General features: G+C 36.7%; 6 protein-coding genes and 2 pseudogenes across 11 annotated transcripts; 7 read left to right on the top strand and 1 right to left on the bottom strand.

Moving 5' to 3' along the window:
• Window positions 1–205, bottom strand: part of LOC113056960 (DNA helicase B-like) — a 5,595-nt pseudogene extending 5,390 nt beyond the window's left edge.
• Window positions 206–574: 369 nt separating this feature from the next.
• LOC113064111 (inner nuclear membrane protein Man1-like) lies at window positions 575–5,138 on the top strand. Its single transcript, XM_026234682.1, has 12 exons — window positions 575–748; window positions 886–955; window positions 1,038–1,114; window positions 1,283–1,362; window positions 1,459–1,604; window positions 1,693–1,794; window positions 1,891–1,993; window positions 2,114–2,292; window positions 2,528–2,609; window positions 2,727–2,832; window positions 3,497–3,575; window positions 3,658–5,138. Exons 1-12 carry the CDS (start codon window positions 593–595, stop codon window positions 3,819–3,821), a joined length of 1,344 nt encoding a protein of 447 aa, XP_026090467.1. The 5' UTR covers window positions 575–592; the 3' UTR covers window positions 3,822–5,138.
• Window positions 5,139–5,922: 784 nt separating this feature from the next.
• On the top strand, window positions 5,923–18,417 carry LOC113064083 (methionine-R-sulfoxide reductase B3, mitochondrial-like). Of its 6 annotated transcripts, XM_026234633.1 has the most exons (8): window positions 5,944–6,067; window positions 8,185–8,319; window positions 8,422–8,540; window positions 12,296–12,404; window positions 13,225–13,302; window positions 13,427–13,455; window positions 16,878–16,975; window positions 17,209–18,417. In XM_026234633.1, exons 3-8 carry the CDS (start codon window positions 8,423–8,425, stop codon window positions 17,380–17,382), a joined length of 606 nt encoding a protein of 201 aa, XP_026090418.1. In that variant the 5' UTR covers window positions 5,944–6,067; window positions 8,185–8,319; window position 8,422; the 3' UTR covers window positions 17,383–18,417. The 6 variants fall into 6 exon arrangements, with proteins under 6 accessions (XP_026090436.1, XP_026090412.1, XP_026090444.1 ...); XM_026234627.1 differs by lacking the exon at window positions 8,185–8,319 and having other exon boundaries at window positions 5,930–6,067; window positions 8,373–8,540; XM_026234659.1 differs by lacking the exons at window positions 8,185–8,319; window positions 8,422–8,540 and adding an exon at window positions 9,723–9,876 and having other exon boundaries at window positions 5,940–6,067.
• Window positions 18,418–34,764: 16,347 nt separating this feature from the next.
• LOC113064073 (high mobility group protein HMGI-C-like) lies at window positions 34,765–64,418 on the top strand. The gene is made up of 5 exons (XM_026234616.1): window positions 34,765–35,364; window positions 37,750–37,836; window positions 42,036–42,086; window positions 57,790–57,822; window positions 60,864–64,418. The coding sequence occupies exons 1-5, from the start codon at window positions 35,242–35,244 to the stop codon at window positions 60,900–60,902; spliced, it is 333 nt and encodes a 110-aa protein (XP_026090401.1). The 5' UTR covers window positions 34,765–35,241; the 3' UTR covers window positions 60,903–64,418.
• An 8,775-nt stretch (window positions 64,419–73,193) lies between these two features.
• Window positions 73,194–74,218, top strand: LOC113064068 (beta-2-microglobulin). The gene is made up of 3 exons (XM_026234603.1): window positions 73,194–73,374; window positions 73,844–74,116; window positions 74,203–74,218. Exons 1-3 carry the CDS (start codon window positions 73,311–73,313, stop codon window positions 74,214–74,216), a joined length of 351 nt encoding a protein of 116 aa, XP_026090388.1. The 5' UTR covers window positions 73,194–73,310; the 3' UTR covers window positions 74,217–74,218.
• Window positions 74,219–76,433: 2,215 nt separating this feature from the next.
• On the top strand, window positions 76,434–83,004 carry LOC113064061 (interleukin-1 receptor-associated kinase 3-like). Its single transcript, XM_026234590.1, has 13 exons — window positions 76,434–76,763; window positions 77,112–77,294; window positions 78,292–78,335; window positions 78,538–78,604; window positions 78,788–78,939; window positions 79,401–79,465; window positions 79,565–79,676; window positions 79,764–79,882; window positions 79,970–80,168; window positions 80,360–80,422; window positions 81,470–81,637; window positions 81,713–82,166; window positions 82,285–83,004. Exons 1-13 carry the CDS (start codon window positions 76,649–76,651, stop codon window positions 82,410–82,412), a joined length of 1,869 nt encoding a protein of 622 aa, XP_026090375.1. The 5' UTR covers window positions 76,434–76,648; the 3' UTR covers window positions 82,413–83,004.
• A 27-nt stretch (window positions 83,005–83,031) lies between these two features.
• On the top strand, window positions 83,032–92,476 carry LOC113064054 (DNA helicase B-like). Its single transcript, XM_026234577.1, has 12 exons — window positions 83,032–83,247; window positions 84,249–84,620; window positions 85,369–85,589; window positions 85,841–86,497; window positions 86,575–86,752; window positions 86,835–86,976; window positions 87,303–87,433; window positions 90,329–90,413; window positions 90,701–90,760; window positions 90,846–91,062; window positions 91,243–91,398; window positions 91,507–92,476. Exons 1-12 carry the CDS (start codon window positions 83,061–83,063, stop codon window positions 91,774–91,776), a joined length of 2,676 nt encoding a protein of 891 aa, XP_026090362.1. The 5' UTR covers window positions 83,032–83,060; the 3' UTR covers window positions 91,777–92,476.
• A 419-nt stretch (window positions 92,477–92,895) lies between these two features.
• LOC113064045 (DNA helicase B-like) lies at window positions 92,896–100,684 on the top strand (annotated as a pseudogene).
• The last annotated feature ends 1,105 nt before the right edge of the window (window positions 100,685–101,789 follow it).

Below are 101,789 nucleotides of genomic sequence, written 5' to 3'. Positions count from 1 at the left end.
TTAGTTTGATTGGACGTAATACGGGATAGATTTAAAGTCTTTACAATAGTATGCTGTATAAATCTCACAATTGGCAAAACTGGTTTATGGAGTTTTCTTTACTAAAATGTTTTTCGTAAAAGGTGTTTTGTCAGCTGAACAATTATGTTAAACACCAGTATAGTCCATTGAACTCTACATCTATTTCTCCCAGCCTTGTTTTCATTCCTGTCAAAATGAAATGTGGCGCCACCCAGAATAATATCTGTAGGCCACTTTTGTCCATGTATTTTTGTGGTTTTACCAGGGTTAAGAAGATTTAAGCCACTTGCATCTATAGCACAACCCCAAAAACAGCTAAATTTGATCTTATCACCTGAAATCTAGGCCAGACTTGATCTTGAAAATTTTACGCAATTGTTTTTCCGGAGTATATGGCTTCCTCTCAGAGACTGATGGATTAAATGGCTTGCAACATCAGACGGCTCACGTCTGATAAGCCAGACCAATGCAGTCTGTGATTGAGACGCGCAGGGCAGTTGCTGTGCTAAATCTGGGCCCGGGCCAGAGTGAGGACAGAAGCACAATGTTCAGACAATGACTCAAGTGTGAGATGATGAGCAGCCCTCCTCCATGCCATAGTTGGGAAATACCATCCAGTCATATCATTATAAAATGTCTAGTGCTGAGTAATGCCTTTTGTCAACTTACTTTTCTTTCTTTTTCAGTCATACTTCACCCATTCGGACCAGAGTTTGATCTGCAATATGTAAGTGTCTGCTCACCTGTGTCCCATGTTTTACACTTTTAGTCAAGCAAATTCCCTTTTCCACCAAAAAGGAATATCTTTTTTTTTTGTCCTTTTAAATATGCACTTGCAACAATTACTTGTATTGATTTGAACAGGATGTTAAAGACCGAGACCTCATCCTTAACCTGCTCCTGTCTCTACATGAGCACCTGTCCAATGTCGCTGGTGAGCATTCAGATACAACTGAAATATATTTTGTTTTAATATATGCAGCATTAAATAGTGCAACCATTTGATTGCCTTTCAGGAGAACATGATTGTGGAGACTTTAAAAATCCTTTAAACAGAAGTGTCTCTTTTAGTGACGCCTCTACGTACCTCAAGGTTTGTTTTATTCAGTGAAGGGTTTGATCTCCATCTTCTGTTAGTCAAATTGCATTGTTTCTTTAATTGACAATGACATTTTGTCATATTTTAATTGTATAATTTGGAAAATTGTGTGTATACCAGTATGAAAATGCACAACATAATAAAGCATCTTTCTCTTTCAAGCTCCAAAATGAAGCCTATGAAAACTTGATTGAAACGTCTTTAGAGTGGGTCATGAAAACCAAAGATGTTGTTGGTATAAGGTAATTGATGTCCATCCAAAGTATCTATCTATCGATCGATCGCTCTGTGTGTGCCGTTTTCCAGTGTTCATTGGGGGTGTGTTGGCTTCTTGGCAGGTTGATTGGTGCTGACCCTTCTCAACCCATAGAGGAAGTATCGGAAATCTCACGACTGGAGTCCATCCACCCACGCATGTCCTTCTTCTGTCGTCTCAGACGCGCCTTCTTCACTGTGATCCACAGAGTTCTCTTCGTCCTTGCAGGTTGGCTTCTACATTCTGCAGAGGTTGGTGTTTTCTGCACGGGGAAGATCTAAGTCTTTTCACTAACCTTTCCTGTGTTTCTCTGTAGGCATTGGTGTAGTTTTGGGTTTGGTGTATTACATGAAATACAGATGGCGCAAAGAAGAGGAGGAAACTAGACAGATGTATGACATGGTGGAAAGGATCATCGGTAAGGCTGTCTCATCGTTAGGCTATATTTTTAGCACAGAAATTACACCGTGCAGGTGTAAAGCATCTTTATCACCTGTGCTTTGTATTTTCACAGATGTAATGAGAAGCCACAATGAAGCATTTCAGGAGAATAAGGGCTTGCAGCAGTATTTGCCCATCCCTCATGTCCGTGACTCTCTTGTCCAGCCTCAAGACAGGTATTGCGTCTTTGCAGTGCGAATTTGGTTTTAGCTCGTTTTGCATTTTCGGATGAAACGTCCTCTTTTCCTGGTCCAGTGCATTCTGAAGGGTATATGTGTATTGTGTCATTCTCTCAGAAAGAAGATGAAAAAGGTGTGGGACAGAGCCGTTGCTTTTCTCTCTGCTAATGAGTCCCGCATCCGGACAGAAACGCAGAGGATTGGAGGGGCAGACTTCATGGTGTGGCGGTGGCTTCAGCCCTCAGTGTCACCTGATAAGATGTCCAGCATGCCATCCAAAGTGTGGCAAGGCCAAGGTAAGGTTTTCTTTGTGTGGAGTCAACCATCTGCATTTTAAGGTCAAACTTGTTGTCTTTTAAATTTTTTGGATTAATAAATGTGGCTTCTGATTGACTTGTTTGGTTGTCTAACTTCCTGTTAATACAAATGTAACTGATACTAAACATTCAAAATGTTTTTGCATAGTGTCCACATTCTTTTGGGCATATAGACAATGTTCATGAACCTAAAGTTGCTTGTTTTGTTCTTCAGCTTTTCCGTTGGACCGAAGAAATTCACCACCAAACAGCTTAACGCCATGCTTGAAGATTCGCAACATGTTTGATCCTGTAATGTACGTTACTCAAGGACTTTTGCATGTGACCTCACACTGAATTGGTTGTTCAAGTAAAACGTATAGAGTGTTTTAGAGAAATGTAGTCTCACTGCTCTGTATTTCCCTCTTTAACAGGGAAGTAGGGGAAAACTGGCACCTCGCCATTCAAGAAGCCATTTTGGAGAAGTGCAGTGACAACGATGGAATTGTTCACATAGCTGTTGACAAAAACTCAAGAGAGGTGAGGATCCTGTGTGATTCATTACAAAATATACAGCTTGGGTTTATAGGTTCTTGTCCAAAAGCTAATGAGTCTCCTGCTGCCTTCAGAGGCTGCATCCCTGCCATCATGGACCCTCATAAGTGGCCAAACAAATTGACTTGACTCATAGTTTACTCCAATGGAGTCATATTGTAAGAAGCATAAAATGCATGGAACAGTTAATTTTTAATGTGTGGTGGTGTTGTTTGCAAAACTATTCTTTATGCCATCTTGAATTGTTTTGATTGTTTCATGTTAGCATGTTGCTAAGCTTACAGGTGCTACATATTGTCATACGCAAATATTAGGTAAAAAAAAGCTATCTTTAAGTACTCTGAAAATAGTTTTTCACCTTTTTGCACCATATTGGTTTGCTATCAAGCTGATCATATAAACTGACTTTACTCAATTGTTTTGAATGGCATTTGATGTTAGTATTTTGCTAAGCTAAAGGGTACTAGATAATAATAGCTAAATTAAATAAGATAAATAATAGGTAATATCTAAAAAAAAACTAAGATATTACACAGACCTGTATTTGTTTGTACATACTTCAAGCTTTTCTTTCTTTTGGAACCGAGTAATATTCCTAGAGGCATTTAATTAATGGGTTGATTTGCTGTATGATTTTGTTCTCATCTAGGGCTGCGTTTATGTGAAGTGCCTTTCAGCAGAGCATTCTGGGAAAGCCTTCAAAGCACTGCATGGCTCCTGGTTTGATGGTAAACAAACGTTGCATTTATTCTAGGTTTTCTCAGTCAATTTTCAGTCCGTTTTTAAACCTGTCCTGATTTTTTTTTCTAGGTAAGCTGGTGACGGTCAAGTATCTACGTCTGGATCGCTACCACCAGCGTTTCCCACAAGCCCTGGGCTGCAACTCGCCCCTCAAGCCCTCCAGCTCGAGCATGAACAGCATGTCTCGTCTGAACCAGCGATCCAGCACATCCAGCTCACTGGGTTTTTCTTGAGGAACATGCTAACGGCCACCACCATCCTCTCTACTCTCTCTTTCGCTATATACGAGGCTCCCTTCTCCTGCCTCCTCTTTACCAGAGAGAACTGCGTTCAGGAGCTTATAAAGTTGGGCGACCTGGGATGTCCAGTCAGTTTTGTCAGCCATATGCAAGCAATGGTGTTTGAACCTGTGAGCTGCTGTGTTTTTTTCTTTTTTCCTGTCATTCGGTATCAAGGAAAGCAAGGGAGATGCACACAGTAGCGTGAAAGCGGTGGAGAGAGAGTTGGTCGGTCCGACGAGAACTTTTAGGAGAGGATGCATGACGCAATCTTCTCATATCTGGTGCAAGTGGACACAAATTTCTGTTTCTTATGTATTTGCTTTGTTTTTGATAAACCGTCTTTATGGATTCAATGACAAAAATGGCTTCCAACTTCAAATCTCACAACACAGATGTGTTTTCCGGGCTCTGCTTATTTTTTACCTAACTAACTCCCCTCCTTAATTCCAAGGAGCTCTGTTGGGCTATACATAGCTGCATGTGCTGGTTAAAGTATGCATATATTTAAGCTTTGAATTGTATCATATATTGTGGATGTTTATTTCCCTGATGCTGTTTTAGCTGATGTATTCCCTTTATTATTTTTCTTTGCCTTTTTGTTTTGTAGTTTTTAGTCCAAGAACAGCATGCACACACTCTAGAAAGGGGTGCTGTAAATATCTTGTTGAATGGTGGTGGTTGAAATCATCTGTATGAAACTGAAATCGTCATAAGCTCTTGTTTGTTTCTTGCCAACAGAATAACTACACTGCAGCATTCAGAGATGTGTCATGTGGAAGGGCCTACATGGCTTTATGAGAGAAATGAACAGTTGTGTTCCCCTTCAATGCCATGTTTCTGAACACTAGTCTTAATGGTCACAGCCTGATTATATTCAAGTATATAATTATTTACTGTTGTTTTGTTTATATTTTAAAACGTATTATTTTCCCATTATAGTTGATGCAGATGGATGTTCTTTTTTCCTCCCCTTACTGCTCACTTGGCAGATTTGAAATGCCACCCTGTCACTGTTTTTAATCTGTCCCCGGCCCTTCTAAATTTCCAAAGGAGACATTTTTGATGGAAGTTGTTTTTTGACTTTCTTGTACACACTTGTTAGAGTCGCAGCCTGATATGGTGATCTGATTCTAATTTGTATCGGGACACATTCATAAACAGCATGTCCTGCTGCTGTCATGTCTATTTTGGATCACAGAAAGATTTATCAGCTTTTGTTTAGATGCAGTTCGGGTGGATATGAGGTAAATAAAATGTACTTGTTTATTACTCGTGTTCATCTCCTTCCTTGATGAGATTCATTACATAATCTACATGAGCACAATTTGACATTGGAAATTGCTTTTTAGATAAGGTTGATCTTTTAACAGTTGAAAACATTTCTAAGCATAGTTAACGGTGCACACTTCGGATGTCTAGGTGAACAAGATCGTAGTGCAACTGAAAACAATGGCGTTGTCTCGAGATATTTTTTAATCTGAAACTTGCATATTATTAAACAAATGGACAAGATTCATAAGTATTAAAATTTTCAGATGCAAAATTGTATTTCAGTCCTATGTTGCAACAACAATTATTTGTATTTACTTAGTAATCAGAGAAAATGTAGAAAGTATTGAAAATACACCCATTTTCTACTTTATATTCACTTTAAATAGTTATATAATTTAGCTTGTCTGCTTTATTCCCAGTTTCTAACCAATCTAAAAGGATCCTAATGTTAAAGTAAATAATAAGTAGCACCACTAAAATAATAGCCATAGCCTACTAATGTAGAGTTGGACATTTCAAGTTTTAATTAAATTATAATATAAATGTATTTCGAATCATTAATCGAAAGCATTTAATATAGAGAGTATGACCATGTTCAATTCATAAAAAAGAACATTAGGATGATTAATAAAGTTCCTATCCCTATTAATGTTTTAATCTTTTTAGTAGTGTAATTTAATTAGTATTATACAACAGCTTTGGGAGGGTTCTTGCTTCGAGCTGAATAACTATGCGCGCAAATTACGCATTGCTTATATATTTGGGGCTCGTCTGCCCAACGAGAGGAATTTCCCAGAATGCACTTGTCATTACCTAAGAAGTACACAGTCGTGTCGCTGTTTGACAAATGCTCTGCTCTAACAGCGGCCCCCCTTCATTTTCTATTCTGCTGGTCTACTCGGTTTTAACGCTATTTCTGCTTTCTGGTATGTCTAACTACTTATTATATGTTTATACTGTTTATTACGCACTTTTTAAGTAACTTTAACATGGGCAACAGTGTCTCTATAACTACGCGCTGAATGTAACACAACACCGTTATACTTTCCTGTCAGTTTAAAATTGACGCAGTTGAAATGTATGACATATGTACGCGTTTGTTTACGCGGTTTCATGCTTATATTTTAATATGAAAGAATATTACGTAAATAACCACAGCGAATTGTCCTAGTCTCCTATATGAAGTATATCAGCTACACTTTGTATACTATGTATATACTATGTATCCTCCCACACATGATATCATAGCGAGGTTTTACTACGTAACATTTTGTTTATGCAAACCACACCCTTACAAAAATGACTACTGTACAGTATTCTCATGAGACTCCATGGCTTCAAGTAGGCTACACCATGGTACTTTTTTTGTAAGTGCAGACCATTCAAAGACGTTAATATTTAATGTCATGTTTATTTAATTGCCCTGTAAAGTCCTGACACCTGTCTAATAAACATCTAAAAGCTGGATACTAAAATCAGGATAAATTTAGAATTAATGTTTGCGCTTGTGAGTCATGAAATTCTAGTGTACATGTCCTATTCTGTACCCTAAATATCCTTCCAGATCACTAAATCGTTGTTCCCGATTGCCCTGCAACCATCAAAACCATATAATCTACACAGATTGATCTGCTTTAAAACATTTTAGTTCTCATCTGTTGCTTTATGACCTTATATAGCTATGACTGTCACTGTACCTCAAGTATCAACCATGGTTTATTTATAAACTGCATTGATATTTAGAGCACTTGATATTTTTGGTGAGTAGAGGATTGAAATGAACTTAATTTGCCTGCTGTGGAGAGCTTTTTTATTTTTGTAGTTCAATCGAGAAGGCCAGTTTATTTATAGTGAGAAGAAGTAGTTGTCAAAATGACATTCGTTTAATGAGTCTCTCTCATCAAGTCCCAGTTTGGTTTTACTGAAATTAATTAAATGAAGATTTGGCTTTCCTTGCATGTGATTCGTCAGTGCAGCTAAACAGAGTTAAATACATTTATAAAATATAGTACACATGCAGTAACATTGGAGGAAACCGGATCAAGTGTTAAAATCATTTAAAGAGAACTTTCTGGAGTGCAAACGATGTAAACGTCAAGCTGTAGACAAACACAAACCTATGGTGTGATTCTGCAGAGCTGTAATTGAGCTCTATTTATAGTCTTCTCTGCAAGTGATTGCCTGGTATTTTTAAAATGTGGCCTTGCTTGTGTCTGTATCTGTTCATGTGTTAAAACCTCTCGTGCCTGACAGACCAGTTCTGGGTGAAGAGTTTCTCAAGTGCCAACAAGTGTCTGAATGCTGTTGCATTCATTTACTGTAACAATTCTGCATTTAGATACAAAGCAATAGTTGCCTTATTAATTTTGGTCAGTGGTGTAATTTTTACAAAATTGCTGCTTAATAATATTATATATCCTTATAAATGGAATATTGTTTTTTAATATAAAATATTTGTAATGTATCAGAATGGTTTCATATTTTCTAAGTTTTTAAAATGTTTTTCTAAATTAAATATTGTGATTTTATACATTTCTTTAGTTTATTTTATATATATGTATGTATGTATACATGTTACATTATATATATTTTTTATTTTTTTATATTATATATTTTTTTATATAATATATAGACAATTATGCCAACATGTCACACAAATGGTAAAAACATTTTTTTGTTGAATTACTGTATTGTTGATGATTAAGACAAAATGTATTTAGATAATTTCTGGTCAAAAGTGGATTACGGTCATAGTTAATGTGATGAACTACAGCTGTGGTTACTCCATGAATTTGATGAGAACTTCATACTTAAAAATTAGCTGATTTAAAGTTAAAAATAATAATAATAATAATTGGCTCAAAATAAGACATGAGAGCCAAGCAAGTTTGGCGGCAGATGCTACATTTAATGCATATATATCCAAATATTTTTTTTTATCTCCACACTAAGAATTAGTGCTAAATGGAAAGCTGTTCAAATCAAGCTCTTTCTGATGATAATTTTTCATTTGTACTCCTCTCCTGTATCCCTGTTGCACTAGATGAGAAGATCTTTCCCTTTTCCTCACACTCCTGCATGACCACTAGATGGACCTCGTGCCTTAGAAACCACAGCTTCACCCTCGCGCCCAGCAGCGCTCTCCAGCTTTGCCTGTTATTGATACCATAGTTCAGCTGTAATTTCCCACAATCTCTGGCCTCTAACAGTTGTAAAGCTTTATCTTTATAGTTTCAAGAAGGTTTGGAGAAGGTCTTAAAAACCTTCCTGCGTTCTTCAGGATGGCTGCCCATCTTCTCCGATCCATGGCCCCGCGCGCATCCATGGCCCTGCTCCAATGCATTCGTACCCATAAGTCCACAAGGCCACTTCTAGCACTGATTCCACCTGCTACGCTAGGTACTGAAGCCAATGAGAAGTTTAATTAAATGAGAAGCAAACTAGAATGTTGTGTTGTGCATTGGTTTGCACTTTGCAGGTGTTCTTTGTAGTACAGCTGGTATAAGCAAAGTTGCTAATGTAATGTGTATTAGTATAAATTGGATTATAAGGTTTAGTTTTTTTCTCGTTATGGCCCACAAACACACAACTGACGTGCTACAGCCATAGAAACCGCTGATAAGCTCGGTGTATGGCAGTTTTCTATGCAAAATGCTTCTGCACTTTTTCTGTGTCTTCTCAAGGCTCTGAATTCTAAAACAAATAACCCAGCTCATTAAACTTGACATAAAATATATGTTGGTTCCACTAATGAAGCTCTATAATCTTTTAATCACTTCTCAGAAATGTCAAATAATGCTCTCTGATCTTTTAATCACTTCTCAAAAATGTCAAATCATATTTTTTCCCCCGTTAATCTCTCTTCACTGTTTAAAATGTATTTATGGGAGAAATGGAAAATCAAAAAAGTAAATGCAACTTTTAATCTCACAATTTAGATTTTTTTCCCCACAATTCTAGTTTATATTTACAGTTCATGTTTTGTTTTTAATTTGTTTTTTTTTTCACACTTCCAAGGGAAACATTCAGAATTGTGAGATGAGATATAAACGGAAAATAGCATGATATTTTCTTAATCATGACCAATTAAAAAAAAAATTTCTCATGGCGAAAATGGACTTTCATATGTATTAGACTATCAGTAATCAGAAAAAAAATATAAAAATTGGCTGCTTTAAGGTTGTTGGCTAAATATTTTATTTTAAATATGAGCCCCTGTGAGATATAATATTAAAAAGCCTTTGTTAAAATTAAAACTCAATATTCCACTGTTTTTTTTATTTTTATATTATACCTTGTGATGTACATTTAACTGTCATTTACATAAGTAAACATGTCTTAAGGGTGTTAGGTCATTATTTGAATTCTAGGTAACATGTTTTTGCATATTTATCATTCCTGGTGATTTCTCTCTTTACACAGTGAGGTTAATCAGTCTTTCCCTGCATGAGAAGTGTCAGCCGTCCCGTGATAGGCTGCTCTTAGTGTCCATCTCTGTTACTGACATCTGTGTTGACCTATGTTGTGTTTTTTTCTCCTTCCTCTCCCTCCTCGCCTATGTTTGTCTTTATTATCTTTTAGCCTGAGTGGTAGGAGGGGGTTTTAGCAGGCAGCTGTCTCGCCGCTGTTTCTGTTCTCCCAGCAGCATCGGTCGCAGCCATGTCCGGGTTCAATCTACTGCATCTGGTCAGCCAAGGCCAACCTGTAAAACTCAAGGCCTGCGGGCTCCCCTCAGGTCACCTGGATGCTGTTTGTGTGTGTGCAGTGTGCTTTGCTTTCTCGAGGCTTCTATGTGTGCGCACACGCGTGTGTGAGCGTTGGGCAAGGGGTGTGTGTGTTCGGTTGATGATAAGGTCACTTGTGGAGGAACCAACTTCTGGATTTATCTAAAGGCAGTCTGACATTGAGATTTATTCTGTCTTCACATAAATGCATGGACCGCTAACTTAACAGGTGAATAGATTATATGTTTGGTAAGATTTTAGATCAATTTCTAAATAGTTGGCTGCCAGATATCAGGTTCCCCCTGATGCTTGAGTTGGTTTTTCTGCATTTGATGACCCCTTGCCCGGAAATGTCACCTTTTGCTTTGCTCTTTTTTCCCCCCTCTGTTTAGCTCTTCAGTTGCTCATGGAATAATGCCTAACTCACTGTTTTACCTTCTTTTAAGCCTGCATGATTAGTAAAGCTTTAATATGATCTACTAATGATTGCATTTGTGTTTTGCATTTTTCATTTTAGGAATTTAGATCACACTCACATTTGATACAGAGTGTGTTCTGAGGGAAATTCAATTGCATTTTTGTAAAGTATTCATCAGTGCATGTTAAAACCTTTCATAGGTTTATAAAGACACATCAGTAGATTTATATCAATAACTGAGTGTTTCTGTGTCAAAATAATAAAACCCAACAGGATTTGGATTTCTTCGAGGAAATGATGATGCTTGAAAAGTAAAAAAAAGACTAATGTTCACATTTTAGGCAAAGTGTGTGAATGAAATGCTGCTTTCACTGAATAATAATTTACATGGCTATATGACAGAATTGGCGTAAGAAAGAACAGTTGCAAGTTTGGTATACAAATATGATGATATTATGATGACGACATTAATGTCAAAAATCATTTTGTGTCAAAATATGCGTGTATATAATTGAAAGCGTTGAGTTGAGAATAGGTTAGAGAAGGGGGGAGGTGACGTGATATTTTTGGTGTGAAGCAAAAGGCCAATGCTAAAAACAAATCTTGCTTCCAATTAGGAAATAACTTTCACTTGCGGTTTTAGCGGAGGGATGTTGGAACAACGTGCTGATTTGTAGCGTGACCTCTCGGTGCACCAAAACTAAATCATTTGCAGGGGGTGACACAGACCGAATTCCTGAATTTCTTTAAATGCTTCCTTAGAGGCTTTTCTTGACAAACCAAGAAATAAAACACTTTTTTCCCCCTTCCATCTCTCTCACAGTATAAATAGTGTTCAGAGCCCTTCATACACAAAAAAAATAGGAATTCTCTTTCTGTCTCACTAATAGGATCCAGAAGACCCCTCTCACATAGTCGAAAGGAATACGGGAGAGTCCTGCAGGGAGCCGACCCCCTCCTCTTTGCGCTCTCCTCCCCTCTTCCCCATGTTTGTCAGAAGTAACTTTGTACTCGCTGGACAGAGCAGGGCCCATCAATGGAGCCCATTCACCAGAGGGACCTTTAAAGACCCCATTATTTCCTCCATTCACATGGTTTCAATCTTGTCGAGAGGAATTCTCCACATAGTCTAAGTGAAGGGAGACCCGCTCTCACCAAAATGCAAGCCGTAAAACTGGCCAAACAATACAGGAGCAGGATAGACCCCACAGGAACATGAGTGAAAAAATCGTTATTAGCAGGAGAAAAGGTGGAAAGGAGGGAGAAAGCACTCTGTAATGGGAAATTGCAGTAGAATTGTATGTAATTTAAAACTACTGCGTGTCCCGGTGACTAAATAGTATACAGATGGACATCTGGCCCCCTTTAAAAACATGGCTACATTGCTTGTCGTCTTCTGAGGACCTTACGGTTGCCAGAGTGGATATTTCAGGCTCATTTTCCATCCTTTTTTTTTTTTCTTCTTCTTCCCAGGCAGGTTTGTTATCAGTAGAAGTTGTGTCGCTATTTAATCAATTAGTTTGAAAGTCCTTCTGGTGACAATTACTCACTCCTCAGGTTGACCTCTAGAGGTCAGCATTGTTGTAAAGCTAGGGGCCAAGTGTAGCAGTCAATATCGCTGCCTTCTGTATAAACAGCCAACATGAGCGCTCATCTAGAATGTCATAACTCACTGCGTATGTTATGCAGAGAAAATCAAATTTGCCTCGGCGTAATCCTTTGGCTGTAGCACATCACTGACGGAGCGTTTGGATTCTGTGTGTGTGTCACTGACACTGTGATTTTTCCAGGCAAGAGTCGAGTCAGGAATTAAAGTAGACATCCTTTGTTATCGGCCAAACCAAATCATTTTCAACCAAAGTAACCAGACAAAAGTGCTGACTCCTGCTTGGAAGGAGTCGCATAGAAACCTAGATTAGAGTGACAGTTGTTTGTTCTTAATAATCCTGCACTACTTTACTTCGTGTTTACAAACACTTACATTTGCCTTTCCTTACTTGTCTCTGCTGTAGGAACGTGCCGAAGTAAGAAGACATGGCCCAAGACGTTCCCCGAGGAGGAGCTGAGGAAGCGACTGAGCCCCATGCAGTACCAGGTTACTCAGCAAAAGGGCACAGAGAGGTGGGTGACCCATCCTAAATAAAAGGCACTTTAAAATACACTTTCAGTCAAATGTTTGTATTGAACACTTGAATAAAAAAAAAAAAAACTATTTTCAAATTTGCAGATAAATATAAATTATTCAGATGTTTTTGAAAGGGCTCATTCATTTGTTCGGGATTGTGAAGCAAAAGCAGCCACAATGTTAAATGTTATATTCCAAATTATTCAAATATATCCCAATAACTTTCTATTCTAAAAGGTGAAATAACAAAAATTGGATTTAGTTTTTGTTTTGTTTCAAGCATCTTGTTTTAGTGTCTTGACTGAATATTCCCTGTACAGATTACTTTACGCTTGGCTGATAAAACAAATTCTCTCCTGAACGACCCAAGGCCATGAGATAGATGTTGAGTAGAAGGAGGATATAGCGTAGAAAGGAAAACACGGACACTTCCCCTCTTTCGCTCCGTTGCTCAGTGGTAAAACACACGTGGGGAAAGTATTTATCGGCCCATTGGCAGTAGGAATGTGAAAAATGCCCTTTAGCCTGCGAGAAAAGAGCAAAGAAACCTGAAAGGTGCATTCTGAGGCCTGTTACTCTGTTCACCCACAAATCCTCTTCAGCTTATGTAGACAAGAAATGCTTAAGCACTTGAGTTTTTTTTTTTTTAACATAAACACAAGAGCATGGGAAACTGAAATGCATTTTGAAATAAGCAGTAGTATGGATTAGCATTAACTGACAAACTTTTATTGACCTGACCATTATCATTTATCAAGCCAACAGTTGATCATTTAATGAATAAATTCTCAGTTTGTGTTGTTTTGTCATCCCTAGTGCTTTCACGGGAAAATACACCGATAACAAAGAGGAAGGGACCTACCACTGTGTCGTTTGCGGTGCCCCTCTTTTCACGTGAGTGTCCATCGTAATGACCCATCTTCAACATTCCCATTGTATTTAATCTTTGTTTTTGACTTAGAAATCATCTTCATTTGGCAGTCAATATTTTGTTAGTGATGACTTACTGTCCTTGCAGGTCTGATAAGAAGTTTGACTCTGGATCAGGTATGGTTCTGCACTCACGTATAACAATTGTTTGGCAAATGTGTACATAAGTGTACAAGACTAAGCCTAATTGTTTCTCAAAGAGAGTGAGAAAGGAAAAAATAGATAAGACTCTTGTCTGGCTCAGTATGGGAGAGTTTGGCCTTCTCAACCTCCTTTATGGTTGTTTGCAAGGACGTATGTGAATGCAGTCAGTTTGGGCCATGAAACCTCACATGCTCCTTTATATATGAGTTACAGCACCTACAGCGAACAACACCCTGACTTCAAGATCCTACAAAATATCTAAAATATTTTAATAAGCACTATCTGTTCTATTTGAGATTAATGATAAACATTCCGCCACAGTCATCCATAATCTTTTGGAATCCTCCAGTTCTTAATTTGTGCACATCAAACATTCTTCCTTCACAAATGGAGAACAAGTCTGTTGAATTATTATTATTATTATTATTATTATTATTTTTATTAATTTAGTTAATGGCTTACAAAATAATAATAATCCTTTAAAACGATATTAGAAATGTCAAATGAAGGGTATATTATAGTCACTTTGATTTTAATGTGAATATGCAAATAGGCATTAAATGCAGATCATATTTGTTATGAATTGGTAGTTTCCTGGAATCGCATCTTGTTTTTAACATGGCTTTTGTAGTTGCAATGGTATTTTTCCTGTTATGAATTTAAGATATGTATTAAATGTTTTCTGTTTTAAGCTTAAAAAGACTCCCATCAGCTCAGTCTAAGTGAATGTTGAGTTGATGCTGATTGTATACAATGTAATTGTAATATATTGCAGCAACCCTTACAGATCTGAGCTCCAAATCACATACTTCTGTAGCGTTACTCATGCTACTTTTATTCACTCTCCGAACAAAGTAAATCGTGTATGCAAGAATCCTCTACAGAAAACAGGACAAAATGAGAAACATCTGGGCCCCGTGATGAAAAATCTGATTTTCGCTCGAGCTGAATCTTTACTGTCTTCGACACAGAGAAGGGAGCCAAACAGGCTGCATTGCATACAGGCAACTCTGCAGCCTGGACTCATATAGACTCAATTTCCTGTTTTGTTAGAGTGATGCTACGCTGCTCCATTAACTGGGCCGCTCGCCCTGGCGATAAAGCCCCATTAGATCAGCTCTGCGACGATCCACCGGGATTCTCCCAGTCTGAGTCATAGGATTCCTATATTCCCCCTAGAGCTTCCTGTGTCTGAGTGGAATTTCAGGGCTTTGTAGTTGCAGCCAAGCATCTCCTCCCTAAGAGGGGAGGAGAGAGAGAGGTCAGTATAGATGGCGATTTAGGGGTGTTTGAGGGGATGAGGAGGGAAAGTATAGATTGAGTGGTGGATGACTGACTGACTGACTTCTGTTCCTCACCACACATAGTATCACAGCAGTGAACCGACTCTTGCTTCCTGATTATGAAATGTAAAATCAGATAGAATAACCAAGATATGCTTGCCAATAATTAGGGTTGAAATCAGAATAAAGGGCATGAAGTAACCTTGGTTGGCAAATCTCCCAGATGCACTGGCACAACTCTTTCTGTTAGTTCTCCATTAGAACAGAGTAATTGCAGGTACTTAGAAAACCTTGAATTAATCATTTGAAGGTCTTAAAAAGTTCTTCTTTGGCCAGAAAGTGAAATGGCATAGTTAGGTTTTTAATTATATTTTAAAGGTGACCTGTTATGCCCCTTCTTACAAGATGTAAAATAAGTCTCTGATGAGTGTGTATGTGAAGTTTAAGGTCAACATACCTTACAGATAATTTTTTATAGCTTATTAAAATTGCCACTTTTAGGGTATGAGCCAAAACCTGTACTTTTCATCTTTCCCTTTAAATGTAAATGAGCTGGTGCTCCGGGTAAGAGGGCGGAGCTTCAAGAGCTCAAGCTCCGGCAATACCATTGCTAGTCTTTGCAAATAAACCCTCTACTATTAATACAATCCATTAGTACACAGTCATCTGATTGTACTGTGCATAAAAAATGCACTTTATGAATTACACTGATGGGAGAATGACGCGATAAAAATAACTCATGGTGCCATACAAACTTTATAAGTCCCACTTGTGATTATGAGCTCGACTAATTCCAGCAGTCGACTTCACATTGCTTCCATATGCAATTTTAGCTATTATTTAACTACTATTTTTACAAAAACTGTTTCTACGGGGCCAAAATGTAACATAGAAGGTAATGGAGCCCTTTATACATTATCGTGTATCTTTAGAAATTAATAATGGACAAATGGAGTCTTTAAATGCCTCAGATGTAAAGTTATTCGCTTTCAAAGTGACGCCAAAATGAATGGGAGTCAATGGGATGCTAACGCAAGTGAAGTTCTGCTACAAGATGGTGGCACGCGGCCGACTTCAACTTCCGGTCGACTTCCTTCCCGCCTGGATATTACTGCGCCGAGGTCGAAGTGCTGCGAAGTGCTTTTCCACCATACATTATAGTCATCATTTTTATCCGCTTAGGAAATCGCCACTGTTTATTTTGTGTCACCATACTTACTTGTGTAACTACTCATGTAACAGTCTTGCAGTTCTGTTGTTGCAAAACTTCATCTGTAATGTTCTGAAAAATAATTGGATGCGGTGTACCCTGCAGTGCCAGTGGTCTTGTACTTCTCATTCATTTTGCTTTGCAGCATCTAATTTAATGTCTTTCCCTCTACCAGTAATCAGGAGGTAGTACTTTAAAATATGTAGGGGGTTTATGTCAAAAACCTAAACAAATATGCCAGCAGTCTGTGTAGTAGTACGCTCCCAAGGTTCCTCTCCTCCAGACGTTCCACCTACCCAGAGAGCCATGAGCAGGACCACCCATGAGCCAGAGCAGCCATTCTTTCCACTTGCACCCCTGTTACTGGGTAGAAATTTTCCAGATGAAAGAAAGGGGATTATGAGACAGCCCGTAACTCTGCCGATAACTCTGACCATTTTCAGTGAGGTTTGCTTCACTTTCTGATCTCATCTTCAGTGGGGTTCATCTGGTTTTGCCACAAACCAAACACTCGAGAATCATGGGGGTGAATTTTGCATATGTTTTGCAAATACTCTAGCCATTTAATGACAGTTTCTTTCCAAACCAAAGAACAAAGGTTTTCCTACATTCTCCGTTGTTCTTTTACAAATAATCCTCCTAATCCAATGTGCTTTGCATTCTAAGCTTATGCAATGTGTTGCATTAAGGTTACTGATTAGTTTGGAGCAAAAGAAGTGAAAGACAAGGATATAATGGCAAGAAAATGTGAGGATTCCCTCAGAATGAGCTTCAGCATCAGGACAGGCCAGAAAGAGGATGAAACCTTTAAACTTACACAGCACAAGATGGAATTGAAGGTTTATAGGCTTGTGGATCAAACAAAAATTCACTTAACCCTCAATGTCATAATGCTTTTACAGGATGGCCGTCCTTTTTTGATTTGATCAATAAGGATTCCGTAACACTAACTGATGACTTTTCATACGGGATGCACAGAGTGGAGGCAACATGCAGTCAGGTACAAAACCAGATTTTAAAAAAATGTATGCATAGCTATGAAAACAACTTCTTGAATATATATATATATATATATATATATATATATATATATATATATATATATATATATATATATATATATATATATATATATATATATATATATATATATATATATATATATATTTTTTTTATTTTTTATTTTATTTTTTAAAATATAATTTATTTTATATTCTCTTTTTCTCTTTGTAGTGTGGTGCTCACCTGGGCCACCTTTTTGATGATGGACCTCGACCAACAAAGAAACGCTACTGCATAAACTCCTCTTCTCTCAATTTCCAAGCGAAAAACAGTGTCTCTGAGGAGGTGGAAGCATCTGGAGGAGCTGGTCAATCACCACCTTCCAGTAAGAATGAAGAACTTTAAGAAACTTTTCCAAAGTCACTCCTGAACCATCAATTCCAAATCAAATGAGCCGTGCAATCAGACAACTATATACTTAGCAACATTCAAGACCACAATATGCAATATCAATATCCAGAAAACAGATTAGAATGGCCTTACGTTTGCTCCTCAACTTCTTTACTTGAATTTTGTTTTGTTTGAAGAGCTCACGTTGAAATTTGCTCCGCTAAAATGTTTTTAACACTTGTTGGAAATTTTCAATAAGGGCCAAAGGTCTGAGACTACATTGGAAATCTGCATTTTTTTCCCCCTTTAAATTCATATTTTTAAAGATTGAGTATTTTAAACAACTTTAAAACAAAAGATAGTGTGATGGGGAAAAAGAAAAACACTTTTCTACGTCACTAATCAAATAAATTTGTGTCATCAGACTTTGTATAAAGAATCAGGTATTCTGAATCACGAGATGATTTTTAAATCATACTCAAATCACGGTTGAGAACATGATCATCCTGTAGCTCGCAAAATTGCTGGTGGCATTAAAATGCACATTGTCTCATATTCTTCTTGATATTTTAAATTCAGATTTTATTTTAAAATGTTTTTTCTTATTATATCTGTAGTGGGGGGAAAAACATGCATTTTCACTAGTGGTCTCAGATTTTTTTTGGACCCCATTGTATATTGAAAGTTCAATGATTGGAAATGAATTATATATGTATACTTTCTCAGAGCGCTGTGTTGTTTTTGAAGTGACATGTGATACAGGGAGGTCAAGAAGTTTGAGGAAAATGCTATGCAAGTGCTCCTGTGAGCAGTAAAATAAGCACCGAGTGGAGAACAAAGCATTCTTTGAAATAAAATGGAACAGATGACAAATGTTTAGTCTGAACACAAATGTAGCCTGACTTTTGAGGGTGCTTTTTTGGTCCTCCTTACTTGCAGTGCCTATTTTTGTCTTGAGTTGTGAGGTTTTTTTTTTCCTGAGATATTGATTTATTTTGATTGATAGAATTTAATTAATATTGACTAGTGTGATTAAAGAGATATTAAGAATTATGTGTTGTTGTGAATTTTGTTCACATATTTAGGGGCCAAGCACTGAAGGTGTGATGGCACCTATTGTATCAGATGGCGTTCTTATTATTTACATCTATTATTGTTTTTCCACCCTTATGTGAATTTATCTTTTAGATATTTCTTTATTTTGATAGTCCACTTTAGGCATTGCTGATTATAAGTAACTTTGCAACTACATGTCAACTACCAGTCATTAAAGTATTAGTAGACTGTCTGCTTAATATATTAACACTTTATTTTGATAGTCCGCCAACACACATTTTAAAGTCTGATTATTCTACTAACCCTAACCTAACAGGTCACTTATACTCTAATGTGAGGGTAATGTAGTTGCAAAGTTACTTAAAGTTAGTAGAATGTCTGAAGTGGACTGTCGAAATAAAGTGTAACCTTTGATTTTATGAAAAAGAGCTGCTCGGACAATCAATGAAATCTCGACTTTTTCATTTAACGAAAGAAGTTACTTTGGGTTTGGAACAAAATGAAGGTGAGTAAATGTTTATATAAAATTAATAGTGGTTGATCAAATAAATGTTTACATTTGCATATCTAGAAAATGTACTCTCCAGTAAACTTTTTGCTAATTCTAACCCCATTTTTGTTGCAGCATATCACCGTAGGAGGAAATTCAGACTCCCTGTATGTCCTCTTTGTGTTAAGTGGGCGGAGGTACGCTTTGTGAGATGCTGAAAGTCCTTCAAGCCTGGAGAGGTTACGTCAGCCTCGCCATCCTCTATGGAGTGCTGATGTTTAGAGAACAGAGTGGTTGGCCTTATTCTGAGAGTGTGGGAAAAATCGTACAACTGGCCTGTCGCTGAGAGCGTTTATGTTACCAATGCAATAAAGAATATTTACAAGTCAGGTGTGTTTAGACTGAGGAATGCTGGCAGGGGGGCTTTTGGAGGAAGATGGAGGTTATGGGGGGGGACTGGCAGCTGGAGAGTCTCAAATCAGCTTTCAACCCCATATCATCTCCCACCCGGAAGTCAAACAATTTTGTCATTTATGGAGCAAAAATGAACATGCAGGGCACTCTCGGTAGATAGCGTGACTACTCAAACTGTTACAAGCCTTTCTTTTGTAGCCGGAATTCCGAAACATCCTGTTGAAATGAGTCACATCTTGACTCTGGCCCAGACATTAACGCTTTAATGCACAGTATGTAGGTAAAACTTGGCTGTTAATCTGTTTTTACGTTTCAGACTGTCCGCCTCACTTCCTGCCACTGAAGTGTCACTCCAAGCAAGTCATATCTTGTCCCAATGGCCCCATTAGTGTTCTCTATGAAAGCATTAAACCAAACAAAAGATCTCCTGGCACCAGCCATACAACCCAAACACACAATCCATGATCCACAAAGTCATCCAACACATAAACACCTCCCTCGAACCCTGGGACAAACACTGGACTTTCCATATAGACTGAACACACTCATTCACGGTTTCTTTGGGTATGCATGTTTGCAAGCCTCTTTCTTTCTTGCTTCATAACCTGCCATTAACTGTAGCTCTGTGCTGACTTTGAGGGATTACAGGGGCTTTGCACAGACCTGCCTCTGTGTTTACCCGAAAATGCTTGCTTGTTTAAGTTGGTGTTAGTTTTCTCCTTACTTCCTTCCTTCAATCTGTGGAGAACGTAAAAAATAATTTGATAATAAATCAGGCCCCTTTACTAATCATGCATTCAGTGTCTTTAACCCGCGTAGTGACTTTCATATTCAAAGATTGTGGAACGTTTGTGCAAACCAAACTGAAATTAGCTGCTTGGAAAGCAGTGGAAGTGGTTTCTGTTTAGCTTTCCAAGTGCCAGTGCAATCTCCACACAAATCACACATTGAAAACTTTCCCCCCATATATGTGGCTCTTTTCCATGCAATAATGGGAACTAACATTTTCACCTTTTCAAATGACCATAAAAGTACTTGAAAAGTCCATATTCCATGTCTACTTGCATCTTTTTGAACTTAGAAACCTTTCATTCCAGTTAACTGTTACTACGTGAAAAAGAGCAATCTCCTTTTGTGTTCCACAGAAGAAGGTCAAACGTGTTTGGAACAAATGAAGGGTGAGTAAATTACGGCAGAATTCTTTCTCTCGAAGTCTAGAATTATCTTTGTCTAGTATCAGTTGCAAGTGTGCACACCTTGAAATTAACCATTCCTTTACCACATTTGGACACACCTCAAGGACCAAGAGTGAATCAGGATATGCCTTTGGAGGCCCTTTCCAACTTATCGAATTCCTAATGGCACTTCCTTAATGTCCTGGAAGAATTGCTTCATCCTCTCACAGACCTTTCCCCTGGATTCTGAATGTTTTGGATGTCATAATCTGGTCAATTGAAGAAGAAAGGGAGGACAAAGCACTGAAGTGAGAGTGAAAAAAAGAGAACTTGTGGAATAGTGTAGCTCTGCCAGCTATATCAGACATTTGTTTGATGGATGTGTTGTGACTCCTTTCCTGAAGAAAAGTCAATGATCTCATTTCAGCTCTGTTAACTTCTGCCAAGTATTTACTTTTTTCAATGAGCAGTGTGGGGGCAGAGGGACAGAGGCTGCCTGTGGCCCCATTCCAAATGATGCAATTTGACAGAAACCACATGAAGGGCCAAGGGTATGCAGTATTGCCAGTACCAAGTGCGCCTGCTTGTACCAAGTGCGCCTTTAGTCTGATTGGTTCCAAATGCACTCAAGATATATTTTACCCAAGGTTTTACCAATCACATTGCAATCGTTTTGATACTAAACTAAATGGTTAAGTTGATTGGGAATATTGTGCAGGTTGTCTTTCCCTTTGCTGTTGTCTTGCAGTACTTTTGCAGAAGTGGAGTTTGCCATCTACAATTGAGACATCACAGCTTTGGAATGCCACCAGGTGATCACCACACCACCTCTCCAGCATGCTGAACATAAATAAACCCCAGGATCTAGCCGCCTTATTATTCCTAGCATTATTATCAGGAAGTGTCCGGCGGTGATCTGTGTTCTTCAAATAGTTCATTTGCAGCTTCGTTAAAACATTATTTTCCCAAGACGGAATTAAAAAGCAGCTCTGTGTTTGGAAGTTGGTCAAAAGGATGAGGCTCACCATGACCCCTGTGGTTGGTTTAGGAGTATGTGCTGTTATCAGGGACGTGTGTGTCTGTCTGCAGCTGGTGTATGGGAATGAAAAGTCTAAGTCCGGCAACTCTCGAGCCGGGAAAACATCATTTCTGTGCCTGTTTGTTTTGAATCTGCCAGGTTGTTTTGACTGCCTAAGTTTGCATCTCAAGAACACATCCTGATGAACCCAGTGAATGTGTCCTGTGCATGACCTCGCAGCTGTCCGAGGGGTTGAGCAGATGCTTCGGCGAAGCTTTAATAGGTCATGAATGCAGAAACATATGAACCAGTGGGATTGCTATTACAAAGTGAAAGCTTAAAGGGATAGTTCACCAAAAATGAAAATTGTCAATAATTACTCACCCTCATGTCGTTTCAAACCCGCAAGACCTTTGTTCATCTTCAGAACACAAATTAAGGTACTTTGATGAAATTCAAGAGCTTTCTGACCATGCATAGACAGCAACACAACTGACATGTTCAAGGCCCAGAAAGGTTGTAAGGACATTATTAAAATAGTCAATGTGACATCAGTGGTTAAACTGTAATTTTATGAATCTACGAGAATAATTTTTGGCATATTTGGGTGAACTATTCCTTTAAGCCTTGAAACAGCTCCAGTTGCGTAGTGTAATGAATCTGATGTCTCCGTTTTAGACATTTGAGATAATAACCAGTGGGTGCCTTTGTTTTGCAGTGGATGGAATGGTGCCATACCATATTGACACAGGGAAGTGTGGTTAAAGGTCATTTATTCTTTAAGTAGAGGATGTATGGAACATGTTAGCCGTGTGATTAATTAATAGGTAGAGGTGTGTGTTTGTGAGAAAGGAAGTTGAGAACGGCATCCGAAGGTTCTGGGATCAATTATGCAGAGAAGAAAGTGGAGTGAAATTGTGGCCACTGGGCCTCTTGTTTCTTTGCAGAGTTCTGTGGTTTATACCGTCAAGCAAAAATTAGCTTTTATAAGTGCGTATTCAAGAGCTGACACCATAAAACTGACAGAGGCCATTTATGCCTTTGTAGTCTCAGCTTGTGCAGGACTTGCGTCTGGAGGAAAAGACAAGATTAAATTCTTAGATGGCCCCCTCTCTCCCATAGCCCATGGGAGGAAAGGCAGTATCTCTGAGCCCAGAGTTAAATATAGAATGGTTACAAAGCACTCACGATTTGCATACCTGAGAATAAAATGGTTCTGTTCTGGAACAACTTAGTCAAACTGTGGAGGAAGCCATGGGAATTTCCCTCCGCTCTGCAGCCCAGAAATGTGGAAAATCTTCTGGAGAACTGAGCCGCTCAGAACAACTGCTCTTTGATTTAAACTCTGAATTGAAAATGTAAATCCATGCCTTCAACCAAGCAACTTCATTCACCATTTCCCATAGAAAGAATCAGACTAGTTTCTTAAGGTCTTTTTTGTTTAACGAGGAAAAACAGAAAGACGAGACGTATTGATTTCCGTGCAATATGATTAAATTCTTCTTGAGGTGCAAGGTGAAATGACCATGATGGGTTTCAAATTATATTCCAGTGTTTTGTGTCCATGAAATTGCAAACAAAACAGTTATTGTTAGCTTGGATACCTTGTCTTGTGCTAAGCCATATACTGTAACATGCAGTATGATATGGCTTGAGTGCAGGCTCTTGCATTTTCCAACTAAATTTGGATGGTTATTTGATTTAGTTCTTTCTACGTGTTAATGCATGTTTAACCAAATATTCATATATTTTTAAACATGCATAAACATTATATTAAAATGGACTAATATTAATGCATATAACATGACATAATATTATGTAAAGTTAAAGTGCATTGTTGTCCAAAGCCAAAACCTATGACTAAAACAGATAAACGTCAAATCAAACACCGACATGCATACAACATTCGGTTGCTAAGGAGCACCAAGAAAACACTTACCAGCTCACAAAAACATTTTTTCCCCTCATTCACGCTTTTTACTCTCTCTCTCTTTTTTTCTTCTTCTCCAAAGCAAGTAAACTTGCCTCTGGCTCCCTGGGCGGCGGGGAGCATTGAGCGAATGCCAAATCTTTAGGATGTCACCGCTGCTCAGTTGCTTCCACTTAGCCTTCCAGACTTTCCCCTGGCTTCTTTTCAAAACAAATCTTGGAGCGGGCCCACAGAAAGTGCATTCTTTTAGGGTCCCTGTGAGCAGTGCTCACGCGCTCCACCGCTGCCAGAGGTTGTCCAGACAGACACACTGAGACGGCATTTATTTACACAATACACATCAGGAAATATACATACTAGTTACATATTAGCACATTTTCATAACTAAATCTATTGCTTAAATGTAGTTTATGCACATTGTGGTTTGTGACATACATTAGTTGTCTTCTTCTGATCATAATGTCGCTATACTGACCAGCTGTATTTGTTAATTAATGCTAGTGTTTGTTCTTCTAGAGTAATGACATATTAGAAATGCAATTGCAAAAGACTAAACCCTAGTTTGACTTCGCAAACTTCGGTGTGTCACCCTCCGCCACTCAAGCGAATGAGTTAAACTAACTTTGCTTTAATCTGATGTTCTACTGTTGGCCTTGGCAGGTGTTTCATGGCGATCCGGTGTTGTTTTACTTACTCTGTTTGTTTAGGCTAATGGTGAATGGGCTTTTGGCAAATGCTTCAGGTTGCCTATTTGGGTAGTGAGATTAGGCAGCTGTTAGCATTTGGTCTAATCAACAATGCCCCCAAATTTTCTCTCTACAGGATCAATATGTAAACATAAACCAGAAGACTCCAAGTCTGGGTTAAAATTGTATGCCGTTCCAGATGCTTCTTTTTAGATAGTATTGGTTTGGAATCATTTTCTTCAAAGTCATGAGAGTGATGCTATTGATATTAATGTTCAAGTGAGACATGACTGAGAAGCGATGATGATTATTATTTCTCAAAGGTTGCTTTTGCTCAGGAGTCTTCCCAATTGTCCCTTCAAACTGTGGAAAGACGTCAATACACGTTTGATTGACAGGCGATCTGACCAATCATAATGCTGAATCAAACCAACCAGAATAGAGAGTAGAAAGTTGGTGGACTTGAAAAAATAGTGTGTATTGACGTCTTTCCATGGTTGAAACAAGATACCTTTTGAAGTTCATTCATGTTTTTTTCATGCTATAACTAGTAAAGAAAAAGAGATGATCGGTTCATGTGCTTGAACTGCAGGCTCTACAGCAATATGTCATGACACATAAAGTGCCTTGTATTCAAATTTTAATTCCTTAAAAATGAAACCTATTTAACATAGTAATTATCAGGGTTGCATGATTATGACCAAAATCATAATTGTCAGTTATTCCCTTGAAACTGTAATTGCGATTATTAATTATTATTATCACATTTTACATTGAATTATGTTTTGAATAGCTTTATACCAATGTTTGATGCAGCCGTGTGCCATAATATTATATGAAAATAAACAAGCTGAAGGCACCCTTCCTGAAAAAACTTTTATTGCTTTTAGCATTAAAGGGATAGTTCACACAGAACTGAAAATTATGTCATTAATGACTCACCCTCAAGTCGTTCTAAACCCGTAAGACTTCCGTTCATCTTCGGAACACAGTTTAAGATATTTTAGATTTAGTCCGAGAGCTCCCAGTCCCTCCATTGAAGCTGTGTGTACGGTCTACTGTCCATGTCCAGAAAGATAAGAAAAACATCATCAAAGTAGTCCATGTGACATCAGAGGGTCAGTTAAAAATTTTTGAAGCATCGAAAATACACTTTGGTCCAAAAATAGCAAACACTATGACTTTATTCAGCATTGTCTTCTCTTCCGGGTCTGTTGTGAGAAAGTTCACTGCCGTGTAGTGATATCCGGTTCGCGAACAAATCATTTGATTTAAAAATTCAACATTTTCTCTAATTTAATTCATATTTATTTCTAGGAGAACCATCTGAGATATTGAAAAATCTCATTTACGATTATTATATTCTTTATTACAGGTATTTGCAGATCGCTAATGTCTAAAAGTGTACTTATAAGTAATATGTTAATGTTATATTGGTTATATTTTAGGTAGTGTTGACATTTTGAGTACTTTTTACTTGTTTTTACTTTAATGTGTTCATTTTTTTAGCTTGCTTTTAAGCCTTTTTTCATCTTTTCATTTCATTTCTGCTAATGAGCAAAAATAGGGTTTTCACTGCAAAAGGACTTTAAAAAGAAGCTGCTGACTTTTGTGGATTTTGCAGGTAATGACAACATTGACCTTTAGTGTCTCATCCCTAACTTCTTTTATATCTTCTCACATTCCAAACATTCCGGATGCAACAGGTCTCACCCCCTTACCCAGCCCTAAAACTAAACAAAGGTCACAGGGACTGACCCTTTCTCCAGGCCTCCAACTAAACTACAGGTGACGGCAGAAAGCTTTCAGAAAGGTATGTAGCTTTTGCTGAAGTCTGTGTCCTTATCTCAAACATCTAAATACTGATTTACTGAAAAAGAAACGGATCAATAACTGAAGTCAATGAGCCATTAAACCCTTGTCTTCATTGAAATGTGAAAAGGGGAGTGTTTATCAGAAAACAGATGGGATATAGACACTTAGGTCTGAATGGATCAATGAAGATTTTCGGTTATAAGTCCCAAATGCATTACAGAATACGCATATTTTTGATCCAGCACAAATTTTTCTAGGTTTATGATCATTTCTAAAGGCTTATTTGTTTGTTTTGTTTGTATTTTATTAATTAAAAAGCAAAAATCTGGGTTATTCTGAAGCTCTTAGAATGGAAATGAAAGCAGTCCATAAATCTAAAAATAAGGAGTCTAGCCACATAAATTAGATGATTTAACTTTATAAATATATTTATAGTAATCAACATTTATGCCAGAAGTGCTATCATTTCATCTTAACTGGGATTGAATTGGAATATGAAACTGCTTGTATAATAATTATACAAAAGCTTGTTTATAATAGTTTTTTTGTGACCAGGCATGTCCTGCTCCATGTGATGGTAGCGAAGTTCACAGTGGCAGCTGCACTTGAGCTGTTTTTTGGGGAGATCAGGAATGTGCGCTCTCTTTTGAAGACTTCCTGTCTCGGAGGCCAGCTTTCCATAAATTTGTCAATGAAAACGAGTTAATTGAAGAACAGAGCTGAATTTATCAGGACTACACTGAGACTGTGTATGAATGTGTGTTGTGCGTGCATGTTTGTATTTGTACATAGATAGATGTGTGTGTGTGTGACAGGGACGTCGTTCTCCGAAAATATTTCCTCTGCTGGAAAAACGTTTGCCTTCGAGGACAAACTCACAAAGTTGCGGTTTACTGCACTCTGTTAGACTGCATTCAGCCAATAGAAGAACAGAGATTCTGTACTGACCAAAAGTTGGTCTATTCATAAAATGTACATGTGTCTCCACTTGGCAAAACCCCCTGTAGAACATAGTTGGGATTGCTGTTGCCATATGACGGAAGAGCGTGTGGAGAAAAAAGGAATTTATTTTACAACAACTGTGTGGAAGTAAAATAAACAGTTGAACACAGAAATGTACTCACTGATTTACAACCATCGATAACGGTTACTCTCAACTACATTACTTCCAGACTAACTCTGCGTAGTTTTTATATGTAAACGACTTGTATATAAAAAAATATATATATAAATAATAACTTTTATTATAGCGTATATGATCTGCATTAAAAGCATGTAAAAATACACAAATACATTGCAATATATTCAATACAATAAAGGTGTGTATGTGTCTGTGTGTGTGCTTGAAATATATTGTACTTATTATATATAGACATACTTTGTGTGTGTGTGTGTGTGTGTGTATATATATATATATATATATAAAATGTATGGAAATAATGTTTTTTTATATATGACCTGCACTAAAAATATATAAATACATGCACGTTTAAATTACAATATAGATAGAATAATTAATAATTAATTAATTAATAATAATTAATAGATAATTTTTTTGTATATATGTGACCCTGGACTACAAAATCAGTCTTAAGTGGCAATTCATCTGAAAGCTGAATAAATAAAGTTTCCATTGATGTATGGTTTGTTAGGATCAGACAATATTTGTATTTTTATTTTTTTGGAATATTTTTAAATACTGAGAAAATCGCCTTTGAAATTGTGTGAATGAATTCTTGGCAATGCATATTGCTAATAAAAAAAATTAAGTTTTGATATATTTCTCTTCATGAAACATGATCTTTACTTAATATCCTAATGATTTTTTGGCATAAAAGAAAAATCAATAATTTTTACCCATACAATGTTTTTTTTTTTTTTGCCAATGCTAAAAATATACCCCAGCGACTTAAGACTGATTTTGTGGTTCAGGGTCACATATATATCAATTATTTATATAAATGTATAAATACATAATTAAATTGGAAACATCATTTAAATGCTCCAGTCACTCTGAAGCCATACTGAAAATCTTGAACTAATAATTTAATTTGTAAAGGGGGGGATACATTAAACCAGTAAGTAGGCAAAACTGGTCTCAGACTTTTGAACCCCAAGGTCAAACATTCCCATTTTCTTGAGAAAAAAACCGTCTAGCTTTAATAAAGTGTGCTGTAAATCTGAACATGTCTCAGAGACAAAGCAGTGACTGCTGTATGTCTCTCTTGACAGTGAGGTGCACTGAGAGATAGATTTAGCAGAGCTGGGGGCGTTCAGTGGAATGTGCTCATTTGGTGTCCTCTGAACTTTAGTGAATGAGTGAATGGGGAGTGTTAGTTGTCAACTTCTCTCATCTGTGCCGGCAGATGGAGCCTTTGGCCTGCCAGCTGTCATCTGCAGCACACACATTTAGAGTGGCATTGAGGAGAAGAGACAGCTCAGGTGCTACTTTCAGATGGCAGCCAGCTCTATGATAACTGGAGAATGCTCAATGTAGCATTTCTATTGCTTAACTGGGGCAGGACCCCACCCTATCATCTTATTCCATGGCTAATGTGAAGTTTATGTTTTTGAGGGCTCTTAAAAGCATGAAATGCATCGTTGCCTATCTGCTGCTTTTGACTCATTGTAGTCTCTTGAGATTGTGTGCATTCTTTAACTAGTCAGATAATTAGTTAATCTAGTTGCAAGAGAGCAAGGATGGGGGAGAGAAAAAAAAACTGTGAGCAAAGTTTTCGCGCTTCAGCTCATCTTGGGAGGTACATCCTTTGTGTTGGTTACACTCTGACCTTAACAAAGTGTGGAGGTAAAAGTCTGGCCAGTATCACGGAGGTCAAAGGACAGCGGGTTTTTCTGCTCTTGGTTTCCTGAATGCCTCCATCACAGGAAGTTAACATGCTGAGATTTTCCGGCAGTGGAAGTTCTTAAACACAAAGAGCAAGTTTAGCATACACATACAAAAAAAGACATGGTCAGAGTACATTAAAAAATTATGATTTAGGTTAAAATATGCTTCATTATAAAGTAGTAATATTTAAGTAGTTAAATATTAATGGAGAGCAATGAAAATATAAAATTTTAAATCTAGTTTTTTTTTTTTTTTTATCTATTCATTCTCCACACTGGTTATTCTTTTATTTAATAGATAGTTTAAAAACCTCTTGAAATTACCTGAATTTCCTAAAACAGGTAGTTTAGACTGGCCATATATTAATAGCATATTATTATCTAAACCATGTTATTTATTTTAACTATCTGACATTAAAGAAGTCGTATTGTTCACTCATCATCACCCAAACCAGCTCAAGATGTTTATAGTAATATATCCCAACAGAAAGTCCTCAAAGACCCGCTCTTTTTGTCTTATCAACAAACCAGCATGACATGAACTTCCCTTATAGCTGCTTTACTGACAAATCGTCCCCTTGGAATTATAAGGTTCTATATGACATTTTTGTCAAAATTGAGTTATTCACATATTCTTAATCTGTGACAATTTATTTACATTGTGTGATGTTTTATTTTAAGTTGTGTACATTTTGGGATTTTTTATCGAAAAAACAAAAAAAAATACATGAATCTAAATATTTTTGTGAGTGAACAATCCCATTAAGGTGTTCAGGAGATCTGTACTAAGCCAGCATCTCAAGTGCTGCGTGTGAATCCCATTGTAAACAGTAAACTAACTGTAGTCTCTTGACACAGTGACACACAAGTGTTCTCCTGGATCAGCACCTTCTGTTGACCTGTGACGCCACATTGTACCTGCTTCCCAATCTGGAGCGCCAGTTCACAAAGGTCCATTTCCATACAGACAGGTCACCCTTTCCTTTTCCATCTGACTACATTAGGAATACGAGAGCCTGGAGACTATGAATAGACCAGCGGACCCTGCCGTTCACAGGGGACTCAGGTTCGGTGAGGTGGGAGTTTGTGTGAGCTTGCACACATTGCCTCCCCGTCTCTCCAAGGTGGCCTGGGAGCTGGCCAGACGTCTATGTCACTTCAGAAGGGAGGGGATGGGAGAGACAGCTCTGGCTGATAATTTGTCTTTATGGCCCCACGTCACCTTTAACCCCTCGACAGGGTGACTGACCCTAGATAGTCCATTTCTCAGTGACCAGTCAGACTGCCATGTTGGCTTTTATACTGTGTGTGTATCTACTTGTAAATGTCTAATATATTAAGAGAGAGAGAGAGAGAGAGAGAGAGAGAGAGAGAGATAATAATAATATTTTAATTATTATTATACGTTTCCTCCATCTCAAACACATTTTTTATTAAATATTTTGTCCAAATATATGTATAAAATTACATGTAAATGTGCGCACATTCACACACTCATATATGTATGTATGTACAATACACACAAATATTGTATTTTTATTTTTTATTGTTATATCTTATGCATATTCATATATTATCCTATCTATCTATCTATCTATCTATTATATGTTATAATAATAAATAATATCTAATTATATAATGTTGGTAATTTATGTAATTGTTTTCAATTTAATTTACAAAATTATATAATTTCACATATAATTAAAATAAATATATGAATATAAAATTATATATTTATTATTATATTATATTTATTATGATTATTATATTATGTGTGTGTACTCTGTAATACATAAATGATTCCTTCACAGTTCATACATTATAATAATAAATGAAAATGTATAATTTATTTATTATATTATTATAAATATTGCATTATTAATATATGCTTCCTCTCTCATGCACATTAAATAATATAGTAACATATCTCATGCACATTAAATATCAATAGTATATAATATTACTAAATATTATCAAATGCTATTTTGGCTAATTTCCTTTCAGCTGCTAAGACTGTATTTAATGCATTTTGTCATATTTAAATACATTTTCTTTTAAAATGAATACAGAAAATGTGATAAGCCATGTGAAATGTGAAGAAAGCATCTGAGATCCATTTGTAACAAACAGTAAAACTTGCTCATCTCATTGCCTGGGACTTCTTCACTAGATTTGATAAGCCCCCCACAGCCCCCCCCCCCCCCCCCATAAGCATTGAACATTTTCTGTGTCATTTTTTTCTCTTACCGCTAGATATGCAGCTTTGAGACTGAAGTGAAGAGGAAAATGCTTTAACAGTTTGTGTCTGATGTGTGGCTGTCGGCCCCTGGCAGCCGGCTTTCATAAATGTATCGCATATGTGTAGGCCGCTTTGAGGCCGTCTGGGGGTGAAATGGTTAAAATTGACATCGGGTGGCAAAGGGGCTGTGGTTGGTCTCAAATCTTTTTAGTGTGCCGCGGTGGACGAGCGCTCCCCTCCTCTGTCCGAGAGAGAGAAAAAAAGGAAATCTGTGTCCAACCCAAAGAATGTCTTTTGAAATGCACATGCTCCTGCTTTTTTTACACCCTGTGAGCGCTTTGTTTCCTTCACGTTTCTGCAGATTTGGCCTGCATTCTCGTGATTTACGTGATTATTATTTTAATGCTTTTTTTTACTTTTACTTTTTTTCAGGATTTATTTTTATTACTTTAGGAATTAATTATACAGTTTGTGTGTAATATATACATATATAAAATGTTTTTTTTTTTTTTTTTTATGAATGCTATGCAATAGAAAACTTTTCACCATTCTTGAATTTTGCAAAAGGAGAGACTGCAAGTGCATTTTGCACAATTTGTATACATTCAAGTCATATATCTCTGTGTTCTGACAAAAGTTTCAAGTTGGCCGTAATCGATCTTGGTAGTACTTTGGGCAGTAATTTGTGGCTGGGGCTATTGATCGTATTCGTTTCATTCGCTGGCGGTCCCGACGCCGCTCTGTCTGCGGGGGAGTGGTTTGAAATTCCTCTTCTCCACCTTCTTTGGGGGTCTGAGAGCTGTTTTTTATGAATGAACTGAATACCAACTACAAATTAACCAGTCTCTTTCACAAGCAAAACACTCCCTTCTGCAGCCAGTTCTACAAACTGCACGGTTTCCGAATAATGATGAAGAACATGCAGTGAGGAATAATAAAAATGCAGTAGTGTAAAAATAACCGCCCTGATGTTGACATATCACCAGATACAAAGAATCATGTCGCAAGTACTAGAAAATTTTTCAAATTCTCTAGAATCAGCAGCAATATTCAGTAACCATAACAAATCCATTAAAGTGCATTAAGTTATATTATACATGCACACATTAAGACGCTTATTGTATAAAGGTTAATGATGTCTGAGATGGCCTGTTTAAAAGATATTTGAAAAGTTGTTAAAATATGTTTACCTTCACATTTTTTATTTATTTACGGGGTTATGCATTTTGATAATTGAATTATATATTTTTAAATGACCTTGACACACTACAGGGGTCTGTAGTATCATTCTCTATTTTATTATTTTTCATTTGACAAAAAAAAAAAAAGAAAAAAAAGGTTGTGGTTACTTTGCTTTTTTCAAAATTTAATTAAGCATTTCAAGTTTTTAATTATTTTCTTGTGTGTATGTGTGTAGATTTACACCGCCTAATCTTAAAATACCAAAATAACTTTACTTGATGTTATGTTAAAAATATCATAAAGTAACCTTTATAGATCCAGACAAAAAATTGCATCATTCAGTGACCCATAAAACATGTATTTTATATCTTTGGCGATGCACTTTTTCATTTTCTTTCTGTCCTTCTTCCATCTTTGTTGTGCTTTGTGCAGCTCTTGGAGTTCAAGATCCTCCAGCTCTCGGTAATAAAGCCCATCTCTGACACAATTGTATTCATTTGGAGAGGGTTGGGAGGACTTTGCCATTCCTCCCCCGTTGGTCGAGCAGGCTTGGTCAGATCGTGGGAAAGGCCCTCCACGTAAAGCAGTTTATTCTCTGTCACTGTTGTTCTTGTGTAATTGATCTCACTCCACGTCGATGGGCGGAAGACTTCAAAGACACGCGGCTGTTGGAGGTCGATCTGCTTGTGCTCGCGGCCTTGAGGGACAAAAAACAACTGCTTCCCTTTCGCTTACACACTTTTGATTAGTGTGTAAAACTGCATAGCACGAGGCGTGACGTAAACTGTGTATATTGGTGGAAATTTCAAATTATTTATTTAATTTGGCGCTGTAATTAAATGAGCTATAATCAGATTCCTTAGTGGTAATATAGGATTTACATTACAAACAAACGTTTATTTGAATGTTTTCTTTTTATTACGTTCGGGGTCCTTTTTTTAAAACCGAAGTTAGGCTAAAGCATGAAACACACGTACATGACATTGAAGTAGTCCGAATCCTGAGCTAAGGACTCAAAGTAGTTATTTTTTGTGTGTGAATCAAAATCATACAGCGGCACCAGTGTAGTCCAATTGAATGAATGCTTGCTTTATTTATTCATTAATTCACTGAAAAACATAGCGCGACCAGTGTTATCTGATTCGGAAATAATGGTTTATTTTTTCTTCTTCTAATAAATTCAAACACATTTGAATCAGCTGGGTTACTAAATTAATCTGAATCAATTATTGAATAGCAAATCATGTTTTTTCATGTTTTATTATTTTGCTCTCAAACAATTAATTGCGATTAATCGCATCCAATTAAAATATTTTGTTTATAGACTAGGCTATAATATATGTGTGTGTGCTGTGTATGTTTATTATGTATGTAGAAATACACACACACATGCATGTATATATATTTAAGAAAAATATGTTATTTGTATATTAAATACATTTATATACCTACATTAGAGATTATATAAATATATACATGTGTATTTATATATATATATATATATATATATATATATATATATATATATATATATATATATATACATAATAAATATACACAATACATGCACATATATAACATAAACAAAAACTTTTTGGATGTGAATAATGCACTTTTTTTCACTGCATAATTATAAGCTGCAAATCATGAATCAAGAACTAGCTACTTTGTGTTCTAAGGCACCAGTGACCACTAGTTGTTCAAACATAGATACAATTTATATATATATATATATATATATATATATATATATATATATATATATATATATATATATATATATATATATAAGAAATATAACTTGGCCATAAACATTATATATATATATATATATATATATATATATATATATATATATATATATATATATACATACATATATATATATATATATATATATATATATATATATATATATATATATATATATATATATATATATATATATATATATATATTTAAAAAAAAAGTAACAAAAAGTTACAAAAAGTAACGGATAAATGGATAAAAACCCATATTTTTGTTTTAATATTAGTTTTCTTAATATACTGTTACGCCTATTGTATTGCAATCATGCAGCCTCTAAGAAGTCGAACTAAATAGATGAAATCTGAAATGATCTCATCATGTGGCAATGCTGAGGGCAGTAAATGCAACACGAAACTTTTCTCTCAAATATTTATTCCTGGAAAAAGTACACTAAAAGAATAGTTGGCGGACACAAAAAAGAATCGGAGCACATCCCAAAGGTTACGTATCGTTAACATGTCTTGAGATAAACAAACAAATAAACAGTCTATGAACTGTGCTGTGTCTTTAAACTTTTCTGGAGTGTAGCCAGTAACATGAATGGTGCTGGACACGTGAGTTTGTCTCAATGTGGTCTCCCCTCTTAGTATTTCTCATGTTTTCTCTGGCTGTTGTCCAATTCTTTTCTCTCTCTCTTTTTGCGCCTCTCGTGCCCCCTCCCTCCCCGTGTTATCCACCCACGGGAAAAGTGATTTTCGCCTCTCTCTCTCTCTCTCTCTCTCTCCTCTTTTTTTAATGTATATACCTCATCCTCATCCACAGTCCGTGGACTTATTTCCGTGTGGGCAGCAGGGATGCATTTAAAATGCCCCCATTTTTTGACTTAAACCAATCCTTGTAGAAAGCCGTTCCCCGCAAATTCTTGAATCCGCACTAGTGTGGATTTGACAGGACACTGTCACACTTCCCTCTGCGAATGTCTCGTTCAAATAGCAATCGATAACCGGGCTTATTTTATTACTAAAGCCACCCCCACTTAATTCTACACAGGAGATTTTTTTCCCCCTCAGCGTGTGTAAGCCAAATTCTCAAACCAAGAGAGAGACAGCACGTGCTTCTCACAATACCGCGCTTTTAGTTTACATTCTGCATCCCCTTCATGTGCACACCGGTTTTAAGCGCATTGTTCTTGATAAGCGCGCATTGGTGAGCGCAAGACACTGACTGCAGGAACAGAACGTGCTCAAGACTCCGTTTGGAACTCACACACACGATGAGCGCGCGCGGTGAGGAAGCCGCCGGCGAAGCTTCAGGATCGCAGGAGCAAACCGAGCCCGAGCCTGCCCCTGCCGAGCCAAAGAAGAGGGGACCGGGTAGACCCAGGAAGCCGCAACAGGTCAGTGTGTGACTCTTATTTCTTCCACCTTTAATATTCTAAATTGAGGAACGGGCGCGTTTAGACCTGCAGGGCTGCTCAATAAACATTCTTACTGTAACCATATATTAGGCTACTTTTCGCCCGCACTTTATGGCTCATGTTTACATGCACCCCTGCTGCAAAAACAGCTTAAACCAGACTGGGCTAGTTTGCTGGTCTTTCAGACAGGTCTGGCTGCAGGTTTTCACTTTGACCACCTATGCGACCAGCTAAACCTGCTTAACACCAGCTTAGCCAGGCTGGGAGACCAAGTAGTCCAGTTAAGACCAGCAAACCAATCTAGTCTGGTTTAAGATGTTTTATATATATATATATATATATATATATATATATATATATATATATATATATATATATATATATATATATATATATATATATATATTGGTGTGATCTATTGCACTTTATATTTTGTACAGGATGGAATGTATGGAAACTATGTATAACTTGGCCATAAACATATATATATAGGCTACAACAAGTGATTTTTTATTTTATTTAATTTCTAATTTTTTCCTCTAAATTTTTACTGCTTTTAATAATGTTTTATCTTCACTACTTCATTTTAACAGTATGACAAATTATTATTTAAGTGCAGATATTTTAATGTACTTTGAGTTATGTGTATAATAATTCAAGATAAATAAAAATGTTTCTTTAAAATAGTTTTGATGAATTAAAGTATGGCACACTGAAGGACACTGCTGTCATTGCATGAAATATGAAGTCTCTTCGTTTCTACTGTGTTCTATTCAAGAATGTCCACTGGGTGTTTTTAGACAGAAGTATCAAGCTTGTGTGCTTAGATTGCGATTGCATTTGAAGTTTGTGTTTCTCTTGTGGGGAATTCCTGCAGACTGAATGTATAGCTTGTATGTGTGTTAGGTTTATTGTAGGCCTACGAGTAGCACTTGTTTGTATTTGTACAGGAAGCACTTTGTTCCTAGCAGATAGTATTCCAAATTACACGCTTGCCATCTGTTGAACACAACGGTCTCTCGTATGTGATGCTAAAGCACTTTTGTGAGTTGATTTGGATAAGATCTGCTAAATGTATAGCCTGCGCTACAGGGTCCTCTGTTGATGTGATGAGATCAAACCCAGTTTGCTTTAGAAATCTTTTATCAGACCAAATAAAATATATATTTGAACAAACCATTATAGGTTTTCTTAAATGATGCACTGTGATTCGTCTAAATTACAAAACATACATATATTATATAGTTATTATATAGTAATAATTATATAGTAGTATATATAGTATATAGCAGTAGTATATGTATAGTAATTGATATAGTAGGCCTAAATGTTTTGTGTGTGTATACAGAGATAGAGACAAATGTTGTATATTGGCTATTTTAAATGTACCTGTTGGTGTGAGCAGTGGTTACTATAACAACAGGCATGTAATTAAAATGTAATGTCACTAAACATCTATCTATTTAGTCATGACCACATCCTTCGAAATTCTTGTTTTGAGTGTTTGTGGTCAGAGGATGTGATTCACTATCTTAAGTAATTCACAAGTGACTCACTGCAATACCTCTGTTTGCAAATAGCCATGAGGATGAGCTGGCCAGAAGGGTTAAAAATAAAGTCATTCACCAAATATACTGAATTGTTTGTCTGGCACAGATGATGCATGTATGTGGAAACCTTTTTTTTTGTAATTCTTAAAAAATTATAAAAAAATAATAATAAGTTTTGTTGTATGTGCAAGAATTGAAGATACATTTAGTTGTTTTTTATGTATGCACACACATAGACACACAACATTTGCTTGTTGCTTTGGTTTTAACTTGTAAAGCCCCAAGTGAATGGGAGACCATCAGTAAATATGTGTATGGTTGAAGGCGGACCCTGTCTTCTTTGAGAAGAGGTAGAGTGCAGCAGTGGTCTCAAAATGTATTAGGACACTTCTGGACAGTCATGCTACACCTTAAATGCTTGAATGTCTTTGCCTTAGATGGCCAATCAAATGGCACCTGCACATGGCTAAGCTAATTTTGCAATTACCGGTACTTTAAAGCAGCTGGTCCCAATGTGATTTTAAAGGCTGTATGAAGTCAGTTCTTCTTTCGTTCACACAGCACAGTAACCACAGGTGTAGTTCGTCACAGTAACTATGAACGTGATCCACAAACGTTTGACAAACAGAAAGCGTCCAGATGCATTTGCTGTTATTTTGAGCAATGTATTTATTGTTTTATGATTTGAAGAAAAAAAAACTGGTGTGAAAAGTGTGCTTGTGGTTTCTTCCGAATAAATGCCACTTAGCTTGCTGATGGTCCATGCCATTGTTTTCTGCGCTCATGGCATAAGTTCGCCTCCTCTCATTCTCAGGAACCCACAGGAGAGCCTGTCCCCAAACGACCGAGGGGACGCCCCAAAGGAAGCAAGAACAAGGGCCCATCCAAAGCAGCGCAGAAGGTGAGAACCAGGCAAATTTCTGCACACCTTAACATTCTGTGTATCATTCTATTATGTCTATCCAACTGAAAAGTTGTTCTATCCTTCTATTTATCATTCTATCTATCATGTACCACTTCACAAGAAAAAGAATATTAACCTTGGCAGTGTTAACTGAGGAAATGGGCTCTTACCATTTTTATAAATCATTTATCAAGAACGTGTCAGGAACATTTAGAAGTATGAGAAATGTGTCGACATCCGGGGCGTATGTATGTGTGTGTGAATGTTGGGCACTGCCTTATTGATGTCTAAATCATAAAGCCTGTGTGAACGGAGCGCAGTGAGCCGAACCTCTTTGCTGTGTATTTCAACGCAGTAGTTAACACTAAGCTCCAGTAATGTGGCGAGGGGAGTCCTTCTGACCTGCACACCTAAAAGTAGCAGTGAATTCTACACACATAAATACTCTCTCTCTCTGTGTCTCGCCTTAGGCAAATTACCACGCATACGCGAGAGAACCACAAACATGCAGGCATACACACACACACACAGGCATGCATGCATGAAGTGTATACTTTGCGCAGGGAGTATAGAGCATGTACTGTTGCATATTTCCAAACAAAACTCCGTTCCAATTCCTTGCTAATACCCATGTAAACAGAAAAGCAAATAGCAGCATCACATAAGATTTAGTCGCTGTGCATCAGTGTAGCTGAATGCGACTGTCAGCATCTGTAATCGCATATTTCTGTTTATGTATTGGGAATGCCTTTAAAGAGGAGTTGTTCTGGCGAGCGTTTTGTAATGAAGTCATTAACATTTCAGCCTCGCTTGTGTGTGTGGTCTAGTCTGGCATATGTTTGCGGGACGTTCCCTCCAACTGTCAGTGCGTTTGAGTTTTAGAAGTATTACTATGTGATTCTCATCTCCGAGTTGTCAAGGGACGCTGAGAAGTCTATTTGCGGAATTAGTTTAGGTTAATAACTCACTGACAGCTCCGAGCACTCTCTTTTCGCAGCGATGTACCACTGTAAACAGCCACGGGACGGCTTTGAAAAGCTTCAGCACTTTTCTGCTAGCGTAATCCCGTTTAATCTTGTTTAGCATTGTTATGATACAGTGGACTGATAAATCCATCGAGATGAAAAGAACCTAAATCGGCAAGGTGCCTCACTAGAGACACTTCTCACAAGATTTGCTCTCCCGTCCGCTATCAGTCATTTGTCTTCTACCACTTTCACAACCCAAAGTTTAAAGGCTCTGCGTCTCAAACTGACTCCACACTGATGCTGCACTTGCTCAAACATACTGTAAGTACCAGAGGAGAACTCTTTTGTGAGGTAAGTATTGCAGAATGAGAAAATACATTGTTATACAAGGTAAATCTTCGGATGGATGGTTAGAATGATCGATAGAAGGCGATTGAAACAATGACAGAAAGCCGGAACAATAGATAGATTGATAGAACCTTGAGACAATGAAGGAATAAACATAAACCTCCAGATTCATGAAATGTAGCAGTCAATAAATAATGCAGTTTAATTCACGCATTACAGATTCTTCCATTCACATCACAGAGGCTTCTGTTGGCTCTTAATTGCACTAAAGAACCCACAGAGCTTGTATCACATGAGCAATCCAGGCTAAATCAGGCTAAGCAAGCCATAATATACCTCAGTGTTTATTAACACGGTTTTAGCTGTCAACACATATAACCAGACAGTTTCTGCCCTGCTATGATCTTTTTGGTCAATACATTGGCCCTAATGACTAGCCTGAATATTTTCCATTGACTAGATATTGTTGGAACTTGATACGGGGCACCAGGGGGCTAATTTTAAACTCTCCATTCGCAAAAGTGGGTTTGGCAGAGGCGATACCGCCCCTCCCTTTCCATTAATAAGAGATGGCCTTGTCCCCGGCCTCACACGCATGCCAGGATGTCCTGGTGTCGAAGAGGACAGTGAGCACCCAGGCTTGTCTCTGCCGTGGACACGAGACTTGGCTGGACGAGACACGCAAACACTGACATGATTAATTGATCAGGGTGTCGTCTTGCAGACCATTAAATCTCCTCATTAAAAATGCAGCATCCCCAACAGAGGACTGAGGGTAGGGAGACACTGATTGGACCGAGAAAGACAGACAGAGACATTGTGAAAGACACAGATGAGGAGAGGTGAGGTTAAAGGGATCGTGTCTTTGAGAATGTGAAGGAATTATAAGCCCCGTAATCTAATCTTTACATCACATTTTTTACCTATTTCGATCCTGTAAGGACCCACATGGCTGACCACCGACCCGTAGCTGCCTCTGTGTCCTTTCTAAGTGACCGGCTGCGGCATGAACTATGACGCTCAGGTTTATATTTCTCCATCATGCCTACGCAGAATGGTGAAGCGTCCTTGGGGTATTCAAAACAAACTGTGCTTGTTGGAGAAGTGGTAATGTGAGCCTTGACAATGCCTGCATACTTAGTCAGGGAAAACAGACCAACCCAAACAGGGCTGAACACATCACACACAACACGAGAGACAGGGATGCATTTTAGAAGCTGTTGAGGAAGTCTTCCAACCATAAGAATATGGGTTCAAAGGGACCCACAAAAGAAAGTTCTGTCATCATTTACCCTCATGTCTTTTCAAACCCATATGACTCTTTCTTCACTGTCAGAGAAGAATGTGCTAAAATTGTACCTTCAGGAGTACATTGGGGCAGTTCCTTTAAAGAGAAAACTTTGTGCCTTATCTTGATCTAAATGGTGCGTATTAGTGCCTTAAAATAGGAATATGTTCCCTTAAGGAACTTCTGTAAATATTTTAAGAGTAAATAAAGTACAAAGTTGTCCCTTTAAAGACGCTGAACCATGAAAAGCTGTTGAACCCCCATAGGTTTAATTTATATAAAAGGTGAATATTTGAAGAAAATATTGAAGGTAAGTGTGTGTGTCTGTAAAACTTCCAAATGACCAGAAAGTGTCTCATATGGCTCGTTCGTGGTATTTAAAATCTTCTGAAACCATACGCTAGGTTTGGGTGAGGAAAAGATCCAAATTTAAGACATTATTTACTGAAAATCTTAATGTCTTCCCTGGCGTAGTACTTCCTTGAGAGAAGTATAATGTTGTCCTGTTAATGAACAGAATCATCCTGCTGAATCGGATCTTTTCAGTGAATCATTGATTCAGTTCACGGAACAAGTGCTGTTTTAGTATTATTTCTGTATTGTTCACTAAAAAAAAATATATGTATATTTTTTCATTTTAATTTCATAATTTTTTTTCTAGTAATGTCATTTTTAGCAATTTTGTTAGGATTTTTATAACACTGATTTGTATCTCACTTGGTTGGACGTACTCTGCTGACAAACATGATAGCACTGACGCCTATCCTTCTTGGGTCATTTGCATAATTCATAGATTTTTGAGGATTTGCATAATTCATAGATTTTTGAGGATTTGGGTAAAGTTTCCTGCAGGCCTCTGTATAACAAAAAAGCCCATGACCAGAAGAAAACTTTATATCCTATTAATAAAGAAGACACTTCTCGTCTTGTTAATTGTCTCCACGCCGTTCAAACCCACGGGGCAAGGCTCTCCTGCTTCCACTTGTCAAATAATTTCAGTTACATTTTCAGAGGAGGACAAAATTGTTGCTTGAATGACACATAATGTCCTTGGAAAAAAATACCCTTCTGTTTTGGTTCATACGGTGGAGTTAGACAACAGTCAAATCAGAAATCTTGCCTCCTAAACATTATTAATGTTCTTTAGCAACGGGAAGGTGAAGTTATGTTTTAGACAAAATGTTAAAGGCATTGGTGTTTTATCTTTACAGACTACTTCAGTGAACTTAAGTTGGAGCCACTATTATAGAAACCCCATAACTGTCTTTCATGGCCCTTATCTGGGTGGTTTTGCTGATAATGGTGCTCTTATTTACACTTGAATGGCATAAAATTCCTCTAGTGAAATATTACGCTGTACAGACCAGGAACTTGAGCAATGGAGATAGTTCATTGTTGGAGGCCCGGATATACCTTACAAACTCTTTCTGCATTAAACGCGTTAGAGGAAATGGAGCCCTAGCATTTAACCTTCTCCTTTTGTGGCTGTATATGAAAATGACTCTGCTTGTGACAAATTGTGTGCCTGAAAAATTTGTTTAAAGCACTTGATGAAATACCGGCCACTAATTCATGGTTGTTGGCATTTGCAGAAAGCTGAGACCACAGGGGAGAAAAGACCTAGAGGGAGACCCAGGAAATGGGTGAGTTTGTTTACATTAGTCATATATATAACTGAACACAGCCATTTGCAGCACGTTCCCATTTACCTTCCAAAACTATGCAGGAAAATTCACCAGTATGCTTTTCAGTGTCTCATCAAGCTTTGGAAAAACATATTTTGAATCATGTTTTATTATTCATTCATTCATTAATAAACAACAATTATGTTTATATTTTATGCATACATTTTACCTTTATGAATTTTCTTGTAATGTTAATTTTTATATAATTTCCTTTATTATTCAATTAACAAAAATGTATTTTCCTGTCGATCTGGCTTTTTATGGAGTCTTATATATATACTGATACCTGGAAACAAAAATGTGTCATTATATATATGAATACATACATACAGAGACAGACATGCATACATAAACACACATGGTGTATTTATTTAGTATTTTACCAATTGATACGATTTGAGTATAAAGTCTTGAATTAATATCCTGCAACATAAGTGTAACATTACATAAACATAAACATTTTTATATACCAACAATATTGTAGAAAAGTATGATTAAATTATTTCAGTCCTTTAGGAGTAAATTTGTAGGGGTATTTGTAAATTAAAACAAAAAACAACTTGACCTTATATATGTCTTATATGTTTTTTTTTTAATTGTGCAATAAAAAAAAACATATATAAGACATACTGTTTATGAGGACAAGTTTTATATTTGAACTTACAATTACATGTATAGTTATTATTTAAAAAAAAAAAAAAAATTCAGTATAAATATGTTACTCTTTTTTTAGTATACATTTATGCATAAAAAATTCATACCACTCATGTACTTGTTTTACCTAATCACTTATTCATTGCAGAATTCATGTGCAAAAGATTCAAAGGATGTGCAAAGTATTCGCAACTGTTTGCACTCAGGTCTAATTCAGCAGTTCCTCCAGTAAAGTTTTGGGTGTTTATCAGCCTGACACATTTGATTGATAGCTGGAGGAGTAAAGCCGCAGGCAGTTAAAAGTGCCACCAGAATGACTACGGGGAGATATGGAGAGAATGAACCCTTTGTGGCATGCCGACTCTGTGTCCTTATGGATTTTTCTCAGGCAGACAGGAAAAGCAAAGCATTCCGAGGCCCCTGGACACACATGCACACACACACCGACTTGAAAGATTCAAAAGTGTGTCACATCTGAATTCACTATACGTTTTTAGGAAAGTGACGGCACAGATTTGATATACCGTGTGCAAATCTTTAAAGTCGGCTATTTTGTTCTCAGTTCCTCGGATCCTCAGTGTGGTTTCATTAAACAGTTGCATGAATTCACATATAGCACGGGGGGCTGAAATGATTTGTACAATACAGAAATGAGTATATTTGTATTGGAGGAAAACATGACCCATCTGACTCTATCATCCAGGAATGCAATTTGAGTCACATGTGAGCCGAGCTGTTCCAAAACACCCTTTACATCCAGGTCTCGGCTGAGCCCCTATAGCGTACATGCTAAAGTTCAGCTTTTACTCGTCACGTCAAACTGTTTTAGGACAGAAACTTTAAACTTTAATAGACGCACAAAGCGTTAGATAGATCAGAGAATGAGGGCAGGTTTACAGAAGCATCGGAGCCCTGCTTGTGGACAAAAGTGTTTTTTTTTATTTACCAAACCTTTTTTTTTTTTTACTTTATGGTACGTTATTTGCATTTGGACTGTGAAAGATAGGATAGAAAGTGATTGGTAGAAATGAATTGTTGCTAATTGTATTCAAACTTATGGTGTCTTTATGAGCACCAAGGCTCTAAATAGTTGCATTATCTAGATAGTTTTTTCTTTTTCTTTTTTTGGTACATTAATCGCTTTTAACGCACCAAAGTGTTGCACTTTTCATGGAGCATGTCTATTAGAGAATAATTATAGAAAGCTACATTTCAAAAGTCCATTTTCAAAATAGCATCAAAATTGAAAATGCTTTTTTTTTTCTTCACACAACATAGTAGGGTTAACGTTGATCCAGACACGTGTTTAAATGAGTGTGTGAGATTGAGAGTCTGAACGGCTGAACTCTCTGGACTGAACTGATAAAGTTTACATTTATTGCCCTATTTCCTTTGTACTGATGCCCGAAGGTGCATTCGGCTGCGCTTTCATGATGGCTGCGTGATGCAGGTACACACTCCCACACACACACACACACACACACACACGCACACGCACTTGATCCACCCACACACTGATGTCAGTTAATCTTAAACAAATAGATAATGGAGTGATTTGCTTTGTAGATGCTAAGTAGACTTTGTAAATGTTTTTCCTCACTTAGCAACATAAGTAGCAAATAAAATAGTGCCTTTTTTCTCATTTATAAACATTCTACACATAAAGAAATTAATGTGGAGGAAATAATTCCAAAATAAACCAAAAAATTTGCTTTTGCTTGATGCTGTATCCATGAGTATGAAGTTTGAGACAACCTTTTTCAGAGTATGTCTTCAAAGACGTAACCAGAAAAAATAGTTTGTCCTCCTGATTGAAACGCAAGCAAACAAACTAAAAGATTATGGGTCAAAGGTTAACTAGACTTAAGCAAGGGCAGAAGTCTGTCAGGCAACAGGAGATTTTTCTCATAGAAGTATGATAAATTTTACCCTGTGGAGAAACAAATATGCTAGCGCATTCAACTATTTTCCTTTGAGAAAGTAATTTCCAAAAAAAAAAAAAATAAATAAATAAATAAAAAAGTTTTAGCTACAAATTAAAATCCTGTTTTTCATTAAATTCGAAGATTTATAATTTTCGTTTATATTTCCTTCATATTTTTCCTTTATTTCATATTTTGTTTTCAATTTAACAAGTGAAAAAATATGAAGAGAAATGCTTAGAAAATCACTCATGAAAACTTGTACGGAAAAATGGACAACTTAATGTAATGATAGTACTAATCAAATTATTATTAAAACATAATTTTTAAAGTATAGTCAACAGAATTTATTCACCAGAATAATGTAAATACACAACACAGTATTTCAACAAAAGATATGCTTTTGATTATTACAATTTATTGAAACCATTCAAATGGAATCGAGAAAATTAATCGATATTATAGAATTTTGTGAAAATGAAACTAAATCGAGAGAAAACATATTTCATAATGCGGCATTAAAAATGTACTTTTTGTTAAACTTGTAATAAACTGCTGTTCAAGTTTCATGAATTCAATTTATTTAGACATGCTTTTTGATGGGTACATTTTAATTGAACCATTAAAACATATTCTTGAAAATAAAACAGAATCCAGAAAAATTGAATGGGAAAAATGGAATTCGGAAAAAAAATTAACAGGTTTCATAGGGCCCTACTTAAGCTTTTTCTAATGCACAAAGACACATGTTGCAGTTGATATGAGTTACAAGCTGGTGTGAATCTGGAGTCATATTCATCATGCTGTAGTCATACTACAAACATCCTGAATGTGGAGTGGGCATAGTGGTATGACATCCTGTGAATAAGTCCGAGATGAACTTGTGGCCAAGTGTATGAATGATAATGAGTCAGAGATGGAGAGCAGAGAGAGACAGCACTCCGATCGGAACGTTAGGATGTCCGAAAAAAGAATGAGCCCTGCATTTCCAGATGTGTGCCAAGGCTTTTTTTGAGTTCAGCCAATGCAGTTTGCGGCAGAAAACCAACATTTTTTGTCTTCCTGTCTCCTTTTTTATGAATGGGCAATAGGAAACGTGTGCGTCTGCAGCCCTCCGTCCTCTTGTATGGGTCATTGTGTGTGGGTTATGATCTGTTTAGCATGTCACAGATGAATTGACATGGATGAGGGGCTGCACGGCGGTCTCCACATCTACAGGGTGGAATTGACAAGAGCTTTGCCATTCCTCGTCTGGATAAACAAGTCAGTTTTCTTCATTCAGCTACTGCTCGCCCTCCTGGAACTAATTATAGCATATCCTTTTTGGCTACAAGGGGCCGCTGGAATGTTTTCCTTTGGCCCCCTCCCCCAACTAAGTATCTCCACCCCGTAAATGGTTAATAGTGGAAGGTGGCTCTGGCTACGAGAAGTGAAAAAAAAAATGCTTTAATCACGTTCATTCCTCCAGAGATATTTAGGACAGCCACCAAAGGCTCATCAGGACTGCTTCATCCGTCAGGTTCAGAATGACCCCTGTTGAGATGGATGCATTGAGCTTTACGCTTTCAGACGGGAAATCCAGCAGTCAGAGGATGTAGCAAAGTTTGGGATTCTTAAAATAATATTTTGCAGGTGGCACAGCTGCTACGTGAGGATATTAGTTTGCAGCAAAAAAACTGTGCTTCTCTAGAATGAAAATATCATAAAGACCTTGAGTTGTTTAATTTGCTAACAGGAATATTTATACAAAAGGATTTGTTGTTTTCAGCAATCTGCCATGATGAGCTCATCGGTTGCTAGATTGCATCCACAAGGAATATAAAAATTATATTCAATTTGTTTTTTCAAAGCTGAGAAATAAATTTGAATTAATGTAGATTTCTTTTTAGCATTTTGATTATATGTTTTCCTTTTTTGATGCGAAGAACCATTATTTCAAGGTGGAGTAAAGTGTAATAAAACTTTTATTTAAAAACAATAAAGACATGTTTTTCAATGGAAGCGCTAAAATATTATTCAATATTAGTAATGGAAAACTAAAAAGACATACATAAAACTCCTTCAAAATTAAAAATCAAAACGCACACAAATGAAAACGAAAAAATAAAAACAATAATCATATCTCTGGGGTACTGATTGACAGATGTTAGAAATGATACAAAATCTTTGTATACATACTCCTAAAAAAGTTTATAATAAAAAACCCTCATGTCTCCTCATATATAATTTTTATGAAGCTATAATGATGCAGTATTTTTAAAAAAATGGCCAAATAAAAAACCTCATTAAATGATATTAATATTAACGATATTTCATAGTTTCCTAATAAATACTGAGTCTTCCATACATCTCACTCTAATTATGCCTTAAAATTATGACCATATGTCAGTTTTTTTTTTAAAGGAAATCTTTGAGTATAAATAACTCCATTCACTGGGTGCAGAATTGCACTATAACATTTCACTACTCGTCTCCGCTCTAGTCCTTTTGTTATTTATAAATTAGGCCAACAGGAAGTCCTGCTATAGGGAGAATTCCGCAGATCCCCTGCACCAGGCGTAATGTTATCTGCTAGATTTGCTTCAGCAGCCAAAAGACTGATTTATTGCCCCCCTCTTCCTTTTCCGGGTGCTCCTCCTGCACAGGTGCGGAGATGGACCGGGTCCGCTGTGCCAAGCGGACAAGCCGCACTGTGTTGCAGAGGTGGGGGCTTGTTGGAACGGACTATCTCTGTCCTCAGACAGCTAACATTATTCAGTTCCCTTTCATACTGCCAACTGGCCGGTGTCCAGCGTGTTTACACGTTTGGTTCCTCTGCAAGCGAGACCATGGCAGAGAAGGGAGAAGTTCTTGTGCTCTCTCTAGACCTGCAAGGCCCTCCAAGTGTTAGTTAGCTAACAGCCCTGCTCGTTTGTTACCAAGGCAAGAAGTGGGAATGCCGGCGAAGACAATGGATTTACTTCCCGTGGTGTCTTCAGACCGTGAGGGATGTCACATGCACTCAAAAGATCAGGCCAAGAGTTTGACGCTATGATGTCCACCTCATCTTACGCCAAGAATTCCTTTGATATGAGGTTGACGACAGGGTCGTGATTCATACTCGCTCTTCCCTTCCCAGGTGGTTCACTCCGCCAATGTTTGTTGGATCATGACGGCCTCGCAAACATCTGAGCAGGTCGCTCTCCAGCCTGCCAAACTGGAGGGAAAAAAAACAACTGGGACGCTGTAAACCTAACGACTCCCACCTCTAGGAAGAGATGAGGAAATAAGTGAATGAATAAGTGAAGAGGCACAAATGAGCGTAGGACAGGAGACGGTGGGGAGGAAGTTCTCTCTCATCTCACACAAGGATCTGACGCTTTTGGCTGGAGGACAGACAGTGTTGTCAGGTGGTGAGGAGTGGAATCAGAGCCGAGGGAAATGGGAGGGAGAGTCTGGCAAGGAAGAGGGGAGGCGCTCTGCATTTCAAGGGGAACAAGGGCTGCGATTGGGAGTCATCCAACAGTCTCGATTTGGTGGGGAGGCTTGGAAAACCCTCAGCTGCTGCCAAAGTGTGAAAAGATTCTTTCTCCCCCACCCCCCTTCCCTTTCTTAATGTGTCCATGTGTGAGGCGGGAGGAGGGTATTGGGATGGGAATTTGGTGTCAAACATCAAAACCTTTTTATAGCCTTCGCGAGCCTCCCGGGCAAAATATTGAACTCGGCTGTCAGCTGAGGTCCTGTCCTTCTCTGAGTCAGTGGCTTGGCCTTTCAGCCTGTTTTTATTCCTCGCATTTCCTATTCCACACTAAATGAGGCTGAAACAGCAAGATGCTGTCAGCTTTATTTAAACTTGTAAACAAATCCCAATGTTTGAAGAACACCGCAATGAGACTTTGCTTTGAGTCATTTGGGCGTCTGCATGTCCTGTTACTTTTAAATTAAAATTGACCCTATTTACTTTATTAATACTTGTTCTTAGTGTTATAGTGTATGATTCGTCAAGACACATTATTCAAAATATTTCATCAGAATTGAATAACTTGCCCTGCCTAGACTTTTATTTCCATATGATTCACCCAGACTAACGTTAATGTAATATTATGTAACGCAAAGTCCAAATAGACATCTCAGGCTACAGTCATAAGCAATGTAAGTACTGTGATAGTTATAAAAATACTGATAGATTTAAAAAAAGACTCAAATCTGATTCTTCATTCTTAACAAAAATTGTACCTTTAGGGGTACAAAAACTTAAAGGGACACCTTTTTGTACCTGATTTACCACTAAAAGATTGATAGTAGTAACTTATGGGTACGCTTAGGCTATTACTTCTCTAAGGTACTGCAATAACATGCACCTTTTAATGGTAAATCAGTACAAAGTCCCTATTACAATCCTAAAGGTAAAATTTTTGCATTTCTATCTATTTTTTTAGTCTTCACAGAGTCAACAATCAGTTCCTAATGAATAAACTTATTCGACTGTTAGATTAAAAAGTCTCAGTTTTGAGAAACAAAGTTGCAGTCACATGAAATAAAGTAGTTAAATGCAAACTGATTTACTCTCCCCAAGAATTAGTCCATTTCCACCACATTATGATATTAAAAATCAGGCAGTCGAAAAAAAAAAAAAAAACTTTTTATATCATTGTGACTTGTCATAGACATGAGTTTTTATGTTATAAGTCCTATTTTTACTATAATTTTGACTTTTTATGTTGTATTGATGAAAATGATGAAATCAAGTTTTTCATACATTTTAACTTGTTGAATGTTTTGTTTCACTTGCAAATACTTGACATTACAGACGTAAAAAGGGCTGTGAATGTCAAGTCATGTTGACTCGAGTTGAAGCGCCAGTTTGCCAGCATAAATAATAAGAAGGTCTTGTGGGTTAAAACAAACTTCTTGTTTGTACAGCATGTTCGGAAAAGTTACTTTTCATAGTTTTGATTTCGTTTGGCAGGACTCCTGCAGCTAGACGTAGTTGGATGGTGGCTAGATTTTTGTAATGAGCTGCAAACATTTTATTAGCAATTATTGAAACCCTGGGCAGGAGTTGGGGTCTTGAATTATGCACTTGCAAAAGCTTCGTTTACATTGTGGCTTGGAGCCGTTCCTGTCCCTCACTTGGACGGCTGTGTGAGTTAGATACAGCGTGAGAGAGAGAGAGTGGACATCTCTACCTCATTCCCTGCATTCCCCAAGCCCTCTCCTCTCCTCTCTTTTCCCCTCTTCTCTTTTTCTATCTCTCTCCCTCTGGATCTGGGGCCCGAGAAGCTGAATACCTGCCAACAGGGGCGTGTGTTCAGTGTGGGGCTCTACTCACACAGCAGGAGTTCGCTGGGACCACCTCAACGGATTTCCACTGGTGACCCCTGTGACCTCTCCCCCTCATCTCTCGCTGCCCCCCCCTTCCTGTTCCAGCTTCTGGAAGCGCTTTAATCATTTTGCTCTGAACCAGCGACCATAACAGCTGCCTCGATAGGTGCTCCGGAGATGAGAATGTGAGAGGCGAGAGACTGAAATGGGGGAGAGAGAAGGGCGCAAGTGAAAGCAATGATTACAAAAACTAATAAAGAAGGTTTGCCCATATTAGAGAGATTCAGTAGTGTAATGTTTTCTTTTGTTCAGTTGGTAGATTCATATTTTATGTTGTATGCAAATAAAAGGTAATTGTAAAATAGAATTCAAAATAAGAAATAATCACAGTGAGTGAGCGTTCATGTATTTTTTTCTGCAACATTAGGAAAAATTGTTTAATCATAAATGGTAAATAATAAAATAATTATGAGACAAACATTCAAAAATTTTAGTCAAAAAATTTCTCATAATTGTACCTTTTATTTTGAAGTTTAAACTTAATGTCATAATGTTGAATTTGAATTTTGACTTTTAATGTCATAATTAAGAATTTTTATCTAATAATTTTACCCTTTTTGTTGTAATTTAAAATCAATATGTCAATGTTGACTTTTTATCTCATCATTTTGACTTTAAATGCCATACTTCATTATTTATCTAATAAATGTACCTTTTGTTTTGTTATTTAAACTTAATGTCTCATAATGTTGACCTTTTATCTCTGAATTTTGATTAGTATGTCATAATTATGATTTTTTTAAACAATTTTTTTTCTACTAAAAATATGGAAATGGCATTTCATAAATTTAGTTCCTAATTTCATAATACACTTTATATACTTTTGAGAGGAGCAATGATGAGAACAGCACAATGCAATCATTTGCAATCAATAGTTAATTTAAAATCGGCACTTAATTAATCAATCCATAACGGATTCAATACTGAAATGGTGCTGAAGTGTGAATGAATAAAGGAAAAGAAGTGAGGGAGAGGGCGAGGAAGACAGGAAATCTTTGTGTTTGTATGAACAAGGAAAGGTATCTGACATACATTATTGATGGTGACACCTCTGCGACGCCGGTCCTTTATCATGGTATGGCCAGACAGGAAGCGGTTCACACAGAGGGCTGTGCACATGCTTTCTTTCACTGACGTCTTTCTCTAGGTATTTCAGCACATTTCCATGAAAACATGTATGTTACAGTGACTTTGATTTGTACACCCCGAGTCTGAAGAAAAACAACCCCAGAGTAAAAGCTGTTAGGAACTATGACAGTATTATGAAATGTTACCAGGCTCAGGACCTCTGCATTCACTCTTAAAAAATAATTTCAGAAGTTTGTTTTCAATGTCTAGGCGTGTATTTATAGTGTGTGTTGTGTTGTGTTGTGTGTGTGTGTGTGTGTGTGTGTGTGTGTGTATGTATATATATATATATATATGTATATATATATATATATATATATATATATATATATATACATATATATATATATATATATACATATATATATATATACATATATATATATATATATATATATATATATATATATATATATATATATATATATATATATATATATATATATATATAGCAAATATTGATATGAACGATTAATTGGGAATTGTTCTTTTTTTGGCATGTATTAAAATTAATATCTATATTATAATTAAATAAATATTGATTTTAATTATTATTTATTATTTATTTAATTATTTTAATTATTATTTTTTTTTAATTATTACTATTTTTTATTTGATTTAATTTACATTTTTATTTATTATTATTTTGATTTCATTGATTCATTCAGTAGCCCTGCTGCAAACATGCATTTGAAAAAATTAAAATAAAAAAAAGTAATATATATATATATATATATATATATATATATATATATATATATACATATACATATATCCTTTTTCTATTGTTTCAGTTGGAATGTTTAGTAAAATTGAAACAGACTTTGGCAAACAAATCGAGAACTATAAATCTATATTTCAGAGTATGTAAAGAATCCCATTGGACCGACTGAGGTATTGACCCAGTTTCCAATAAAGACCCCACAGAGCCTCAAGAACAGTAAAAAAAAAAAAAAAAAAAACAAACCTGGAAAGTTTTGTGGAACTGAAGTAAAAAACCTGAATTACTGTGCCGACCCCCACCACTCCTCTCCCTTCTCTTCCACTTTCCTTTGAGAAACTCTGGGAACTGATTTCACTTCAAACAGCAGAGGCTCCTAAACGGACCAGATCCAATTTGTCTGCGCTTTTCTTTCCCTCCAGAACACTCAAAAAAAAAAAAAAAAAAAGGCCTCCTAACAAAAGGCTGCTTGTCCTGCCAGGAATTTTCCACATTCCTTGCTCTGGCAGACATTTTTCTTTTCTACAAAGGGCCCTTCGGCAAATTCCCCCTAATCACAGGGTTTAGCTCAGCTCTGATAGGTGGCATTCATAGCACTGTTTGGTTGGGGAGGGTGCTTGATTTGGAGTCCGAGAAGGAACGGGTGAGCGGTGGGGTGGGCAAAGGGGCTCTTGGACCTGGAATCCTTTCAGATTCGGCCGAACCGGTGGAGGCATTCCAAGGGAGATCACAAAGCCAGTGCTGTGGCCCTGTACCCTGGAGATGTCTGGCTTGTTTTCCCCACTTCCACCTCCAGTTTAACAGAACATGTGGCCTTTATTCATGGGAGCGGAGGGGGTGCAGTTACTGGGTGGCTCGTCTGTGGGGTCCGCCTCTAGTGAGGGAGTCCTTGGATAAGTTTGCCTCATCAAATCAAGTAGAGTGTTTTTTTATGTTTCCTGTCTTTGTGGAATTCTTGTCAGCAGCCCTAAGGAGACTATGTTCAAATAAGGGCGTTTTTTTCTCCACAAACGCAAAACATATGTTAGTCGTTTAAGTTTAAAGCGAATGTGAGCTGCATTCCGTTTTTCTAAACTTTCCCTCTTTATTTTACCAGGCAGTCAGGTAAAATGAATACGGCTTATGGGCAGGAAAGGGTCTCATGGGTCGTACCATGTTAAAGCACCTCCATAACAGTACAGATTTGGACATTCACAGGCTCAGGCAGAATCTGTAGACTTTCTGTGCTTATTTTGCTATTCTGCGTATCTAAGACAGATATATTAGATATAGCAAAGAGCTCTACAATAGGGACTCGCAACATTTTGGCCCGCCACAAATGAAGTAGAACACCAAGCACGATTTTCCTCCAAAATCTGTAAGTTTGACTGATTGGATTACAGAAATTGTAAGAACTATATTTTTTTATACATATATTTTGCTGGAAAAGGTGTTTATAGTTTACAGCATTTACAGTAAAATGTGTCTTAATACTAATTATATGATACTAAGTAGTATTTATTAATTATTTTATAATTTCACTTTTTATTAAAAATTTAGTTTTAGTAATTTTGTAATGAGCTATTGCCATTTTTAGTAGTTTTAAAAAACGATTTATATTTAGCTTTAATTTATTTCTCTTTAGTTTTAGTAATTTTAGCATATTTATTTTAGTTGGTTGCAATGCAACATTTCTAATTTTCTTTTCTTTTTTACTTTAGTTTTCCATCTAATGTTTATATTTTGACTTTTTTTAAGTAATATATATTTTTCAGTGAATTTTTACTTTTACTTAACACTGGTTAGGCAGAACTGAAAGCATGAAATTTGTACTGATTGCTTGTGAAATCAGTAAAAAAAATAAAAATAAATCCTAAAACCTTGCAAGGGGTGGGATATGTGTAGAATTCAAATTCTGCAATTTTGAAACCCTTCATCTTGCAGATTAATTTTCCCATTTTTTTTCCACAAAGAGTTTTGTTAAAGAAGATAAAAACACAAAATAGCAATAAAAATGGATGGTCTCCCAACGTGAGATTCCTCATACTAAGAGATCAAATGGAAAGGGATTTCAAATATAGATGTCCTCCATTTTTTTGTAGATAGGATGAAGATTCAAAGATCCCAGGAGCAATGAATGCGAGAGAGACATAAATATCTCCAGTGCAGTTTCTTGTAAGAGGAGGGAGGGGTTCCCCACAGTGTAAAGCTTTTAGTAAATGACTCTTGGCGCAGAGAATGGTTTTGGTAAGGCATGCCAGGTTCTAAGAGCAGGAGTCTTCCACTAGCTTGGCTTTGCTCTGCCCCGGCACGTTCTGTTCTGGAGCTGCTGAGACGTGCAGCTGCGCGTTCCCAGCTTTTTGCCCCCAGGTACCTGTGCCAGAGGCTGACTTACTACCATTACATAATCTCTTTGTGTAACTGGCCCAAAGACCTCTTTGCATACTTGAAGAATGAAGCATCTCCAAAACCATGTCTACCAAACATACTTTCCAATGATCAATAGTTTTTAAAGATCCTCCCTCCATTCAAAGCGGGATGAGAGACCATGGCAGCAAGAAAACATTTCTACAACAGTATGAATCACCTTTTAATACAGAATATGTACTTGAACTTTATTTAAAGCCCAGATTTGCTGGAGTATTTAATATGAAGCGTTTGCGTGCCATTTTCTTACTAGGCCACAAGAACCATAACGGTACACCCACGCAATCTTCTGGAAAAAGATCAGGCCCGTCTCTTCTTTTTTGGAGAACACATTGACTAATTGTGTCGTAAAGGTTAGAACAACTTTAAAAGAGGCCGCCAGTCCAGACAGGATTTAACTGGATGTCGAAGATGTTGCTTATCTTATTATTTTAACTTCTTAAGGAAAACAAATGTTTCGTACTGAGAAGGGAGGAATTGTACCTCAAGTAGCCCTTAGCAAGATGTAGTACTATCTATTTAAAGACACATGAAGGTATAGTTCAGCCAAAAATGAAAACTTTTTCGCATCTTCACGTCGTTCCAAACCTGTATGACTTTTTTTAAAAACACGAAAGGTGAAAAATATCGTTTTGTGTGAAAAAAATGAATGATGCCACATTCTTTTCTACCGCTTTGACATTGTTTTTTATTTTATTTTGGAGATACTGTTCGTCAGTGTTATCATTCCTGAACACGGTGGGTGTCTCCGTTTTCCTCCGTTTTCCTTGTTTCAAGGCATGCATAACACTGTAGGCTGGAAAATAATTCACAGTAGTACTTGTTTCCAATGTGGCGGGTTGTGGCAAGCAGTGAACTCCGAGGCCAGTTGGCAGTGTATCGCTAAGAGCTTGGAAACTCACTCTAACTGGCAAATTACTCTTTAATCTGTCACTTCAGTGAGAAAAAGCTTGAGATTCTTTCAACATCTCCTTTTAAGTTGTTTTTAGCTTCTCGTAAAAGTGCGTTTCTTTAACCAGGACGCAAATCAACCTGTATATTTATGTAATTGGTAATCAAAGCTATAAACACGAAAGACATTGAGGGGACATGTCATCCCACAATATCCAAATTTGTGTGGTCAGCTGGAATGGATTTTTGCAGTGGTTGACTCTTAATTGATTATATTTGGTATGTAGTTAAGTCTTTGGTTTTAATTGCTATTGGACAATTATGGTCATTGTTAATCACGCCAACTGCAACGTAGCCTCACGTTTTTGTGCTGCACGCTAAATGTGACTCACAACTTGAAATAATATTTGAGCAGTTGCTCTGTTCTCATGTTGGCATGAAAATTTAATGGCCTTAACAACCTTTCAGAGTGCAGTTTCTGTTCACTTATAAACACAAGCCTTTACATTGGAAGCTGACCTGCTGGAAGCGAAGCTGTTAAAATGTAACTGCAAATGGCTCGCATTTTAACAGCCTTTATATTTGCCCACAGGATTTTATTCGAAACATGTATGTAAAAAGGTCCAGTGGTCACTAATTACATTTTCACATCACGTTTCACAACATTTAACTCAATGCACAACAAAAGACAATGTTCTCACAGGATAATTAGCTTCTCACACCAGTTAATTTCCCTTTGGTCACTGAGCATGACTCCCTACATTAAAAACCAGGTCTATTTAACAATGAAGTTTACAGAGCTGTGAGATGAAAGAGAAACGTGTCACCTTATGCATGAACGGTGATGAACTTGGTCGATTCATGAGAGCTTTTGCAATTACGTCATTGCCTCTTTCATTCCTCTCATTTTTTGTTTATTTCAGCTGTCCACAAGTTATCTAGACATTTGGATATCCGGGACCTGATGGCTAAATGTATCTCCAAATGATTACCCCAAATTTACCAGTGGGACACAAATAGTGTCTGAGATCTTTTTCCATGTCATTTGATAGTCTATATCCGACGGAGTGATACCCTCCCCTTATTTGGTCCTAACGGCATACAGTATATAAAAATAAAGATTTTATATTTATTTTTGTGGTACTTTCCTTTTTGTTACCACATTAAATATAATGTTATGTTAGTAAAATTAACATTTATTATAAATTTATATAAAAACAATTTTTTATCTTGTTTATATATACCAAGTGTACTCAGTGTATGAAATGTGCAATTTTAATTTGAGTAAAAGTTTTTTTTTTTTTTTTTTTGCTCTGGCACTCTAGATTCAGGATAACAGTACAGGAAACACGTATCAGAATTACTTTTTTTCTTATGGAGAGTAGTATTGCTGACACTGATTGTTTGTATTGATTTGTAGTGGAAAGCAGATCTGTGGAGAGCTTTCTGAAGATGGGTGAAATCTGTGTTGGGTTTCCTCTTGCTTCACCTAGTCTTTTTAGGCGCATACTGTACATCTTGCTCTGTTAGTGCATGCCATTCACAGCACAAGGAGGTCACAAGAGCTCCGGGGTCATTCAGTTTGCAGAAATGATTTGGCATGTCAGCTACTAATGACTTCAAAGAGCAAGAACAGTTTTGTGAAAGACAAGGCTGTGGTTTCTCTTTTGTTCTAAGGGGCAGAAGGGCAAGAGGGGTCTGGGTTTCTGATGTGCAGGGTGACTAGTTCAGTGCTAACAAGAAAATGGGTTCTTTCTACGGGGCTCTTTTGTTTTTGCTTCTTTTGTGCATGTATAGTAGCATTAGTGATGTAACCTACAGTGTAGCTTTGACATCCTGGGTCATCTGTTAGTTGTAAAATGCACGTGGCATCTTGTATTTCGTGTGTTTGTAAATAGGTGCAATCAGGAAGGTGATGGAATTCTCCTCCTCCTCATGTCTAAAAGTATATTTGTGTTCCGTCCATCCCATTTGGAATGTGTGCATCATTTTCCCAATTTCCCTTTATCGCCAGCTGCATTCTTCGCCTGCTTCCATCCGGTGTTGACATTTACTGTGTTACAGCCTGATAGCATTCCAGGGAGAGCTGGCACAAAACACACCAGCTGCTCCCAACAATCCCAAATGGTGTGAGTGTGTGTACTCTATCGGCAGTGGCTGGCTTTGGTTCCAAACACTGGACACTCTCAGGGTTTTATTTTTGCCTGGCTCTCAGAGCAGCGGAGGACTCCTCAGCTGTCAAGCTCCGGTCTTAGAAGCACTTCCTGCGGGGTGGCAGCGCTTAGGGTTTATGATGTAATGCGAGTAGGGCACAATCTGGGCATTGTATACCACGCTATTGCCACTGTGGAGGCACTGCTGTGTACAGCCCTGTATGTGCACACGTGTCCTCCTATTCCTATGTTTTTTTTTAGGGATTTCTGATTGTCTTAATTTAAATTTGATTAAAAAATACAGCTGAATGTAAAATTGCATGCAATTAAAAATGTTTATATATGTATTTATTTATTTATTGATTATTATATAGATTATTTATTGCGTTCAGATGATAATTGTTTCTCTTTTCATTTTTCAGCCACAGCAAGTGGTCCAGGAAAAGCCCGCTCAGGTATGTCAAACGCAAACTTTGCACTACATATAATTAATACAGCAGATGGAAATGTGTGTGTGTTATATATATATATATATGATACTGAAGGACCAGTTGGCTAGAAGGGCATGGCAGCTTGCAGAAACAGATTGAGGATGATTGTGTGAGGAAGAGGATTTGCAGTTTGGGTTTACAAAGTCCTCAAAAACCCAAAGTGAGTGGAAGGGGGCATAATTCTGGTTTGATGAAAGACCTGCTTGGTTAAGGCTAATGTAAATCCTATAGCATTTTGTGTGGAATCCCAGTCTTTTCTTTTTTTTCTCGTACCCTCACAGATGGATATGCAATCTGGCAGACAGGATTAGTTTTGAAGAGTTGCCCCTTTTTTTACTCTCTTGTCAAAATTCCTTCAGCGTATTAACAATGGAGTCGACTCTATAGTCTCTGTGCATTGTGCTACTTTAATGTGCTCCTGAAGAAAGACAGCAGCCTGCAGACCTATATGCTGGCTGAATATGACGAAAATGATGAAAATACATTAAAGGGGTGTTTTTTATTTTCTTTTCTAGGCTTGATTGTGTGTATGGGGTCCAGTCTAACATGTGTTCATGCTTCGTTAAAAAAACCAAAAACAAAAAAACAAAAAAAAAAAACATAATTTTTCACATAATTTACCTTTATTCCACACCGATTTGTCCTTTCTCTGACAAATGCCTTGATGTATTTCCTGTTATTATGAAGCTTCTCCCTCAGAAACATGCGATGGGCTGAGATTGGTCAGCTGGCTCAGTGTGTTGTGATTGGCTAAACCGCCTCGAATGCGTCTGACTCTGAACATCCCGCCCCTCAAGCTCTGAATGTGCTCCGGATGTATTGTTAACAATGACGTCCTCTATATTGCTTATCAATATTATATTTTTTATCACGATTTTTACGTGCACCCCTAGTTTTTTCTCTTCTATAAAAGCAGCAAAATATGGCCTCGCCCCTGGCGCGTGGTTTATCTGGGTTCGTGACATAACGGACCTGGGAAGAAGCTCATTGTAGTCCCTTACCAGCGGTTTTTGTAGGCATTAAACTGACAGAATTTTAAAAGACGATATCTACGTTTACACTGAACTTTCAGCGCTGCAACTTTGCAGATATTGTTTATGCGCACACAGCAACATTACACACTGACTAATGTTAAAAAAAGTGAAATCCCCTTTAAAATGCATTAAAAATACATGAAAATAAAACAAACATACAATACTGGTTACATAAAATATCTAAATGAAATATTCATAGATAAAATTTTTGTCATCAGAACTATTCACTATTAACAAATGATTTGTTTGACGTTTTCAAACTTGGCCTGAAAATGGCATAAATGTAATTCCCCCCAAAATTGTCTTCATTTCCTCACCCTCAAGTTGTTCCAAACCTGTATGTAATTTTTTGGCTGCTGAATACAAAAGAAGGTATTTTGAAGAATGTTAGAAACTAAATATTTGACGGCAACCATTGACTGTTGAAAAAATACTATGGAAGTCAATGGCTACCGTCAACTGTTGGGTTACCAACATTCTTCAAAATATTTCCGCAAAAGAAAAAAAATGCTCATACAGGTTTGGAACAACTTGAGGGTGAGTAAATGATTACATAATTTTCCCTTTAATGGTGAAGTTTGTTGTATGTTGTTTCAACAGAGTGAAAAGACCCTAATAAGAAAAAAACACAATGACTTGAGATACAATTCCTCTCCCACACAATCTTCCACACATTTACTAGGACTCTGCTCACCTCCTCTTGTTCGCTGGTGCGGACCAGTTTACGGTGTGAATGCATAACTGAGGCCTGATTTGTTGCTATGTGAGAACGCACAGACCCTGATGGCTTTACGCCGCACTAGAAGGCCTAGCACATACACACTCACACACATACACACACACAGGTATCTATACGTAGTCTGAGATGCTATCTCTGAACCGGAAGGCAGAGCTAGGAACACCATCTCGATTAATTATATGCAATTAAATTCTCTTGGAGGACAAATGTTTTTAGCCACTGTGTCACTGTTTTTTAAGCATCTCACCAAACACTAAGTTTAAACTTTTAGTTACTTTTGAAAGCGTGTTTGTTTTGTTGAGTATCATATTTGATATGTCAAGCTTTCATAGCTTATATAGCATGATGCAGGAGAATATGGAGCCCATACTTGAGGGAAAAAAAATCTCTGCATCTATACTTATATGATCAACAAGTTAGATGAAATTCTGATAGCATGTAAATCAAAAAGATTTTATTGCAGTATGGCAGACTTTGGTTTTAATTATAGGGGGCAAAAAAAAAATTTCTCCAGGAACAGAATTCCATCAAAGTTTTAGTGTTTTTCGAGTGCTGTAACTGTGCCTTTAAATTGCTCTCGGAATGAAAGAACAAGTGATGATGCATGAGGATGTCATTTAATCATTTTGATTTTTTTTTTATTTAATGTTTAGAACAAACCTATGCAAAAAAACCTATGCCCCCTTCATCTCCATTCTTTCACTCGCCCATGTCACACATGGTAGCGCTTAGCTGGTCCTTCACAGCTGAAGTGTCTGCCGCACTAATGAATGGAGTTTGGCTCATATAATGCAGACAGGCTTTTGCCACGGCCTTTCCCCTGAATGGGAGCAACACAGCGACTTGGGAAAGGAAGAGGGTTATAAATTGTGTCAGTTAGCCTCCCCAAATAAAATGAAGCCATGTGGAAAATGAAATCCATTTCATTCTGAAGAGTGCCCAAAGCCAAGCGTCTCCCCAGCCCCCATTCACCGCCTTCCTCCTGTTTCAGTGGTGGTCATCTCGGCAGCAGCTGTGGGACGTTCGCTGTCTGAGCTCATGAAAAAGAACATTTGGTAACCAAAACAATAGTAAAAAAAAAATATATATATATTATATATATAAATGTTAATAACTGCACTATTTCAGTCCGTCTTACTGCTGTCAGTCTAATGTTTTTATGCACATCCGTGGTTTGCTTTGCAGCCGTATTTTTGTGGTGACTGATGGGCGATCACTGTTGTGTTTTGTAGGAAGAAGAAGAGGAGGAGGCGGAGCAAGAAGAGGACTAAGCAACCACAGGATTTTACCTCTACCTCATCCAGCTGTCAGCTCTCTCTAAGGGAAAAGACTGCCTTGACCACTCATTATTGCCTTCCCACTTTCGTTTGATCATTTTCGTTTGTTTATTTTCATTTTTCCTCATTGGTTTATTTGGGTTTGGTTTCGTTTTGTGATCAACACACACAACACCTCAGAGCGTAACCCGAAAAAAAGACGCAAATGCAAACAAACATCTTGCAGATGACAATTGGAGCCGCCTTGCTGTTTCCACTTCCCAAAAAAAATTGCTGTAAGCACAAAGGTGCAGGGGTTAAACACACAATATGTGCTGCAGTGGTTCTTTGCACCACACACACACACAAACACACACACTCACTCTCTCTCTCTCTTGTTGACTGATTTTCCAGGCTACATTGGTGAAGAAGAAGGTGAAACTGTCTGGTTTTGTCATTCAGCATGTGGTGCTTCATATATCTGGGTGGAGCTTTAAATGGACACACCCATTCACACAAGACCCCCCCCCCCAAGTACCGACCCACCAAAGACCATTTTCCCTTCTCTGTCCACTTAATTGACAGTGAGCTTTAAAAGTATTTGCCTTAAAACTTCTAACAAAGCCTATTAGTTACTATAACTGAAACATTTTGCAAGTGGATACCTAAAAATTAATATTCTGTCATTATTTACCCAGCCAAAACCCCTTTGTTTCTACTGTAGAACACAAAAGAAGACATACTGAAGAATGTCTAAGCTGGTCTTTTCTGTAAAATGAAGTGAATGGTGACCACAGTTGTTGAGAAAGTATTTCAGTTTAAATCTCAGTTTATTTCACACCCAAAGCTGCCATATGGTTTGAAATAGTGTACCTTTTAAAGTGCTTTTTGGAGCCCTTGGTCACCATTCACTTTCATAATGTGGAAACGAGCAACTTGAACATTCTTCAAAACATCACTTTTTTGTGTTTTAAAGAAGTTAGTTAGTTTGGAACATGTTAATAATGTCAGAATGTTTATTTTCGGTTAAATTATCCCTTTACTGTCGTACCCATGTCCCTTGTGTCCTTGGTGGTGATTTTTTTTCCAAACTGATAACCGTGAACATAAAATGTCTCGTTGGGACACTGTTTTCAGCATTACTGCAGAACGGTCATTCTACTGTACATATCTTCGCGACTTCAGCTTTGCTTAATTAACATACATGTACATAATTGTGTTTTTATTTTCTTGTATGACATAGCTTTAAGAACATAATTTTTTTTGACAAATTCAACGAAAGGGAAATCTATCAACTCAGTCAAGACCTAAACCTCAAGAAACACCCAAACCACAGGAACAAAACCACACTATACCTCAGTACACACAGAAATACCTGAATCGCAGTAACAGCGTCAAATGGTATTTGGCGAATCCTAACGTATGCCAGCGCTGTCACCAATGCAATGTCTTCTCACAGTTTCAAAGCTACCTCTGATTTCTTCAACCAGCAAACCAGCTCAAAAAGACACGCGCTGCTATAGAGTTCTCATTACAAAGCAGGAGATGGCAGCAAATGCCAACGTTGAAAACAAACCTTGTCGTAAGGGCAGGCGAACACTCTGCAAAAGGTTTTTTTTTTTTTTTTGTGAGAGAGTCGGGCAGGTAATTGAATTCTGAGGTCTGTTGGTAGTCATATATAGAACTAATCATGCAGCTAAGGGAAAAAAAAGTACTGTGTTTGTTCTAGTTCATTTTCTTTTTTTCACATTAGCATATATCTGACATTTGTAACTAGACACTCTCTGTCTCTGCAGCTGGGATGTCTGTTTTGCATTTTTAACTTGAATATATATTTTGTACTGATTACTCAATGGTTTCTAAGGATCAAGTGCTTGTATGACACTAAATGATATTGTTGCGAATGAATTTTTCTTTTCCTTCTCTGTTTTTCTTCCTCTCCACTGTTGCTCTGAATTTATAGTTGTAGTTAATATGTGCTATTTAGATATGTACCTTAAAAAAAAAAAAAAGAAAGAAAAAAATGGATAAAAATGGACTAATAATCAGCTGACAAATACCTACCTCCAGTCTTGAAAACGGAACGATTATTTTTTTTATTTTTTTTGCCTAGTTTCTTTCAGTACGAATGTACTGAAAAAGACATTAGGACTGCACAAGATCCTGTTTTACAAAGTTTTAAAGTACAAGTTTGCTTCATTTTTAATTCAGCTTGGGGAGAAGACGGCTAAGAAAACAACTACACACACACACAAATACACATCACATAAAAAAAACAAAAGAAACTTGAAACGTTCTTTCAGGTTTGAAAAAATATGTTCGGGTTTTGTATACTGCATATATGAATATGTTTTTGAAAATTAGTAGATATTGAGATATACTTGATTAGCATTTTTTTTGTGTACTTTACACAAATGTGATTTTCTTTTCTTTTTTTCAGATGTATATGTAGTGCTTATGTAGTGAAAGAATACACATTTTCAGCCTGTCACCATGAAAACCTTACGAAAAGTTAGCATGGTAATCTCAACTGGGCCTGAGGTAGAGCCTCAGAGGAAGCTAATGGAACTGTTGGCATGCCCCTTGAACTTACAATGGCATGTAATGACCGTCTTTATATGCGGCAGCTTGGCTTTTGCCACAAACCAACATTGAACGTTGCTCAAACACTGTAATGCTACTACCTAAATGGTTACAGTTCTTGTAAAAGTGTCAGTTTTTGAATCGGACAGCTTCTTTACTCTCCTACGAGTTCAACAGATGAAACAGTCGCTTGCTTAAGTGGATGGACGGCGTGTCTCGGCTCGACCTCAGCGGTTTTAATGCTTTTTGTGAGACCTGCGCATAATGGCCGCTGAGGCGCACCGCTTTCAGCCCTCCTGAAACTTGGCATTGTGTTCATATACTTCCTTTGTTGGTTTGAATGTGTATCCACAGGAGCCACTGTTCATGTGCTTTCAGCTCTGGGTGTCTTAATGAAGAGGAAGTTGTATTTTCATGACAACAGGTTCTAGTACAATCGAATACACTTTTCTACCTCCAAGAGGGCCTCCTGTTACCTCATTTTTCAAACTTACTATCTGCTTAAATTCAGGTGCCTGAGTCCAGAGAGAACGGCGTAAAGTTTAAAATTTATATATAAATATATATATTCATAGTTTTATTTTTGTGTGTTTTGGGGGGATTGTTTATATGACTGTACCTCTCTGTCTCTCAGTCACAAGTTAGGTAAGACTGGACAATTTGACTTGTTTTTTAAACGCTGTCTTACATTTATGCAATGTTTTGTAGTTTCTGCAGCTGTGGAGATGGAAAAATATCCCTAGGTGGTTACTCACGGCTTTCTTCACTTGATATAACTTGTTTTCTAACAATTATGGCTGTTTCACTTAGTATTGCTGTTTGTGATTTCACTTAAAATTGCTTGCTTGTTTTAAAAAAAAGGACAAAAAAGAAAACGTATTAGAAAAAAAATGTCCTCTTTATACGTATCCACCTGTTTATTTAGCACAATAAAAAAGGTGCCTGTGACCATTGTTGTGTACGAAGTCAATATTACTGCATGCTTTATCTACATTCTTTGTGCCATTTTTACATTTATTTATATCCACAGAGACATATATTGCATTTAAGGTACTTTTCACTTCACAAAGCCCCATTCACAACTGATGCTGATTAAAATGCAAATAATCAATTCAGTAGATTTCCAAGCATTTCTACTTTTATGCTGCATATATTCCAACAAATTATTAATTTGTTCTGTTGTTTTAGTAAATCATTGCCATGATGTACCAATTCATTCATGCAAAAAAAAAAAAAAAAAATTCATGGGGAACTCTTTTGCTCTGACGTAAAACTTCCATAGATTCATATGGGGAAAACATATTTATCATGGTTACAAATTGAGAATTTGTTTTCACAAATTAAGAATTAATTCCCTTATTATATAAATTTTTTCTCTCATTTTCGTTAAATCCATTAGTTATATCATTTTAGTCAATCATGGCCATGTACTAATTTGTACCCTCATTTTGATTTTACAAGGAACAAAATGATTTCTCTCATTGAATATGAATGATATCTGTTCATTTTATCGTTTAGAAACATATTTAATATCTTGCTATTAAAGGTCAAGTAGGGAGCCGTTCACAGAGAATTAGTTTTTCCATTCCACAGCACTATTTTCTATTGTTATGTAAACATGCTTTGTGAGCGTTTCGATCATTGCACTTTTGAAGTAACAATCACGTGACAGGGTATTCAAGATTGACTTGAAAAAAAAATAATAATAATTATGTTTGAGTTTTCCTCATTCCACTGCCTGCATCTTGTATTTTTTCAAAGCAAAAATGCATTCTTTGTGAATGGGCAAATCATTTGTCAGTTTTCTTTTGATCTTTATTACTTGTGTTGCTGTAAAAAAAAAAAAAAAAAAAGAAAAAAGAAAAAAAACATACCAAACTACACCTTTTTATTAGGGACCCTAATTCCTTTCGTAACGCACATGTATAGGCTATGTAAACAAGCCTGCAGTGAAGTGTCACAGGTCATTCCAGGGCAGGACAGTGAAGCTGCACGTTTAGAAACAGTGAGGCCATGTATGGAGCTTTTAGGTACACAAAGTTACGGAATTTAGACGACTGCTTTTTTCCCCCTTTCTCCCTCCCCCTGTTCCTCTTCTATACACTCTCCCCCTCTTCCCAATTCCGAAACATCTCTTGAACTCCCGTTCTTTGGTGTACTCACGGGGGAGACGTAGCCCACCCTGGAGCCCCTGACCTCTGCTCTGCAGCAGACTCTGTGAATGGGCTGTCGGCCCCCACTTCAAAGCTTTGCCGTTCTGTGCGCTCTGACAGGGCGCCTCACTCAACCCCCCCCACCCCCCTCCTCCCTTTGCAACCACCCCACCTCACCTCACCTCGGCTGTTCGCCCCATCCACCACAGTACTGAGGATTTGGTTGTTAGTGCCAGCTCACATCATCAAGCTGCTCAGTAATTCCACCAGATTGACCCAAGTAGAGGGAGGGAGGAATGGGTGGAGAGGGAGTTCACTGCTACCACAACCACGTTCAGAGGTGGTCTTGCCACCTCTTCCTCTTTTCCGTGTAAAAAGGGTCTGCCTTTGTGTGAGAGAGAGGAGAGGGTGAGAGCGTTTCCCTCCTTTTTCCTGCTCTCTCATTAACAAACATCCAACTGTTCAGGGACAAGGCCTCGGACAAAACCCTGGTTCACCTGCACTGCAGAAAGATCTCACAACTCATTTAAAAAACTCATACTCATGGACTCCACACATTTCTGGGGATCTCAGAAACGCAAGTGTCCGTGGAAATGAAAAACAAATCTAATTTGTGCATTCCCATTTGCCCCAGTAGCAGTTTTATGACTTTACAAAAGAAGAAACTAAAATTGAAAGATTGATAACCGTGGTCAGAAGAGAGAAAGATGTCAGCTTTGCCATCACTCCTTCAGGTTTTAGAAACACGCAGCAGTGTTAAGCAGTTTGATTTTTTGTAATGTAAACCAAGCAAGTAATAAATCACCAAGTGTAGTTTTAAAAATCTAAAAATACCAATTAAAGGCGAAAATTTGCTTCCCCTTCGGTTTGGCGCCATTTCTGGCATAGGCTTAGTAGCCTAAATAGAAACGCTTGTATTGTGCACGTGATTAATGTCATCTCCCGCTGTTTTTTAAAACCAGTTTCCCATGTAAACGAATTTCTCTTGAACGATGCGACTAGTTTATCTTCGTGTTTAGGGTGTCGTGCATTAAGGGCTGCGATTTTAATGCGCATCGTATCATTAAGTTAGTGATTTTAAAATGCGTCTTGCACTCCGTCTCGCGATTTTAAACGCAAGCCCGCCATCTGTCTGAACGGTTCACGCTCTTTTCTTATTCTTTCCCTCTTTATATTTCACATAATTGTTCGTTTCTTGTATCTTCCACACTAAAGGATGTCCGTCCAGTCTGCTGAGCAAATAAAACACACTTCCTGTCGTCTCTTGTATGTCTTGGTGCAGCTGTTGTATTCCTGGCGCAGACTGGGCTATCCGCTTCAGATCCTTTTAAATCCCATTTCATGCTTTTCCATATAATCCTTACACCCAGATATCACATTATAATCTTATGTATAAGCCTTTTCAAATATTAGCATATTTTCCATATACGCCTCGTAATTGTTTACAAGTGTAAACGAGTAGCTGACATGACATTTTAAACAATGGCCTGCAGTATGATGTGATACTCCATCTTAAACTATATTAAACGACCTGTTTCTAATTCGTAATTATTATACTGTACATGCAATTTATATGACCTCACTAATAGTGCAGCCATATGGAATATTAGTCATTTTAAACATTCTTTTTGTCTCTCTGCAGGAACATATCAAATTTGGTTTGTAACCACCATTGAAACATTTTGTATTTACTGACTATTTAATATATGGAATATTTTATTTATTCACAAGCGGACAGTAGTGAAGTTGTTTTACTAGTAGTTGTACTTTTTTCTATGTTTTTCTTTAGAAAGCTTTACTTCACAACATTCCAAAGCTAAATATTCTACTTTTTTCTGCATATTAAATATAATTTAATACTTAATTATATTAGAAATGTATTCCTTTCTTACTTTGACTCAAGTAAAAGTAATTCAAAGATTTACTTGAGTACAAGGAAGTACAAATGAAATCATGTTTTCCAAAGAAAATCACTCTGATAAACTTAAATTTTATTAAGTAAAAATACTTCACTACTGTCCACCTCTGAATGTATTATAAAAGTCACAAAATAGAATGTATATAATTCAAAGAGGGGGAAAATTATGATTAATGGATATTATAAATTTGTTATAAGGGTCTTTCTGAGTGTTCAATTGGCATATCTGATCCATCCCAGCACATTTGGATCACCTTGGCCTCATTCAAGCCTTCATAGATCAAAACAGCCAAAATCAAGGTGAGTCAGCAGCACATTTGTACTCTAAATTCTACAGTGGTGAGATGTCTGAATGGCCCTTCAACACACGATCCTCGTCCATTCAGAAGTGTCTGTTTATAGGAATGAGTCACACTGGCCATCAGAACTTCAGGCTGTGTAATCCTGCCTGCTTCCTTCTGAATATGGAGCGGATGTGACCGTGTCTGGTTTCCCCCAGCCTGTGTGTGTCAGAGGCCGGTCGTCGCTGAATCTGTGCCGGAGCTCAGCGTGAGCTGTGTTCAAGGTGGGCGTGTGTTTTTCTGGGTTCCAGAGCCAGAGTGTGAAGAGGTGGAAGTATGGACGGGATGAATGGAACGAGTGGGTGGCTGTGGGTTTGTGTGTGTGGGTGTCATTCCAAGTGAGACAACTGTATGTTTGGGTTTGGGACCTCTCGAAACTGAGTATGTTTGTGGCTGTGAGTGTGTGTGAGCACATTTCTATGTCTGTATTATGAAACAGTAAAATAGGGCATTAGGCTCCAAAAACTAAATGTGTTTGTATTTGTGTATTCACAATGGCACAACATTACATAATCTGAGTACAGGTTACATACATGCGCATATATATATATATATATATATATATATATATATATATATATATATATATATATATATATATATATATATATATATATATATATATTTATATGTATATAATTATTATATAATATATACAAAACTTTATTTTTTAATTTGATTATGTATATATATGTGTGTGTGTGTGTGTGTGTGAGTGTGTGTGTGTGTGCGTGTGTGTGTGTGTGTGTGTGTGTGTGTAAGATTATAACTTTTGCTTTAAAATTTTGTACACACACTAAAGAAAAAAATACATAGTAAATTAAGACAGTTTAGTTTTTGTACTTTGAATGTTTTTTTTATAAAATCATTTATTATTCAGTGTATAATTGTGGTATTGTATCATGATTTTATTATTGTTACTGTTACTATTTTTAGAATGTATTATTTAATTTACAATTTATTAATTACTGTACTTTAAAAAAAATGGAATTTTTTATTTATTATTTATTTAAAAGATAATGTATTAAAAAAAATTCAACAGGTGGCGCTTATGTAATGAATAATGTGCAATAAGTCAGGGGTCTCCTAATATCCAGAAGGGGTTTATTTTGCAATAATGACCGGCTGACTGAATGCTGCCCTGCTAATTACACAGTTAATTATACAGCTAAAAACCAAATAAGTAAATAAATGTATATAAAATAGTGATTAAAGCTGAAATTATTTTAAGAAAAAGAGTGTAAAATAATATAAATGACATGAAACTATAGGAGATAAATAAATGGTTAACTGCTCGCTATATAAAAATATAGACTGTGATACTGATCAGAATAAAGTATTCTGGAATATTTCTATCATAATTTGAAAGACTGAAATACAAACCTTTTCAGTCCAACCTCAGTGTGTCATTTATGTGTAAGCCCATTAAACTGGCCTTTTAACTCTACTATATAAATATGAGAATGATTTTCCATCTTTCATGTGCATTTATGGATGGTTTTCAAGCAGTGAGTGCTACTTGGTGCACCAGGCTGTATGAATATGTGTTTGTTTACGCTGTGTGACTGATGGGTGTTTGTGCACTTCTGTTTGAGGGTGTGTCTGACCCGGGTGTCATGCTGTCACTGACTCACGCCGGCGGTCCTGACTCATCCCGCGGTCACTAGCGCCGTGAGCTCGTGTGCCGCTCCGCACAATCCGGCCACACTCGCACAGTCATCGAGGAAAGATTTCCCTTCCCTCCTCTCCCTCTTTCTTTCTTGTTCTTGGTCTCTGTGACTCATCTTGGTTTCATTTTGCCACCCCCCTCCACCCGCCACCCAACTCGCCTCCATTACCGCCTCCTCCCTCAATGGGTCTATCTCGCTTTTCACTCGCCTGTCTCATTCCTTCGCTCCCTCTCTTTCCCTTTCCTTCCTGGCTCTGTAAATGACCTCATTTTAATGAAGCACAGTCTTGGCGGGGAGACCAAACCGCATGGCTGGAACCTCCCTCCCTCCATCTCTCTAAACCACCCTGCACTCCAGAATCTGGCTTTCATTCCCAATGCTAATAGAACCGACCGGGAAGTCTGGGAATTCTAGAGTAACTCCAAGAATTCCACGACAAATGTTTGATGGCATTCCATCACTTATGGCAACAACACCGCATGTAATAAAACTACTTTCCAAGGCTTTAGCTGCAACATTGTCCCATAAACTAGAAGAAGATTTACACAGAGGATGAAAATCTTATTTAAACAACATAGGTTTCAGAATTTGGAACCTTTAAAGCAAGGAATTGTGAAATGAAGATATATTTAAGACACATTAAGCAAATTTGTGACACCTACGCTCTCAAAAATAAACTTTCTTTTTTCTTATGCATTGATGGTTCCATGAAGAACATCCATGGAAACTTTGCACAACCATTGCACAAAAAGGTTTTTATAGTGGAATAAGATTCTTCAGATTGTTCAAATATTCTTCACACTAAGAAAAATGATTCTTTTAAGAACTGTTCAGTGAAAGTTTGGTTATTCTGTTACATGTTTTTTGAAACTTTAGTTTTAAAAGTCTAGAAGTCAGGACTTTTTTTGTGGCTCTTGCAGCAATATTGTACCATAAACTAGATGACAATGTTCGCTGGTGGTGTCCAGAATCTGAGAATGAAAAATTTAGGATCTTAAACCTGCATTCTTAAATTTCTTTATTGGCATTGAAAATTCCACAAAGAAAAAGTAACATCCATGCAACCTTTTCATTGCACAAAAAGTGCTTTACAATATATTCTTCACACTACAAAAAAATGGTTCTTTCATTGGGGATCCCAAAATAGTTATTCTATTACATCACTAAAAAACCTAGACAACTTTTTTTTTTTTTTTTTGCAGTGAAAATAACAATTTTTACACTCTGTTGTGAGTGCAAAGTGTAAAATCCCTCCTATTATGCCTGATGGTTTTGTTATGGTCTCTGTCTGCAGCCTTTATGAGGTTGTGAACGCTACCACATGCTTGCACAGCCGTCCCAGTCGGCTACACCGCAAACTCTCAAGATTTGTGGCACGCTCTAGATAAAGACATGAAAAATGAGACAGGTGGAAAACGAGTCAAAACAAGGTGGTGTTACGTTTGGGTGAACGTCTATCTAAGCAGAGAGCCTTGACTTCCTCTGTTTGACATTAACTGAAGGCTGCTAATTGATCTTCAATTACAATTTAACATCATAGGAACATTACCTGAACACTGGATGAAAAAAAAATATTTCTTTCTTTTGATATTTATCATTAGGTGTCGCATGACCAAATCGGCCATTAGATTTTATAGCATATGATGAGCTTGTTTTTAAGTTCTGGTGGTTCAAATCATATAAAGTTTGTGATACTATGACATAAATCAGAGTTATGTTCAGTATTTGGTCCAAACCTCAAACTTAGTTTTGACTGCCTGGCTGGAGATTTAATTCTGTAAACGATTTTAGTTTCACCTTCAATACTGGTACAATGCTGACAGCTAGTGGGAAAAGCGTGCCATTGCAGGCTGCCCTCATTTTTTTAGTTCTACAAAAGTACCAGACAATCCCACAAAAAAAAAAAAAAAAAAAAAAAAAAAAAAAAAAAAAAAAAACAATTCCATCACCAGGTGACGTTTGTTTATAGTTATTCGGTTTATCGGTTTAGATATAGAGGATATAATTGGTAATAATCATTGGTCTCGAGATTTATAAAAAAAATTAAAAAATTCCAAACTCTATCACATGATTTCCCGGAGATCTTGATTGAGCCTACTTTCGCTTTTATTTTACAGTGGCCACAAATGTATTTACAGACTAAAGCCATTTCACTGCATTAGACACGAGGCTATAAAACCAATTGGCAAGTTCGCACAGGTGTTTTTTTTTTTTTTTTTGGTACTAGCGACCATACAATATAATGGAGTAAGTATAGTTCTTTAAATCAATAATGAATATGTGAAGTTTAATAAGGCTTAACAAGTAAGAAACTTGTGAGATTTTTCTTCAACATTCAAAATTAAACATTATTTACAAAGCTCACAAGTAATTTGAAAAGTGCCCAGGCTGGTAAATCTGCTTTGGTTGCATTCAAATATGCAAACAAACCAATGTGCAGGGAAATGTCGAAAGCTCTTCCAAAGCAGACAGCACCTAAAGTGGATAAAGTAGAGCGTTACACATTTTTCCCAGCAGTTTAATACATTGGATGACAGACCTACACAAAGCATGGTGTCATAATATTGTGCTTAGTATCCATAGAGACTGAGATGAAGAATGTAGTGGCAGGGAATCTGGCATCCAGGCCAAGCCACAATTCATATGTGTTTCTTTATTGCTTTGACTCACCGCCTTATTCCATATAAACCAAACGCCCGAGGAACAGGGATAACTTTAACGTTCCTATGGCTGATGCTTTATTTAGTTCTTCATATTTTTTTCCAGCCTTAGATTTACATATTTGGGCATTCAGTTTATACTGTGCCCTAAAGAGAAACTGATATTTTTACAAAAATTAGAAACCAACCACGAGTAACACATTCAGTTAAATTTAAAGACTGAATTAGCATTTTCTTATAATCCATTACCCTTTTTAAAGGCATCTGGGGCTCTTGTATAATCTGTTAACATCCATAATATATTCTATACAAATAGCCTACTATTTTTAAAACTACAAATACACCATTGTCACTCAATTTTGTAATTTACATTTATTAAAGTAAAAATGTTAAGTTAAAATAATTTTGCAAGAATAGCACAATGCTATTTACCACCGTTCACTAACCAGTTGTTTTTAAAATAAAACTGAGATATATTAGCCTATTTACAAGTCGCTTTATATTATGGTAATGTTACATTAATGTTCAATTCTCCTTTGTTAACATTAAGTAACTAGCATTTACTAATGCATTACAAGTTCATTTTATTTAATGGACCTGAGCTGACATGAACTAGTTGTATTTTTAATAAGACGAATAATAATAAATACTGTGACAAATGTATTACTCTTTGTTTATGTTTATGTATTAACTGATGTTAACTGGTGGGTCCTTATGGGAAAGTGTCCCCACTTTTGTAAATATTGTTTTTTTTTAGTATACTTTTGGCAATGTCGGTTTGCATAATGGTGGGTTGGGTTATGTTTTTATTATGGCAAAGTCGAGGGAGGAGTCTTATTATTGTTTAGGTAAGTTAGGGTATTTCCAAAAGGACTGTTTCCCACCAGACCAATGCCACAGTCTGTATAACCTCCCTAGATCAAATCCACCTAGTAACAATCTGTAGCAGTTTTGCTGTTGGCTGCCTGTTATTTTGAAGGCTGGGCTTGTGTCTGTAGTGTCGTTTAAGGTTACTGCTCGTTTACTTTCGATATTAACCGGTTTGGACCTGATAGCTGAAGCATACTGATTTTGGGGCTTGCAACAAAATCAACAAAAATGAGGGCAGTCATCACTGTCGCCCTGTTCTGTGTGCTGTACATCACTGTCCAAGCTAAAACATGTAAGTATTTCACATTGAATATGTAGGCCTAAATATATATCATGTTCTTTGTTTATTGTGTTGTGTTACTCTGTTGATTGTTTCGGATATAAGAGTCGTTTCCCACAGGAGTTATCTAAGTACATAAATTCAAATATTATGTATGTATCTATCTATATAATAGTCAAATGATTTAATCAATATTTTTAAGTGATGTTTCCTAGCATCGACAGTTTAAAAACAGTGCGTCATGGCACTTAAAGTGGTTTAATCAGAATTTAGGTCATCGAAATTGATTGCATTACCTGTTTACGGCATGCAAGTGAGGAGAAATTCATGAAATAGAAAATATTTCCCTCACAGTTTCCTTTGTCTAGAGTCAAAAATGTGGAAGACAAATTTTTATTTGGTGATTTACGTTTATCATATTTACCATAATATTTATTTCCACGCTATGTTTGTAAACTAATATTTTAAATTCTAATTTCAGCCAGTCCCAAGGTTCAGGTGTACAGCCATTATCCTGGAGAGTATGGAAAGCAGAACACCCTAATCTGCCACGTGAGTGGCTTCCACCCTCCAGATATCACCATTGACCTGCTGAAGGATGGCAACATTCTTCCTGACACGCAGCAAACTGACCTGGCCTTCGAAAAGGGCTGGCAGTTTCACCTTACCAAGAGCGTCTCCTTCAAACCAGAGAGAGGAGAAAAGTATATCTGCAGAGTTCGACACATGACCCAGACAAATAGCTATTCATGGGGTGAGTGTAATGTTTCTGTTTCTAGAAGATACCTTGTGGTTTGACATTGCATTTTATTGAACATATAATGTTTTATTTTTCTGCAGAGCCCAACATGTAAACTAAAACAGTCAAAGCCGGACAAAGGACAGTAAGTGTTACCTTGTTTATTATTATTGGAAAATAGAGCCAAAAGACTTTTCTACCATTAAAATGTGGCATTTTCGGCAATTGTAAAAATGATTAAAGGTCTGTTTCTTTTCTTTTCTTTTCTTAGGTTAACTTCTCATGTTTTGGACTTTTCCATCATTTATGCTACAGAAACCAAAAATATCCTACTGTTCCAATTTTACAAACCCGATGTCTCTCAAGATGCACTATTCACACAAATATCTTTGCAACTTCCGCAATTCATCAATTTTTTGCTTTTCCTTTTCCATGAGAGCATGGCATAATTTAACCAAAGTAGCCGCTACATGTTTTGGATCATTATCTGGGTTCTTTTCACTGCTTCATTCCTCTCCGCATGTGTATATTCTGTGTAGTACGAGCGGTAGTAGTTAGGCGATTGTATATGTAAAATAATTGACAATGTTTATGCCTATCTTTGGGCTTTATTTTGTAATTAAATACAAATAACACAAACAAATCTCTCTTGAAAGAGTTGGAAACCAGGTTTTTAATGAATGATTCAATTTGACAATGTTTCAGAGAAAATGTAATTAGTAAGTGGTAAAAATAAAATTTTGAAAACCTATTGAAACAGTTGTGTTTATTGTTTCAAATAGTCTAGCTGTACTTCGAAGTTAAATTAACATTATAGCAGGTTTCAGTTACTTGCCATATATGTCTGCCTAGCAACTGAGCAACCCAAGCTGGTGATTAGAATAAGAAACAGTCGACATGTAATAGTTTGCTTTCTAAGAGGCTTTTAAAAAGGTTAAATCCTCAAAGTTTTTTCTATATTTTATCTACAAGCAGACTGCCTCGCTCTGAGATACAGTCACATGACTTCCTGGAAAACTGTGACTGTGTGGCAAACCTCTGATCCTCAAGCACAACTGACGTCATGTAGTCATATTAATAATTTGATCAAGCTATAATTTTGTGAATCATACTGCTGAAAATCACCAGCTTTCGTCATTTCAGAGACATTTAATCATTAAATATGCATGTGTTTTAATATCTAGCTTAAGTGAATGGCCTTTATTGATTCAAAGTTGCAGATTGTCTGAATGCACTGTATGAAAAATTAAAATTAAAATGTATTCATTTTTAGGGCTGGGCAAGTTGATGCGTTATATTAACCAGGCTTTGGGGGTTAAGATTCCCTACTGTGAGCACACCCTAATTATCAAGTGCTGTCCTGTGATCGTGCAGGTCTCTAATAGGAAGGTGTCTGTTATAATGTTATGATCGAGGCTCTGGACTCTGAGCATAACTTGTTTTTCTATAACAAACTATAAAATATTTTCTGTATAAACATTTATGTCCTGGCAGTGTAGTAACTAACTCGTTATATATTTAATTTAATTACATTAATGTTTTTACAAGAAATATTTTAACTGCTACTCTGTAAAAGCAATGCTGCTGTAAAGAAAGCACCTTATTTCTTTAAAGTGTTTGCAAACCAATTGTTATTGCACTTTTGTTCATATAGCAATACTTTTAGATGAAAAAAGTGCACAATAAACTACTTTTGAATGCGTTTTGTGCATAACAATGCGATTAATCTCAGACAATCATTCGATTAATCGCAAAAAAAAAAAAATTAATTCATTGTTGCCCAGTACTAATTATGTTGTTCAGAAAACCGGCCAATCATAGCCCTAGGCAGAGTTTGTCAAACTAAAACATTAATAACTTGTCTTTAAAAAGGAGGCCTATGATGCATTAACAATTTCAACTATTTCGGTTTCATTTAAGCTAGACCACCACTTAATTTTCACCAATTCTTTAAATTGAAATTCTCTCTCCTCTCTCTCTATTGTAGAGCTGGATATGAACTTTATTTCTGATTATGATAAGAAGGTTTAAAGACCTTCACAACATTTTTTAACAGTTTATGTGAGTATCAATCATTGACTGTATCATTGTATCAAAAGTGTCTTCTCATATAAATTGCTTTTTTTTTTTTTACATATTTTATTTTTACCTGTATATATAAGCTAATTATTTATCATTGCCTTTATTTTACTGTCAACTGTTATATAAATTCATCATAGCTTATACAAATGTGTAATAAAATAGTGCAATAACCATCATTATCATTATATAAATATATTATGTATTAATTATTTGCCAGAGTTAATTGATGGATTGTTGAGTGTGTTTTGTTTTGTTTTTATGGGTTGTCGCCTTTCTTACACGAGCAAATATTGAGTTGAGCGTAATAGTAAAATTATTAGAGGAAGTAGGTGGGGTTTGGGGGTTTCCGTGTTGTAGCAAGAAGTGTCAACACAAGAGAGCACTAAAGAGTTATTAGTCCGACAGGACGGGAACATCTCAGTCTAGTCAAACTTCACACACCTGTATCGTCAAGACTAGCGTATCATGTCAAATAAAATAGACACGTCGACGTTCCTCTTCGACGTCCCGCCGGTGCTGATGGGGTCTTTCTGTAGACTGATGGACAGCGGGGTCGACGGTCTGGGGTGGAGAGCTTTAGGTAAAAAACAAAACGCACTTTACCGTTATAACTTCGTACGACCGTTACCTGTAACTATGAGGTTCAACTATGGCTTACTTATCAATAACTCTGTATTTATGTGTCTTTATCTTTATTAATGTGGAAATGTGTCAATATTAAATAGCCCATGGACAATATTAATTCTGGTTATATAACTGGTAATCAGTTGTTCCTGCCAGTGCTAGTTGGCTGAGTGCAGCAAAGGTTGGCTTTCAAATTGATCAGCTTGGACCAACTAGAAATCCAGGCAGTTTAAGCCAGATGTTTTCAAAGGAGAATTTCTTTTTGTTTTTCAACTGTTCTTCATCACCGTTTGATTGCTCACAGCTACTCACATCCTTCCCAGTCAGCTGGAAGTGAGAGGCATTGAAATGTATGTGGCTGCTGGGAAAAGTCCAAGCCAAGAGCTCATGTGGTTGTGGGCCCAGCAGAATAAAACTGTAGGGGATCTGCTGAAGGTTCTGGATGAGATGGGGCACGCTCGAGCCAGGAGTCTTTTCCAATCACAAGGTAACAACTTCATTGTAAGACTCTAATTCTGCGAAAAATGTCTAGTACCATGCTAACTGTTATCAATGCCAAAATAGCTACACTAGTTATTGTAGACAGTAATTTGCAAATAAATAAATAAAAATTAAAAATGACAAAATTATTGTTTTATTAGTAGTGGTTACTAAGTAACTACACTATAAAAAAATAAAATAAAACAAAGAAATAATTTATTACCTTGCTGACTGAATGTCAACTAAAATATCCAAGTTGTCACTTACCTAACATTAAGTAACATAAAATTTCAAGTTGACAAAACTTAAAATTTTTAGTCAGTGAGGTAACATTATTTTAAGTTGAAACTATTTTTTTTACAGGTATAAACAGTATTACGGTCAGTATGTAAGGGCTGTTTACATTTTACTGCCTCCTTTTAGCTTCCCCTTTTAAGTAAAAAAAAGAAAGAAAGTGATGTGACATTCAGCCAAGTATGGTGACCCATACTCAGAATTCATGCTCTGCATTTAACCCATCCAAAGTGCACACACACACACACAGCAGTGCACACACACACACACACACACTGTGAACACACACCCGGAGCAGTGGGCAGCCATTTATGCTGCGGCGCCCGGGGAGCAGTTGGGGGTTCAGTGTTTTGCTCAAAGGCACCTCAGTCGTGTTATTGCCCGCTCGAGACTCGAACCCACAACACTAGGATTAGGAGTCAAACTCTCTAACGACTAGGCTACAACTTTTAAGTAATAGAAGCTACAATATCTATACCATATAGCAATATTATAAAGTAAATAGTAATTTAAAGAGAAACCTGACAAAATTAAATATGACGTGTACTGTAGGAAAACAAAACATGATCTAAATAACTAAGCTGTGTATGTAAATCATAGTACAGTTCTTACAATCCTATCACCCGCAAAACCACAATTAATTGGCACACAAAATGCTACAAAATCACTGAATAACGAACCTTAACCAAACATATTTAATTCTTTTCTAGACTCCTACATGCTGAAGTCATCCTCGCCCAATCTCTTCTCCACGGTAATGTCTAATTTTGAAACTTATCAACCTACAGATTTTGAAAGTAGATACTGGTCAGATGCTTGACTTTGTTCTGGTTTAGGTGTGTTAGAAAAAAAAAAGCAGCCTAGCAGTTGTGGTTTTACTTATTTAGTCACATTATGTTTGGATATTATGTTTTCACATTCACCCTGTATGTTGCATTTTTCATTTTTTAAATCAGCCTATGCCAAACACTGAGGGTTCCTGTCAAATCTCACCTCTTAACCCAGAGTCTGTGTCTGTAAAAGGTAATTTGTACAAGTGCATTTAAAATTGACCTTCACTGTGTTTGCATCATTAAGCATAATTGTACGTGTGACTGTATTCAGTACTTACTGTAGCTGTCTTTATAGATATTATCTGGAAATTTTCATTTCTACTTTGAGTGGTTTCATAAGGATATGAGTTTAAATCTTATTTGTCCTTCTCAGGTGAAAACCCGAAGTATTTTATCACATATTCTGACGTCTTAGCGGGAACGAGACATTTTCACCAGGACTTAAAAATCAGAGCAAGTGCATTCGCTGAGGTCTACTGCGGAAAATGGGGAAACAGGTCTTTTGCTGCGAAAGTTTTTAAACAGGTCATGGTCTATTAATATCTCACAACGTTACGCAAATCATTATTATTATTATTTTATTTTTTTTTACAAATAGTGCACAGACCAAGTACCGAACTAGTGTTAAATGTCACATACATTTTTTTTTTTTACATTAATAGGCAATTAGAATTTACCATTATTATTGTGTGTTGTGTATTATTATTAAATTAATCTGCCCCTCTATTATTATGTTCATCTTTCATTCTATTGTATGTTCTTTTCTGGCATTTGTTTTATATTAGTAATAAAATAATATAATAAAATACCAGAACATACTACTACTACTAATGTACAAATTATTTAATTAATTGCTGGAAATTAATTTACTACAGAAAATGGGGAAACATGTTTTGCTTTGAAAGGTTTTCTACAGGTCTCAACTAATAAATATCTGATTTCACATGCATATATTATGCTGATCACGTTTTGTATTATTTTAACAGGGGAACAAAGCTGATTGGAAGGCATTGTGGGAAAAATTCACCAAAGAAATTGAAGTTCTACAACTGTAGGTTCAGTAAATGGTTGCTTGATTATATTCCAATGACTTTTCAAATGGTGTTTATCTTTCTTTTTTTTTTAATGAATCTCATTTTTGTTTGCTTAGCTACCAGCATCCTAATATCTTGGAGTTATGGGGCAGCTTTTCAGAAGCAGATCGCTTCTGTTTAGTGTATCCGTACCTTCATAACGGATCGCTGTTCCATAGGCTTCATGAGGTAAATCATCTGCCAGTAAACTGTAATATGTTTCATCATAGCAGTCTAAAGTTGAAGATCTCATAGTGTTTACTACTCTTGTGACAGGAAGTTCAGAGGCCTCTATCATGGCAGGAAAGGCTGAACATCATCAAAGGCACCGCAAAGGCAGTCAACCATCTACACACAGCACAACCTTGCATGGTTATTTGTGGAAACATCACGAGGTGTGAATGTGAAGTCATAGCTGCAGCTTCTATATGTCCAGTGAAGATGATGCTTTGAAATGAGCTTGTTTTGTGTTGTGTTCACAGTTCAAACATACTCTTGGATGAGCACCTGCAGCCCAAATTATCAGATTTCGGGTTAGCTCGTCTCAGACCCCACTCTGTCAACCAGAGCTGCACTATTGTCATGGATACAGCTTCTCATAGCAACCTTGGCTATCTCCCAGAGGATTACATCCGTGATGGCAAGCTGTCAGTCAAACTTGACGTGTACAGCATTGGCATGGTGAGCGCAGCATCCTGTTAAAAAAATTATATCCGGAGCCAGATAATATTTGAACAAATAAAGATTTATGTCTACATTTTAAGGCTAGTGATGCAGCTGCAGAATACTGGCCATTAACATTTCTTTCTCATTTATCACTGGCCTGTCATGACTTGTCCAGTTTCTTTAAAATAAACCTTTTATGTTTGTAGGTTATATTAGAGACATGTACTGGACAAAAGGTGAAACAAGAGTCAGGAAAAAGCCTGTTTTTGGTAAGAGCCTACTTGAGGAATAAAAAAAAAAATTACTTGCCAAAACAATACAAATATATCATATCATAAAAGTGTTCATATAAATAAAATGAATTTTACAAATATCTGACTCTAAAATATATATATATACACACACACACACACACACACAAGAAACTTGAGCACCAAATCAGCATAAAAGAATGATTGACAGATCATGTGACACTGAAGACTGAAGTAATGATCATAGAAATAAGTGACATTTTAAAATCTATTAAAATAAAAATTATTACTACTACCTTTTTTAATTTTAAATTAAATGTTTTAATTGTAATATTAGTTAATGATCAATATTACTATTACTATTGTCATTAAATTTTATTTGTATACTTAATTATTTAATTACTTTTTTTATTTTTTGTTTTTTGTTTATGTCTTTTGATACTGTTAATACTTTAAATTAAAGTGATAGTTCACCCAAGAAAATTCTGTTATTAATTACTCACCCTGATGTTGTTTCAACCCATAAGACCTATGTTCATCTTCAGAACAAAAATTAAGATATTTCTGATAAAACCAGAGAGATTTCTGACCCTGCATAGACAGCAATGCAACTACCACGTTCAAGAACCAGAAAGGTAGTAAAGACATCTTTAAAATAGTCGTTGTACTGTCGTGAACGTGTTCACTGCCACTTTACTGGCACCGAAGAGAAGAAATTGTTGGAAAAATATTTTTTTGTTTGTTTTCTTTGTGCACAAAAAGTATTCTTGTAGCTTCATAACAACCTCTGAGGTTAAATGGATTATTTTAACAATGTCTTTGCTACCTTTCTGCGTCTTGAATGTGGTAGTTGCATTACTGTCTGTGCAGGGTCAGAAAGCTGTAGGATTTCATCCAAAATATCTTAATTTGTGTTCCGAAGATTAACAAAGTTCTTGTGGGTTTGGAACGACATGATGATGAGTAATGAATGACAGAATTTTCATTTTTGAGTGAACTATCCCTTGAATGTAATTTATAACACAACTTTGCCTTTCACTATTTAATGCCATTGCATTTCTTTAGAGAGATGTACTGCATTCAGAGTTTGAGGAAAAAGGCTCTGTGGATGCCTGTCTGCGGTTCTTAGATCCCAAAGTTGACCACTGGCCTGCTGCTGTGGGACTCTGTCTGCTCCGAATCGGATTAGAGTGCACCGGCAGCAAAATGCGAGTCAGGCCGAGCATGGAAACGGTTTGTAAATATTCTCATTTATGCAAACATGTACATATATGAACATAATATAAACTTTATTTTATTCCTCTTCAGGTGCTTCAGAGACTAAGCCAACTTCTTCCCATGCCTGCACTGCCTGAGGACCAGCCGCACACTCTAGATGATACAATCCCTCTTCAACAGCCATACAATGGTCGCAGTCCACATCTAAACTTCCCCATTGAAGCTGATAAAATGTACAGCCCACCGGAGAAACCGCAACCTCACAGAGTTCCCAATCTCGCAGAGCCCTGTGAGTGCAGCCAGTCGGAGGTCACCTTCTTGAGTGTTGGAGGTCACGACTTGTCGCATTCCCTCAGGGAATGTCTTCAGGAAAATGACAGAGTGGTGTCAGCATCACAAAGTCTGCAGTCAGACTCTGCAGCTCGCCTGGACTTATACGGGAGTTGGCCTGTGGAGTGCAGCTGTAGCACTGGAACCGAAGCGCAGGGGTGTGAGGACTGCTGTGCCAATGGCTTCAGTCAGTCTATTTTATACGTAACTTTAGGCAAGTGGAGTCCAGAGAAATCTTTCTAGGAAGTGTCAAACTTCTTTGTCAAACTCAATACAAACTAAATTATGTTCAAGCAGGTTCGGAAGTAATATTCAGTATTTTTCTTTTTCAGATGATGATGCCCAGCCCTCGCAGAATGTCATCACAAATCCAGCAAAAGAGAAAATAAGGAATAAAATACATCTGTACAACCAGGGGTTAATAAAAACCGAAGAGCTTCTTTCGCTAAAATCAGAGTGATTCAGCAATAGGTTGGATATCTTCACAAAAAAACGAACTCTGGGATTTTTATCAGCAGTGGGGAGTGTTGGAGCTCATTTTATTTGAATGGTTTTGTTTTTGTTTTGTTTTTGCTGCTTTAAAAAATATGTAAAGATATTTTAATAGTATTTTTATATTTATCTGCTTATATACATACATGGTTTATTTACAAACTGAGTTTTTAACATTAACAAGGAGATAAAATGTGGATGTGTGGATGCTGCAAAAATTATTGCAAATATTAACCACAATATATCTTACGCAGACCTGCAACAACTGTCACTCTGAAGGGTGTAGATAATATTTTAGCCTGTTCCTTCTTTATAATTCGTTAAAGCAATTATTTATTATTTTTCTCACATCACGTCAGAAACACTTCCCCTTGTTTCCACTTCCTCATAAAGCCTACAAATCTCCATGCTTCAGCGAAGCTCTCTGTAAGTTTGTTTTTGACGACTGGATTAATTGAGAGAGACAATGGGCTTCTAATTTGATCTAATTTATCTACGTACAAGTTATAAAAAATAATGTAAAATGTTCTATCCATAATTAAAGAAACAAGTGAAACTTTACGGAGACTTAGTTTGGGAATATTTGGCTGTGCGGTGGCGCAGATCTGAGTCAGATATGGCGCGAAGTATCGTGTCTGAACAAACCATAACTGGTTACATTCTAGCAAACAAGGAGGATGATGATGTAGAAAACGAAGATGAAGAAGAGGAAATACAGACAGAATTTTTGGACATGAAGGAGGTGAAGTCGGTATCATCTGGAGGAAAAGTGTTTAAGTTCTCCGTACCTGCTTCCAAAGAAGGTATGGGCATATTAGGTTTACTAATAAACAGACCAACTTTCAAAGCAGCTATTGCTGTTTAACTCATTTATCTCCTAACTAAATTTTTGGCTAAATTAAATATTCACATTGCAGTCTTTTGTCTGAAGTCTTTCGACTGTCATAGTAACATCATAAATGTGTGGTGGTTTCGCCTGCCAGAATTGTTTTAAAATCGGTTACATAACTAAATAATAACTAGTTAGTCCTGGTCAACCGTGCCCCGCACACAGGGCCATATTTACGCAAGCATTCTGGGCACCTGTTCGCTCGGTCATTGGGCCCAAACACAATAGATATTTTTTTCCCGCTATGGGCTATCTACAACAGTAAGAGAAATAAAATCGCAAAAGACGTTGAGCAAATAAATAAAACAAACAATAGGGTAAAAATGGCAAACTATTTCCATGTCTTCCACCTTTTTCCCTTACGAAAGAAAAATATATTTACCAATATATTTCTTAAAATGATAGCCTATATTGTAATATATTATTTTCCCTTTTTATTTTCTAATATTTTATAAATTTGCATACATTTAGTAATATATTGATGATACATATATTATACAATATATTGCAAAATATACAAATGATTGCCGCTTTCAATATATTGCAATATATTGGAAAAAATAAATATATATATAAGAATATATGCCTAATATATTACATGATATTTTCCAATATACTGCAATATATTTTTGTTTCATAAGGGTTAATGTATGCTATGGATGCGCACACACTCGGACGGAAACTTCTTGTCACAGCTGTATCGCGAATTGATCAATAAAACAGTTTGGTGGTGCCCTAGGCAAATGCTTAGTTCGTCTACCATAATGTATTATATTTAGTGTACACTTTTTACAGGTAAAAGTTACAAACTTTACATTGTTAGATGTTAAATTACTGTATGCCACTGTTGCATCTCATTCCTGAAAGAGAGAGACTAAGCTTGTTGCCATTGTACATGTTTTTTATCTTTTGCAGTGTCATTCATGGCTAATAATGAGATTGAGCCATACAAGGTTAAGGGCCGTTTTCACCTTTGTGATCCATGGTGGGAGGTAACCTGCACAGTTCGCCGTGTCAATAAGCACAAGTTTTCTACCATCCCCTCCAGCTATCCCTCCTACAGTGTCCGCACAAATCTGAGTTCAGACTCAGAGGACCATTCCCTTGTGCCTCTTTTTCTTAAAGCATGTGGTGCAAAACCTGGGTTTGTTACAGAGTTTATGAAATTTTTGTCCAAAAACGTGGTGGAGCTTATCAATGTGCTGGATGTCCTGCAGGATTTTGAAGATTCAGCACTAAATCATAAAGCTGCGGCTCAAGAGCTCAAGTCAAATCTCAAGAACTCAGGTTGGACCACTCATCACATATTTTTCAAAATAATTATAACAATTTAGCCCATTCAGTAGCTTATTGAAGGACCACTCCAATGTTTGCTTAAGTAAGTTAGTAGATTGTATTTGAAGTGATCTATCCACCTTATTGTTCGATGCTGAAGTAAGCTGATGGGCAAGACTTCATTAGCCACTATAGGGAAATAACGAGAGTGCTTTTTGCACTACAAACCAGTGTGTTCATAATTAAAATAAAGCATTAAAATAACATGGAAAGGCACAACAATTTGTAAGCAGCAAAACAAGCTGTTTTGTACAACTAACAATAGCTGGCACAGATGAGACTGGAAGCCAGACCCATAAAATTTACAAATGGCTGCGTCTACTCTTATAGAAAAAATAAGGTGGATATAAGAGAATATTATGTTACGAACTTTACAAAAAATATTATTGTAAAATAAAGACTCAAAGTATCATTAGAATGTGAAAGAAAGACAAGGCAAAATTTTTGTGTGAATATAAATTTAAATTTGATCAAAGTAGTATTTGTATATTAAAATATATTTTAGTGATGTTATATAAAGATGAATTGGTATATTTATTACACTCCTTTCAAATGATTAGTGTATCTTTAGTTAGATTGTTATATAAACATCCCGTCATTAGTGATTTTTACACAAATCGTTTGTTGATTTCATATCTGACATGACTGTTAAAAATGATATTACTGTGCTTGTTGTTTGTCATTTTGTCCTGAAAAACAGTGGCTTGGACACATGTGATAGTTGCCAGAAAATACCCTCAAATCATGAAATACTTGCCAACATTGTTACCAGGCCAGTTTATGGACATAATAAGCAATGGAAAGATGAAAAACTCCCGGGATACCACTGAAGAAACTCCGGAGCAGCAGACTAACACGCACGTATTGGAAAAACTGGAGCAGTTGATAAAGACTGATGTTTGGAAGTTGGGCTTCCACTATGTAAGCACAAATCTGTTTTTTTTTTCTTTTGTCTTCAACCTCTTCATCCACCTCAGTCCTTCAGCCTGTTCTACTTGTCCATCTGTTCAAACTTCAAGCTTTTAAAACAGTTCACTTTCAGACATAGCTTTCCTTCTCTAGTTTTTGGATGTTGCTGAAACATTTTTTATAAATATTATTTATTTTTTATTTTAAGTTTTTGCATATTCTTTATCAGGTTGTTGTCTCAATGTTGTCATGTTTTCTGACAGATCATGTTTAGAGAATTCCATATGATCAGATGTGAAGCAAAGCTCGAAGCTTTCAAGGTTTGTAATTTGCTCAGCCGAATGACTGGGGAGCAGCGTAACGGCTTAGAATTGTATGCTAAACTCAAAGACTACTGCAGAGACACTGGCAGCACATACATTGAACAGAATATGCTGCTGGAGAAAATGCAACAGTGGAAAATTGAAGATGCAGGGTTCTCGTTCCTTCACAAGCATGATGTGCTGAAACTGGAGAACAACAAGGTGGCACTTCACAACTTCTTCAGCTATGAGAAAGGCATTGCTGAATGCTTGAGGGCCCTGATTGAGGGAGAACCCTGGGTGATCGACTTGAATGTGAGGAAGGTTCTTCAAAGAGCTCATGATGACTTAAATCACTCTGCTAAAGAGTTAGATGAGGATCAAGTGCGAGCAGCAGAAATGATGTGCACCAACCCGGTGACGGTGATCAGTGGGAAAGGAGGTTGTGGGAAGACCACATTGGTCTCCCTAGTGTTTAAGATGGCCATGGAGAAACAGACCAGAAACAGTGACAGTGATGAAAAGCCTCCTATTGAAGTTCTCCTCACTGCTCCTACAGGGAGAGCTACTTCAGTTCTTACTAAAAGAACCGGCTGCACTGCTTATACTTTGCACCAGGTACAGCCACATTGCACAAGTACCGTAAAATCAATGTTACTGTATGATGTTCCTTTTTGTGTGTTCATCTTTTTAAGGTTTTATGGAGCTTCATGAACAGAAAAAAACAAGAAAATGGAAATCTTCAAGAATGGAAGTTCTCGAAGGTGCGGGTGCTGGTGGTCGACGAGGGGAGCTTGGTGTCTGTTCAGATGCTTCACTCTGTTCTCAGCATGCTTACCAAACACGCAGAACTCCAGAAGTTCATCTTCTTGGGTAAGAGCAAACTGCATGTGTATCAGATTTCAATAATGGTTATAAACAGCTGTATTTGATTCATTTTGTTTTGTGTCTGCAGGAGATGTGAGACAGTTGCCCAGCATTGAACCTGGAAACACACTGTACGATCTGTTTGAAGGTTTCAGGAAGGTCCGGTGGGCTATTGAGATGCGGACCAACCATCGTTCTGAGTCTGAGCTCATCGTCAGAAACGCTGGACTGTGAGCAGATTGTTTGAGCGCTATACTTTTGATTAGAAAATAAGGAAGCACTTTATTTTACAGCCCTGTTCCATATGTACATACTATATACTTATTATAACAATTACAATAACTGGGTAATAACTATGCAGTAACCCTGAACCTAACCCTAAATCTAACCTTAACCCATGTAGTTACCTTATACTCAAATGCTTTTGACTTTAGGTACACTGTAGGTACAAATATTAATGCTATTTCTTGCTGAATCCTAATACAAGTTTAGTTCACATTCTAGTACTCATACTCATAGTGTTACTGTTGTTATATTTTTATTCAAAATCTTTCAGTATCTCAGAAATGGGAAAAAAAAGACGTTACAATCCTGTGGAGTTTGATGCCACCATAAACATGACAACACCCTCCACAGTGCCATCTGACAAAAGTTTCATTTTTGTCCAAGTCAGTGAGAAGGATGATGGTAAGTGAGCATTTTACAACACAATTTCATTATGACATGTTATCAGTGTCGTTTCTAGGCATAGGCAAACTAGGCGGTCACCTAGGGTGCCACCAGCTGAAGGGGCGCCAATGAGCACTCGTACTGGCACTATATTTAGCAGGGTTGTGATAATGAGTGGCATGTTCACCCTGAAATATGACTGCCGCCCCCACTGGATCCCCCAACATTATTGAGTTAGATTACTATCAATCTGATAAGGCCTGTATGACATTGGATTAGAGCACTGTCAATTGCTGCTTGATGGTTGCATGCAAAGTTTGCATTTGGAGTGCTCAAACCACGCCATTAGATAGGTGGGCTCTGTCAGTGCTTTGGCAAGGTAACACTTTATTTGTTTGCTATGCAATAAAGCTAAGTTCAAAGGCCAATTTAAAATATTGGCACAGTAAATAAAGTGCACAAAATCAGTATGTTTTAGGCAGTGTATGGAGGATGAAACCTGCAAAAACAATAAATAAGTAAATAAATAAATATGCAACATGCTAATGAGAGAGTGACAACCATTTCATAGCAACTTTAAAGTGTTCCTATATGTCTTAATTATGATGCACACTTTTTAGATTTTTATGATTTATTCACTAAACTGTCAAATTATATATAAAAAATGCTATTTTTCTTTGTCAAGTAATTAGTAACGAGTAATTTTATCAATCCATAATTATTTGCGTATTTATTTATTTTTAGTTTTTGCAGGTTTTGTCCTCCATAGCAATGGACTTGTATAAAGATCAGTACATCCTTTATTAAACCGCTTTGTCAAGTTTAATGCAACCTTACCAAGGTGTTGAAAACGTTATATTAACAGTCAATTTAAAAATCATGCATTCAGATTTGTGTAACTTACAATGGGCTGAATGTCCACAAATTAGTGTCATTACTATGACAACCAATTTCAGTGTGACAAGAAACTGGTGACTGAATACACACACACACACACACACATACTATATATATAACACACACACACACACATACTATATATATATATATATATATATATATATATATATATATATATATATATATATATATATATATATATATATATATATATATATATATATATATATACAGTATTGTTCAAAATAATAGCAGTACAATGTGACTAACCAGAATAATCAAGGTTTTTCGTATATTTTTTTATTGCTACGTGGCAAACAAGTTACCAGTAGGTTCAGTAGATTCTCAGAAAACAAATGAGACCCAGCATTCATGATATGCACGCTCTTAAGGCTGTGCAATTGGGCAATTAGTTGAATTAGTTGAAAGGGGTGTGTTCAAAAAAATAGCAGTGTGGCATTCAATCACTGAGGTCATCAATTTTGTGAAGAAACAGGTGTGAATCAGGTGGCCCCTATTTAAGGATGAAGCCAACACTTGTTGAACATGCATTTGAAAGCTGAGTAAAATGGGTCGTTCAAGACATTGTTCAGAAGAACAGCGTACTTTGATTAAAAAGTTGATTAGAGAGGGGAAAACCTATAAAGAGGTGCAAAAAATGATAGGCTGTTCAGCTAAAATGATCTCCAATGCCTTAAAATGGAGAGCAAAACCAGAGAGACGTGGAAGAAAACGGAAGACAACCATCAAAATGGATAGAAGAATAACCAGAATGGCAAAGGCTCAGCCAATGATCACCTCCAGGATGATCAAAGACAGTCTGGAGTTACCTGTAAGTACTGTGACAGTTAGAAGACGTCTGTGTGAAGCTAATCTATTTTCAAGAATCCCCCGCAAAGTCCCTCTGTTAGAAAAAAAGGCATGTGCAGAAGAGGTTACAATTTGCCAAAGAACACATCAACTGGCCTAAAGAGAAATGGATGAACATTTTGTGGACTGATGAGAGTAAAATTGTTCTTTTTGGGTCCAAGGGCCACAGGCAGTTTGTGAGACGACCCCCAAACTCTGAATTCAAGCCACAGTACACAGTGAAGACAGTGAAGCATGGAGGTGCAAGCATCATGATATGGGCATGTTTCTCCTACTATGGTGTTGGGCCTATTTATCGCATACCAGGGATCATGGATCAGTTTGCATATGTTAAAATACTTGAAGAGGTCATGTTGCCCTATGCTGAAGAGGACATGCCCTTGAAATGGTTGTTTCAACAAGACAATGACCCAAAACACACTAGTAAACGGGCAAAGTCTTGGTTCCAAACCAACAAAATTAATGTTATGGAGTGGCCAGCCCAATCTCCAGACCTTAATCCAATTGAGAACTTGTGGGGTGATATCAAAAATGCTGTTTCTGAAGCAAAACCAAGAAATGTGAATGAATTGTGGAATGTTGTTAAAGAATCATGGAGTGGAATAACAGCTGAGAGGTGCCACAAGTTGGTTGACTCCATGCCACACAGATGTCAAGCAGTTTTAAAAAACTGTGGTCATACAACTAAATATTAGTTTAGTGATTCACAGGATTGCTAAATCCCAGAAAAAAAAAATGTTTGTACAAAATAGTTTTGAGTTTGTACAGTCAAATGTAGACACTGCTATTTTTTTGAACACACCCCTTTCAACTAATTGCCCAATTACACAGCCTAAAGAGCGTGCATATCATGAATGCTGGGTCTTGTTTGTTTTCTGACAATCTACTGAACCTACTGGTAACTTGTTTGCCACGTAGCAATAAAAAATATACTAAAAACCTTGATTATTCTGGTTAGTCACATTGTACTGCTATTATTTTGAACAATACTGTATATATATATATATGTTACATTGGGCATGAAATTGGCTAGAAATGGGCCTGCATGTTATAATTAGAATGTCATGTTTGGTTGATTATTAAAGAGAAACAGCTGTAATTTAAATATTTATTTGATGTGTATTTTAAATATATTTTGGTTAGCGCTCCAGGAAGCCCTTAAATTCTTACTCAAGGAAGCTCCTGGTCTCAAAGATCATAAATCATCACAGATTGTGGCATTTATGAGGTAAGATCTCATTCAAAGGTAAAAAAAAAACCCAAGGTGATATCCTTAAACTCCTTCTCATGTTTAAATTATCTTCGTTTCTCAAAGGGAAACCTACAACTTGGAAAGAACCATATGTAAATAGTATGTTGCTCACAGAAGATCAATTTTGATCAATTTTGACACAACCCATATTTAAAACTCTCAGTTTGGCCCTCCTGTCACTTACAACTCAAAAACTTGCATTGCAACAAATGTAGTTGAGTCCCAAATAAATGGTAACCTAAAATTATTGCTTTTACTTAAAGGAGGGACTGTCAGTTGATCAATGAGCTTTGCTGCAGGCATTATTCACATCATGTTACAAAGTAAGTAAAATCATACTAATTTAAATTTCATCACCTTTACTGGTTCCCTTTTTAACAGTTTGTATTCCTATTTTGTTTCCGTTAGGACTCATGAAAATAAAATATACTTTGAAGTTGGGGATAAAGTATGCTGCACAAAAAATGGCTATATCTCAGAAGCAGATAATGACAACATGGAAGAAGCGCATGCACATGATATTGCTGGAACGTCCCAAGATATTCCAAGTACCCAAAGAAAAAATGAACAGAAGCAAGTGAAAAAAGAAAGAATGTGCAATGGGGAAATTTTCTTCATTAAAGCGGTGAAGTGTTTGGGAAAATGCCTTGATTTGATATTGTCTTGCTTTTTTTTTTACAATACTAAAAAGTCTTTAATCTGAAATATGTGGTGTTAAAGTAAACTGACATCAATTTGTGAGCAGTTAGAATGATTACATGAATTTGATTGATGCATTTTTATGATATTTTACATCCAAACACAGGATGTAATTGACAAGGATATGGGAGCAAGATGCAAAACAAGACGCTACTTGACCCTAGATGATGAAAACGGCCGTGTGGTGACTTCTAACTACAGTGAACTACAGAAAGAGTGTAAACTGTGCCATGCTTGGGCAAGAACCATTCACACCTTTCAGGTCTACAGTTCACACATACACTCTGGATGATCTTTGTTTAAAATGAACACCTAATATTAGCATCTGTCTCAGTTTCATGCAACTAATCATGTTTTGTCTTCACCTTAGGGCTCGGAGGCTGAAACAATTGTGTACGTTCTTGGAAATACCTTTGTTCAAAACTGGCAGCACGTATACACTGCGGTGACGCGCGGTCAGAAGCGTGTGTATGTGGTGGGTAGAGAGCGTGATCTAGCAAGAGCCATTGAGAAAAGGATCACCCCTCGTAACACACGACTGCGTGGCCGTGTCAAGGAGATAGTTGCCCAACTAAATTTTGAGGACTCTTTCACTCAGTCTGATTGCAGTCCAGACTCAAAGCGTCAGAGAGTGAACTAATAAAAGTGACAGAGTAAAACATCTGTAAATGATCAAAAGTACACTGATATTCTTTTTAACCTATGGCCTACTCTTGCTCTAGCAAACCACTTCAGAAGAGTATCCATTGGAAAGCAGAAACTGAAGTCCCAAATATCACAGCAAGGAGATGATGATTCCCTGATGATTCCTAATTCAAGATCTAATTCAAACCAGTGCAAATACAAAGTCTCAGGATATTTACTTTAAAACAAATATGCTGTATTTGAAAGAAACGATTGCACTATTTCTTTTTCAGTAATGATAGAATACATTTTATTTCTATTATTGTTAACTTTCTGAAATTAGGTAGTCTTAATAATGCATTTGTATAAGTGATTATACTATTGACATTATGTGGCACTGTCTTACCCAGGTATATGAATATATTATAATATATCAAATATTAATCATGTAATCAGATTTTGTGTGTGTGTGTGTTTGTTAAATTTGAATTATGCTTTTTATTACAATATAACGTATTTGTTCTCAGCTCTGCATCTTCTCTATTTTACTTTTGACTGGATATTCTAACTGTTTTGATGGCATGTTTTTATGTTATTTTTTATTTTTATTATTACTTTGTCTGAATGGCATGTAATGGGATGTGCACGTCTAACATTTCGGCACAATTGTCAATATACAATGAACATTAAATAAATATTAAGAATGATTAAAATAATTTATGTTGATTTCTTTGTTAATCACAATTAAAATACATCTACATGCAGTTTGATGTTCAGGTTATCTTTATGCTATTTTTATCCTCCCTTTGGTTTGTTAAAAAAAAAAAAAAAGTAAAATAAAATAAAAAGTAGCTGACTGCAGATTTATCGAGCTTGAAATATTACATTTGGGACCAGAAAGAAAATGATAATAATTACATATAGAATTATTAATATAATACAGGTTTATTTAGTTTTTGTTTAACCTTTTTTATAATGTTATAAAATAGGTTTTGCATGCAATTAATAAATAAAAATGAAATTATTTTTCCCCTATACTCTTGAATAAATGCATTTTATTTTTTAATACTATGTCTGATAGTTTTGTTTATTTTTGACTTGTTTAGTGAATCCATTGACAGGAAGCTGCAAATAAACTGATCGGACTTTTATTTTGGCGTAATGCGCCAATGTTGACTGCTTACAGTCAACGAGTCAAGAACTGAACCGCGAACTGTCGAAATCTTTAAACATGGCGCTGCAAAGTCCCACCGCTGGACTAAAAACCATAACTGGTTACATTTTGCCCGAACGACACGCTGTACAGTCAAACCAAGAAGATGTTTCTGAAAGTGAAGATGAAGAAGAGGAAACACAGCCCGAGTTTCTGGACATGAAAGAGATGGATTCTGTTTCATCTGGGGGAAACATGTTTAAATCTTCCGTGGTGGCGTCAAAAGAAGGTAAAACAACACATTTACTAACAAACATTTGTTATCCCTTGGTTGTTTAATTGTTAAATGATCACAAGGTGAAAAAAATAAACAGTTTTAACAAGTAAATAGATAAAACATCAAATATTTTTATTGTTTAACTTTGCTAGTCACGTAACGTTAACCATGTTTACGTTTTACGCGGTTGCAGGTAAGATATAGAAACCGTGTTTATATTGTTTCATTGTAATAAGAAAACAAAGTATCAATGTTTACATATGGACGTTTTTTATGTGTTAAATTGGGGGTAAACGTATTCATAATAAAACATAACAAATGTTATAAGTTACTCTTTGTATTTTGTTTTTGATAATGCCTTTTCCCGTGTAATGTTTATCTTGTATGCCATTTTTTTCACTTTCAGGCATGTTTGCTTAATTTGTAATTTCCTCTCTTAAATTGTTATTGTAATTCCTTATATTGTAAAATTATTTTATTTCAGAGCTGTAAATCTTTAAATTTTGAGTAACGTTAACCTGTGAACACCAAAACAAGCATGGCACATCACTGACCTGCAAGTAGTGATAGATTTGTTTATTTACTTTGTTACAGGTATCCTTTGTTACAGTCTACCTGTCACAAGAAAACATAATCATATGTAAAGGTTATTTAGTTACAAAGTCTCCTGTTTACAGTTTCACTGTTAAAATTAATCTTATTACAGATAATGTTGCTATAACAAAGCGTTTAGTACAATCAACATTGTTATGTCTAAATTCTGTTAAAATCTACCTTTCATTTTGTCTCACTTCTTGAAGATAATGAAGCTTATTTGTACATTAACTCACTTGTATTATTTTTGTTTATATACATATAGTCTTTATTTAGGGATCAAAAGGCCTCATGCATGTCTTATCATTTTCTTTTGCAGTTCCATTCATGGTCGGTAATAAGATGTATCAGGTTGATGGCCGTTTTCCCCTCCATGACCCCTGGTGGGAGGTTACCTGTACAATTCGCCAAGGCCGGCACAAAAATTTTGTTAAAGGCTTCCCCTCCTACAGACTCCGTACTGATCTGGGAACAGAGGGCCGGTCACTTGTGTCTCTCTTTCTTAAAGCATGTAAGGCAGAACCTGACTTTGTTAACTTGTTTATGGAGTGGTTGCCCAACGACAGACGTGTGGAGCTTGGCAATGTGCTGGACGTCCTGCAGGATTTTGAAGATTCATCTCCTGAGAATAAAGCTGTGGCTAAACAGCTCAAGTCAAATGTCAATCGCTCAGGTTGGAAATGTATACCATGTTTGCTTCTATAATTTCTATGACACAAGTAAAGTGATTTTTGGTAGAATTATTACATTTAGCAAAAATTCTAAACATGTTTTGTCGTAAAACAAAGACACAGAAGAGCCTCGGCACAACCAGACCTGAAGTAACTTTCTAGAGCTTAATCTGATGCCTGAACCTTAAATAGACACTTCTGCATGTATAATGAATATGAAAAAGTGATATTGATAACATAATCATATCTATGTACTTTAATCAAAACAGCGGCATGGACACACATTCGAGTTGCCAGCTTGTACCCTGAAATCATGAAATACTTACCGACATTGCTGCCAGGCCAGTTTATGGACATAATAAACAAAGGAAGGATGGATCACGTGCCAGAAACTTCTAAGCGAGATGATTCTACAACTACAGAAGGAAGCGATACAAATGTATTGGCCAAACTTGAGGAGCTCATTAAAACTGATGTATGGAAGCTGGGCTTCAATTATGTAAGATGGCTACTCTGATGGTTTGGTTTGAAATCTTAAGCTTACTTTATTTCCTGCATTGTTTTTTAAATTTTTTAATATGATTATTTTTCAACAGATCATGTTTAAAGAATTACATCTGGTCCGATGTGAAGCACAAATGGAGGCCTTCAAGCTCTGTCATTTATTTTGGAGTATCCCGGTGCTGCAACGTAATGCCTTGCTGTTGTATACAGAACTGAAAAGACACTGCGGAGCCACTGGTAGCACATACGCCGACCGGGAGCTGCTGGAGAAGAATATATCGAATGAGACGGGACATCTGGGCACCTGGGAAGCTTTAAGTTTCCTTGTGGAGCAGGGGGTGCTTAAAAGAGAAGGTGACAGGGGTGGCACTTCGGAACCTCTTCGGCTACGAGAAAGGCATTGCCGAATGCTTGAGGGGCCTTGTTGAGGGAGACCCCTGGAAGATCCACTTGGATGTGAGAGAGGTTCTTCGTGAAGCTCAACTGGATAGATTAAGGGCGAAGGCCCGGGAAAACCACAGTATGACTCTCTCTAAGAAATCTAAGGCTGATGCAAAAACATCAGTTTCAGAAGCACAAAATGACATTGTTCAGGAGGTTAAGGTTGAGCAGATGGATCTTGCGTTTCCTCAGCCTGCTACTTCAAGCGCAGTCCATCACAATGGAGCAATTACAACATGTGATTCTTGTCAGTCCTATGAAATTACAAAGCTCACTATTAAGGAGGAAAGTGTAACTTCAGACTCCTCAAATGACTCCACTAACTTTGACATTGATCCCTCAACTATAGAGCTAGACCCCGATCAAGTGCGAGCAGCAGAAATGATGTGCACCAACCCGGTGACTGTGATCAGTGGGAAGGGGGGTTGTGGGAAGACCACAGTGGTCAGCCTGGTGTTTAAGGCGGCCATTGAGCAACAGACAAGTGACAGAGAAGAGGTGCTGAAGGCCTGTGAGGACTTTCAGAATGACTCTCAGGGGTCCAGTAATGGTCTGCTGTCAGATGTTCACAAGGAGAAAAAAGATAATGAAAGTAGTGACAGTGATGAAAAGCCTGTAGAGGTTCTCCTCACTGCTCCTACAGGAAGAGCTGCTTCACTTCTCACTAAGAGAACCGGTTTCACTGCTTATACTATGCACCAGGTATAGTCTGCGTAACCTAACATAACTTTACATTACATCGAATTTCCTGATATAACCTTACATGACTTAAAGATTACATACAAACATAAGGATTAAAATAATACACTAGATACAACTTTACATGACTTAATTTCTTCTGCAACATAACATAATGTTACATAAACAATTGTACACAACATAACAATATAAACACAAGTTAACATATATTTACACTACATATCATAACAACTTTACATATAACTGTATTTCACAGTTGCATAAAATTTTAATGATGGTACATGTCTTAAACTTTACATTATATTAGATAAAGTGTCATAATATAGTAATACTAATAATAATATAACTTTACTAACTTAATCATAACAACTTTACATAGTATTTCGCAGCATTATATGCCATAAACATTACGTAAAATTTCAGAACTTAATGTTAATTATTGTATTAATTTTTTTTTACAGTGGAACATTGTATTTCATAACATAATGTTACATATACAGTACATAACGTAATACTACTTAATATTTCTTGACATTTAAACAGCATTTACTTAACTTTAGAAAACATTTTATACATCACACTTGTACAAGGTTTGGTAATGGTTAATGCACTGTTGCTGTTTTAACATGTTTCAGTTGCTTTAAATACCTTGTATTAGTTACATATATTACACAGAAAAAAATCCCCATTCTTTTAGGTTTTATGGAGTTTCATGAACACAAAAAAAGATGGAAGTGGAAATCCTGAGGCATGGAAGTTCTCGAAGGTGCGGGTGCTGGTGGTCGACGAGGGGAGCTTGGTGTCTGTTCAGATCCTGCACTCTATTCTCAGCATGCTTACCAAACACGCAGAACTCCAGAAGTTCATCCTTTTGGGTAAAGGCATATTGCGTGCATAATACTTTTTTTTAGGGTTTATTTACAATGCATTTTATTGGCAACATTATTCTATAGCTTAAGTACCTTCTTGTATTACTATTAAACAAGCAAAAACATTTATTTGTCTCTGCAGGTGATGTGAGACAGTTGCCCAGCATTGAGCCTGGAAACACACTGTACGATCTGTTTACAGGTCTCAGGAAGGTCCGGTGGGCTATTGAGATGCGGACCAACCATCGTTCAGAGTCTGAGCTCATCGTCAAAAACGCTGGAGTGTGAGCAGATAGTTTGAATTCTTCAATGTTTTATAGGGTTATATAAATTAATACAATCTTCCTCCTTTTAGTACCTTTGTGGTTCACAGACTGCCGTGTGTGTGTATGTTTAATATGGACTCAAACCTTTATTAATTATACTTTTGTTATTTCCATAAACTTTCAGCATCTCAGAGATGGGTATAAAAAAACATTACAGTCCTCTGGAGTTTGATGCCACTGTAGACATGATGAGACCTTCCAAAGTGCCATCTGACAAAAGGTTCATTTTTGTCCAAATCTGTGGTGAAAATGATGGATTTGGTAAGTGAGCAGTTATGAAAAATGTGAACATGTTGGATGTTTTTCAGTGCATTTATTCTTTTTAGAACACTTTGTTTTTATAAGCTGGGACTGTAGAATGATGTGTGGTAATTACACTGTGACTGTGCCTCAGAAGCACATCAATTGCTCATGCATCAAAGGTGTGAACCTGACGGCCCGTGCAATCAGAATAGCAAAAGAAACAGACTTAGATCGGTTAGACTTAGATATTGGTTCCTGTATGTCTAGCATATTGCAGGATTTCAAAGGATAGTTCCTGAAAACACACTTCCTGTCATCTGTGAATCCTTCGACACCTTGGGTTGAGATCAGTCAATCAATCCAGAAGCTAGACAGCCATCTTCAATACATTTCACTCCCCACAAGCACTTTGGTGCAAGTTTATTGCAATTATAATAACAAAAGCTCTTGACGAACATTATTGTATGAGGTGTAATGTTACGAATTCACTATAATGGGCAAAATGTCTGTATTTGAAGTTTATTTAATCATATTTTGCTGCATAGACCTCCAGGATGCCATTACATTCTTACTTCAGGAAGGTCCTGGACTGGAGGATCATAAATTGTCACAGTTTGTGGCTTTCAGAAGGTAAGACCGATTACAGTTTGTCACACTATGCTGAGAATCTTTTTCTGCAAATGCTGTCCCTGAGGCTAAAATTGCTGTTCTTACTGTTCACAGAAAGGACTGCGAGTTGATCAATGAGCTTTGTTGTAAACATTATTCTAAACATATTACAAGGTGTGTGAATAGAAGTTATTCCTTTTCTTATAACTAAATAAGTAGGACCTTTATAGGTTATGTTTTTAGCAAATATTTTGGTGTTAATATTCAGTTTCATTTATTTCAGGACTTCCAAAAACAAATTGAACTTTCAACCAGAAGATAAAGTTTGCTGCACTAAGAATGGCTATGTGACACACCATGAGGAAAAGAAAGAAGTAGTGACTTCCTCTGATACTGCCAGAGCTGAACAAGACCGCGCTCGGTCTTCCCATGATGATGCTGGAAATCAGACACAAAATGAACAGACGAAAGAGAAGAAAAAGCGACTGTGCAATGGGGAAATTTTCTTCATTAAAGATGTACTGATTATTTATTGAGCAATTTATATTTGTTTTCATTTAATACTCCCAAATTCTGGCTGGAGAAATAGAACAAGTATTTTTTAAATTCTTTATAAATTCTAAATGCTTAGTTTTAAGTACATGAGTAATTATATATAAATGTAACTTGCCATTGTTATTGTTTATCAATCACAGGATGTGACTAAAGAGGATGAGGAAAACGGACGTAAATGATACGCTTCCTGACACTAGATGATGACAATGGATGTGTGGTGACTTGTAGCTACAGGGAGCTACAGAGAGAGTGTAAACTGCGCCATGCTTGGGCAAGAACCATTCACACCTTTCAGGTACTGATCCTCTGTTAATTTATGGCCCCATTCACACCTGACATCAGCATTTGTTTCAGCTTCATGCAGCTCTTTGTTTTCTCACTTTAGGGCTCAGAGGCCGAAACTATTGTGTACGTTCTCGGAGACAGCACTGCTCAAAACTGGCAGCACGTATACACTGCAGTAACACGCGGTCAGAAGCGTGTTTATGTGGTGGGTAGAGAGCGTGATCTAGAAGAAGCCATCAAGAGATGGATCATCCCCCGTAACACACGATTTGTGCCGCTTCGTCACGAACGTAGTTTCCCAGCAATGTCCTGAAGTCTCGTTGACTCAGTCTGCCTTCAGTCAGAATCAAGTAGAAACTCCTGTGAACCACGGTTTCGGCCCTTCACAGTCCACACCAGTGGCCTCGCAGACCCCTAGTCGCCACCACTCGAAGCTGTCCAGACCTTCATGTGTACACCACCTCTATAAAGATCGAAATGAACGAAGCCATCAAACATCAAACGATATCCATTTACAAGATGATGTAGCATTCACTCAAACCTACTCTTGGTCGCCTATGGACAGTTGCGATGAGCCAAGCAAAATGCACAATGAAAATGCATTCGAATTATCCAATCATGTTGATAATGCGCCACTGTTAGAAGAGTTCAGCTCTCCCTCGAATGAATGCAGTAGGGGCTCTAAACGGGTTATCCCTGTAGACATCTGCTCTACACCAACTAAACAACCAAAGGTAATGGATGCACTAGAACATCTGGAAATGATAAACAAAAAATGTGTCATTATGTAACTGTGATTACAAAATAATAATTGCTAACTGTTTAATGGATGAAGATCTCAATAAGCTTTACTTGCCACGTGTACATTGGTGCAATGACATTTATAATTGTGGCAATGATGAAGAAATATGTATTTACACTAATATATTATAAATTAAAAAAGATGCAGCAAAGCAATGAAATAAAAAGTGCAAACAGATGTCCATGTATTATCAAACACTGAATTGAATATGCAGAAATAATCATTTTAATTGGATGATGTGTCAGATCTTTATGTTTAAGATTATAAAATTCATTGCAAATCATTTTCAAAATGTATAATATATAATGTCCATGTGATATTATTGGAAATGTAAGTCCTATACTAAAGGTTTTTTGGCTGAATGTGCATAACATTCTGTCATCTCCTCTCCAGCAAACCACTTCAGAAGAGTCTCCGCTGGGCAGCTCAAGGCTGAAGCTTCTGTCCATTACCAGTCCCGCCCCAAATCTGGAAGGCAGCTCTTCCCAGACAATTCATGTTCTCACAGGAAACCGCCTTAGTGTGGTCCGTGCCAAGACCACGTCGAAGCTGTAAAGAATGTAATTAATGCGTATTTTGGGGGGTGGTTTTCAGAGCATTTGGATGAGCACGAGTTAGCGTTTACATAACGATTAATTATGAATAATTTGCTAATTTCACTCATGATTTCTGTTATCTAAAATAGGACTTTACTGTTTAATAATAGTCATAAGAAAAAGAATGCCAAGAATAACTATATCTTGTTATATATTGTGATACTGTGGAAGAAATGTGTGAGTTCCATTTGCTGTAAGGCATCCTTAGAAAATCATTATTTTTAAATCATATGTAACTAACAATTGTGTAAAAGAATGATAAAATCTGAAATTTGCCATTTTACACACCAATACAAGAAAACGTTACGTATCTAGATCAGATTTGTAATTGAAGCTTGTCCTTGTTTCTTACGATGTCATTTTAAAATACTTTTATATGTTTATCTAATATCTTACTAGCAAACTAGCAAACGTTATGCAGGGTATAAAAAAAAAAAAAGAAAAAACTCCCCTCAGTGTTTATATAATGTAAATCAAAGTTTCTATCTATTAGGGCCAGAGCAATGTTTTGTTCTACACTGAAGAATTTAGGATTTCTTAACAACGGTTAGGATGCACTTTAAAATCTCAATACATTTTGATTGGTCATTGTATTGTTATTGTTGCCATAATTTCACTTTTTATTTAAAGCCTGAAGGATGTGACAGGTTATTTTAAAAGCTCAGCATGACAGTTGTCTAACAATAAACCACTGAACAGTAGCATTTTTGTTTGTTTGTTTATTCAAATTCAAATGCCTGCTTGATCTATGTATATGAAATATTCTTGTCCTTTTAACTTCACTTTTAATATTTCAATATACACATTTTGTATAAATTAAACATTTAAAATGTAAGTTAATTTAAAAGTTTTTAAATTTAAAGCTGCATTGGGTAATTAGTGTAAATATTTTACATTGCACATTAAGTACTTTGTTATATTGATTAAAATATTTTTTGTATACTTATGCATACTTTCGCATACATAAGAGAATGTCAGTGTCCGATACTCTATTGTCTGACACTGACTCTTATTTTTCCTGTTTAAAATAAGTAGATTCATTATATTATTTCCTTCAAAAAGAAATCCCACTGCTCTAGTGTGATTTTGGAGCCTTCACTAACGTTAGTTTAAAAAAAAGAAAAGAAAGAACGTCATCATTCTACGCCTTATGTATCTGTGGAATGATTGGCTGAAAGAGTGACGTGTCAGTGACGAGCGATCCCGGAAGACTCGTATTGTTAAAGCTGTCAGTGTGCAGGGATACTACTTTCCAAAATTAACAAATATTTTCAGTTAATTTCATTGAGTAATTGAATTTAACATCATGTCCGCTAGAAATCCAGGAATGGATCTTGGTGAGCTGTTTTTTTTTCTATCGTGTTATCATTTTCTCCAAACGAATCCGAGCTTTTACATACCGCTA

This window comes from Carassius auratus, chromosome 4 (assembly GCF_003368295.1).
Source record: "Carassius auratus strain Wakin chromosome 4, ASM336829v1, whole genome shotgun sequence".
Classification (NCBI taxonomy): Eukaryota; Metazoa; Chordata; class Actinopteri; order Cypriniformes; family Cyprinidae; genus Carassius; species Carassius auratus.
The sequence above is the reverse complement of the archived record's forward strand: the minus strand, read 5'-3'. Positions and strand labels throughout refer to the sequence as shown.

Excerpts from the sequence above, each read along its gene's own strand:
- LOC113064111 (XM_026234682.1), top strand. The coding sequence starts at position 593 with ATGATGAGCAGCCCTCCTCCATGCCATAGTTGGGAAATACCATCCAGT. Across the intron at positions 1,605-1,692 it reads AGTTCTCTTCGTCCTTGCAG|GCATTGGTGTAGTTTTGGGT; the intron begins GTTGGCTTCTAC and ends GTTTCTCTGTAG. Across the intron at positions 1,795-1,890 it reads CATGGTGGAAAGGATCATCG|ATGTAATGAGAAGCCACAAT; the intron begins GTAAGGCTGTCT and ends GTATTTTCACAG.
- LOC113064083 (XM_026234627.1), top strand. The coding sequence starts at position 5,989 with ATGCTCTGCTCTAACAGCGGCCCCCCTTCATTTTCTATTCTGCTGGTC. Across the intron at positions 12,405-13,224 it reads CAGCAAAAGGGCACAGAGAG|TGCTTTCACGGGAAAATACA; the intron begins GTGGGTGACCCA and ends TGTCATCCCTAG. Across the intron at positions 13,456-16,877 it reads GAAGTTTGACTCTGGATCAG|GATGGCCGTCCTTTTTTGAT; the intron begins GTATGGTTCTGC and ends ATGCTTTTACAG.
- LOC113064073 (XM_026234616.1), top strand. The coding sequence starts at position 35,242 with ATGAGCGCGCGCGGTGAGGAAGCCGCCGGCGAAGCTTCAGGATCGCAG. Across the intron at positions 42,087-57,789 it reads GAGGGAGACCCAGGAAATGG|CCACAGCAAGTGGTCCAGGA; the intron begins GTGAGTTTGTTT and ends TTCATTTTTCAG. Across the intron at positions 57,823-60,863 it reads TCCAGGAAAAGCCCGCTCAG|GAAGAAGAAGAGGAGGAGGC; the intron begins GTATGTCAAACG and ends TGTGTTTTGTAG.
- LOC113064068 (XM_026234603.1), top strand. The coding sequence starts at position 73,311 with ATGAGGGCAGTCATCACTGTCGCCCTGTTCTGTGTGCTGTACATCACT. Across the intron at positions 73,375-73,843 it reads CACTGTCCAAGCTAAAACAT|CCAGTCCCAAGGTTCAGGTG; the intron begins GTAAGTATTTCA and ends TTCTAATTTCAG.
- LOC113064061 (XM_026234590.1), top strand. The coding sequence starts at position 76,649 with ATGTCAAATAAAATAGACACGTCGACGTTCCTCTTCGACGTCCCGCCG. Across the intron at positions 76,764-77,111 it reads TCTGGGGTGGAGAGCTTTAG|CTACTCACATCCTTCCCAGT; the intron begins GTAAAAAACAAA and ends GATTGCTCACAG. Across the intron at positions 79,466-79,564 it reads GAAATTGAAGTTCTACAACT|CTACCAGCATCCTAATATCT; the intron begins GTAGGTTCAGTA and ends TTGTTTGCTTAG.
- LOC113064054 (XM_026234577.1), top strand. The coding sequence starts at position 83,061 with ATGGCGCGAAGTATCGTGTCTGAACAAACCATAACTGGTTACATTCTA. Across the intron at positions 86,753-86,834 it reads CCAGAAGTTCATCTTCTTGG|GAGATGTGAGACAGTTGCCC; the intron begins GTAAGAGCAAAC and ends TTGTGTCTGCAG. Across the intron at positions 87,434-90,328 it reads AGTCAGTGAGAAGGATGATG|CGCTCCAGGAAGCCCTTAAA; the intron begins GTAAGTGAGCAT and ends TATTTTGGTTAG.